The sequence below is a fragment of the Salvia miltiorrhiza genome, chromosome 8 (genome assembly GCF_028751815.1).
Source record: "Salvia miltiorrhiza cultivar Shanhuang (shh) chromosome 8, IMPLAD_Smil_shh, whole genome shotgun sequence".
Lineage (NCBI taxonomy): Eukaryota > Viridiplantae > Streptophyta > Magnoliopsida > Lamiales > Lamiaceae > Salvia > Salvia miltiorrhiza.
The window spans coordinates 9,762,556-9,901,338 of record NC_080394.1 but is presented as its reverse complement, the minus strand read 5'-3'; the positions used below and the strand labels follow the sequence as shown (position 1 = coordinate 9,901,338).

Sequence of the window (138,783 nt, the reverse complement as noted above, 5' to 3'; positions counted from 1 at the left end):
ATTATTATATGATATATTCCGACAATCTGGTAGATTGTTCACTTTATTCCCTCGTTGCTAATTCAGTTTCTATTGTTTGAAGGACTTTTGAACTGCTAGAATTGGTATTATTTGGCTGGCTAGGTTTTGGACAGTGAAAATCATAACTACCAATCCAAACTGCCTTTGTTTATTTTTTTGGTAAAAGTTGCCTTTGTTTATTAATTTTGGGTCTAGTGGCTACATTAATACTGAGTTGTTATTTTGCTAGAAGACTAATTGACAATCCCATAATTTTTTTGCAGTTTATCTCATTCTTCTGGGCTAATACCATGTCATTCCAAGCTAACGTCCGTCACCTGTCGCCTATGGCATTGTCACTCACAGCCCAGATTGGCTATGATTGCGGAGGATAGGCGAATGTGATGCATCAGAGCGCATGCGTTGTGGACTTGGATGATGAGCGGGTATTATTGAGAATGAAGGAAGACCTTTGCAAGGAAACACTGGTTGGGTGATGATGTCGGATTGCAGGACAAAAACTAGTTGTTTCCCCAGAGCCTCGGGATGGAGGCAGATATTGGCGTCCCGTGACAGTGTGGTATCAGAGCAAACAATGCCTTCAACCAAAAACCATTTGTTCATATGCTTAATTTTGGTATGTTGTGTCTTCCTCAACAGCTTGTGTGCCTGCAACTGAGATGCAGGTTTCAGATAAATAGCAGATCGTGTATTGTATTCTTCGCCTCGACGAATTCTAATTTCATCATTTCTTTCCTGATTGGGTAAAATGTAAATTACAGGGAAACTATCATTTTGAATCCCATCGTTTGAGACTTTCTTATAAATAATACACTTGTGTATAATAAAATACTTATACTATCATTTTTTTCAAAATCTATACTACGAACTTCATTGCCGATGACCTCCAAAATATAAATCCAATTTTTGAAAATTGGTGTTCACATTTCGGGTTAGTTGTTGATGCTGTTGTTGGATTTGAGTCGTGGAGGTTGTCGCCATTCATGGTTGTAAGATTTGAAAATATTATGATAGGATAAATACTTTATTTGTTGTATAGATAATTTATTGTAATTATCCATAAGTTAGGTATATATTTATTAAATGATTAAACAATGAGATATTTTCCCATATGTCATACACTCGGCAATTTGCATAAAAGATTTGCACAAGTATCAAGTAGCCTAGAATGCATGTGTTTATTAGAAGAGACATTGTAGTAGATTATCATATATAGTAGCATCTTGTACCAATACTGTTAACATTTGATACATACCTCATGTGTATTGAAAGAAAAAGAACATAAAATTTCGATTCGTATTTATACATACGGTTGCAGATATTATACACCGAAATATGCTTGGTGTAACATCCACATATATAACAATATAAACATATAAATATTTATGATAAGAAATATTCAAATAGGCGAATATATATAAACCTCTGATTGGAAACAGAACAGCTTCGCGATCGGAATAAAAGGCCATCACGTTTCACCCGAATTTCACTGCACCCCACACAATATTTGTGTGTTTCAATCTTCATTTCCACCACTATATAAACCAAGCTGCACAGTAATGATTTTCATCAATAAAGAAAGCGATCTCACACCCACATAGAGCAAGGAAAGAATAAAAAGAAATAAAGAGGCAAAGGAAGCAAGAAGAAGTTGGGAGAGTTAGAGAAATAAAGAGGAAAGAGAACAACACCAGTTGTTGAGGCAGCCACATCGTTCTTGATTGAACGAGTGCGTTGTTTTCTTTCCTCAAATTTCTTGAAACACAAAACTTCCTTAACAAAAATGGCCTTCACTCAGTTCGCTGGTACCACCCAGAAATGCACTGCTTGCCAGAAAACTGTGTATCTGGTTGATCGCCTCGCCGCCGACAACCGCATCTACCACAAGGCCTGCTTCCGCTGCCACCACTGCAAAGGCACCCTCAAGGTACCCTCTCTTCACCACTGCACTGCATCTGCATGCAATCACTCTTAATTCATTTCTTATGATATATATATGTATATTTGCAGCTTGGAAACTACAACTCTTTCGAAGGGGTGCTCTACTGCAGGCCACACTATGATCAGCTCTTCAAGAGGACTGGTAGCCTCGACAAGAGCTTCGAAGGTGCTTTATATTGGAGTACTACTTAATAATATCCACATTTTTCACCACCACATATTAATTCCCTCAATTCTTGCAGGAATTCCAAAGGTCGTTAAGACAGAAAAGATTGTAGAAAACGAGGTAAAACAAATAAATAAAAGAACTAATTCTATTTACAAATGTTTACAACGTGGGTCATTAATTTGAATGTGTTACAACAAACAGAATGCAATCAAGGTGTCAGGCATGTTTGCCGGAACCAGAGAGAAATGCATCGGTTGTGCTAAGACCGTTTACCCCATTGAAAAGGTACATCATCACCAACTAGGTCTCACTTGTTAATTTCTTTTAATAGTATATGTATATTAATTAAAAATAAAAATAAAAATGAAATAGGTTTCGGTGAATGGAGCTGCGTACCACAAGAGCTGCTTCAAGTGCAGCTATGGAGGGTGCACGATTAGCCCATCGAACTACATTGCGCATGAGGGCGTTCTGTTCTGCAAGCACCACCACATGCAGCTCATCAAGGCTAAGGGAAACCTCAGCCAGCTCGAGAGCGAATCCATCAAAGAATCAGCAGCGGTGGCTCCAACTTTCGTTGCTGAAGTGATTGATTTTGAAGTTGAAGCTCAAGTTGAAGCTGAAGCTGAAGCTGAAGCCGAACCCGAACCTTCACCACAATGCTGACAACTTAGTGTCTCTCTCTAGATATCTCTCTGTTTTTTCGTCCCAAAAGTTTTCTAATTTTTTTTCTTAATTTTTTTAGATTTTTTTCTTTTTCGGGTGTGAATTTTGATATGATTGCTAGATGCCGTAAGCAGGTTTTTGATGTGAATTGTATTTTTTGATCAATATAATTGGACATCCCCGGCCTTTAATCACTAATTCTTGTTGAGTATTTTTTTTAAAAAAAAATTCTTGTTGAGTATTAGCTGCTGCTTTCAAGCCATTATACAACATATAACAAAATTACACTATGTCAAATAAATCCTTATATATATACTCCATCCGTCCCTAAAATAAGTTCATCTTTTTTCTTTTTGGGACGTCCCCAAATAAGTTTCTCTTTCTTTCTTTCCATTTTTGGACAACTACCCCACCACTAATAATACTTTATTTATTCTTACTTTTCACTTTTTCACCACTCTCAATACTAATTATAACACTTTTTCATCTTTTCATCACTCCCAATACTAATTATAACATATTTTTCTCCACTATCAATACATTTTACCATTTTTTCTTAAAACCCGTGCCGTCCCCAAAAAGGAACCTATTTTGGGGACGGAGGGAGTATTTCAATATGGAAATAAATCCCATATTAATCAAGCATTTTCGTTAATGTTTATCAATATTGATATCGATATTCCTCTCTAGTCTCGAGACTCTCGACAAACAGCGCGTGATCAAATCCAAAATCCGGAAGCTCTAGATAGAAATGAAGGATTAAAAAAAAACAAAAAAAAAAAACCCTTTAAGAAATGAAATCTCAAATTTATTGTCAATTAGAGATATTACATATTGGTCTTCCATGTTCGCATGACTGATTTTAATATTAATTAATTAAAAGTGTAAAAAACTATAAATCAATGATCAAATATTATAATCGAGACAATTTAAAAATTATTTAGCATTTTGAGAAGCAAACACTACAAGAAAACTGGTCGAACACCGACGGACTATTTTCCGTCGGTGAATACCGACGGATCACCGACGGACTGTCATCCGGCAACATCGCCGGAGCCGGCATCTATTTCCGATGAAAATACCGACGGACTACCGACGGAATCGCTACCGACGGACAATATCCGTCGGTAAATTCGATATTTTCGATTTTAATAATTATTTTTATTTTTTACCGACGGAATACCGACGGAATATCTACCGACGGATTAAACTCCGTCGGAAAATTGGGTAATTTTGAATTTAATAATTATTTTTATATTATTTGCATTTTTTTTATTTTTTTTATTTTTTTATTTTTTTTATTTATTTAAAATTATTTTTAAAATTATTACCGACGGATAAAGTCCGTTGGTAAATTATTTTTTTATTTTTTTATTATTTTTACTTTTTATTTTTATTTTTAATTTTTTTATTTTAAATTATTTTTAATTAATTTTCTATATTATTATTATTTTTAAATTATTGCAAATATTTTAAAATTGATACTAGTTTTTAGCAATAATATTTTCTCCTTTTAATAAACGATAATATTAATTTTTTTTATTATCTTAAATTCGATCATATATTTATCGTTATTCTTTCGCCGGCACCACAAGTCTTAGATATCATCTCGACATATTATGAGGTTATGAATAAATGATATTGTATATTGAAATAGAGTTTAAATGAATTAATAGGTGCTAGTTATATCAATAATACGCGTGTTCTCTACTGGCGACCACTCGAAAGAAACTTGAAGGTTAAGCGTGCTTGACTCAGAGCACTACTAAGATGGGTGACTCACTGGGAAGTTGGCCAAATCATATGCAATTAAATTCAAAATACATTAGAAATACGAAATACTTGTAGAATACGAAGATAGGTTGATAAAAAAAATAATAATAATAATTAAAAATAATAATTAATTTACCGACGGAATTTTCCATCGGTAATCCGTCGGTAAACGCGCCACCTACCACGGCCAACGCCGGCGTCGGAGACTTACCGACGGCTATGTCCGTCGGTACCCACCGACGGACAGAAAAAATCCGTCGGTAAATCATTTACCGACGAGCGTTTCAACGACGGGTGAAATCCGTCGGTAATCCGTCGGTATCTCCATTTACCGACGGAATTTTGATGCTTACCGACGGAATATTCCGTCGGTGTTCGCCCAGATTCTGGTTGTGAAAATCATCAATAATATTTTAAGGAGATCAAGTTATTCCAATATCTCATTGTCAAAGCAAAAAATTGTCAGTCCATTTAACCTCTTGAGATATTTTATCAAATTTTAGTTTTGAATTTTTTTTTCTGCTGAAATAATAAATAATATAGTCAATAATATCCTATATATTGTAGAAACATTAGGAAAAAAATATAAAGTTCCAGATGCAAGGACTTCACCTATCTGATAGTAAACACATTTGTAATATTTATTTTTTAATTTTAGGCCCCTCAAATTTGTTTGCCTTTGACCTTTTGATCCATCCTTTTGCTGGAAGGACCGGCCTGCGTGCAACCTCTTATTTATAAGAACCATTTTATTAGTATAAGTATTAAATTTGAAGATAAAAAATAATATTTTGTTAGTATGAGTATTATATTAGATGTAAAAATGGTTCTCATCTAATATATCCCCATTAAGTCAAAAAAATGTTTCTAAAAATCATAAAGTTAATCGTTACTACAAGGCTACATAAAATTAATGCAGTTTTTTTAGGAATGTATCGATATGATAATAAGACCATAAATTCAGGGATGGAAGGAGTATAATATAATGTATAAATTATAAGAAGCAAAACACATAGTAATACATATTTTTATAATTACAAGGTGAATAAGTTAGTTGGAAGCTATATTTCTTTCAATTACAAGGCGGAAAAATGGTTCTCATCTAATATAGTCCCATTAATTCAAAAAAATATTTCTAAATCATAAAGTTAATCGTTACTATAAGGTTACATAAGATTAATGTGGTTTTTCTTTCTTTTTCTGAAAAATGGAAGTTTATATATACTTGAAAAAAAGAAAGAAAAAAAAAAGATAATTGTCCCCCAAGGGACACCAAGCGGTGCGACCTCCTGTATATGAACAGTGAGGTCCCGGATTAAAACCCCACTGCTCCCCCTCCCCAATTCCCCCAAGTCAAAAAAATAAAAATGAAAAAAGAAGATAATTAGTGAATTAAAAAATATAAAAATACATGTACGAAGTATTCTTTATGAATTGAGGATTGGAGTATTTAAATTCCATACGATTAGGATGCAACTTAATTAATACTAGGAAATAAAATAAAACTATCATAAATATATCGAGCAAATCCCATATTAGTAGTTACGAATCAGTTACATCACTCGACATGAATTACAAAAATTTCTTTATTTAATTAACTTTAAAATTTAAATATTAAAACTAATCATTCAATCTTATCATTTAATCTAATGAAATGAAGGGTCTAGACTCTAGATTGATTCTAAGTTCTCACGATAAAATAGGTTTTTAATTATTTAAACTCCATCTCTATATGTATACTATTTACTACTCTACCTATCCACCAAATTTGTAAATTTTTTTAATACTACTCCTTATATTTTAAACTTCATTCAAATTCATTAATTACAAAAAATTTCATCTATTTGGCATATCAACTTTAACAAGTCTCCTTTTCTACTCAATTTTGATGAATCATTTTCTCTATTTTATACCCTTATGCACAAATTATTGAATAAGCCATCTTCCTATCAAGGTTAAGGAGTCCACTGAGCATCTCAGCGACAGGATTGAATACCCGAATCGAATCAGAGTTCACGCCAACCGCCCTGAACAAATAGGAGAAATGGGCCACACACACTTATCTTATAGCTAAAGGAAAGAGACAGAAAAAACTATGCCGGTAATGACAATTTATCATTTACTCTATGGATGAGTCAGAGGATTTGTTAGAATAATAACTTAAATTGATTTGAAAATTAGGATAAATTTCTTTGGACTTATAAGTTCTAGTTAAATACTAATATGCACTCGTAGGATAATTCTTGGCACATTTTAAGAGTTTCCCACTTACTCAAAATTAAAATAAGCCAAAAATTAAAATTTTAGACTTGTAAAAATAGGACATAATGGGCCAAAATTGGTCTAATAATGTATATTACTTAATTAGTGTCAAGTCCAAAAAGTTCTATCATAAATTTTAAATTAGTTTAAATTACTATCCTTAAAAATCCTCTAACTCCTCTAGCGACACGTAGTTTCAACAATATAATATTCCCTCCGTCCCAATTTTTAATATCCATTTGAGTATGGCACGAATCTTAATGAAGTGGTTGAGTGTGTTGTTTGTGAAATAAGGGTCTCATATTTTATGTGAGTGTTAAAATAATTAAAGTGAAGTAAGGGTTCCACGTACTTTTACTAAAAATATAAATGAATACTAAAATGTGCAACGATCAAAACAAGAAATATGGATACTAAAAAATGGAATGAATGGTGTATTTAAATAGAGATTATATATTACTCGCTCCGTCCTCATAAAAAGTATCCAATTTGTCATTTTCGTCCGTCCACATAAAATGTATCCAATCTATTTTTGGTAAGTTTTTCACTCACAATAAAGTGGGATCCTTACGGTCACTCACAACACATTCACTCACTTTATTAAAATTTGTGACATTTTATAAGGGCGGACGGAGTATTAAATTTTGAAATACCAAAAATGGAACGCCAAATTTGTGAACGATACCATCTGTAAAATCTAAATATGCGACCATGACGGAAGCATCAAAGAAACTATCTCATTTAAAGTGGAAGTGCTTCAAGTTTGGAACAAAACTAAAAACCATCACATATCACCCGAATTTCACTGCACCCCACACAAATTTTTAATTTGATTACCTATATAAACCAAAGTTGGACATGAATATTTTCATCAATAAAGAAAGCGATCTCACACCCACAGAGAGAAGGGAAGAAAAAGAAAAAAAAGAAAAAGACAAAAAGAGAGAAGAAGGAATAAAGAGGTGGGAAGGAAAGAGAACGACAGGAGTTGTTGTTCGGAAAAGCAAGCGTGCGTTGCGTTGCGTTGCGTTGTTGTTCTCTTTCCTCAAAACTACAGTAAGCAAAAATGGCCGCCGCCACAACTAATGCTGGTCCCCAGAAATGCACTGCTTGCGACCAGACTGTGTATCTGGTTGATCGCCTCGCCGCCAACAACCGCGTCTATCACAAGGCCTGCTTCCGCTGCCACCACTGCAATGGCACCCTCAAGGTCTACGACTCTCTCTCTCTCATGCACTTGAGTCTTGATGTTGAATTTCTTAATTAATTGTTGCATGCAGCTGGGAAACTTCAACTCTTTCGAGGGAGTGCTCTACTGCAGGCCACACTTCGATCAGCTCTTCAAGAGAACTGGCAGCCTCGACAAGAGCTTCGAAGGTACACTCCATCGCACCCATGATTAATTCTCATTAATAAATCATATATTCAATTCCCAACTTATTGCATGCAGGAATTCCAAAGATCGCTAGGCCCGAAAAGACTGTTGAAAATGAGGTAAATTATTTTCCATTTTCGACCAAAATAATTAATATATCCGTCTCGTCTGTATATATATCTGATTAGCTAATTAAGTTGGTGTTTAACTAAAACAGAACGCAGCCAAGGTTTCTGGCCTGTTTGTCGGAACCAAAGACAAATGCCGGGGCTGTGAAAAGACAGTTTATCCCATTGAAAAGGTAATATTTAATCCATTAATTTTCCATCTCTATGTATGTATATATATATATAGTGCATGTGGCAATAATGAAGTGGGAATTAAATGAAATAGGTTTCTGTGAATGGAGCTGCGTACCACAAGAGCTGCTTCAAGTGCAGCTATGGCGGGTGCACGATTAGCCCATCGAACTACATTGCGCATGAGGGCGTTCTGTTCTGCAAGCACCACCACATGCAGCTCATCAAGGCTAAGGGAAACCTCAGCCAGCTCGAGAGCGAGGCCGCCGCCGCTACCAAAGAGGCAGCGGCATCTCCATCGTCTGTTGAAGTCGAGGCTCAGTGAATTAATTCAACCCTTTAATTTCCACCTCATCATACTCTCTCTCTAGATCTCTGTCTTCTCCCGTCCAACCTTTTTTTAATCTTTTTTGTTTTTGTTTTGTTGTGTTTTTGTGTTCTCATTGTTTTTTTGGGATTGCTAGATGCCTTAAGCAGGGATTTGTAGATGTTAATTGTTTCTTCATCAATACAATTGTTCCTTCTTCTGGTAATACTGTTTTCGATTTCTATTTCTTTTGCTGCTAGACATTATGCAAGCAAGATACATGTATGTATATATATATACTTTGCTTACCAAATATTAGGACGCTGAAGTAGTTATATAAATTGATAAGCTTCATATATATTTATATTAACATAAAAAGTGTCTTGCGTACAAAATATAAATTGTCTATATTATATTCTTATTACAAATTTTATTTTAAAGATAATTTTGTAAATAATACTCCCTCCGTCCCGTAAGAGTGTATCACATAAGGGGTGGTGCGGGTTTTAAGAAAAATATTGGTAGATAAAGTGTTGAGTGGAAATGAGTGGTTATGATTGAATTGATTGTGAGTTATGTAGAAATGAGTAGTTGTTGTGATACACTCTCACGGGACGAAGGGACTATATATTTATAAGAATATATTCATTCATTAGATATTACACTAAAATTATTTGAAACACACACACACACACACACACACACATATATATAGGTTCAATGAAGAAGGCCTAAATGTAAGAAAGAAGAGAGAAGTAATCTCATCCGTTGATCTTATCTAATCTAACGGACATGATTTGTTCACGCCATGTTCAACGGATTTTTTCGTTGAACATATGGGGGGTCGAAACCCAGAACCCCCAAAAATATTGTATATGTTCACGAATGTTCAACGAAAAAATCCGTTGAACATGGCGTGAACAAATCATGTCCGTTAGATTAGATAAGATTAACGGATGTGATTACTTCTCTCTTCTTTCTTACATTTAGGCCTTTTTCATTGAACCTAACCCTATATATATATATATATATATATATATATATATATATATATATATATATATATATATATTCATTAGATATGCATTAAAAATCTATCTGGTTTAATCTTCTATATTGATATATATTTAAAATAAAGTATTAATTTATAATTTATTTTAAAAAAATTACATGAATATATCAATATATTAGATTTACATAAGTATATGATTTCATCTTCCATCGCTACAAATAAAAAATATATTGAGGCGAAATTTAAAGTGCCCTTTCTCTTATCAATAATTTGAAAAATGCCCTCTCTTACTATACCAAGCACTACATGCCCTAAATAAGTGAAGAACCGAAAATGCCCTTTGAATGTGATGGATGTGCATTGTTTTCCGCAAAAGTTCTTACACATCTATGACAAAAGTTGTTAAAGTGTAAGAAAAACATCAATTCATCAATTTAAACATTGAAATCGGTCAAATATGTGTTGGAACATGTGAAATACTGACAGAGAAGTTAATATTTATTTATTTTTGAATTAAAATCGAAGGTTTTACAAGTAAATCGTAGGCTAATTAATCAATGGAAAATAAATACTAAAAATTAACACAATCGATATTAGCACTCAAAACACACATTGGAAAAAAAAAACAAGCGTCCGACCGGGAAAAACAAGTGTCCGACCGGACACAAGGTTTCAACGGGCGGACACATATATGTTCCGGTCGGATAGATGTTTTTTTGGTTCCTATGTGTGTTTTGAGTGCTAATATGGATTGTGTTAATTTTTTGTATTTATATTCCATCGATTAATTAGCCTTCAATTAAGGGACATAAATTTTTTTTTTTTTTAAATTGATGATAAACGACAAATATGATGTGAAATAGCTTTGTCAGTAAAGTATTCATGTCAAACACTCTAATTTCATTGAAATTCACGTGAAATGAAGGAATCTTTGTTTATATATGAGTGAATTCTCTCATTCTCTCATCCTCTCATCCGAACACTCAAAGTGAAAAAACACTCAAACTCATTAGAAATTCTAATATTTTCCAAGTGGTGAAGCTATTATTTGTGAATTCTCTCATCCGAACGTTTAAAGGTATGTCATTTTACGTTTGAAATGTAATTTAAGTTGGTTATTGTTTATTTTCAATGTTTTGTTTGATCCTATATGCTTATGTGAATTATTAGCATATTATAGCATACTATGATTTAAAGCCACGTTTGAAGGAAATACATGTGAATTAGAGCAAATTCTATCATGTTTTAAAGTATTAATTAGTAATTATTAGTTGCATTTTAGTTCTATACATATATATTGCTACATAACTCATGTTATTATGCTCGAAAATTATGTATCCGCCCGGACAAGTGTCCTTGAAAATGTGTCCGGCCGTGTGTAATTATATATCATGTAATACACGGCCAGACACATTTCCTCGGCTACTTCCCCGGGCGGATAGATGTTTTTCGAGTGTATTAACATGTTATATGTTGTATTTTAACATTGTATTCCATTTACATCATATATTTATTTATTTATTATTTTTTCTGTAGATGAATGAATATGGGAGATACTTTGTGGTTAATTATGGAGGTGCCTTCAATGGTTATGAGTACATCGGCGGCTCTTCTAAGAATTTGCATATTTTCGGAGACACAATGGCCAGTACGGTGTACATGATAAATTACCTGATGATGGAGAATTCATTGAGCACTAATTACAGCTTGTATTATTTGACGAAGAGATTAAATGACAGGGTATACAGTAAAAATATTCTTGCCGATGACAATGATTTGCTTCAGTTGCTGGCGTCGCAGCCACATTTTCCTGAGATTTATGTTGTTGAAGACGATTACAGTGGAGGAGTGTATGTTCCTTCGTTCGATCTCCCTCAATCTTCCGGGTATGGAGGTGAATCCAGTGCAACATTCGAAGGTGGGGACGGATTGGAAGCAATCCAAAGATATGCTTATTTAGACCTATCAGCCGGAGATTCACCGGCGCAACAAAGTGTTGAACCGTCGGTCACTTGGGGTAATGATCAGTCAACGGGTTGGCCTTCATGGGATGAGCCAAATCCGTACCAGTACGATCGCCTAATAACTGATCGTTGTTGGGGTCCAGCTGATGATCAATATACGTACGAGCCTCAGTTCGTGGAGGATGCTGGTAATGTAGATGAAGATTATGTTCCATCGTCTGAAGCCGAGACTGATACAAGCGCCTCTGAAGACTTGTCGGAGACAGAGAACGTGAGAAGGGCGGAGATTGAATATGCAGGTTGGCAGAATTTGCAGATCGACGAGGATGATGACGAACAGGTTCCTGGAGCAGATGAACTAACTAATTGGTTAGTACCGGTTATCCCGTTGGACGCCGCAGCGGCACTTGTGGATATTGAAGATTATCAGCTATTGCCTCGGGAGTTGTCAAAGAATATGTATTTCAATAGCAAAGATGATCTGATCGTTGCAATCGGTCTGTGGAACATGAAGCAGGGCAAGGAATTTTCTGTCAGCAAATCAGACAGCAGACGAGTCTACTTCAAATGCAAGCATTCAGATACGTGCCCCTTCAAGCTCCATGCATCGTCACAAGATGGAGTCATTTGGGGAGTGTATAAGTTCACCAATGAGCACTCATGCGACGGTGAGCTAGGGCGCGTAGCGCGAATAAAGGCCCCCGCAAAAGTCGTCGCAGCATATTTAGCACAGAAGATACACGATGATTGCGAGATCTTGAAGCCGAAGGCCATCCAGCTGGAGCTGCGACGTGAGTTTGGCGTACAGATCAAGTACGATGTTGCATTGCGAGCCCGTAATCGAGCCACTGAGATGGTTTATGGTCGACATGATCAGTCCTTCGAGATGCTGCCCAAGTACTTATACATGTTGAGACAATCCAATCCCGGTTCGAGGGTGGAGTGGGAAGTTGACGATGATGGCCGATTCAAACACTTATTTGTTGCTCTTGCAGCTTCGGCTACCCCTTTCATGTTCAGTTTACGGCCAGTGATTGTCGTCGATGGCACACACTTGAAGGGCAAGAATAGGGGTATTTTGTTTGTTGCAGTGACGAAGGACGGCAACGAGAGTTTGTTCCCACTCGCGTATGGTGTTGGCCTGAAAGAAAACGATGAATCGTGGAGTTATTTCATGTCACGCATTCGACGTGTTTATGGCCAAGCCGATCCACTTTTGATTGTCTCTGATCAGCATATCTCCATTGCCAATGCTATCAGGAATGAGTTACCAAATGCAACCCACGGCCTATGCTACTACCATTTGCAAAATAACCTGAAGCATTACGGTAAGGCAGTGGTCGAGGTGTATCGACAAGCTGCATTTGCGTACGAGAAGTCCGACTTCAATAGGGCTATGAACGCCCTGAAGGTTATGAAGAGAGCTGCGTACGATAAACTAATGGGGATTGGGCCGGAGAAGTGGGCTCGTTCGATGTGTCCTATGCCTGTGCGACGCTACAGTTTTATGACATCAAATGCTGCTGAAGCTTTTAATTCCAGATTGTTGTGGGCAAGAAGACTTCCTATATGCTCGATGTTAGAGGCAATCAGAATTGTTATTGAGAAATGGTTCAGCGAGCGACTAAGGGCTGCACAACAAATCGAGCAAGGCTTGACTGTTGAGGCTGGTAAAAGGGTAGCTATTGAAGTCCAAAAAAGTCGTCGATACACTGCACAAAGGTTGAGTGGCATGAAGTATAAGGTGCAAACTGCTGACAGAAGCTTCAAGGTGGATCTAGAGAAGAAAAAATGCGAATGTCGAGTATTTCAGCTAGACCAACTGCCCTGTTCTCATTCAATCGCTGCAATAAGGTACGATCATGAAATGATTACTGTCGGGTTCATTGAAATGTAAATATGTTCTAATGTTCGTTATATTGATTACTATCGGAGTTTGTTTGTTTTTATAGTGAAGCCGGTGATACGATCGCGGAGTATGTAGACTCGTACTACACGAATGACTTTCTTATCGATACTTACTCTCGCGAAGTTAATAATCTCCCGCCGAGACGCCAGTGGTTGGTTCCCGAGCACATCGCTGAGCAGGTTGTATTACCTCTGATTGTAAAAGGTCAAGCGGGGCGCCCAAAAGAAGGTAGACATCGAGGTGGTGGTGAAGGCACCAGCACACAAGCCGATGAGTCTTCTAGTATCAGGCGTCGTAAACCAAAGAAGTGCAGCATCTGCCATGAAGAAGGACACAGCAAGAGAACGTGCGCTGGCAGGGCGACTGAGCCCAGGGAGTAGTGGGATGTATTTGTGTGCTGTAACAGTTAATGATATTGATTGAATTATCTTATTATTCGATAAGCTGGAATGATTTAGAGGAAATAATGCTCGTTGAATAACCAAATAGAAGCACACATTAATGTAACAATATACAGAACTATGCAAAACCAAGTCTAGAGATACGATGTGTCCTAGTTTCACACAACGAAAATATAGATCTAGCAATCTTGGCCCTGTATGCCGCCACGTTGTGGTTACCCCACTCAATGGATGGAGAGCCAGATATCAGTCGTTCTGCATACATGCAGACGAAAGGCCCGCAGCTGACAGAGTCCTGCTGGTGAAACTGAACCTCCGCTGGAGCAAACACCGCCGTCATAAGTGGGTACTTCTCCTTTGCCACTGTCGAATCAATGGATGTGTCGTCTAGCCACCTCGCCAACTGAAGGACAATTGGCAACAATCTCAGTAAAGGCAGTAGTTCACCAACTCGACCATCCTGCTGTCGAGGTGATAGCTTGTGGAATACTGGGTCATAGACCTCGCAAACCAATTCTCCTAACCGGATCCGACATAGGACAAAATGGTGGCCAATTATGACTGGCATGAGAACCTATGACAAACCACAATGAATTGATAAGAAACAACATATAAAGCACAAATGACTAATGACAAATAATTGTTTAACTGATTACCTGTGTGGCATCCATCCATCCTATATGACCAGGAGGAAGTTCATGGCCCTTAACGGCTTTTCCACGTATTTGGCAGAGCCAGTCTATCCGGGGCTGCCAACCATCAGCTACTGCTCCATGCGTCAATATATGATACTCCTCTGGAGTAAACTCACTTCTTGCCCACTTCTCCAATAGAGCGTCCCACTCGCCCTGGAGGTATATCTACAGATCAATAGAAGTAATTAATAATTTATATTCGCACCAATGAAAACATACAAATAATGAAAGTTTACTTACAAACCAATCCGTGTCTAATATGATTGTGTTATTCATATCTACGTCATCCAGTAAATCTGCTGAAGCTCGAAGTCTATTTCTCAAGCTTAAGAAATACAAGTCAATATCCTGCAACAAAGTTAAAATCAATAAGTTAGTAGAAAGTAATTTAACAATGTTAAAATCAATAGATTATTTACCCCAGTTGTGAATTCCTGGCTGACATTATCCACCCGCGCGAAGTCGTCGTACTCCCGCAAACCACCACTTGCCTTGACATAAATCTCACGACCCCTACCCTCTCGACACCTAGCCATCCACTTCTCATAATGGTCACTGCAGACTTGTGTCACTGGACGTGGCATTTGGCTATTAACCCAAGGCGATCGCTGATAGTTAGACGGACGCCTCACCCTCTGACTGCGACGCGGGGGCTCTGCTGGCGGCTGCTCTGCCGGCGGCTGCTCTGCTGGCTGCTGCTCAGCCGGCGGCTGCTCTAGGTGCTGCAGCAGTAGTACCTGTGGCTGCTCTGTCTGTGGCTCAGGCTCCTCCGTCTGAGCCTGTCCTGCCGAACTGGACTGTCCCCACTCATGTGGTGCAATAGAAGTGAGCGGTTCAGCAAAGAATATCGGGGTCTCTGTTCTATACTGCGGCTTCAGGAATGGGGAAGACCAATGAGGGTAGACCTGGGTCGACCAGTCAAAAGTCTGCTCCGCCGGTGTGTAGTCGCCCTGAACAGACTGATTCATGGCCCGCCACTGCTCGTTGTAATCCTGGGTCTCTGGATGGCGTGGTTCCTCACCGCGGGGGTCGTCGTCGCAGGAACGTGAATGACGAGCCGGCTCTGAAGCGTCGGGCCCTGAAGCACTGGGTGGAGGAGACCGTGGCTGGTAATCATCAGGGGACCGTCGCTGGTCATCATCATCAGGGGAGTCGGGCACTCGGAAATGTTTGCTATTCTTGCACCTATCCTTTTTGCCCTTGCTCTTCAATTTCTCCACGAATTTGCCGAAGGCCTTCTTAATCTCCTGACGGATCGTCTTCTTCACCCACTTACGATCCACCTCACCCTCGCTGGGACTGGATACAGTCCGAGATCCGCTCGACGATGAAGAAGTATGCGGCGCTGGGCGCTTGCCCGGATCTACTGAATGACGAGCCGGCTCGTGAGGTCGAGCATCCCTCACAGGGCGCTTGCCCGGATCTACTGAATGACGAGCCGGCTCGTGCTGTCGAGCATCCCTCACAGGGCCCCGGACGCTGTGACTGCGAGTCGTACAAGGCTGTCTAGGTACATCCTCCTCGTCCCCGCGCTCCTCCACAACACGGGCTCCGGTGCCCTGTGGAAATTGGACACCCCGAGCTAATGGGTTGTCGGGGGGCCTGAAGCTCACCGAGAGTTCGCCCGGTGTCAGCGCTGATATGAAGTAGTGACTCGACAGATCGTCAGCATCGGGGTCCAGGGGCATGACACCACCCTAGAAAGCAACAAAGATAATATATTAGAACATAAGTAAAACCAGTAACGGTGTGGAGGATAATCTTAAATAACTGATTACCTGTCCCTCGAATAGATCGCGCAGACCGTGAAGCTTCGGCTTACCCCTGAAAGTCCATCTCAAACACCGAGGGTGCGCTGTCGGATCACCGCTAGATGCTGCGACCATGTGTCCGAAGCCCGGGACGCGCTCCAATGCCCAGACATATAAAGCCCACGAAGGACCGTAGAAGTGATACTTCTCGCCCTTTCCTGTCTCTCTCGTATAATGGCATAACATCTTATACGAATACGCGCCCCAGGGGAATCTATCAAATGCAGCCAGATCATCCACCAACACCCAAAGCCACGGCTGTACCCGCGCATCCAACCCAAGAACAAGGGTGTGAGCCACACACACGAGGACAGCACGAAGGTACAGGCTCCCATCCTCATCATCCACTCGACTATCCAAATCGCACACGCGTTTGATGAGCGACTGTATGGTCATGCTTCGCGTACCGCAGAATCGTCGGTATGCCTCCACGCGACTGCAGTCGTGCTGTAATGTCGCATCGAACCTCGATCCCCCGAAATTGAGCCCAGTCACTAATGCGTAGTCCGCAGGGGAAAATCTGACTCGTGCTCCGCACAGAAAGAAGCACATCTCATTTTCTTCTGACACAATCTGCCTCGATACAATCTGGTGTAATGCTTTATTGCTCTTCGCGCCGGGCCTCCAATCAGTGAAATGCCCAAAACATGATGCTCTAAATCTTCCCAATAAATCTGAATTGCACTGTTCACCGACCACATTTAAAGTTTCAACCAGCTCCGGAAAATGTGAATCCCTATAGTAGGTGCTGATAGCAACCTCCGTCTGGTCTATAGTGTCGCGACGAAGATATGGGACATTCGCCTATTCATTTACAAAATGAATACCATATTAAATTCAGTAAAAAAATTAAAAAATAATACAAATAGGCATAATTAAATAACTACAATTTAATCAATACCAACCAATTTAATTAAACTGCAATTTAATACTAAATTCAGTAAAATTCAGTAATATTAAACTGCAATTAATACCAAGCAATTTAATTAAATTCAGTAAAATATTAAAAAACTGCAATTTAATATTTTACCAAGCAATAACAGTTTCAATAATTAATAATTAAACAATTAAATATATTTATTTAATAACAGTTTCAATAATTAAACAATAACAGTTTCAGTAAAATAACAGTTTCAATAATTAACGTAAACATACAGATATATTTAGTAACGTATTTTAGGCCTAAAAAAAAACTATCCGGCCGGTGAAGTGTCCGGTAAAATGAATCCGTCCGGGTACATTTCAGATTGAAACTGTTCCGGCCGGACGCATTATTTCGGGCATAGTGCCGGCCGGATAGTTTCTATATAGGCATAAAATACTTTATTTTATTAAATTACACAAAAACCACACAAACAATGCAATGTAATACCCAGCAAAACTCGCAATAATAATTCAATAATGATTACTTAAACAAATATAATTAAATTAAATTCAGTAAATTTCTAATGATTAATATAAACATACAACTAATTAAAATGGAATAATTTATGCTAAAACACGATCGGTCCGGCTGGTGAAGTGGCCGGATAAATCGATCCGGACGTATGTTTCATTTAAATAATGTTCTCGGCCGGATCGATTTATCCGGCCACTTCACCGGCCGGACCGATCGTGTTTTAGCATACATTATTCTATTCAATTTCATGAAAATTAAAAATAAATACCTGTGAAGAAGATGCCATGGATGAGTCCGAGTGTGCTTCAATCTTTTGAACTCTCTGTGCTTCAATCTTTTGAACTCTCTCTCTCGGTGGGTAAAAGTGAAGAAGCCGATAGAGGTGTGTGGTGGAGTAAAAAACCCTAGTATTTTAAAGTAAGTGGGTAAAAGTGAAGAAGCCGATTGTATCGGCTTTATGTCTATCAAAAGGGAATCAAATTTTGAAGAAAGATATTTTTACCTTTATGTATCGGTAACATGCATGATCTCATGATTTTTTTTTGGGTAACAAGCATGCATTTATTTGGGACGGATATTGAGTATATTTTAAATTTAAAGATATCAATTGATTTACACGATATATATAGTGTTATATAGTACTATATATCAACATTCAAGAATAACACAATATATATATATATATATATATATATATATATATATATATATACAAATAATTTCAAAGAATATATGTATTGAAATTAAGATATTAAAGGGAAAAAGAAAAAAAAATTAAGATAGATACGCATGGATATATATTATTAGCGTCTTGATTTTTTTTTTTTATGAAATTGAATAAAATAGAATATTTTATGCCTAAATATCATCGATCCGGCCGGTAATTGTCAAGGAAAAATGTATCCGACCGGGTCATTTGTAAATTGAAATGTACCCGGTCGGATACATTTCTCTGGCCATTTTACCGGCCGGATCGATGATATATCGACATAAAAGTTTGTATTCTATCTATTTGTATCTTTATATTAATTTTTACTATTTTGCTGAATTTAATTTAATATATTGTTTAAGCGTTAATTAGTGTCCGGTCGATATATTTACAATTTAAAGATATGAACACTATATATATATATATACAGTGACTTACAAAATCATTGCATGCACAGATTGAAATCATTTCGGTCATTATTGTAAAGAAATGCATTAAAACTCAAAAATGTGTAAGATTGTGTAAGAGAACCGAAATCATTACATTTGATGTTGACCCACTTAAGGGTTAATTAGTAATTTAGGGCATGGATAGCTTTGCATGATAAGGGTGGGCATTTTTCAAAATATGAATAAGGAATGGGGCACTTTTGCCTATTTACCCAAATATATTTGTGGGTTCACTTCTCTTTTCTACTAAAACTAGATTTGCTCTTTGTGCACTGCACGAAAAATATTTTATATTCTTAGAATTTTAGATTATATATAAAATTATATGGATGGTGATGCATGGTGTAGTCGTGTAAGGAACTTGAAATTGTAATTTTTTGAATTTCGATAGCAATTTTAATTTTAAATCACCTGTTAAATTTGTTAAAAACTTACCCATTTTTTATTTCATTATTTTTGCCTTATTATAATATATTTACATGGAAGTACTTAAATTGAATATTAAAAATTAATGGTAATTAATGAACGATTTTTTTTAGCATAATTAAACATGACAGTGATTTTTTTTTTTTAGAACAACATGACAGTGAATTTTACTAATGTATTAATTTGAGTTTTGCATAAATTATGACTTTAATTTTTTGTATTTTACAAAATTTCCATCAAACTTAATTTGAAATCAATTTCAAATTGAAAGTTGTCTTTTTAATACATTATAAATTATAGATAAGAAGAATTAGATCTCAATAATACTATTTTAATATATTAATTAAATAAATATACATTAAACATTCATATTATTTTATACTAACCATCAAAAGAATAGTTTTTCAAAAAAAATTTATATTAGTTATTCCCTCTGTCCTACCTCACTAGCAATATATTCATTTTTGGGTTGTTCTATCCGACTTGGCCTAATTCATTTTTAGAAAAAAAATAACGGCCACTAATTTACAAATACAAGTGGGCACATAACACTTTATACACAATTAACCTTTGCTCATAAATTATCATGTCGAAAAGAACTAGGTTAAGTGAGTCAAGAGAATACTATATATTGTGAAATTTATTATAAATATCTAATTATAACAATTTATTAATGTGAAGTCCAGAAATTGTATGCAATGTGCACACTCTTTCATAGTAATGTAAAATGTATTATTTGCAATTCTATTACTTCATCCGTCAGTGAAAATTGTATAATTTCTCTTTTAACAAACGTTCAATTAAGGGCATCCATTTTAAGAAAAGAGAAAGTATCAAATTATATAAAAAATCCATGAAGCATCGTGTACTTTTGTTTTTCCATTAATGACCTTTCAAATTTTAGACAAGAATTTAGAAAAAAAAAAACTATCACCAGAAGACTTTTAAAAAGACAAACTGGTAGACGTATAAATTTGTCTTCATATTATTTTCTTCGTTCCATTCGAAACATCTCTCTTTCCAATTTGGATCGTCTTATTTGAAAGATCTCATACCATTTTAAGACACCTAATACATAACCAACACTCTCAACACAACTCATAAATAATTAATCTTCAAATTCTAAATTTTCGCTCGTTACAACATGGGTCCGGGAAGGAGCCAAAAAAATTAAAAAAGAATTCTGATTTTTGCTGAATTTAGACATTCACCGGCTAATTACTCATTAGGAGAAATGGCAATATGCAGGTCAAACGACTTGCAAAATAGGAAAGCAATGTCAAGGTGCCCCTATGGATGAAAAAACAAAATACTCCCATATCATAATCATTTAGAAGAAGGTGCCAAACTTTTATTTTAGAAATGTAGTTTCAGATGTTTTGATCCAAACACCAAAGTACTGAACAACACATGAAGTTTAGTGCTTAGTTTTTATTTGAGAACAAGCCGCACCTTCACTTCTCCAACCTAAACCGGTGATGTACATGCGCTCTTGCTTCAGTCAGACGAGCGCTCTTGCTCCATGCATGCCTTCTTCTGTATATAAATATCAACAATAAATTAATCCAGGAAGAAAATATAAGCAGAAATTGCAATTATCAGTTTCCCGTATGTACAAAACATACTTCATGATGCTGCATCAACCATGAATTGCATACTCTATTTAACACAAGACAACCATTTCCGGAGAAATCTTCTAACACCAGATATGTTTCTAGCATTACATTAGTACTAATCAGTGACTCTGAAGTAGGTGAAAGATGTTATTGGCTTTTGTAAGCATTTTTACATATATTGGGAGAGAGAAATAATCAAATCACTCCACATGTCACTAAACATGTTTAATTTCCCATCTTCATATAACTTACTGCAAAATATCTTACATACATATGTCTGTCATGGAGTTTTAACTTATAGCAAGTGATATAAGTTGATAAGAGTCAAGGCAGAGATTAAGAAACAAACTACGTGACTGCAATACTTCTCCTTACAATGAGGCCTACGGTAAACCGTCCAAAAACAGTATCAAATTCTGAATACGTAAAATAGAACAGATGACTCCTATAAATACTAACCCTAGGCCCATGCCAAGTGGGCTGACCCAACATAATTAAAAAACAAGGATATAACAATAATAACATAACCTAATTAATCATGAAATTAATATTGGGCCATAGCCTTTTTTCCACGAGCATAAACTATCCAAGGCCTCAGGCCGTCTCTATCATTTGCCTCCCCTGCTGAAACAACATTGTCCTCAAGGCTGAAGTATGGAAATTAAACATGAACCGCAAGATCCAACCAAGTAGCTTCATCATCATTCAACACATTCCACATCACCAACACCTGGTCAACTGCCTGATCTTCTCGAACCACCATCCGATGCTGCAACACTCGCTCTGGCTAATAAGGAGGATCAACAGATAACAATTCCTTGGGTAAAGTCGGTTCAGCCTACACCCCGACCAATAGCTTTCTAAAGGAGTGAAATATGAAACACCGGATGAATTCCAGAGAAGTTGGTGGGAGCTTCAAAAGATACGCCACCTCATCCACACGAGCTTCAAATTTAAACGGGCCAAAGAAATGGGGTGCTAACAACTAGAACAAAGTGGACTGGACTGTCGGTACATTCAAAATTTTATATACACCAGATCACCCATTTGTAACTCGATATCTCCACGATGATTGTTTGCTTCCTGAGCCATACGTTGCGTGCTCGCTCTGGGTGGAATCGCAAGTAGCCTAATATATCATCAGGAGCACGCAATGAATCAACCAATGCCTGAACTTCAAACCTCACTGGTCTAAACCCGCAACAGAGTAGGTGGAGGCCGGCCATAAACTACCGAAAACAGCGTGGTTCCTATTGTCGTGTGGAATCCTGTATTGTAACAATATTCGGCTCAAGATAACCATTTTTCTCATTGCTTTGGTCTTTTAGATGAAAAACAACGAAGATATGTTTCAAACAACGATTCAAAGGATAACCATTTTTCCCACTGCTTCAGCCTTTTAGATGAAAAACAATGAAGATATGTTTCCAAACAATGATTCAGCACCTCCGTTTGGCCGTCAGTTTCTGGATGATACGTCGGACTCATCTTCAACCAAACGAAATAGTTCACGCCAAAAGAACTCAAAAGATGTGGTCACGATATGACACAATAGAACTAGGAATGCCATGCAAAAACTTCAAGCACTACTCTAGCTATGAATGGATGGCATAAGGCCATTGATACGGCTAGTTGATATGGGGCGCTGGCTCCCACCCAACTCAAGAAGGCAAAAGAGGAAACTGATAGTTTCATTTTTTGAGGTTGATAGTGTCAAGAAAGCTCCGCTGAAGAGTAAGATGCTTTCTCTAACTCAGTTTTCAATCGACTAAAGAAGTGACCATATTTTGAAAACTGATCCACTACTACCAACACACAATGAACTCCTCAATAACACCGGAAACCTGACACAAAATCAAGACTACTATCTTCCCAAATCACTGAAGAAATAGGCAGCGGAGCCAACAACCCCGCTGGAGACTTTGTTTCAAATTTTCTATGGCACACTTCGCACACAGTAACAAACTGAGTAACTCTTCTTATCATGTTGGCCCAATAACCATTGGAAGCTAAACGTGGATATGTACGGAAAGGGCTTGAATGACCGCTGGTTGGGCTCGAATCAAACCAGGACAACCGCCCTCCATAAAACAAGTTATTGACCAAATTATAATGTTTAGGAATCACCTGATGTGCTTTTAATGCCGAAACAATCCGGGAAAATTGTGAATAAGCCCTAACTTCTCGTTGCAAAGCAGCACAGTCTACCCACTGAGGAACGGAGACTGCAGCTAATTCCCCTTCTTTGTCTCGACGCGAAAAGGCATCTACTGCCTTATTAAACTCACCCGCCTAATACACCACTATAAAATCAAATCCCAACACCATCATAGCCCAATTTTGATCCGACTGAACTATGAACCATTGACCCAACAAATATGGTCTCCAATGTTGCACTCCTAGAACAAGTGTCATCAATTCATTTTCATACACTGACTTTGACAACCAATGAGGAGAAAGGCCGTTGCTACAATACATTATAGGTTGTTGTTGTTCAATAAGCACATCACCTATACCTCTCCCGATGCATCGCATTCAACCACAAAGTCCTTCAAAAAATCCGACATATGTAGAACCAACATCGTGGTCAACGCTTGTTTGAGATTCTAGAAGGCTGACTTAGCGTCAGGCCATGCCTAAGGCGGTGGTGCATCTATTTTTAACAGCACTGTGAGTGGAGCAACAATTTTCCCATAATCACGAACGAAACAATAATAATATCCCTTAAAACCCAAGAAACCCTGCAACCCTCGAGTAGAAGTCGGGGTCGGCCAGTGCAAAATGGTTGATACCTTTGCCGGGTCCATTTGCACTCACTGGCGCGAACAAGGTATCCCAAATATTCCACTTTTTGTCACCCAATCAAACATTTTTATGAATTAACGACCAAGGAATTATTACGGAGAACTTAAAATGTTTGTCGAAGGTGCTCCAGATGGTCTGACCAAGAACATCTATAGACTAAGATGTCAAAAAATATCAATATGAATATGCGCAAAACGGTCGAAAAATGTCATTCATCAAACTCTGGAACATGCTGAAGCATCGGTCAAGCCAAAAGGCACGTGGGCCTTAGCCACTCGAATTTGATGGTAACCAGCTCGAAGATCCAATTCAGTGAACCATGTCTCTCCATGCAAATCGTCTAATAACTCTTGGATCATACTTGTCCGATACCGTAAGCTTATGCAGCTCACAATAGTCAACGCAGAAACGCCATGAACCATCTTTCTTGCGAGCCAAAAGTACAAAGGTGGAATACGGACTACTATTTGGTTGTATAATTCCTGCTCTAATAATCTCAGCCAACAATCTTTTCATCTTGTCCTTCAGTATGTGATTGTATTGATAGGGGCATACAAAAATAGGTCGAGCTCTTGGTTGAAGCTCAATACGATGATCACACTTCCGCACCGGAGGAAAACCCGCTGATGGCGCACTAATTGAAGGAAAAGCTGATATTACAGCCTCTAGTACCTTCTTTGCAGTCGGCAAAAGGATATTAGAACCCCAAATTGCTCCAACATCACGCCCCTGTCCAAGGACGACAATACCCAACAATCATCTCCCCACTTCAGAGAGTGCACCTCGTGAACAGAACAGGCCTTGCATGAGAGCGAGGGATTCCCATGCTAGTGCTCTACACGACTGTTCGTCGAGAATCCCATGGTGATATTACGCAATTCTCTTTCACCTCTCCTAAGGGTAGCTAGGCATGACACACCTAATATCATATCTACATTGCAAATAGGAAAATCATAGCAAGAGATATGATATATTTTTGTATCCAATTGGAGTGGAACATTCTCATAGATTCCCCCGTGCGAATCGGCGACCCATCGCCCAATACTACTAAAAAGGAAGTAGTGGGCTTAATTTGCCACTTTAGCTTTCGGGCCACTGCCTCCGACACAAGACAGTTGTTCGCCCCACTATCAATCATCATCAACAACCTTGTAACTCTCACCCTAACGAACAATTTCATGGTTTGAGGTCCATCAAAATCGAAAGATGTTAGCTCTGACAATTGGAAGTGCTGCAACACGCCCGACTCCTTGGGACTCTTCCACCACATCACCTTGATCATCTTCCTCATCACCAATCAACACCTGCAATCTATTATGAGGACAATGGTGCATCAGTCCTAATTTATCCCTGCAACAAAAATATGTTCCTGCCGCCAAATGTTTCCTATATTCGTCATTGGAGATCTATTGCTAATTCCAAGGATTCTGAGGGGTTGGGGACCCCTAAGAATACGTTGGTAGTGTACTCATTGGAGGTGCGGAAACATGCGACACAGACAGGTTCGAGTTTGGACACGGGATGTAGGACGACCGTGTCAAGTAGGTGGAGCAGGGCTGATCGCATTGGATTCGGCTGCGGGACTAGGGCTGTCACGCGGTCTACCTTTCGCACATGCGATCAAGTCACTAAAAATCATGTTGTCTTGAATTTTGGCGTTCTGATTTTTCTTCATCCCACCCAAGAAAAACCCATATAGTTTGGTGTTGGGAAATATACACAAATAATTCCGCCCATTATCAAATTGAAAGCAATATCAAAGATATAAATTATCTAAGACGGGAAAAATAATGACACCGATATTTAACGTGGTTCGGCCAAACTGCCTACGTCCACGGACCCACCCCAATATATTAGAGAATCTTACAAAATGAGGAGTACAACAATACCACACTGTATTTTGTATCTTGCCTACACAGAGGCTATCTCTCAACTCACTTTTATCACTCGTGTTTAACTTCCACACTGAAGTTTTCTCTCACAACTCTCTAGCACTTCTTTCACAAGACTTCTTTTGTGAATTTTGGGATGCTCTTCAAGTTGCTGCGATGCACATATTTATAGCCTCCATTTGTTGATTCCACCTCACACCCCAACTTTCTCAAAGTTGATTACACCGCACACTCCAAAATGGAGCTGCACTTTTCCCCTTTGGTGGTGGCAAAGTTGTGGTGGTGGCAGACAACTTTCCTCAAAGTTGTGGTGGTGGAGCCTCCATGTTTTTGGCTAACAATCTCCCACTTGAAGACTGATTTTAATCTGTCTTCACACCTTGATCATCGCAGCAGCCTTACTGTCTTCACTGTAGAAGACCAACTGAAGTTGAGCACAACTCCAGTTTCTCTTTGCCAACTGTCTTGGTTAACATATCGGCTGAGTTCTTGCTTCCCTGGATCTTCTCAAGTTGTAAGATCTTCATCTCCAGCAGGTGACGGATGTAGTGATACTTCAACTCAATGTGCTTTGTCCTTGAGTGAAACGCTGGATTCTTAGCCAAGAAAATAGCACTTTGACTGTCACTAAAGAGTGTACTATTCTCATGCTTCTTCCCAAGTTCTCCCAAGAAATTCTGCAACCATACCATCTCCTTGCTAGCTTCCGTCACGGCTACATACTCAGCTTCCGTAGTAGACAACGTGACAATCTTCTGCAACTTAGAAGACCAAGAAATAGCAGTACCACCAAAAGTAAATACATACCCGGTTGTACTCTTCCGACCTTCCAGGTCATTTGATGCCAAATCTGCATCAACATAGCCAACCAATTTTGCACTCTTGCCATCAAAACATAAAGCCTTGTCCGTGGTACCTCTTAAGTAACGAAGAATCCACTTGACTGCTTCCCAATGTTGCTTGCCCGGATCACCCATGAATCGGCTTACTACTCCCACTGCATGCGCAATATCTGGCCTTGTACACACCATGGCATACATAATGCTGCCTATTGCTGATGCATAAGGAACTTTTATCATCTTGGCACGTTCCTCCTTTGTACATGGCGACTCCTTCTTCGACAGCTTGAAGTGACAACCCAACGGGATGTTCACCGGCTTCGAATTCTGCATGTTAAATCTTTCCAATACCTTCTCAATGTAGTTGGCTTGTGAAAGATATAACTTTCCTGCCGCCTTGTCTCTTTTGATCCTCATGCCAAGAATCTGATTGGCCTCTCCAAGATCTTTCATGGAGAATCGTTCAGACAATTGCTTCTTCAACTTATCCATTTCCTTTGCATCAGCTCCTGCGATCAACATATCGTCAACGTATAGCAAAAGGATAAGATAACTTTTGTCGAACCTCTTGTAGTAGCAACAATGATCAGCGTGGCATCTCGCGTAGCCAATCTCCAACATAAAACTGTCAAACTTCTTATACCACTGCTTCGGAGCTTGCTTCAGGCCATACAAGCTCTTTTTCAATTTGCACACAAGATTTTCTTTTCCTTTCACCACGAATCCCTCGGGCTGTGTCATGTACAAGTTTTCCTCCAAATCACCATGAAGGAACGCTGTCTTTACATCCATCTGATGTAACAACAAGTTTTCTGCAACTACCATGCTCAACACTAAACGAATAGTGGTCAGTTTCACAACAGGAGTAAAAATATCGGTATAATCAATACCGTATCGTTGCTGAAACCCTTTGACAACCAGCCTTGCCTTGTAGCGTTTGCTACCATCAGCTTCAATCTTGATTCGATAGATCCACTTGCAATGCAATGCCTTCTTCCCCTTCGGGAGCTCTACAAGTTCCCAAGTGCCGTTTAGGATAAGAGATGCAATCTCATCATCCATAGCACCTCTCCACATCCGCTTATTACTACCAGTATCTGCCTCTGCATAGCATTCGGGCTCACCACCATCAGTAAGTAGTAAATAAAAGTTAGAGGGCGAGTACCTATCAGGTGCACGTCGCTCTCTAACCGGTCTTGGCAGCGGATTGTTTGGTGGTGGGGTTCTTGGCTCCTCATCTGGAACCTCTTCAAAATTCTGGCTTTCCTTGCTCCCACTCGAGTTTGAGATGTCTAATTCGACTACTTGGGAATCAGAATTGCCAGGGCTAGATGCTTTCACTCTTTCCTTGTACAACACCTGTTCATTGAAAACCACATCTCTACTTCGAATAACCTTTCGGTTCTGCTCATCCCAGAGCCTATAACCGAACTCGTCTCCACCATAACCAATGAACGTACACTTAAGAGATTTAGCATCTAACTTGCTTCTATTAACATGATCAATATGAGCATAAGCAACACATCCAAAGATGCGTAGAAAAGATAGGTTTACCTCTTTTCCTGTCCATTCTTCCTCAGGTATCCGAAACTCCAATGGAACTGATGGACCTCTATTGATTAGGTATGCAGCTGTGTTAACTGCATCTGCCCAAAACATCTTAGGCAACCCACTTTTCAGCCTCATGCATCTTGCTCGCTCATTTAGTGTTCTGTTCATCCGTTCTGCTACACCATTCTGCTGGGGAGTTCCTCTCACGGTTTTCTCCATGCGAATCCCATTCTCAGCACAGTAGTCTTTGAACTCCTTAAGTTCATATTCTCCTCCATTGTCGGATCGTAGACACTTTACTTTCAGCCCTGTTTCAGTTTCTACAAGGGCTTTCCACTTCCTGAAAGTATCAAATGCGTCGGATTTATTTTTAAGAAAATAAACTCATACCTTTCGAGTGGAATCATCAATGAAGGTTATGTAGTATTCCGAGCCACCAAAGGATTTTACAGGTGCCGGTCCCCATAGATCACTATGGACCAGCTCCAGCTTCTGTGTCTTCAAGGTTCTGCCGCCTCTCGAGAAGCTTACTCTTTTCTGCTTTCCGAACACGCAATCCTCGCACAGGCCAACTTCAACAGTTTCCAGGCCAGGCAGCCTACCCTTCGAACACATTATCTTCATCCCCTTTTCGCTCATGTGGCCAAGCCGACAATGCCACAAATCTGCATTGTTCACTCCTCCTGCAAGATCAATGCAATCTTTGGAGTTAGTTGTCATATACAACGTGCCATCCTTCTTTCCACGAGCTACAATCATAGCTCCCTTGATTATCTTCCAATTACTGCAGCCAAATGTCACTGTGTAGACCTCTGCATCAAGTTGCCCAATTGAAAGTAAGTTCCTTTTCAGTCCAGGAATATGTCTGACTTGATTCAGCTTCAACTCGGATCCGTTGGATGTCACAACTCGCACGTCTCCCTTTCCCACGATTTTCAGGGGCTCATCATCAGCAAGATACACCTGTCCAAAATCGCCAGAGACATAATTTTCAATTATATCTTCATTACTGCATGAATGGAAAGACGCTCCAGAATCCAGCACCCACGACTCCATCGGACTGGTCACGCTCAGGACCAACGCCTCGCCTACATCTTCTGTTGTGGCTGCGTTCGCTGTCTTTTTGTGATCCTTTTTCTTCGGTGGCGGCTTTACACTAATTCTTAAAGTGCCCGAACTCTTCACAGTTCCAGCACTGGATTGAACCCTTATCCGTCCTGGATTGGCTCTTTCCTCTGGACTTTGACCTTCCCCTGTTCTGTTTTCCTTTCGATCTTCCTCGATATTCCGTGTTCAGTGCAGACCCTGACCCTGAAATAGATGGAGATTCTTTCCTGCGAATCTCCTCGCTGATCATCAGATCTCTTACTTCGTCAAAGCGCAACTTTGCCTTTGCCGATGAAGCGCTAACTGCTGTCACTGTTCCGGCCCAACTTTCTGGCAAAGAAGATAGCATTATTAGGGCACGAACTTCATCATCAAACTCGATCTCCACCGAGCTCAGCTGTGTGGTGATCATGTTGAACTCGTTCAAATGATTCTGCACTGGTGTGCTCTCGGACATTTTTAGATTGAACAATCGTCTCATCAAATGTACTTTGTTTGCAGTTGATGGTTTCTGGTACATCTCCGCCAGAATCGCCAACATCTCCTTTGTTGACTTTGCTCCAGTCGTGTGGTAGGCAACGTTCCTGGACAGCGATAAACGTATTGCACTCATCGCCTTTCTGTCCAGCAGCTCCCACTCGTCCGGATCCATCTTATCTGGTTTTTCTTTGAGGGGCTGATGTAGATCTTTTCCATAAAGGTAATCCTCGATCTGCATCTTCCAGAAACTGAAATCCGTACCATCGAACTTCTCAGTCGTAATCTTTCCGTCGCCCATCGTAACTGCTCCCAATTGATAAACAAGATAATTTTCTCAAAGTAATTCTTTTCTGATGTGGAGGTTCAGTAATTACTGCAACCACAGAGCATACTAAGAATTACAAAAGAACAATCACTGTTCACAACGAAATCACTATTCACGATGAACAGTAACAGCACAAGAAAATTATCAGACCGCCACAAACGTGGCTCTGATACCAGTTGTTGGGAAATATACACAAATAATTCCGCCCATTATCAAATTGAAAGCAATATCAAAGATATAAATTATCTAAGACGGGAAAAATAATGACACCGATATTTAACGTGGTTCGGCCAAACTGCCTACGTCCACGGACCCACCCCAATATATTAGAGAATCTTACAAAATGAGGAGTACAACAATACCACACTGTATTTTGTATCTTGCCTACACAGAGGCTATCTCTCAACTCACTTTTATCACTCGTGTTTAACTTCCACACTGAAGTTTTCTCTCACAACTCTCTAGCACTTCTTTCACAAGACTTCTTTTGTGAATTTTGGGATGCTCTTCAAGTTGCTGCGATGCACATATTTATAGCCTCCATTTGTTGATTCCACCTCACACCCCAACTTTCTCAAAGTTGATTACACCGCACACTCCAAAATGGAGCTGCACTTTTCCCCTTTGGTGGTGGCAAAGTTGTGGTGGTGGCAGACAACTTTCCTCAAAGTTGTGGTGGTGGAGCCTCCATGTTTTTGGCTAACATTTGGGTCCGAAAAATTAGATATTTGTGTGGGTCCGGAAAAAATTAGATATTTGTGAAATCCTATTCTCAAAGACTACAATATAGTCTTCAAGGGAACCCTTGTACTTGACCGCGAGCAAGCCCTCGTGGCAGTAGATGGCAGACTCCTCGCCATATCGATTTAGCAATTCCTTGCGAAAAGCAACCCAATTAGGGTTAGGTATCCTCTTGAGTAACATTGATACCAGGACATCGATGATCTCGACAAGGTTATCACAGCAAAGTCCACCTTCTACGCCGCATGTACATTGTGTAAGCCATGCACGAGCATTAGAGCTGTCAAAATTGGGTAGCTCCATCTTTTGCATCAACGAAGTGGGGGAATTTTCTTCCTCTGACATCGATGAATCAATACTCGAATTTTTTGAATGATCAACATGGCCAAGATAGCACCGAGTTTGCTACCAGATGATGCTTGCCTAGTTGCTGCCTCTGCCTAGGCAGAGCAAAGTTCTTCCACCGCCTTCACTATCTGTTTCATGCTCTAATCTCCTCTAGTCACTATCATCTTCGGATTCGGCAGGTTGGACCAATTGATAGAGTGAAGGCAAAGATTAAGAAACAAAACACGTGACTTATCCTCACCAACGGTAAACCGTCCAGAAATAATATCAAATTCTGAATGCATAAAATAGAACAGAAGACTCCTATAAATACTAACCCTAGGCCCATGCACAGTGGGGTGACCTAACATAATTAAAAGAACAAGGAAATAGGCCTAATAACATAACCTAATTAATTGTGAAATTAATACTGGGCCGCAGCCCTTTTTCCGCGAGCATAAACTATCCATGGGCCTCAGGCCTTGTACTCCTCTGTCATAAGTATTTATATGGCAATAGGTATCTTACCATCTTACGATGTTTTCTTGCTTTCATTTCCTTGCGTACTGCTGCGGCTGCTTGAGCTTCAGCTGCGGCAGCCTCCCACATAGCATCTGCAGCTTCAATCATTGCTACTTCTGCTTCAGCAACTGCTTGAGCTGAAAAAGCAGCAGCCTCTTCTGGAGTCATAGTCCTCATCTTAGCTAACACAAAATCAGTCTCCAAATTGAAGACATCATCACTAGGAGAGTCATAGGCAATTCTTGGAGGAATCTTATTTCTAGCAAAACTCCTCTTTGTAACAGGTATACTAAACCTGCGTTTCATCTGCAGGACACAAATGACATCCAAATATAAATCAAGTAGCTGCCATTCTCAACTAAAGTTTCAAGCAAATAAACTGCCTACTATAAGTTACCTCTCAAACATGATAATATAACATTATTTAAAATCAGACAAGCAAACCCACCTTAATAAGTTCACAATTTGCAGCAAAACGCTTCAATTTCGTAGATGGCAACCTCTTAAAAGTTAATAATGAGCTAATTACTAAGTTAGAAGCATGGAGTTCAATTTGTTCCTCTTTGAAATCTATAATCCAAGGTTTCCAAAGAATGTTTGAACCAAATTAAAGTTCAAATCTTTCTTAAACAACTGGGCAAACACATACCACCGCAAGCAAGAATAGACATTTTATAAAGTAGTGGCATGCATGACAGTGTCCATAAACTTACAAAACGAAATTTTAATAAGGCAATCATCCTGAAAAGGAACTTATTAATGATTCATAGAAATTCCATCTATTATACGCCAGTAATTATTGAATCAAATTTAGCATCCCACATCACATGTATCAGAAAGTGTATGTTCTGCATGTGCAAAAAAGAGTTCCAAGATATAAGTCGCTTAATCCAGAAATGGCGGCTGATGCTAGAATCACATTTGGGAAATCTCAGTAGAATTAACACCGAAGCCATTTCAAGATATCTTAAATCTTGCCCCTTGCATCTTTAAATCAAGCTGTTAAAAGTTCTAAGATTGGGGATCAACGGCGCAAGGTAGATATGATACATAAGTGTTGAAGAAATGGTTATGATTAAGCACTATTAAGTAATAACCAAGGAAGAAGAAGGAAATAAAATTGAAACGACTGCTTAAAAGATACGAAGAACGATTAACTGACCTTGCGACAGCGGCAGACAGTGAGAACTAGAAACAAGGGTTCTGGTTTCATGATTTCCCATTAAGTGATAGGGAAAGGATGCTAATGGGCTTGATTCCCATCAGATTCTGATGGCCCAACTGATTATGACAAGTTTGTTCCTTGGGCTAAATGGGCCAGCTAGATCTTAAAGTTGTCTCAATGTATATTGAAGAATTAATTGAATAATTAAATTATAATTATTTTAGAGATAATAAGGCTCTCAGAAAGATCACATTTTGCTACTCTCAAACTGCTTGTACATCTTTATGATACTCGACCCGATACAACAATATTTTCACAGCATGATCTTTATGGAAATTAAAGTTATCTACGGGAATGGGACATGGAATGAAGATGAAGTAAGATACTCGTTTCCTTAATCTATAGACAGGGAATGTGTGAAGTAAGTTGACAAGTGGGAAACTTGGAGGTTATTAAAAAAATTGTTGGCATGCCAGTTAATGTTCTCAAGCAATGAAGCATCTAAGGAAAAAAAAGGTAAACTTTAGCATATAAATTATAAAATCAACTTGAAGTCAATTAATGAAATATTAAAGGAGGATACCAGTGAAATTGGAAGCCATCACTACAATTAACAGTGAAGATTGTACGAAAAACAATGGCTAGCATCTTAAATACTTCAACTGCCTGATTTCAGGATAATTTAGTAGTAGCCCATTATGTTAACTAAAAATGTCAAGAAACTCATACCCATTTACTTCAAAAAATAAAAGGGAATGTAAGAGGATGCTCACACAATGAGAGACCTCAAGGTCTAACTCAGTTAGCTTGTTTGCCACTGTAACCTTAAGAAACAAAAGTTACCACTATGATTGCTCAGGAAAAGAGGTGTTCAGTAGCAGCTTGCAGAATGAGATAGAACAGTGCCAATGCCATGCCCCCCTCCCCAACTAGAAAAGACAGGCATAATAACGCCTTCAAGAAACTATCACTATAATTGGAAGACGACAAAGTTTCTACTACTTCCTGATTATTTTCTAAAATATGGTCCTCCACTTAAAACAGAAAATATTAATGAGTTCACAAGCCTCCTAAAGTGACATGATACGCAGGATCTGTGTAGTTGTCCATAAGATCATCTCATCTAAGAGCTTAATTTGGTAAAAGGGGAATATCATTTCATACATGATTACTTCAAAACATCCCTCACATGCTGGCAAATCACATCTTAGAGCCTTGAACAAACAAGATTTAATAAATTAACTGCAGTGAGAACACGAGACATCTCATTTAGCACGAGTATCCATGTTAAATGACCAGCTCATCAAAAGCTTCATAGATGGAAGTGTCATCTAATATGCACTAACTTCAACAACGTATTACCAAGTTGGGATTTGGGAATGAAGAGAACTATTTTTCATATGACCAACTAACAACAAGTGCAAGCAATAAGCAACCAATCAAGCAGAACGAATGGTCTCAAGGCATCTTGCTTCAAGTAAACTACAATGTTATGAAACATATACATTAAAGGACAAGCTTTCCGACTAAAAAAACCAAAATAAATAACAAGAAGGAGATGAAACGTAGCTAAAAATTATGTTGAATTCAGAATCTGGATGTATGCAGCTGTGTTGTCTTCCTAGAACTAAATAAGTCTCTCAAGATGTTTCCCAACTGTTAGAACTCAACTTGAAACACTAACTGCATCCTTGTCTAGATGTTAATGATGAAGCAGACACCTAAAGCAACAAAACTCAGATATGTTGGCTGATAGAATCAGGTTGCAACTTTAGCACTCATTAGCATTGCCTACAAATTATGTCAGATACTTTGCAAACCATTTCCTAACAGACGTCAGAGACAAGGGAGGTGTAATTTCATGAGATGACCAGTAACAGAAGTTAAACACGTGTAACATAGCTAATGCTATAACTGAGCTGCTCTATCTTAAATGGAGCTTGTTTCCTCAATAGTTCAATTGACGTTTTAGGATAAACAACATCCAAATATATCATTATTCAAAGCATAAAACATTGTGCACTTCTAAGAAGGGCTCACCTCAAGATAGATATCCTTGGGCCATCACTTGGTGCATCTGACATCGACTATTTCCTCATCCCTCACAGCCCCATCCATTTTTCATGAGACTCACACTCGTGTATTTCCCCTGAACAACAACATACACACGGCCGTTATGAAACAGAGGATTCAAATAGGTAGCAACCACAATTTCGACTGATATGTTATACTACCTTGAGATGAAGCGGAGAGATGAATTGCATAACAAATTTAACGAAGAGAATCGGCAGCTAACCACCAAAACATATAACGACAAGGGAGCATCTGAGCGCCGCCGTCATTCTGTACGCCCTATTTTCCTTATTTACTGCCATATAATTTATGAATAAAGCTTATATTACTCTGCCCACCTAAAATGTTTCCCAAATACCCTCATCACTTCCTTCCCCGCCGCTACCGACCATTTGTAAACCAAATAAATAAACAAACAAGAGAAGAAGGGCGAATACTCAATTACGGAGTTAGCTTCATGAATATGGAGTAACATCCAAACACGATTTGTTTGCCGACTGTGAAGTCAAATATCACACTTGGTTTGACTCACATTGGTGGAGGAAGCATACAATTCGCCCGCAGTGCCCAACCAGGCTTCATATTTGTACATCTTTCCGTAGATTTTTTATGGAATCTAAAAAACTTATTAATGAGTATTATCGAATAGAAATTCGGATATCGTGGATTTTTTGTATACTATTGGTAGGGGGAAGAAAAGATGCAATCATAGAGTTATTTTTTGAGACGCAATACTACATAGGCTTTTCATATCATAAAGTTATTTTTTGTGTATAAAAAGAAAAGATGCAATACGTAGACTTTCTTTTTGTATAATGGCGTCCGCTCCCATAAAAGAAGAGGTTGATAAAGTTAGGGCCGTGTAATATCTTTCTCCGAATGAGGTGGTTAATTTGCTCAATGAGTTTTATTTGATTATATAAGTGAAGGTTAAAACGAGAATCCTTTACATAAAGATCTTTGCATCATCTTCATAGTTTGAAAGCACACATTAACAAAAAATTATATTATTTTTCTTAGTATATTAAATTTAACATTGAATGTATTAATTTTATAAAAAATAGTAGTGTTCTCACATTTTCACAAAAAATATATTTTTTACGATAATCAATCCTTTTTTTGTTCAAATAACAACCATTATACCATTATATTAATTTAGCATCCCACATCACATGTATCAGAAAGTGTGTGTTCTGCATGTGCAAAAAAGAGTTCCAAGATATAAGTCGCTTAATCCAGAAATGGCGGCTGATGCTAGAATCACATTTGGGAAATCTCAGTAGAATTAACACCGAAGCCATTTCAAGATATCTTAAATCTTGCCCCTTGCATCTTTAAATCAAGCTGTTAAAAGTTCTAAGATTGGGGATCAACGGCGCAAGGTAGATATGATACATAAGTGTTGAAGAAATGGTTATGATTAAGCACTATTAAGTAATAACCAAGGAAGAAGAAGGAAATAAAATTGAAACGACTGCTTAAAAGATACGAAGAACGATTAACTGACCTTGCGACAGCGGCAGACAGTGAGAACTAGAAACAAGGGTTCTGGTTTCATGATTTCCCATTAAGTGATAGGGAAAGGATGCTAATGGGCTTGATTCCCATCAGATTCTGATGGCCCAACTGATTATGACAAGTTTGTTCCTTGGGCTAAATGGGCCAGCTAGATCTTAAAGTTGTCTCAATGTATATTGAAGAATTAATTGAATAATTAAATTATAATTATTTTAGAGATAATAAGGCTCTCAGAAAGATCACATTTTGCTACTCTCAAACTGCTTGTACATCTTTATGATACTCGACCCGATACAACAATATTTTCACAGCATGATCTTTATGGAAATTAAAGTTATCTACGGGAATGGGACATGGAATGAAGATGAAGTAAGATACTCGTTTCCTTAATCTATAGACAGGGAATGTGTGAAGTAAGTTGACAAGTGGGAAACTTGGAGGTTATTAAAAAAATTGTTGGCATGCCAGTTAATGTTCTCAAGCAATGAAGCATCTAAGGAAAAAAAAGGTAAACTTTAGCATATAAATTATAAAATCAACTTGAAGTCAATTAATGAAATATTAAAGGAGGATACCAGTGAAATTGGAAGCCATCACTACAATTAACAGTGAAGATTGTACGAAAAACAATGGCTAGCATCTTAAATACTTCAACTGCCTGATTTCAGGATAATTTAGTAGTAGCCCATTATGTTAACTAAAAATGTCAAGAAACTCATACCCATTTACTTCAAAAAATAAAAGGGAATGTAAGAGGATGCTCACACAATGAGAGACCTCAAGGTCTAACTCAGTTAGCTTGTTTGCCACTGTAACCTTAAGAAACAAAAGTTACCACTATGATTGCTCAGGAAAAGAGGTGTTCAGTAGCAGCTTGCAGAATGAGATAGAACAGTGCCAATGCCATGCCCCCCTCCCCAACTAGAAAAGACAGGCATAATAACGCCTTCAAGAAACTATCACTATAATTGGAAGACGACAAAGTTTCTACTACTTCCTGATTATTTTCTAAAATATGGTCCTCCACTTAAAACAGAAAATATTAATGAGTTCACAAGCCTCCTAAAGTGACATGATACGCAGGATCTGTGTAGTTGTCCATAAGATCATCTCATCTAAGAGCTTAATTTGGTAAAAGGGGAATATCATTTCATACATGATTACTTCAAAACATCCCTCACATGCTGGCAAATCACATCTTAGAGCCTTGAACAAACAAGATTTAATAAATTAACTGCAGTGAGAACACGAGACATCTCATTTAGCACGAGTATCCATGTTAAATGACCAGCTCATCAAAAGCTTCATAGATGGAAGTGTCATCTAATATGCACTAACTTCAACAACGTATTACCAAGTTGGGATTTGGGAATGAAGAGAACTATTTTTCATATGACCAACTAACAACAAGTGCAAGCAATAAGCAACCAATCAAGCAGAACGAATGGTCTCAAGGCATCTTGCTTCAAGTAAACTACAATGTTATGAAACATATACATTAAAGGACAAGCTTTCCGACTAAAAAAACCAAAATAAATAACAAGAAGGAGATGAAACGTAGCTAAAAATTATGTTGAATTCAGAATCTGGATGTATGCAGCTGTGTTGTCTTCCTAGAACTAAATAAGTCTCTCAAGATGTTTCCCAACTGTTAGAACTCAACTTGAAACACTAACTGCATCCTTGTCTAGATGTTAATGATGAAGCAGACACCTAAAGCAACAAAACTCAGATATGTTGGCTGATAGAATCAGGTTGCAACTTTAGCACTCATTAGCATTGCCTACAAATTATGTCAGATACTTTGCAAACCATTTCCTAACAGACGTCAGAGACAAGGGAGGTGTAATTTCATGAGATGACCAGTAACAGAAGTTAAACACGTGTAACATAGCTAATGCTATAACTGAGCTGCTCTATCTTAAATGGAGCTTGTTTCCTCAATAGTTCAATTGACGTTTTAGGATAAACAACATCCAAATATATCATTATTCAAAGCATAAAACATTGTGCACTTCTAAGAAGGGCTCACCTCAAGATAGATATCCTTGGGCCATCACTTGGTGCATCTGACATCGACTATTTCCTCATCCCTCACAGCCCCATCCATTTTTCATGAGACTCACACTCGTGTATTTCCCCTGAACAACAACATACACACGGCCGTTATGAAACAGAGGATTCAAATAGGTAGCAACCACAATTTCGACTGATATGTTATACTACCTTGAGATGAAGCGGAGAGATGAATTGCATAACAAATTTAACGAAGAGAATCGGCAGCTAACCACCAAAACATATAACGACAAGGGAGCATCTGAGCGCCGCCGTCATTCTGTACGCCCTATTTTCCTTATTTACTGCCATATAATTTATGAATAAAGCTTATATTACTCTGCCCACCTAAAATGTTTCCCAAATACCCTCATCACTTCCTTCCCCGCCGCTACCGACCATTTGTAAACCAAATAAATAAACAAACAAGAGAAGAAGGGCGAATACTCAATTACGGAGTTAGCTTCATGAATATGGAGTAACATCCAAACACGATTTGTTTGCCGACTGTGAAGTCAAATATCACACTTGGTTTGACTCACATTGGTGGAGGAAGCATACAATTCGCCCGCAGTGCCCAACCAGGCTTCATATTTGTACATCTTTCCGTAGATTTTTTATGGAATCTAAAAAACTTATTAATGAGTATTATCGAATAGAAATTCGGATATCGTGGATTTTTTGTATACTATTGGTAGGGGGAAGAAAAGATGCAATCATAGAGTTATTTTTTGAGACGCAATACTACATAGGCTTTTCATATCATAAAGTTATTTTTTGTGTATAAAAAGAAAAGATGCAATACGTAGACTTTCTTTTTGTATAATGGCGTCCGCTCCCATAAAAGAAGAGGTTGATAAAGTTAGGGCCGTGTAATATCTTTCTCCGAATGAGGTGGTTAATTTGCTCAATGAGTTTTATTTGATTATATAAGTGAAGGTTAAAACGAGAATCCTTTACATAAAGATCTTTGCATCATCTTCATAGTTTGAAAGCACACATTAACAAAAAATTATATTATTTTTCTTAGTATATTAAATTTAACATTGAATGTATTAATTTTATAAAAAATAGTAGTGTTCTCACATTTTCACAAAAAATATATTTTTTACGATAATCAATCCTTTTTTTGTTCAAATAACAACCATTATACCATTATATTAATTTAGCATCCCACATCACATGTATCAGAAAGTGTGTGTTCTGCATGTGCAAAAAAGAGTTCCAAGATATAAGTCGCTTAATCCAGAAATGGCGGCTGATGCTAGAATCACATTTGGGAAATCTCAGTAGAATTAACACCGAAGCCATTTCAAGATATCTTAAATCTTGCCCCTTGCATCTTTAAATCAAGCTGTTAAAAGTTCTAAGATTGGGGATCAACGGCGCAAGGTAGATATGATACATAAGTGTTGAAGAAATGGTTATGATTAAGCACTATTAAGTAATAACCAAGGAAGAAGAAGGAAATAAAATTGAAACGACTGCTTAAAAGATACGAAGAACGATTAACTGACCTTGCGACAGCGGCAGACAGTGAGAACTAGAAACAAGGGTTCTGGTTTCATGATTTCCCATTAAGTGATAGGGAAAGGATGCTAATGGGCTTGATTCCCATCAGATTCTGATGGCCCAACTGATTATGACAAGTTTGTTCCTTGGGCTAAATGGGCCAGCTAGATCTTAAAGTTGTCTCAATGTATATTGAAGAATTAATTGAATAATTAAATTATAATTATTTTAGAGATAATAAGGCTCTCAGAAAGATCACATTTTGCTACTCTCAAACTGCTTGTACATCTTTATGATACTCGACCCGATACAACAATATTTTCACAGCATGATCTTTATGGAAATTAAAGTTATCTACGGGAATGGGACATGGAATGAAGATGAAGTAAGATACTCGTTTCCTTAATCTATAGACAGGGAATGTGTGAAGTAAGTTGACAAGTGGGAAACTTGGAGGTTATTAAAAAAATTGTTGGCATGCCAGTTAATGTTCTCAAGCAATGAAGCATCTAAGGAAAAAAAAGGTAAACTTTAGCATATAAATTATAAAATCAACTTGAAGTCAATTAATGAAATATTAAAGGAGGATACCAGTGAAATTGGAAGCCATCACTACAATTAACAGTGAAGATTGTACGAAAAACAATGGCTAGCATCTTAAATACTTCAACTGCCTGATTTCAGGATAATTTAGTAGTAGCCCATTATGTTAACTAAAAATGTCAAGAAACTCATACCCATTTACTTCAAAAAATAAAAGGGAATGTAAGAGGATGCTCACACAATGAGAGACCTCAAGGTCTAACTCAGTTAGGCTTTTCATATCATAAAGTTATTTTTTGTGTATAAAAAGAAAAGATGCAATACGTAGACTTTCTTTTTGTATAATGGCGTCCGCTCCCATAAAAGAAGAGGTTGATAAAGTTAGGGCTGTGTAATATCTTTCTCCGAATGAGGTGGTTAATTTGCTCAATGAGTTTTATTTGATTATATAAGTGAAGGTTAAAACGAGAATCCTTTACATAAAGATCTTTGCATCATCTTCATAGTTTGAAAGCACACATTAACAAAAAATTATATTATTTTTCTTAGTATATTAAATTTAACATTGAATGTATTAATTTTATAAAAAATAGTAGTGTTCTCACATTTTCACAAAAAATATATTTTTTACGATAATCAATCCTTTTTTTGTTCAAATAACAACCATTATATCATTATATGAAATCGGAACCTAAAATAATTTTCAGTCATACAATCATCCAAATCTACAATGAATACATCATCTTGCTGAATAAATGCATCATCTTGCTTAGGTTTTAGGAATTTTAGTTTTAGATTTAGAATTTAAAAAAAAATAAAAAAATACTAGTAATTAACCAAATTAATTCGGTTGTATAGAGTATACCTGATACCCAATTTTTTCATACCCTAAAACCTGATCCGACCCGAATCTATCAGGAATCGGGTACCCTATACCCGACTAGGTACCAGGTCGGGTATATTCGAAACTCAATACCCTATTTTACACCCCTACCCACGACATAAAAAAACGGGAAAAAAGAAAATTAAAGCAACACAATCGCGCATTTCATTGCTATAAAATGTTACAACTTTTGTTTATAAGGCCACATCCCTACTGTATCAAATTTAAATTAGCTTCAGTATGCACTTTCCATACATATAACCACCACATTACAACATTAACAAAGTAAAATGCATCTATACTGTGTGCAATAGTATCCAAGGCATATACTTTATTAGTAGGGAATATTGCACGAATTGCCTACGCCAATAATTAAAATTTAAAAAATAATAAAATACAAAACAGACGATTCCACATACCATTAATTGCTAGTTTTGCTGCACTTGCGTTGCGCTTGTCTTGTAATTGGCATTGAAAACCAAGCAGCTGTGTGACTATGAATGAGCCAAGTTATTGACGCTTGTGAAAATTCAATCATAACCAAGAGGATGCTTGTTTCTGGCGCCTTCTCATATAATATTCTCCACCAAATTTGACTTTGAAGACAGTTCATGAAGCTGGACCCTCAGTGGAAGTTGCAGAGGGTACCATTCTTGATTGCAACACTACCCTATCAATTGATTGTCCCAGCTGACCTTCCAACATATTTCAGAACCGTGAAATATCTTATAGCTAAGAAACTATGAATAAGGAAATAGCCATATAAGGGAGGATTTTCAGTTTGCAACTAACCAAGACAGATTTATAGACTCGATATTGAACCAGCAGCTTGTTTCTGAGGCCCAACACCATCAACCGGAACTTGATTTACCCAAGATAAGATTAAATGATGAGCAATCGCAAAAGGCCCAGGTATAAACATAGTAGCAAGTTCCCCACTTTCGACGTTGAAATCTGCAGATAAGTTCTGCCCTTTTTCCACCCCTTTGCACATTTGCTCTACTTTAGCTGCTGCTGTCAACTGTGCCTTTTTGTATTCAGCAAAAGTGAGAGCTTTCTTCACATCTTCTCTACTATGCCATTGAGCATCTACACAGTGAAAGCAACATTATTTTATTCAATAAATTATGAGTATATAGCAAGTTGTTAGCAAACTTGACAATGTATTATCAATCATCTCTTTCAATTGCTCAGCCCTTCAAAAATTTTAAACTGATATGAAGTGATGATTGAGACACCAGTGCACTACATTCCCCCCCCCCCCCCTCAATAAACAAAACAGAAATGAAACCAACTGCCAGATGAAGAGCAACTATTTGAGAGTACCTTCTAGCTCTTCCTTATCCACATTGATCTCGAGTGTTCTAGCATACGCAAAGAAACCAACCATTAGTTGGCATGGCATGCTGCCGGCTCCAACTGAGGAAACATGATGCAAGAAATTCTATGTTAGCCAAGGAGTAGATCAATTTGAATATAGCAGACAAGTCCAAAAATATTATCATCATCAGCTGAAGGTCCTTCACCCAAGAGAACAAGATGTCCATCATTAGGTAAAGAAGCAGCTTCATAATGGTTCATACGGAAATATTGTCTGTCAACCACTTATATCATTCCATTCTCTTCTCTTTCTGTAATACAATCTCATTATAGAGACACAAAGAAAATTTCCATATAACTTCTTCCTACACCCTGATGGGGAAGTGCCTAGGTTCTTTTGTCCTCTTATTTGTTTTATATAGATTCTACAATTGATGCATACCTCATGACAGAGTTAATCTCTGCACCTGAGGTTCTAATTTTTGCAACTTTGCTTCATCTCTCAAAAGCCCACCAATTTGTTCTACCTTTCCTTTCTCTCTCAACAGCCCAGACAATACGCCACCCCAGATCACACCGAAGTTTTGTCTTTCCATGTCTCTCAAGTTCATAGATTCCTATACTATATTCAAACTAGAATCACTGTCTTCTCCTGTACTTGGTTAACTTAACCATACAAGTGGGTGGAAGTTCAATAAATGCAAATACCCCAAATGGATGATTAAAATGATCGGCAATATGAGTTCTTGTGTCCAATTCTCAGACAAGCACAACATTTATGCATAGCACAACAGTACAATGGTGGACAGATATTATTATGCCGACTCTAAGCATCCCCAAGCAGGGGACAGTAGCAAGAGCTAAGAGAACCTAGTAATGGTTTACTTTTCACCAAGAAATATACTCTATTTTCAACTTAAATCATCACCAAACATTTTTTTGAGCTTATTGTCTTCACTGTTTCATTCAACTAAAGATGTCAATTTCATTTTTTAGCAGCCACAATAGAGTCAGCTTTTTCCTTTTACCGAAAATAAATGGGCCAGCGTATTGCATTAAGAGACTTTACCAGGCCATGGCTGAGAACTGTGATAGACAACTTCACCAACTTCAATGCCAGTCTCCTCCCATGTTTCTCTCCTTACTGCCTCTTCTAAGCTTTCTCCTGGCTGATTATGAAAAAGTTACTAGGCAAGGAAGAATCAAGATTTTTCAGCAGAGGGGGTAACATGAGGAGAATCTAGGAGAATGGTGCAGGATATTAGAGGACATACCTCTATAAAGCCAGCAAGACAACTCCACATGCGTGGGACAAATCTTGACTGCCTACTTAACAAGACGCAATCATTGTCTTTATCTATCACTAACATTATAACTACCTGTAGGGACAAGATGAGAGGAGATAAAATTATTTGGATCAAAAAGAATGCCAAGTTTCACCTAAGAAACAAATCACATCACATACTGGATCTACACGAGGATAAATCCTCTTTTTGCATAATTCGTTTGAGCACTGTTTCCGTCTCCCAGCCTCCGCAGAAACTGTTCCACATCCACAATATCCACAAAAGCGTGCTGTGTTGTGCCATTCAAGCAAAGCTCGGGCCTGAAGAATAAAAATTAAATCGGAAAATACCATATGTCATTATCGAGTAGATATGCAGCCACTTTCTAATTGGTAACTAAACACCTTCAAGGGAAAAGGCATGCTAAATCAGGTGAGAACACTACTTATACACGGATAAGACGGAAAATAATTAAGGACAAATGTCACCTAAAAGTTTAAGAGAAAATGATACAGTTCAGAAACATCGGTACAGGGCAAAGACCTTGAGGAGAATTGAGATGTGATATTATGATGCAGATGTGTGATTGAATATAGCATAATAAAAAACGATTTGAGAAACTCTTAGTTGGTTAAAGAAAGTATTATTGGGATAGTGTTTAGAGGTTTGGGTTAATCAGTTTTATCTGAACCTGTAATGTCTACCATTGTAAGCAATTGCAGGTAAACCGCTCGTTACATCAGATTCATCCAAACCAAAATTATTAACACTTGTTTCGAATGATCAACGTTGCCTCAACACACAAACACAAAAGACAATAACGCCAATTTCCAAAGAGAACTAATTTTACACATTTAATAACGATTAACGAATTCATCCATCCCAACAAAATAAGCAGATAGCAGAGAGCAAAATCTACAAAGGAAAAAGACCAACTCACATGCCCTGCTATAGCAAGGTAACCCATGGCAGTGGAATCAGCCCAATCAGTGGCGACCATAAGAGTCCTCAACTCCACAAAGCAAAAATGTCTCGCTCCCAGCTCATTAACCAGCTCACTCACCTCCGACACATCCACAGCCCAATACACCACATCATCATCCCCATTCTCATTCCTACACCCCAAGTAGACGAACGCGTCGTCGCCGAGCCGAGCCGCTTCGGAATTCTCCAAGTAGACCTTGCACTCGCCCAGGCTCAGCCACCCGAGATGCCACTTGAGCCCCTCCGTCGTCCACCCGGCCAGCGGCCTGCCCTTCCTGAACGGCAGGATTCTGAAATCGGGCGAGAAGGGGCCGGTTTGACCCGAAATCAGGAGGGTTTTGAGGGTTTGGATCGCGGATTGGGGAGAGACGGGGTCGGTCGGTTTGGGGGTTTTGGTTCGTATGGGGTTACCGGCGAAGGCGTGGGAATTGGAGGCCATTGTGCGGAGGAGGGTGCGGGAATTGGGATTGAGTAGCGTTCTGGAGAAGAAGGTTGTGATTGAGGATGACGGAATTAAGAGCATACTTTTTGTCTTGTTTTTATGTTGCTGTAGTTTATGGAAATCGGAGCTCTTGGTATCAAATGGAAGGCGGCGGACCGGCACGTGCCACACTACCTGTTGCTCTAGGATTAGATTCTCCAACTAACTTCATCAATAATTTTATTTGAGTTATTACCATTAAGTTGATCAAATTTTTTATATGAAATAGGTATAAATAAAAAAAATCTTTGATTTATGTTTAAATCGACTTACAATTTAATCACGTAATTTTATGTGGCAATACATGCTAAGAGCCATTTTCATCACTTGTACGTATAATTTTCTTAGCCACTTCTATAAAAATATGATTTTGGGTAGCCATTATTGTGTAAAAAGACAATTATAATTTTTATGGGTCCCGTTTGAAAAGAAAGAGATAGTTTCTTCTTTAAAAAATTAATAAGTTTTTTTTTCACTTTTAAATTGGTCCCACATTTTTTTGGATCACTTCTTCGTAAGCACGGTTACACGATAAATCTATGCACGGTTGGTGTATGCACGATACGCTATGGTTTATATACGCACGGATGGTATCCACGGTTCGTATACCTTGTATACACGATTCTGTATTTGTTAGTTAATGCACTTAGTTAACTATCTATGTCAATTAATTAACTCTTTTTTGCTAAAAGGGTCATACTTTTGTTGTAGATTGATTAAAATCTGAATTACATTTGTTTCTGCAAACCCTAACTATGTTTTTTATGTCATTTGCTTTGTAGAAAGTCTAAAATGCCCTTAAAAAGTGTTGATGTTGACTTGGATACATATGTAACTCTTTCTCATTTATTTTCTTGTACTTGATGGCTGATTTTTAAATAAATAAAAAAGATAAAACCATTGAAACATAAACTCATTTCGTAGTTGTCAACAAATCCTCTTCATTTATGTGTATTCTTAAATACATGGTTGGCGTACAAGGTGTAAACGAGTGTTCTTACTTAGGACTTATTTGTAGTAGTATAGCCATATTTTATCATGCAAAATTATTGAAAGCATTCGTGCGAAGACGACATCATTAAAAAATATAGTATTTGTCGGAGTCAAGATCACACAAAAAATGCATGTCCAATGCGAGCATGTTACTGTTATTGTTTAGGATTTATGTTGTTGGTTGATGGTCATTGATGGAGTAGATTTGGAATGATTTTGTTATTGTTTGTTGTTTATGATGTTCATTGTTATATTGTTTTTGATGCAAAACAAGTATAAATGGGTCTAAAAATTTATTACAAACTTCTTTTACAATCTTTAGGGAAATCGTGTATTCGAGCGACCGTGACAACAACTCTATCGTGAGAACTATGCTACCGTGAACGCAGATCAATCATGCTATATCGTGGCCATAATCGTGTAACAGTGTGCCCTAAACTGTGGATTGTAGGGGAATAGTAGAAAAAATATAATTTTAAACTGATTATTTATTATTGGTGTATGTTATCACCATATATGATTCTAATATGTTTAAATTAAGATACAATTCATTCAACATGTTCATTTACATGAAAATTGATTGAGATTTCTCAATCTCACATTAGTAAGTTCATTTCATACTATGCTTATTTCATAGTTATACTAAGATGATATTGTAAGTTTGTCATATGTGAATCCATTAGTTAAGAATCTATATAATCTATAAAAAGAGGAGTTTTTCCCTTTTTTTTCTCTCTCTCTTCGTCCACCAATTTTTTTACTAGTTTTTTCTTTTTATTTTTTATTTTTTATTTTTTACTTTTTATTTATTTTCTAAACGTCATCAAATTTGATTCATGAACAAAAATAATCAATATATATCTTAAATTTAATACAGTATAAAAATCATAAAAAATAAATTTAAAATGAATAAGTTATGAAAAATAAAATATTTTATTTTTGTCTCTTTTTTGAAAATTTATAACTTTTTATTTATGTTTATCTATGAAAATATTTATTATGAATCTATGATGAATAATTTATATAATAATATGCATAATGCAAATTTTCATTATTCAATAATTTTTAAATTTATTTAATAACTATAATTATCATTACACTTTGTATAAATTGAAAATTTACATTTTTTAAATTCATGATTTTATTGAATAATTAATGTGTTTATTATATTTTATTTTTAAAACATATGTTGTATTTGTTTATATTATTATTATGTGATTTGTAGTGTAAAAGTGTGTAAATGTATATGAATCCATGTGATTTGCAGTGTAAAAGTATGTGGTCAATGTGATTTGTAGTGTAAAATTATTACAAAAAATAGAAATGAACCATCTAACTTGGGACATCTCAAAATGGAATACGTGCCATTAAATAATGGGATGGAGGGAGTATTATCCTTGGGTGGGGGTATGTAAATATTTTTCAACATTTTCTTATCTTTTCATCTCTAGTAAATATATGATTGAAAAAATGAGAAAAATATACTTCATTCGTCCCTCAAACATTTTCCTGAGTAAGGATGACACGGGTTTTAATAAAAGTTAGTTGTGTATTAGATAGATGACTGGAGAATGAGTCTCACAAAAAGTGAAAATTGTAAGAGTAATAGTGAGTCAAATTATTTCCAAAAGTAGGTTGGGAAAATATTTTGAGGACGAACCAAAATTAAAAGAGAGGAAGATGTTTGTGGAACGGAGAGAGTATTATTTTCTCATTTTTTTCTTATCCACTATTTTATAATGAAAATTTTACAATCATGGTGCGTTTTCTTTGGTTGTAAAATTATCATTGAAAAATAATGGAAATGAAAAGATGAGAAAATTTTATCACACTATGATGATTTCCACTCTTGTTATCTCATGTTTTATTTGATAGAATTTTTTATATCCTATACTTCATTTATCCTATACACATGTTCTCTTTATTGAAAAATGATGAATAAATTATTAAATGACTATATTACCCTTATTATTTACTTAATTATTTTATGCTATGCTTTCAATTTGCTTGTTGTTTATGCTTCTGTTTCACAAATCAACAAGGAAATATAATTTACAAATTCATTTTATTTATTTATTTTCTTTATTATTTTTTGTTTTTACATTCTTATTTAATTATTTTTATGGATATTCAAATGAAATATCCAACAATCACAAAACTACAATAAAATATTTGTAAAATTGCATGAATTAATTCAGAAAGCCCATCTGAATGTATAAATCGGGTGCGGGCTAATCGGGTTGGAAATTTTTTCGGGTTATAAATCTTCAACCCTAACCCTAAACATTTGGGTTTCGGGCTAATTGGCTTAAAGGCGTAAAAATAAAATAATCATTTGTATTTTGTTATTTTTAATGATCAAATGTATAATGTATAAAATATACATAGAAATCAAAGATATAAATTATATAGCAAGCATTAAATCCAAAAATATGAGATATTGTAAAAACATCATGATTACATAACATATAAAATAAGTTGGTAACAATAAAATGTTCAACTTTGTTAAAGAAAAAATAATAAAATATCCGACAATAGTTTGAACTCATAGAACCAAAGCATCTAAAAAATACAGAATAGTGAAATGATGAGACTTTATAATATTTTATCATTTTTTTATTTTTATATCTAAATATTCTATGTATAGTACTCAGGTTTCGGGCTAGCCTATCGGGTTAGTCGGGTCGACCCTATTGAGTGCCGGACTATTCGGTTACAGGCTAATCGGATTATAATTTTTATCGGGTTGAAAATATTCAACTCTAAGCCTCTCGGATGGCGGGTTAATCGAATCAGCCCACGAATTTCGGGCTAGATTGACATCCCAAATTAGATCTTCATATTTAAGCTTCAATATAGTAAGAGATTAGATGATCCTTTATTAGCATGAGCAATTACACATCCAGTGAGTACAAGAACTTTTGTTGAATGGTGGTTAAGGTTAGGGCTGTCAAACCTAATGGGCCGCGCCAGACTAGCCCAACCCAGCGAGCCTAGGTAATTTTTTGGGCTGGGTTGGGCCGGCCCAAAACTTCGGCGGGCCGCGAAAATTGAAGCCCAACTCAGCCCTACACGGGTTGTCGGGCGGGTCGGGCCAAAAATTGAACATATTTATTGTAAATATTCTACATTATTAAACATGCTAATAGCATAATACTACCATATTAATACAACTAAAATAACGAAAATAATAAGAAGTCTCCAAACACTATAAAATATCAAAACTCAAAAGAAATTATCTCAAATCCACAAACATAATTAGGTATATGGGTGGCGGCGGCGACTGGGTCATTGGAATAGGAGGTAGGGTTTTGTTTCTTTTCTTCATTTTTTATGCTTAATTAGGTAGATACTCAAATTAGAAATGAATTTAATATTGATTAGAGAATATATAATTTATTGGGAAATAGTCTATTTTCAGCCTTTATACTAACGAGTCAATTTGGCCCGAAAGCCCGGCGGGCCGAATGGGTCAAGCCAGATAGTCCCGATTTTTTTTCCCTTAGAAATCCTAGCCCAACCCGACCAAAACTACGTGCGGGCCCATCGGGCCGGGCCATTTTGGGCCCATTTTGACAGCTCTAAATTTAAGGTTATCACATAACTCAAAACAAATGCTTATGAGCACCATAACTAATTGACGAATCAGTAACAAAACTACTATTACAAGAAAAACTCAACATCCACGATAAGAAAATATAATGATCAAAACCACCAAATGGAACCAACATTTCCAAGAAAAAAACAGCATAAACATCAAACATATGCCAGCCCATCAAATCTTTTGTGAATTAATCAAATAAATGCGGGAAAAATAAAAATAAAAATAAATAAACAAAAACCAATATTCGGAGAGAAACAACAAAAAATCAAACTAACCTTGTAACCCACAATTAATACTCACAGATCATGCAATGTAAGCAAAGTAGCGCTACCTCTGACTCTGAAGTAACCATACTCGTCAAACTCAACAATCAACAAATAAACACAAATAGAAATCATATACTAAAATGATGATTGGAAAAGCTAGGTATCAGAAATTGTCAGTTGCATCAGTGACAATAATCGGACTTCTTACTATGTACTTACCGGTTTAGTCGATCCAAATCACTGCACCGTCTCAAACCAGAGATCTATCGTTGCAGTACCGAATCGTAAGAGAATACCTCAGAAATGGATGCCTGAAACAATCGGCGATCTCCTATGTTGGTGAGCGAGCTTCCATGATGAGTTGTGAGAATCGCAAATTTGGGGATGAAAAGTGAGAAATCGAGGGGTTTTGTGGTGGGACAAAATTGTCAAATTGCAGATGTGTTGAGGGCAAAATTGAAAGATCAAAAAAATATACATCATGGAAAAATTTTATCACACCTACAACTCATGATAATATTATCATGATTTGTGATGAAAAAGTGGGGAAAAGGGCTACCCGGGAAAATTTTTCCTCCTGCCCGGATAAAATTTGCTAACAAAGAGAACACATGAAAAAGATGAAAAATAAGGTAAATTATTTGTTTTCCACCCTTTTCCCACAAAGCGAACGGAGTCTCAAAGTAAATGCACTCATATAGTATTACTCATTCTGCCCCAATATTGTTGACTTGTAGTCATTTTTGAGTCGTCCATGTAACTTGGCTCGTTTTTTTTAGCTATATAAACTTAAAATCTAACCCTAATTATTCCCCACCCACCCGATGAACTTCCCCACTCTTTGGATCTCTCTATCTCCTGCGCAGTCCTCCTTGATCTGGAAACCCTAAATTCAGCTGCTCTTTTTCTCCCTCCGTCCTATTTCTTCCGCCGCCCTAATTCGTTGTGATGAAACCATCCTTCAGTTGGAAGGAATCCATGAGCGACGAAATAATTCCCGATAGTGAAGTATCATTCACCTTCTTTGATGAATCGCCGCTTGTTTACTTCCCTTTCTTCATGTCGGAGACGATAAAATAATTCCATATTTGAAGTTGTCCTTTTTTTTGCATAGAATCAAAATCAAAAATCACTTCATTATGAAAGGTAATTAAGGAATAAATTGCTTAAATAATACATTAATTATGTGGGACCTTTAAATTTTACATCTATTTAACTCTCTTAAATATTCGTGCTCAACAGTTTTGAGTCAGGAATAATAGGATGGAAGGAGTATATTTTTTTAATGGCAAAATTGTCCTAAAATACACGAAGTCTGGATGAATTCTGATTTTACACATAATCTTTAAAATTTAAAATAAAATATATCAAGTTTTAATTTTCCTTTTATTTTTCCTCAATTTAAAATACCCCTAAATTTAAAACTTTGTAATTCAATATGAAATTAAAGCTTTCTCTCATAATCAAATATTAATCCACGAAAAAATAAAAATAAAATTTTAATTTTATTCATAATCTTTGAAATTTGAAATAAAATACGTTAAATATTAAATGTATTTTTTTTAGAATTAATGTTTGATTGCTAAAGAAAGCTTTATTTTCATATTGAATTGTGAAGTTCATTAAATATATGTACAAGTTATGAGCTTCTTGTATTAGATTGTAGTAATAACTTACTTTAATTTATTTATTTTAAGGGAAATTTTAAATCAGGGGAAAAAAAATAGAAAAACTTAAAACTTGATGTATTTTTAGTTTTTATGACAATTTTCCCTTTTCTAAAATATGCTACTCCCTCCGTCCCAATATTCAAGTCTCCTATTCCTTTTTGGGCCGTCCCAATATTCAAGTCTCCTTTCCTTTTTTGGCATAAATTACAATACAATTAGTTCAATTAATTAGGCATTCTCTCTCTCTTTCTAACTTTAATCTCTCTCTCTCTCACTCTCTTTCTGACACTCTCTCTCTCTCTCTTCGCCACTTCTCTCTCTCGGACGCCTCACCACCGCCGCCTCACCACCGCCGTTCCTCTTCTCTCCCGGTGACCGCAGCGACAAGGCCTCTGCCTCGCCGTCCGTTTTCCGGCGACCAGGGCTCTGCCCTCTCCTGGCGTCGACGAGGCACCGCCGCCTCCTATCTCTCCACCGCCTCAACCGTCTGCATCCACCGCCTCAACCCTCTGATCTCCTCCGCCTCCACCGACTCCCTCTCCCAGACACATCCGCGCAGGCGCAGCCAGCCGCCGCCCATTTTTCAAGCGGCGGCGCCGCCCTCTGCAAAAGGCGACTCTCTGTATGTACTCTGCCTTCCACCGCCTCTCTCTCTCTACTCTCTTCCTCGAAGGCGGTGCGGCGGCACGACGGCCCCTCAGAGGTGGTAGGGTTGCGCGGTGGTGCGGTGGATTTCTGAGCTTGATTTTGCAGATTTGGGGGAAAATGGTGGTGGCTCCGGCGGCGTCTCTGAGATGAGACGAAGGGAGTTTAGGGAAGCTTCTGATGGTGGTGGTGACCGGTGGAATTGGAGGAGGAGCTTCTGATTTCTGGCGGCCGGTGGAATTTGGGGAAGAAGGTGACGGCCGGCTGGTCCACTAAATTTGGGCTCGATTTTGAGAAATTGAGTATGAGGAAGAAGGAATAAGGGCGGCGACTCGGTGGAACTTGAGTGTATGTTTGCGGCCGGTGGAACTTGCATGTTTGCGGCCGGTGGAACTCGGTGGAAGAAGAAATTGAGTGTATGTTTGCGGCCGGTGGAACTTGCATGTTTTGGGGCGGATTCCAGATGGAAGAGGAAGAAGGAATTAGTTGCTTTAATTAAGAAATAAAATAACATTAATTAAAAAACTAATTATGTGGTCCCTACTAATTTAACATCAACTTTACCTCTCCTAAATACCCGTGCCCAAAACAAAGGAGACTTCATTATTGGGACGGAGGGAGTATTACAACACCCATAATTTTTTCCAGCAATATTTGTTTACTGCATAGCTTAAAACGTCGTTGTTTTACCAATCAAACAACGTAATTTTTATTACGAAAATATATGAATGTTGGTGCTACGAAAGCTTAAAATATATTGTTAAAATAAAATTTCCGTGAACAAGTTTAAATAAATGTTGAGTATAAAGTTACAAAAAAAAAAAAGACAGTATATTCCTACAAATTTCTGAGACAAAACACAAACTGCAACAAAGAAATGAGAAGGCAATAAGTGGGAAATGCAAGAAGATGATTAAAACACCACTTAATTACAAACGTATTATATCAGCATCATGAATCCATTGGCACAAAAAATCTCATCATCTTGATTCGAGAACTCTACGAACACCTATCTAAAATTAAGCACACAAATATTATTGAAACACCACATAATTACACACACTCACCATCTGGGCTTTTGCTGGTAGATGTGCTACTACTTGTCTCGAGCAACAATGAGTTCAACGACGTTGTCAGCAGCAGCCGCCGCTGCTGGATCTTGCAGCATCAACAAATCATCATCTGTAGTGAAATCATAGCGCTGCCCAATAGCTCTGAGGAGCTGGTACACCTCAAACATGGTGGGCCGCTCCTTGTGCCCCGGCAGCACACAACTACAAGCAACCTTCAGAAACTGGAACAGCTCGCTGTCGTGGCCTTTCCCGACCAAGGACGTGTCAATTGCATCGTGAAGCTTGGAGGCGTCCGAGAGCTCCGATATCCACTCCACTAGGCTTCCCTTGAAGCTTTCCGGTGCTTTAGCTACATGTGTAGGTCTCTCGCCTGTCACCAGCTCCAGAAGAACGACGCCAAAACTGTAGACATCCCCTTTTGGCGTGGCCACCAGTGTTCGAGCATATTCAGGTGCAACATAACCCAAGTCCCCGAATTCACCATTCACAAAAGTGCTCAAATGAGTATCAACCGGATTCATGAGCCTCGCAAGTCCGAAATCGGATATTTTTGGTTCGTAATCTGCATCCAACAAAATGCATTTCGAACTGATATTTCTATGGATGATACGTGGATTGCAACTGTGGTGAAGCCACGCGAACCCTTTTGCTGCCCTGATCCCAACTTTCAGCCGCAGAGGCCAGTCCATAACTTTACCATCATCGCCCGTGTGTATTTTATCGTGTAGAGCTCCATTAGGCATGTATGTATAAACTAAGAGGCGCTCCTTCTTAGCTACACAAAAACCTAGAAGAGGAACCAAGTTGCGGTGTTTTATATTTCCTAAAGTAGCCATCTCGGACATGAATTCTTTCTCCGAATGTTGAGTGTCCTGCAATCTCTTTACCATAAAAGATGTCCCACCTTCAAGTGTTGCCTTGTACGTTGTCCCAGTTCGCCTCGACCCAATTATATTCTCATTGCTGAAGTTGTTTGTGGCCTTCATAAGATCGCCTAGATTCATTTTTGTAACTGTATTCTCAAACATCGAAAGCTGAAAAGGACAAGACGGACAGGAAAGGAAAACACTGTTACGATCATCCCGTAACGTGATTAAAACATTAAATCAAGAACAATTGCAAAGTAATTTACATAAATTTTTCAAAAGGAAACCTAAGTTTATCTTGCCTTGAAGCGTTTTGCGCCCTTGATACTCCTCGCCCATTTGTTGCCCAGAGGGTCGTCTTCCTTCTTTTTTCTAGAAACTCTGCGCAAAAAGAACATACCAATCACGAAACCCAAAGCTGCAATGGTCAACCCACCAACGGCCGCCGCAATAATGATAGGAGTATGGTTAGCCTTCGACTTGCCACTACAACGAGGCAAAGGACCACCACATAGCCCAGGATTATTTGCGTAGTTTTCTGCTGGGATAGAAGCATTTGCAAATGTGGGAACTTGTCCGCTCAATCGATTATTTGCCACGCTAAATGTCTTGAGCCGGCTGAGTGCACCGAGCTCAAGAGGGATTTGACCAGTCAACTGGTTGCTGTCGAGTCTCAGGATGTTTAGGAACGAGCAATTCCCAAGATTCACAGGAATCTCTCCGGACAACTGGTTTGACGAAAGATCAAGGCTAGTGACAAAACCAATTAGCTTTGAGATATCATTTGGGATGCTTCCTCTGATACTGTTTCTGGAAAGATCTAGGCCCGTCAGGGCCTTGCAACCGGCAATACCTTGAGGAAAATCACCCTTAAGGCCCATGTCTGGCAATCTGATATTCAATATCTTGTTGTCATCCTCGTGCCAGCATTCGATCCCAGTAAACTTACAGATAGATGTTCGACTGTTGTTGCTAAAATCCCATGAGCCTAAGTTGCCCAACGGGTCTTCCAAGGAACTTTTGATTGCTCTGAGGCAGTCAACATCATTTTGAGCAAACAAGCCAAATGATTCAGTTAGGAGCAACCAAACAAAAATTCTGATGAAAGCTGAGGGGGCTCCAGAGCCTAATAAGATTCTCATTGATACAACAGCCATCAGAAACGAGGAACGAGAACATACACCGATTCAAGATTTTTGGGAGACGAACAGCTTCATCATATGATTGGATCTTTTGAAGACAAAAATAAGAACATGATCAGAACCAGAAATCTCCAACAATATAATCACATACAACTCTATACATCAAGGATAAAACTTGAGCAAAGAAAACTTACAAACCACACTTATCGATCAAAGAGAAAACCCAGGTCGAACTAACAAATACTCATTACTTTACATGTATATCAATTTAAGTGCTTATGGCTTGGGAGTTGGGATTATGAATGTAAGCAAAAGCAACCAATTGATAACTGAAAAAGAAAAAAGAGAAAGGGGCAGGAATTCATTAATCAATTATACTTACTCAAACCACCATGCTTCAACAATTAAGAAAACCTTAGGAGAAACAAATTCAACAAGAGCCGAAAATCAAAACATTAAACAGAAAGAAACTTCAATTCTTCAACCGAGCTAGCACAATTCACAATCGCAACCAAAAAACACACAAATTTAACAGGAAATTACCGACCTCGAACACCACAAAAATCATCAAGTAATCAAAACTGCTTCACTAATTAAGAAAACCCAGAATTTCAAACCTAATTCCAGCTTCAAAGAATACGAAAATTCATGTCTTCTAAGGCTGCCGTTTTCCTAAACAGCAATAGACAACTCGAGACGAATTAAATACTCAAACAAAAACTACAGAGAGAAGAGATTGGGTAAAAGAAAAAAATAAAATACCCGAAGTTTAAGGATTGGATCTTCGTTGTTAAATGGAGACGACTGGGATTATGATAGTGTGAAAGTGGAGAGGAAATAAAAAATGGTTGAAATCTATCACTGTTGATTGGCGGGTCAAATACGGTAAGCTGACAATTTTCATCATCAAATTTTGCTTTCCTTGAATTTTCGTCCGGGTTTCCCACTGGGGGAGTTCAAGACAAGAACTAGCAGAAGACTACAATACATGCGACGACCAAAAAGGGCAAGACTTCTGCTTCGCCATTTTCTCTCTCTTCTTTGTGAGGAATTTGATTTCGTTAATTAATTCACCACCATATAATTTAGTTGCTGGAATAAACAATTTCACAATTTAAAGGTTATAAGTCTAAATTTATTCTCTCGTGATAATTACTACACCAATCTGATTACAAATGTCACACTTTTCGTAATGAAATACTAGTATATTTTATTACAAATGTTTCATTCTTTTTTTAATAATATATTCTCTTTCTATATTTAATACTCCCTCCATCCATCAAAAATAGTCCTAAAGGTGAATGATATGAATTTTAATGAAAATAATTATGTATTGTAAATCGAGAAAAATGTCAACTTAAAAAGTACTAGTGCTTAGAGCACTCCCAGCAGAAATCCCAAAATTATGCTCCTATATTTCTCCCTAAAGCTTCCCTATTTAATTTTAGGATCTCGATTTTATAAATACATACACCAGATCTCCTATTTTCTACATAATAAAAATAATAATTATGTGTGAGTCCTACTAATTATAAGCTTAAAATAAATTTAGGTTGGGTGTAAATTTAAGATTGAATTTAGGTAGGTGTAAAAAATTTTATGGACCCCATCCAATTTAGGGGATCTGCTGGATGCATTTTTTTATCTCATTTTCAATTATTTTAGCCTAAATTTAGAGTTAGTGATGCATTTAGGTGATCTGCTGGAAGTGCTCTTATAATAATAATTAATTGTATTGTCAGTGGAGAATATGGTCCACCATGTAATAAATATTTTATAAAAATGAAAGGGGACTATTTTTTAGACGTCCTAAATGACAAAAATTGACTATTTTTGTGAACGGAGGGAGTATTTAAATAATTTTCACCAACTCAATTTCTACACATTTTTTAATTTCTGTGCCCAAAAATAATGAAACATTTATAACATATTTTTTAATTTTTGTGCTAAAAAATAATGAAACATTTATAATGAGACGGAGGGAGTGCTAAATTTACTTTATACTCTCTCTATGCTCACTCTCCTTTTTCGTTCCTCCTACGAAAATACCTATAATCTATTTTTAAATATAATCATACTATTAATTTCTTATTTCTTAACTTTATTCACTTATTTACAACTTTACTAATATGATCCATCATTATTTTTCAATTTCACTCATTAAAAAATTGACTCGTTTCTCTATCCACATTACACTATTTATTAAACCTGAATAAATTAAGAATACTCTTAATGGAGGGAATATCTTTTTATTACTCAAAAAATAGACTATGACCCGCAACGATGAAGGAATAATAAAATATCCTTGAGTCAATTCTCTACAATTATTATATTCTAAAAGAAACGTAATATCAAATTATCAACTCATTATAAATTGTATAAAAAATTTCTTTATCAATATAGATAATCAAACAATTATTCACTCTCTTTTTTGAAAAAAAAAAAAACATCAAATCATGTTTTTCACAATCTCCATGAAAAAGAAAAGAAAAAAGAAGAAGTACTTTCCACGTTTGAATTCGATATATTATATCTCCGTTTCTTCTCTTTTCTACACGTATGGAAAAAACAAAATTAAGAGAAATTGACCTTTCATATTATTTTAAAATGTGTACAAAAGTAAAAAACAATAAGTAAAACCTCACCACTAATCAATTTTGATTTAATGTTAGTTTTGCCCTTATTTTTTAGTGTGACAGAAATTAAATATTTTTATAGTTTTAACACTTAATTAAGGATATCGAGTTAATTAATAATACATGTAGGGTGTGTTTGATATATAAATTGAGATAAAAAGTGATAAATAATACCTAGATAAATAATATCAAGGAGGAGGAGATATTAAATTTCCCAGTGGAACAGTGATATAAGAGCGGGCCTCTCGCTTAATACGGGCCTTCTTGTTAATCAATATTGCTATCAAATGCTTAGATAAAACATGCTTATTTATTTATTTTGCTTTATCTAGGACAATCAAACATGCCCGTAGGAGTGTTTGCATTTGGATTTGGTGCAGTTTAACACAAAAATCATACGATACTCGGTTACTGATTATTTGTTACAATTACATCGTATTAATTGCGATATTTTGTACTAAGAAATTAGTGATCAAAATTAATATTATACAAAGAAAGAAAAAAACACTCGCGCAGTCACGCTTTAATTCTCGATCTAGCTCCAGATGATTTGAACCACCAATCTATTGATGGTAATGTCCTACCACTAAACTGAATTATTTTTAGGGTTGGAATTAAATCTACCCACATTGATAAAACATCTTACAAAACTACCCACCCAATAAGTCAAAGACCGAAAAGTACACTTGATGGTGATGGCTTGTTTGGTTCTTTGTAAAAGTTCTTACACTTTTCTTACACAAGTACAATTGTGTAAGAAAATGTGTAAGATAGGTAGTTAAAAATGCACAAAACTAGATAAATGTGCATTAGTTTCAGCGGTGTTTTATCTCGGCGGCTTTTGTGAGCGGCTATTATTTACTGGCGGGTATTGTATGCATTAGTTTCAGAATTTTTTTTTGTTTCCAAATATATTTAAATTACAATTTTTTACGTCCTCGTATTACTGTTTTATTATACACAAACTTATCCTCATTTTGTATTTCTTTTTTTAAAATATATTTTATGAAATAGAAATACATAATAGGCTTGTATTTTGACAAATTTGGATTATAGTGGGGTAATAAGTCTCGAATTTTTGATTTTATTTTATTTAACATGAATTAATATAGCCTAACACATAAAATAATAGAAAATGTTGGATAAAAAAAATATATAATCATATATTATGAAACAGTAAAATATTAGAGAGCCTACCACATACATACCCGCCAGTAAATCGTATCCGCTAGAAGTAGCCGCGTGAAATAAACCCGGAGCGGCTACTTCTAGCGGATACTTTTTACTGACGGGTATTATTACCATGTCATTTATAACTGGTTTTTATATCACAATATATATAAATTTTATTTATTAGAGTTCATACTAATGGTTGTTGTATTTTTTTCAATTTTGAAGAGCTAAAGCTAATTCAATTGTGATTGGACAATTCAACCGGCAACTCTAGGATGGGAATCTATAGGCTTTGCAGAAAATTGTAATTCACGGGTATTGGAATAGAGCATGCACGGCTTTTGTGGGATTTCTTTGACCACATTGAAGATTTGATATGGTCGAAAAATTGGGTAGAACTCATTAGTGTAATTTTTTATGTTAAATTAGGGTAGAAGGTTGAGAAGCAGCCGCACCATCATTTGTTCAAACGGATACTTCATTTTTTCGTGTGAGAGTGAGAAGCAGCCGCTGTTTCATTTTTTCAAACGATACTTCATTCGGTCTTTCTTCAAATCCATTCACGCCATGGCTTCTTCTTCAAACCAAGTAAGTATACTACATTTTTAAGTATTATTTGGTATATGTTCGGTCAATACATCGTCCAATGTTAGATGAGTTTATTTGTTATTTGTTTTGTATATGTTAGATATATTTATATGTTGGGAATCTATATGTTTTGTATATGTTTCGAATTTTGTATATTTTTAAGTAAGTATATGTTTTGTATGTTTCGAATTTTTATATGTTTTGTATAGTATTGAATTTTTATGTTAGAATTTATATGTTAGAATTTATATGTTTTTATGTTAGAATTTATATGTTTCGAATTTTTATATGTTTTGATTTAGATATAGTATTTGTTAGATTTATTTATATGTTTCGTATATGTTAGATATAGTGTAGTTGAGTGTTGTTACAAGTTTGAGTATAGTTTGAGTGTTGTTAGAATTTTTATTTAGTTGAAGCATATTTAGATATATTTAATCGTGTTTATAGATCATTAGGTTAATTTTACTGTATTACGCATAAAATAATAACGTTTTTTAGGTTCTTCGGCTTCGTCTTCAGGTTGTACGGCTTCATCCGTCCGCACCTGGTTGAATCTCCCGCATATTTCATTCAGATTCCATGCGGATTCGTCCAACGGTTGCCCATCCCATGAAAAGTATTGTGTTGGAGGCGCGCTCTCGCGACCATGATACGACGTCTCATACTGACTAGATTGTGCTTCATCATCTCCGTATGCCGAAGCCTGGGCAAAATCAAAAGTAGGGATGTACGCTTCTTCGGCCGGGTCGTTGTTGTGTTCAACATACACCATGTGATATTCGGCAGTTTTCAACAAGCGTTGCACATCATCGTCGTCAGTCAAGCCACATTTCGTCTCCCTTCCAAATCGATTGGTCGCCAAATAATACAATTGATAGTTCGGGCTCAACGAATGTGTTGTCATTACATTGTTGATGCTGTATATCAGGCTCGCAATTGTTTCATTTAAGAGGGGAAAGACCTCCGTAGCCCCGCCAACATAGTATATACCATCGACGACTCCGTTGTATCTCACATATATGTATCTCACGAATTCCATCTATAAAACCACATAAAATATAGTATTAAAATACGCTTAAAAAGTTCAAAACATCACAATAAGCACGAAAAATGAAGTATCCGCCAGAATATTGTTAGCCGTCACCAGTAGCCGCTGACCTTGTGGGGTCGGCGGCTATTGTCGTCGTCTAATGAAATTCTGGCGGATACTTCATTTTTTTTGTTCAAAACATTCAATTATATTAGAAACAGGTTTAATATTTCCCTAACATTTTTAAATTTCAGATAATAAAGAAATTCATTAAAATAACGTAAAACATGCTCTCAACGTTAAAACCAACATACGATTAAACATGCAAACTATAATTTATACAAACAATACAGGAGAATCACCTTTTCGGGCTGAAATTCAACACAAATTGCCTGCTCTCGCACAAAACCACTCAAATCTTTAGGGTATATATTCTTAAATTTCTTTTCTGAAATTCAGGGTGAGTATTTCAATTTGTGTTTTGGTCATTCACAAATGCAGCCTTATAAGGACTAAACTTGATTCCTTATAAAAAGTTCACGTGAAGTGTAGTGTTCATTCAATACGGCTTCAATCTATTATTGCATGGCATAAATTAGCATTAATGCCCCACTACAACCAAAATTTTTGCAGAGTCACCTTCTCAGTGTGTACTTTTAATTTTTTACTAAAAAATTAACAAAAAAAAAAACAACAAATACAAAAGAGGAATGCGTATGTTATATTGAAACATTCATAACAAGCCGAAAAAAAAAAATTTTTACATATTTTGACACAAAATAATATTTTCTGCCTAACAGACCCAGTACCAGCCAGAAAATCGTACAACGGAGCCAGTAGCCGCCCTATCTTTTTGTTAGCGGCTATTGATAGAGAAAATAATTTTATGGCGGGTACTTTACTTTTTGGCTATAGAATATTATTTCATTTCCGAATATATGAATTTCCAAATAATTGGTATATAATTTCTTATTATTTTATGTGCAATCAAATCATGCATAAAGTGAGTGTTATTACCCCCACTATAATTCAAATTTTGGCAGATTCACTATCTCTCATATTTCCCATCCATGTGTACTTCTTGTACTGTAAATATTTCACTATCTCTCATATTTCCCCTTGTAAAATTAAATAAAAATTTAAAAATAACGGTACATATGTAACAATAAAATTCACGAAGGATAAAAATTCACAATCATGCTAATTATGAACAGGTTTTTTTTTTAAGCAAATAACACAAGTACCCGCCAGTAATTCGTAGCCGCTGAATAATAGCCGCCGGTCACAAAAGTGAGCGGCTACTTCGGCCGGCTACGAATTACTGGCGGGTACATGGTTCATTGGTTTCAAAAAACAATTTTGCTTAAGAATTGACATAATCGTGATTTTTTTGGCCTTCATATTAATGTTTGTAACACACAAACGTCCCCTAATTTATTCAAAATTTTCAAATCTATTTAATCTTATAATGCATGAAAGTGACGTGAGTTTACATTTTCTCACATTTTGTACCAATTTTAACTGTTTTCTTACACAACTCTTACACAATTTCCATCATCATCAACTTTTACACAAAAAACCAAGCAAGTCATCACCATCAAGTACACTTTTCGATCTTTGACTTTCAATGTGGGTAATTTTGTAAGATGTTTTATTAATATGGGTAGATTCCCCTATTAACACTTATTTTTATTTCTATATCATTTTGACATTCAAGTCATGCTTTGAAGATTCATAACCAATTAACTAACGATGAATTTGAATATATTCGCCTTGTATCGAGAAGTTAAACACAATACAATTAATGAGTTAATATTTTTAAACAAAAAATAAATAAGTTGAGTAATATGATAAACGCAATAATTTATGAAAATATATTATGTACTTATTGATTTAACTTTTGAGGAGAGAAGAAACTCAAATTAGGGGTGGAGCAAAATATCGAAAAATTGGTATACCGCACTTACCGTATCGAAAAAATACTGAAAATATCGAAATTTCGGTATACCGAAAATTTCGGTACGGTATTGTACCGTACCGAAAATTTTCGGTATGGCAACTGTATCATTTTTCACATACCGCGGTATACCGATATATACCGATACCGCGGTATATGCCGAAAAAACCGGTATATACCGTTGTTTCGGTATATACCATGCTACGATATATACCGCGGTATCGGTATATACCGAAAAAATCCGTATACCGTCAGAATAAATTATATATATATATATATATATATATATATATATATATATTTAATTAGTGGTAAATTATTAAAAAGTTTTTTTTTTCATAATTACTAAAAAAATTAATGACAACTTATAAAATATATATTTATTAATAATTAAAAACATGTAAATAAATTGAATAAATATAAAATAAATTGCATCTATGTTATTTAATTAATGGACTTTGACAAATATACAATTATATTATATAACTGTACAAGTATGAGCTACATATATATCTATATTTATATGTCTACATACTATAATTCTAATTCTAGAATAACTATATCTCTAGAATAAGTTACATTCATGTTATATATTAAATTAACTAATAGATAATAATAAGTCATAAGTAAATTTTGAAAAGTAAATAAATTGAGTAAATATAAAACTCAAGCAATAATTACAAGATCTACTAGGTTATTGATGAAACTAGGATATCAATATATAGTCAATTATAATATATAACTATATAAGTGTGAGCTATATAGTTATATTATATATGTAGACTATACCTATAATTTTAGAATAAGTTAATTCTACGGATGTAAAGTAAACAAATCGAATTGAAGCGAATATTATTAAATTCGATTCACATTCGTAAAAATAATTTCATATTCCAATGGTTACTCTAATAGCTTTCAAATTTTATTTGCTATTTATATTCTATTCGTACACTGATTCGCGAATATTCGAATCGAATCAAATATCCGTTTCAATTGTTTACAAGTATATTTTAAACAATATAAATCGAAATAGTACTTCCTACTATTTCATTTGACTTCTTACTATTTAATTCAAAATATGAAATACTTTTGAATGAATTGAATTTGAAATCAATGTTTTTAATGCTTTGATTAATATTAATTTTTATTTAAGTAAATATTATTTTTTTCTTTATTTTTCTTTATATCTATTTTATTCTTTAGTTTTAAATACTTAATCGAACATTATGATTTTTGAATCATATTTGATAACTAATCAAATCAAACAAAATATTCATATTTGTATTCGAGTTAATCACAAAATTTCGTATTTGAATATCAAAAATTTGAATTGAATACCAAACTGAACCAAAAATATTTGATTCATTTAATTAAGGGAAAAAAATATAATTATGTCATTTTTCTAATATAAATAAAAGCAATTAATATCAAACAATGAAATACTTACTATATTTTCATTAAATTATTATTCAATACTCATTAAATCCTTGAATATAAATAAAAACAATATAATGCATTATTTAACAATATATCTCAAAAAAGATAAATAATAATATAACTATTTATTAAGTATTAGATACATAATATATATAATTTCATTGTTATCTAAGTTGATAATTTAACTTAATTATAGTGTACTAAAATAATTTTAAAAGTTATAGGGTTACGTATATATTATGTTATATATAATAAAAAACTATATACGTATTATATATGTTACATATATTGATATTAATGCACCAATAATTTCGATATACAGTAAGGTATGGAATACCGACTTTCGGTATGGTATACCGCACCATCGGTACGACAACGGGATGAAAATTCTCATACCGAAATTTTCGTTATACCGATCTTCGGTATACCGAAAAGTACGGTACGACAACGATATGAAAATTCTCATACCGCAGTTTACGATATGGTATACGGTATGACGGAAAATTTTCGGCATACCGTACCGATCCACCCCTAACTCAAATTTATTTATTACTATAATTAATACTCCCTCCGTCCACGAAATGAGTACCCATTTGTGGACGGCACGGGTTTTAAGAAATGTATGGAATGTAGTGTGAATAGTTTAAGGGTCCCACTTTTTGAGTGTATTAATCAAAGAGATGTGTGAGGTACACTTACCAAAAAGGGAAATGGGTACTCATTTCGTGGACGAACGAAAAATGAAATATGGGTACTCATTTCGTGGACGGAGGGAGTATTATACATTCACGTCGTGTTGTGTTTCCATTAAAAAATTATTTTAATGTAAGTAAATGAAATTTAGCTTGTCGTGTTCATATATGACGAAGGAATAATGACTTATGATTAAAAATTGTGAATTTAATTTCCTCCAATTCTCTGTAAATTAAGCTCGATGCACAAGTTCCTTCCTTTCATTTTCGAATATCTTTAAAAGAAAAAAAGAAATCCTAGCATTGCAAAACTCGAAGTAAGAGTGGTGATAGCAATTTGAGTAGTGGCAGAATAAAAAAGGTGAATGTAATAAGGGAGATGCACGTGGTGTCAGCGTGAGAGAGTGCGCGCTTTTTGTGCGTGTAGCTGTCGGAGAGACGTAAATATACTCTTCCACACTTTCCTCTTTCCAAGAACCAACATTCTATTTCTCTCTCTAGGGATTCCCAATCCGCAAACCAAACCCTCGCTCCCTGCCAAAACATGCCCTGAATTTCTAATCTCTCCGCCGCACTCCCATTCTCCGCCGCCGCCGCCGCCGATCGGTGAGTTCACCCGTCTTTTCTTTACTTTTTGCCGCTACTATACCAGATAAGCTGTAGTCTTTTTGTGGTTTTTTAGCTAGTGTTCTGGTTGCCGGTGAATCAATGCCTTGCAGTTTAAAAATTTGAGCTGTGATGCTACTGTTTGCAGCTGCATTTGTCAATTTGACTTGCGGCTGAGTGTTTTATGCTCTTGTGATTGTGGCGAGCTGTTTTGTTTCCTATTTTCTTTAGCATCCTTCAGATTATCTTAATGTCAGTGGCTGAGTGTGACTCGTGCTTCGGGTGATTGTTTGCAGGATAAGTTTCTAGTTTTGGGTTAAGCGTTTGAAATGGCTTGGGTTTATTTGCTTCCGCCTTCTTATTTTACGCGATAGTTTACCTTTAGGTTTCTTTTTGAATTGATACGCACTTTAGTTTTTTGTTAGAAGATCGTCGAAAAATTGGAACGTCATATGATGTCTACATATTGAATTATATCCTGATTTCTGCAGAAACTCTACTTCTTTTCTCTTTGAATATATACACCTATTCATCATTCCCATGTTTTTGTGCTATGCATTTTGGTTTGTTCTCCACTAAGTTTTTTCATGTACTGAATCAGCTCATGCTTTGTTCAGGATTTCTATGTCATGGAAGACAACTTATCCACCGCCACTCTGATTGGCTCTACAGCCTCTAAGATACAACAACTTCAGAAAGCATTTGCAGAACTTGAAAGTCATCGAGCCGTCACTCTCAATGTGAAATGGAAGCAACTAGAAGAGCATTTTCATGGACTTCAGAAGTCTCTGAAGAGGCGTTTCACAGAACTGGAAGAACAAGAAAAAGACTTCGACACTAAAATAGTTGAATCCAAGGAGATGTTGGAGAAGCGTAAAACAGCTGTAATGTCGAAGGAGCAAGCATCACTTCAGAGACTTCAAGAGAAGCGGGATGCTGCTGTCTCAGCTATTTTAACTGCTATGCAAAAGTGTGAGATGCCTCTTTCTGTGGATTCAGGTGTTAGTAATGGCCAAAATCAAATTGAAGCACCTGTTCCGGATGAAAAGATACCTGACGCACTGGTAATTGAGGGTAGCATGGATGTGATGAAAAGGTCTGTTGAAAGCATGAATGTGGAGGTTAAGTCTTACCCAGAGCTAGTAAACTTGTGCCAAGAGATGAATTCAGAAGGCCTACACAAATTTATATCAGACAACCGCAAGAACCTGGCTGCTTTAAGGGAGGAAATTCCAACCGCACTCAAGGCTGCTGCTGACCCTGCCTCTCTGATTCTGGACTCTCTGAAAGGTTTCTATGGCACGGACATGCCAAACATAGATGCTAAAAAAGATTCAAATCTATTGGGCCTTCGCCGCACTTGTATCATGCTGATGGAGTGCCTTTGCAGTTTGTCCATAAATCTGGATGCAAACACCCTCTCTGCTATTATCTCAGAAAATGCTAAAGAAAGAGCAAAATTTATAGCTGAAGATTGGCAACCGAAGTTGGATGATCTCGATGCTGATGCCAGCAATGGAAATTCGTTAGAAGCACATGCATTCCTACAACTTCTTGCTACTTTTGGCATTAATTCACATTTTGATCAGGAGAGCTTGTCCAAGTTAATACCCATGGTTTCTCGCCGTCGTCAGACAGCTGAGTTATGCCGTTTTCTCGGACTGTCAGACAAAATGCCAGGTTGATTTCTCTGACAAGGTCCATTCGCGTTTTAAATGATTCTTCTTCTGTCTACCAAGTGAATGATTGTTCCACATCACCTGAAATTTTGCTAACAAAATCCAGTTATCAAACTATGGATCTTCTTTGTGTTCACATTTTGATTTCTTGGCTTAACAGGTGTGATAGATGTGCTGATAAAGAATGGAAGGCATATTGATGCTGTGAATTTGGCTTTTGCTTTTGAGCTCACTAATCAGTTTCCACCTATTTCACTACTTAAATCGTACTTGTATGAGGCCAGAAAAGCTCCATCAGCTCCCAAATCTGGAAATCTGTCGCCTGCTGCTTCTCGACAGGTCTCTTTCTTACGCCTCTGCTGAGTTGATCTAATTTGCTTTTCTCTGCTTGTCTATCACATTTGCCTAAAACCTCCACATTTGGTGAAATCACAGTTTCTTGGTTTGCTACTTCTAAGTTTCCATATCCTATGTCTGGGTGAAACAATAGTGTATTCCTTTGGTTGCAGGTTGATGTCAAGGAGAAAGAGCTGACTGCACTCAAAGCCGTAATCAAGTGCATTGAAGATCACAAGCTCGAGGAGCGATTCCCCGTGGATCCACTCCAGAAGCAAGTCCTCGAGATTGAGAAAGCTAAGGCGGACAAGAAACGTGCAACGGAAGTCGCCAAACCACAATCCAAAAGACCTCGCGCCAATGGTGTTGGGCATGCACCTCGTGCTTCTGCTAATGACAAGAACTTCCACGGTAGGTATCCGCAATATATCTATGAACGACCTTATGCTTACACCGGACCAACCGAGCACCACGTTCCTTCGTTTCTGAGTGCTCCCACGTATAATGGAAACTTCTTCCCAAACCCCTACCAGTACCAAACTGCATACCTGCACTAATCACTGCTCAGACTCCTCATCATCCCTTAACTACTAGTGTTAACCCGCTCCAATTTCTTGATGTAATGTTCAACCTTTCAGCAACTTAATATTTGGGGAAAAAAAAGAAGGGATTAATTAGCCTTGTTAATTCCTAGTCTGTTGTACAAGCTCTAACTGTTGTATTGTTTCTAATGTTGTATTAATCTTCTTGCGCATTTTTATGCTGTTTGATTAATCCGAGGATGCTAATCCTATGTTTGGGATGTCTAATATTACGCGAGAGAGTATTATTTTTCGAATTGCTCTCTTGAATGGCGTATATCCTCCTACGTCTCACTTAGGTATATGTGCATAATCGTTATCGATTATAAATTAATCTTTCTCGATGTAATATCTACTGGATTGTCCAAAATATGAAAATAAACGTGGAATTAAAATTTGTTAGTAAATATACACTAATTATTCTCATAATGTTGTTTTGTGAAACCATATATTCTTTGAATTCAAACTCAAGCATTTAACTTTAATAGGGGGGAGGAAGATGTTAAATAATCTTGACTTATATAGATGTTTGGTAGCATATATTATCATTTAACAAATCGGTTTGTGATAGTTAAAGGGTCCAATCTTATTTTAATATTCCATCCATCCTCATATTATTTATTTAGGTTAGATATATAATTAATCTCATTTTTTCTTATCCTAGTTTTATTAATTACTACATCATTTCTAAGCACGACTGCCAAACACATTAAATAAATCATATACTACAAAAGTATACCGAGTGTAAAATCTCAATGGTTAATGCTTCAAACCAACATTATAATAGTGTTTCATTATCTAGCCTTACATGACACACTAAAAATATAGTATAGAATTTAAAGATATTGCAAAAATAAAACCAGCATGTACTTTTAACATTGAAAATAGAAAATGTACAAGGTTCAAAAACAAAAAAGATATTCTCTCCATAAAAAAAAAAGAAAAAGAAAAAAGCAGATAGTAATATTCAGATAGCCGTTGATTGTTAAAATCTCTATTCATGTTCTAAAGGCTCACTTTCCCCAATTCTCTCTTATCATTTCCCGCCAATAATTATGAGGATCTCCGAGATCTCCCCCATACAAGATCACCGCCGAGCCTCCGCCACGACCGCCGAAGCCGTCGATACCGACTCCGACCACTCAACCGTGCTCTCGAAGATCGAGTCCACAATCAAATTACTCGAGCGTCACACCCCAGCGCATCCTTTGCCGGATTCATACGCCTCCGAGATCCGACTGCCCGTCGCTCAGCTGAGTCAACTCGCTCCTCTGCCCAATTCCGCCAAGCTTCTCGTTTGGAAACTAAGCTACCGCCTCTGGAACGCGTGCGTCGACCTCTCCAATGCCTCCAGCCGGAAGATCTCCGAGGAGCTTGCCAAGCTCCGGCAAGTCGCGGCTGAGATGCTACTCGTCACCGACGATGTGGCGGGGATTCCTTCTCCGGCGTTCAAAGCGGCGCTGTTCTTCTACAAAACCGGTTTGGTCTGGTATGATCTGAGGAAATTTGATTTAGCTAACACTTGCTTCGAGAAAGCCACCGACCTCGTATCCAATATTGAAATTAACTCAGTTTCCGATGACGACGAGCGGAAATTGCTCTTAGATCTTAACCTTGCCCGATCTCGAGCTTCCTGGGAAGTTTCAGATCGAAATTTGGCTATTGCATTGTTAAACAGGTCCAAAAGTGTCCTGTTTGGAGTTTCGAGGAATTATAACGCCCTAGCTCATCAGTACTTAAGTTTTGGAAAGACTTTGCTATCGACGAGTGAAGTCTCCACTGTAAATGAGGCGTTGAAGTTGATGAATGATGCACTGGAGCTGTGTGAGAAGGGGCTGAGAGTGGTAAAACGGACTGAGGATACGTTGAGTTTGAAGGAGCTGAGGTTGAAGACTTTGCGATTCATCGCCGCCGCTCATCTGCAGAGCGATGAATTCGAGAGTGTCTTGAAATGCGTGAAGGTCTTGAGGGAGGTCGGGAGTGGCGGGGACCACCATCCTAGCTTGAGCGTATTGGCAATGAAGGCGTGGTTAGGGTTGGGGAGGTTTTCGGAGGCGGAGAAGGAGTTGAAAGGCATGGTGCTGAACAAGGGGATACCTGAGTGTGTGTGGGTATCAGCTGTGGAATCGTACTTCCTCGCCGCGGGTGCAGCAGGTGCCGAGACTGTCAAGGCAGTGTTTCTGGGCCTGTTGCAGCGGTGTCATGTTAGTGCCGGTGCAGCTATTAGGGTTATCAATAGGGTGGTTGGGAATGGATTGTGCAAAGGTGAAGGAATGAAGGTGAGAGCCAAAGTTGTGGGTGAGTTGGTTTCAGATGAGAGGATGGTGGCTTTGTTTGACAGAGAAGGTGCTGTTACAGAGAGGACAACCATGCATGCTCTTCTTTGGAACTGGTAAACTTCTGTCAATCCAGAGATAAACTGTTTTCCATCGTTGTTTTTGATAAATGAAAGAACATATCTTAATAAGATTAGGCTTGTTTACCTTGTTTTATGAAAGCAAGCTTACATTGGTTGTTTAGTTCAACGGAAGCAAACTGAGATAGCAAACTCTCATTGGAGCTGAATAGGAAAGTAAACTCACATGGCATGAGAATTAGGCTTTGATCAATAATTGGTTGTGAACTTGTACTTTGATCTTGTTTTTTGCAGTGGCACTGAGCATTTCCGATCAAAAGATTATGTGCTTAGTGCTGAGATGTTCGAGAAATCCATGTTATATGTTCCTCATGGAATAGAGAACAGAAATCTAAGAGCTAAGGGATATCGCGTTCTGTGCCTGTGCCACCTAGGCCTCTTGCAACTGGATAGAGCTGAAGAATATATAGATGAGGCTGAGAAGGTACTCACTCAAATTGTTAAATCAAAGTCACAAACTATTATATTAGCCTTTAAAACGAGGTTGTTTTGTTTATGCAGTTGGAACCAAATATAGCAAGTTCCTTCCTAAAGGTAAGATCATGTTTGTCAAAAAGTTCTCTTCCTTGAGCTTGACAGACAAAGGACTCGCGTAATTATTTGTTAGGCTGACTCGAATGATCTGCAAATTGCAGTTTAAGATTTTCTTGCAAAAGAACGACCACAGCAGCGCCATTGCTCAGATGCAAGCAATGCCTAGCTGCCTTGACTTCACCACTGATTTCATCTCCCTCTCAGCACATGAAGCTCTTGCGTGCCGTTCCCTTCCTGTTGCCGTTGCCTCCCTATCCCAACTCTTGAATTTTTACTACTCAGGAAAAGCAATGCCAATCAATGAGGTTGTAGTATTCCGCACCTTGATCACAATCTTGAGTCAGGAGCCAGCTAATGACACCGACGTCCTCAAACACATGAAACGAGCTCATATCCGGCAATCCGAGGTTGGAGCTGACCTCTTCTTCGGAAAATCTGAGGTTGGAAGACGAGAGAAGAACTGGCTAGCTGCCAATGCTTGGAACCTTGGAGTAAGAACTGGGCAGGAGAAAAACTATGAGCTATCTGCAGAGTTCTTCAAAGTGGCATCAGAATTCTACAAAATTGTAGGTGATGGAGAAACAGAGGGAAACGAGGAGATGGTTTGTAAATCAATAATACTAGCTGTATCTGCCATTATTGCTGATGAAAAGCATCACAAAGGTACATTGCAGGAAAGCGAAATCACACAAGCAATCGAGCTGCTAGGCAGGGCAGGAAAGGTATCTAGAATACTTGCTTTTTTTGTATAATCATGTAACTTTACTTACCTAAGTCCTTCAATGCAGATTCTAACATCAAGCTCGAGCAGCATCAAGAAAAATGACGATCAGATTGCGGCCATCGAGCCTCACTTCTTCTTCGTATACACTTGGAGCGCCTCTGATCTGTACTCGAGGCTAAGCGACACAGGCAGCCAACAGCTACAACTGGTGAAAAACTTCGCCAGCTCCAAATGCTGCAACCCGAAACATCTGGTTCAGATCGGCCTTGAGGCGTCACAAGGGCCACGGTCGAACCCTGAAGTGGCAGTCTTCGCTTTCAAGGCGTCTCTGGCCGCCCTTCTTGCCTCCCCCTCACCGGATTACCAAACTGTTGCTCTGGTCCTCAGAAACCTGATAAGCGTTGGCAGCATCCACAAGGGAGAGCCGGACGACGAGTCCATAATGGAGATGTACAAGCAGGCGTACCGGATCATGGTTGGATTGAAGGAGGGGAAGTATCCGAGTGAAGAAGCGAAATGGCTAGCCATGACGGCGTGGAACCGGGCGGCTCTCCCGGTGAAGCTGGGGCAGGTGGAGACGGCGAAGAAGTGGATGAGTATGGGTTTGGAACTGGCAGCGAAGGTTCCCGGGATGCATATGTATAGATCATGTATGGAGGAGTATTTGGGAGGTTTTGAGAAGAAGCTTAATGGGCAAGACCATGATCAGAGCAGGACTCCAGCGCTATCGTAATGTGATACTCTAATTCTATGGAGAGTAAAATAGATTATGTAGTTTAATGAAGATGTGATGTTTCATACTATATGCATTAGTCTGAATTCACTAGTTCAGTGGTTTGTACATCAATAATTAATCACCATGCTCATCTCTTATCCTCACGTGCGTTGTGTGTAGCAAATTAGATATTTTTAGTACTCCATTTTAACGTCATTTTGATCTCGAATCATATGTTATAAACACACAACTAATTTTCTATGAAAGTGTAATAAAATCTTGTCATTTTCGATTGATAAAAAATTAATCAATTTTCTTTTATTATAAATTAAAAATTACTCCCTCCGTCCCAGCCCAATAGGCTCGCTTTCCTTTTTGGGACGTCCCAGCCCAATAGGCTCAGTCTTAAAATAGAAATAATTAGGGCTCATTTACATTATAATAATAGGGCTAATTAATTAGATGTTTCTCCTAATTATCACTAATTCTATCGGCCCTTTTTCTTCTCATTTTCGATATTCCTCTTCTCTCTCTCAAGAACAGCAAACCCTAAATCCTCTCTTCTCTCTCTAGCGGCGCAAACCCTACCGATTCTTCAACCTCCGCCGCCCACCTTCGCCGATCAACCGCAACCCACCCCACTGTGATGAATACTCACAAATCCACGCTGATTCCTGCGGAGTCCGACCGATCCTTGGTCGATTTCGTCGACCAAGAGTCTCTGAGTGGCGGATACGTCTCTGACTCAATTTTCCGATGGGGCTTGCTCTACTGTAGATCTCAGTCACTACATTCCATGTCTACCTCGGGAGGCTCGACGGAAGGTGGTTAGAGAGGCTCGAAGGAAGGTGGTTCGAAAGGGCACTATGGTTCCTTTTACCGATCTGTCGGAGACCTTTGCCCCGGAGACCGAACCACCGGAGGTGGTGGTGGCTGAAGGAGAGGAAGAAGTGATGCCTGTTGCCCTTCCGATTCCAGAGGAAGAGGCGGCGCCTCCGCCCTTCCGATTCCAGAGGATCGTTGATAGGTTCTACGCCATCTATTTTTCGGACATGATACCGGTGAGAACTTTCTGATTGTGCCTTGGCATCTGTGATGCTTTTTTGTTGGTGATTTTTGGTTGCATCTGTGATGCTCTGTTATTGGTGATTGTTGGCTGCATCTGTGATGCTTTTTGTTGGTGATTTTTGGTTGCATCTGTGATGCTCTGTTATTGGTGATTGTTGGCTGCATCTGTGATGCTTTTTTGTTGGTGATTTTTGGTTGCATCTGTGATGCTCTGTTATTGGTGATTGTTAGCTGCATCTGTGATGCTTTGCTGTTGGTGATTGTTGGCTGCATGTTTAATTGGCAAGAGCATATGTGGCTTTGTGTTTATATGGCTAATATGACGAGTTTTTGTTTTTTGTGTGGAATTAAACCTTAAATGAGTTGCCAATTTGGCCATGAAACACATTGATGAATCTCCTCGATGAGATGTGTTTGCGGCCGCCGATCTGTGTAGCCCCCTAAGTATGTCAGTTGTTATTCTCTGCCTTGTATGCTTGTGTTGGTTGCAATGTTCTGATACTCCTTTTTTACATCTTCAAAAAACTTTACAAAAGGGAGCCACTGAGCTACTTGGCTTTTTTACATCTGTGTTCAATGAACTTTACAAAATGAGCATCTTCCCTTTACAAAAACAAAAAACCCCACTGCTATCTTTACAAAAAGGGGCGTTCTTCCATTTCAATGCTTCAAATTGTTGTGCCTTGAAGCTGATCTTCATATCCAAGTTGTGCCTTTAAGTCTTGCATGGTTGCTTCTTCCCCTGACTGTATCATGTGATTTATACACTCATCAACTAGATTCTTGTCAACTTCCAATGTGATTGGAAGGGCATTCTGTCTAATGAGAGCATCCTTCTTCATATGTGGCAATTTATATGCATTGTGGCCTTTGATTTTCATTGTTTCTATCATACACCCTTGTAGTGATAAGAATACCTTGTTCAAAATACCTATTTTCCCATCAAAAATGATTTATCCTATGTCTCTAGAGTACCTGCTGCTCTGTTCTTACTCATTCTTTTAGCTGGAACAGACTATGTGAATGGGAAAATACCTATTTTCCCATCAAAAATGCAATTACCATCATCATCAAATATAGGCCTGCATACCGCACACATGAACATCACCTTGATGATGTGATTTTTGCTTTTACAGCTCCTGTGTGGTTCAATCTCCTCTTGTGTGAGATAAAAACGATGTGAATCCTTTGTCATGTAGAACCATTTCTCATCTACGTGAACTACGTTATGCATTGTCTTAAATTTCAGTACATTAGCAATCCTATCATACTCAATGGCTTGTAGAGAAAACCTTAACCTGAGCAACTTATTAGGGGCTGTCAGATCAGGCTTTAAGGCACTTGTATGCGCTCTGATTAGCCCTAAATGAACCCATCTGCCCACTATGCTCTTGCTAATTTGTATGCCTCTTGCTAACCTTCGAATTGTGCCTCTTCTACAAAGTTCCAATGCTTGTATTTGTGCTACATCGATCTGGATTCTCTTCGTTATTCGTGGTGTGAATCTTCTCTTTGTGTTTAAGTTGATCACTTGACCTTGTTGCTTTTGTTTTTTGGCTTCAGCCCACAAGCGAGTGACTGTGCGCCGCCCAAGGTTGAATTTGGTGCCGGCTTCCTTCATCTTGCCATATGCCGGTTTGCCATCCTTGGAGTTTTGAAGAAGAAAGTGCACGACAGCCATCTTTTGATCATCTTGAAGATCCTTCAAATGCACCATTTTGTGTAGATATTGTGTTTAGATGTTGTGTGTAGATATGGTTAGGGTCTGCAGCTTTATAGAGGAGTTTACTCCTTTTTTTTTGTATTCTGCCGCCAAACCTTAAATTTGGCTCAAAACATTTCAGTTTGGTGAACATCAAAAATTCTGGCGCCAATACTATTTTTAATTCCAAGGCTGTAGAAACAGCCGCCTTTTCCAATTGTGTTTTTCAGCAGCCTCATTTTTAATTCAGCAGCACAGTGCCTATTTTTAAATTCAGCAGCACAGTAATTATGCCTATTTTTAATTAAGCAGCACATATGGGAAATAATTTTAATATTGAATGTTTAAATGACCAAAGTAATAAAATGGGATTAAGAAAAAATAAGGGAACACTTAATTGCTTAATTTTGGGTGGACCACACCATCTACCTACCAAAAAGTGACTTTCTTAATCTCCGTGCCGAAAAGAACTGGGCATATTGGCCTGGGACGGAGGGAGTATGTTATATAACGTGTCGAAAGTCAAAATTACATCAGAATTGCGTAGAAAATCAAAATTAATATTTCTTCGGTTCCATGAAATTTGAGCAATTTTTTTTGGGCACATATTTTAAGGAATTAATATTTTGTGCGTTAAGTGTAATAAATAAAAAAATAAAAAAGTGAATAAATGTAAAAAAAATTATTATATAAAAGAAATGTTCAATTTTTGCGGAACAATCCAAAAAAGAATACTACTCCTCTTGACGGAAAATATAGCAACTCGTAGCGAGATGGTACCTGGCTGAACAGATAATTACTAGATTGCCCCTCAGTTGGACGATGGAAGTGAAGGCGAAAGTGGTGAAAACTGATAAAGGCCGTTGCATATGGCGCCATCTTATCATATAATTCATCATATCATCGATCCATATGTAGTCCAGCCAATTCTCTCTCTCTCTTCATGGAGTCTCTTTCCAGATGCCTCTCAGCTTTCCCACCATTATTAAACCCTTCTATAAAACCCCGGAAAACAACTCCAAAAACACATCTTTTCCTCCTAAATTGCAATCCCACACTTATCGAAACTCAAATCCCAAATCACCAATCAAGCAACACTTCAACAACCGCCATTTCCCCTCACAATTTGTCCGAAAATCCCAATTCCCACAAACTAGTACTCCTCAAACCCCAATTCTCATTGCCCTTTCTTGGATTCACATTCCCAATTTCTTGCTTCGCCTCTGAAACCACCGCCGCTCTCCCAACTGAAGAAGTTCCCGGCAGAATTAACTTGGAATCCATTTTGGTTTCGATCGACAACTTTTTCAACCGCTACCCTTTTTTTGTTGCCACAGTCGTTTTCATCTGGCTTGTTGCGATCCCTTTAGCTGAGGAGTATTCGCAGAAGTATAAGTTCATTTCCGCCATTAATGCATTCAAGAAGCTGCAGGATGACCCCACTGCCCAGTTGTTGGATATAAGGGACGATAAGAGCATTGCTTCTTTGGGCTCTCCCAATTTGAAAATATTGAGCAAGAATACAGTGCAGGTCAGATTTCGAGAAGGAGATGAAGAAGGTTTTGTGAAGAGGGTTCTCAAGAATTTTGGGGAGCCAGCTAACACCACTCTTTGTATCTTGGACAAGTAAGCTTTTGAAGTTTGTTACTTTCGTTTATTTTGCTGGAAGACTTTGATAAGCAGGCTATCTTTGGACATGAATATCCTAATCAAGAATCTATAGAATTTTTTGAATGGGATTCTAAAACTTGTGTGCATCCACCCTAATTATGGTTCATTGATCACCTAATACAATTTATTAATCACAATTAGGATTTAATTACAACAGATGCACTTAAATGATTGGTTTGTCAAGAATTTAGGACAAACTTCTGTTGTTGGTTTATTAATGTTTCTGTTTTTGCTCTTGACTTAGTTTCCTTGATATAGGGACTTAAACTGACTTTTCTGTGGATAAATTACATGTGTAAGGTAGCTTTGGTGGCAACTCTATGAAAGTGGCTGAGTTATTGGTGAAAAATGGTTTTAAAGAGGCGTATGCTATTCGGGGAGGAACCATGGGCAAGAAAGGATGGCAGGTAGGCTGCTTGTTCTCTTACATTAGTAAGTGAATTGATTTTTTATTTTAGCTCATGCAAAATAAAATGTTTGTATTTCAACGGACTTTGTTAATTTCTGTTGATGCAATGGCTACTTTTTAGTACAATTTATTCTTGTGAAGTCAATGGGAGTATAAATTTCACCACAAAGCTTGAGCTTTTGATGAATCCTGGCCATTTTCAGTTTTATGTGGTTAGGTTTTTGAAACTATTGCATGATAAGCATATCTCAAAATTTATGTATCGGGGTATAGGAACCACATTCATTTTACTAGCCTAGATAGTATGGAATAAAAGATGCTGAGTGGGTTTGAGTGCCATTTATTTCTTTATTCACTTGTTTTCACCATTTTGTCAAGGCATATGATGCCAGTGTTATTAACTGATTTACAATAATGAATTGGGATGGAAAAAACATGAGAATTCAAAGATAGTTTGTGTTGCCTAGAGTTGTCTTTAACAGAATTCCAATTCGTTTCCTGTCTATGAGCTTTAAATTGTGATGTGGGATTCAGTTCCGATCTAATATGATGTTGCTTTACCTAGATTTTGCTACAACTCAGAACTTGTCATTTCCTCTGCTAGATATCCACGTTATACGTATTTTCATATCCTCCTGCATTTAGTTATTTGGTTCTCTCTCGCCTCCTCCTCCTGGTTTTCTACCATAGATGTGGCAACTTTTTCATTGTATATTTCATGGTAACTCTTAAACAATTTGCATCACTGAACTGTATAATCCATATACAAATTATTTGTATGTCTGCAGGAGATACAAGAGACCCTCCTACCTCCTTCAGTACATATTTATCCGAAGAAAAAGAGCAAAGGGCCAAAAAAACTTGATACAAATGGAGGGATAGCACGAGTGGATGAAACTAAAGACTCATTGTTAAATACAGCTTCTCCTGCCAGTGAAGAAATCAAGAATACCGATTTTAGTTCCCTTAGTTCCTCTAACAAATCTGAAGGGGGTCAAAAGCCCCTGTCTCCATACCCAAATGTATGAAGCATACTCTCTCTCTCTCTCTCTCTCACACACACACACACACACACTCTTGGCAGCTACATTCTTAGTATTGCTTGTTGTTTCTGCAGTATCCGGATTTGAAACCTCCGTCTTCCCCAAGTCCAACGAAACCAAAGTGATGCGAGGCTGTGCTGTTGTGAGTTGCTGCTGCGTTTGTGTATGGAGGGAAACTTAAGTTACAACTGTTAGTCCCAAAGTAGAAATGGCTTAGCTGCCTTCCTAACTTGAAACTATTAATGCTCATTTTTCTCCCAAACTACAATTAGATGTAGAGTCTTCCAAACAGTTTTGTATCTACTATTTGTCGTTAGGGGGGATTATACTTTGCCATCCAAATTATGTGGATTTTTGCAATTTACCTTACGAATTTCTTTCTGTAAATTTGAACCGTGTGAAATCTGCATTTGCCACCTGAAATGCATTCATTATTCTATTGAAATTCGATTTTTTGTTTTGCATACCTTAAACATTGTTTTCTACCTACAAATATGAAAGACAAATCTATACTATCCTAAAAGCCAAACATTTCTTTCTAGCTCAAAATATAAATACATTTTATATATCTATTCATCTCTATACATCTCTCCTCTCTCTAAATATCAAACATTTTTTATAATAAATATATACTCTCTCCATCCCACCATCCCACGAATCTTGATGCATATTCATTTTTGGATCGTCCCACGAATCTTGATGCATTTCTAAATATAGTAACAATTAATTGAAAAATAAAGATTCTTAATTATACTTAATTATCACTTTTCTAATTTATTACCTACACACTTAAAACACTAATCTACAACTCCTTAATTCCCGGGCCGAAAACAATTACATCAAAATTCGTGGGACCGAAGGAGTACGTTTTATATATCTATATCTCTCCTCTCTCTCCACTCAACATCTTCTCCCATAAAATCGTTAACCTTAATTCATGATTTTTTTTAAATGGATGTTAAATTAATGATTATAAAAGATCTTTAATTCGATGTTAAAAAATAAATTTGAAACGAATAAGTTATGGTCGATTAAAGTGTCAAAATTAATTTTTGTTATCTCTCATTTATCTTTAATGTTGAACATCATACCTTTTTTTCATTTTGTTTTCTTTTGTTGGTGAAAAAATAAGTAATGCTATTTTTTTCATTTCAAAAAAGTTTACATAATTGTTTAATTATAATTATTTTAATATTAGTAGTTATAGTTTTTAATGCAATTAAGGATAATGAAACTTTGTTAATTTTAATATGAATTTGCAAATGAAAAAATAGTTATATATCTAAAATTACAATTGAAAATTTTATATAAATTTATTTAATTATGTGTACAAATTATTTATTTATTTATATAAACATATTTATTTTTATATTATTATTTTTATATTATTCGTATTTTTCATGATTTTGTAATTAATTTTGAGCTATTTAAATAGTATAAACTTTTAATAATAATATAGTTTGGACTTTTAAGAGCCCAAAACTATTATGTTAAATGATTGCTATTAATTTTTTTAGATTGATGGTTTAGTGTTATTTGCTCAAAATAAGATTGATTTAAATTTTTTGTTTTACAATCTATAAATTTAATAATAATAATAATAATAATAATAATTATTATTATTATTATTATTATTATTATTATTATTATTATTCAATTATTACTTATACAATACTCATTAAATTTATTAAATTGGTAATACTATTATTATACACTATTTTAATTCGAATACTAACATTTAAATCAACATATTTTTTTATTGCCAATTAATCTAATTTATAAATAATGATATTTCAATATTTTCACATAATTTAAAATATTTAAAGATATATTGTAATTCGTCCATCTGAATTTAGAGTTGTTATTATTATTATTATTATTATTCGGCACGAAATCAAAACGACAAATTTTTGTATGCACAACTGCACAAGTATAAATCAACTTATTAGGTGATTCGATTCCGAACGTCGTCTGGGCGGATTGTAGGAAGGGAATCCTGATTTCATTGTACTTGAGAATTTGATGGTGGAATCTTGGGACGGCACCCTTTCTTGCACTGAGTTCTTCGTTGCAGCTTCCACTTTTTCGGAGCAGTGGCGGAAATTCAATTCATCTTTACCTCAATGGACATGGATTCCTTCCCCTAAACGGCCCTGGCTTTCCACTAATGATCAAGTATATTACTCCTTTACATACTGTCAAACTTCCATCATTTGTCAATTTTTTTCATGCTATCTTATTCGAATTTTGATTTGTTTTTGGTCATTTTGAGGTGGGATACTTGTCCCTGGAAAATGTAATTCTTCCCAGGTTATCAGAGGTGGGTTCATTTTTCTTTTGACGAAATGCCAAAATCAAATTCCTTGTTAAGAGTGAACAAGATTTTGTTGATCGCCTGAAAAAAGATTTAAAAAAATTGATATCTAGTAGTATATGGTTTTGTAGGGAGCTGCTCATTACAGCAGCGATGTGGCGGAGAAAGAAGAGTGCTGTAGTGATTGTGAAGATGAGGTCGTTGATACTGCTGTAGTTGTAAGCATTCTCTTTCTCTTGGGATAAATATCATAAGATTCTCCATATATGTTTGATTGAATTGTTTTTGGTACTTCATAAGTTTTTATGTGCATTTACTCGTTGCTCATCTTACTAAGTTGTCAAAAACTTGAAAGGTTTTTGAGATAGGTTCTCATCTCTGCACATTGCCCTTTTCTGCTCTATGGTATATAAACTTTGATGTGTTGATTATGTGAAGCAAGTTTCCCAAGAATACTACTACCTTGAGTTTCGAAAATGTTCAGATCTTGGCACTGCTTGGCAGTCTTGTACAAGAACTGCATGTTATTGATGAGGATTAACTGGGAGTTTAGACTTGCATCAAATGGCATAATTACATTAGTAGTTCTGCCAGGCTGAAACGCTTAGTTTCTAGATTGGGAAAATGTCGTCAGAAGTTACTTATCTGGCCTTGGTTACTTGCACTGACATATATTTTGTTGCACTCTTTTTTTTCCAATTTCTATTTGAAATGAAGAGATTAATGGTTTTGTAGTTAAGTTAATTATGTATCTAATGGCAAGCGAATGTAATTAATCCATTTGCATTGTGGTTCCCTTTTCTTGCTAGGTTCTCAATGATGGCCCTGTAGAACATCGCTACGACCTTCATGCAGTTTATAGTGCTTCCTACAGGGTTCCGGTGCTATATTTTCGTGCTTACCACAGTGGTAAGTTAACTGTTGTGGTCCTTGGATTGCAATAAACAAAATCCACAGATATTGTAAAAGTGTTCAAGCCAATTATGAGTAAAAATAGCCAAGGGGTGCTAACTGTGGCAGAGATAGTTTTACAACGCGATCTCTTTTTGATTTGTTGACAGCTGCAGTTAGTGCTGAGATTTTCTACCTTCTGTAGATTATTCTAGCCAGAATCAATTTTAATTATTCTGTTAGAACTATGAATTGTTTAGTTCTTGTTCTCTGCATATTACTTTAACAATCAGAAACGTGATGACCTAAAGCGCTAACATATATATGGTGGATGGGAGGGAAAACCCATGTCATGCTGTGTGAAACTGTCGAGAATGTCCAGTTCTCTAGAACTTAGACTTCATTTGGGCTAGATTAATCTGAAGAACATGATCTATTAATTTTGTCTCAACCTGCTGTTGCAAGTGAAAGCACGTGCTAGTTCATTTAATATAATACTAACATATATGTACCTGATGAGCTTAGTGAGTACAAATCACCTGCATTTGGGCTATGAGGATTGGTCACTAACAACTCTATGCAAATATTTTGTCATAGCGCGAGATGAATGGCCTATGGCTTGTGCCAATTTATTTACTGCTTTAAAGCTAACATTTTGATGTAGATCTTATCTAACTCTCATAGATTAGTATCAGAACTAGTTTTGAGTTGCAGATGATTGGACTTCTTTGCTGAAAATTGATTCATATATACTATTGACTTACTGAATTTTATTTTCAGATCACCTACTATCCATCACTGTGTTAATGCTCTTCAACTTTGACACTTTACTTGCTGAAAGCCTGAAAGCATTCAAGTTATGAATGTTGATGTTGATATTGAATTTATGCTGAACTAATGACTTAACTACATCTTGCAGATGGGCAGCCTCTGCTGTTAGATGTCATTGAAAAAGATATCCCTATCGACTCAGCTCAACTGCTAGCTAGAGCCAAGTGGACATTCATAACTCAGGAGGTTAATTTCTCTACACGCTCTGTTCATAAATGAATGCTTCTTTAAATGTTTCATTAGCTTTAGGCAATTCTTTGCTGTGTTTGGACTATAGTACAGGCACAAATGCTCGAAATAAGCTTTTGTAAAAGTAACCTGAACTTTTGTCACAGAGAGAAGAAGCCTATTTGCATGTAACATTTTCATGTATGCTATTTCTACACTGTAGGAGCACCCTGAACTGAGGCGACCATGGTATACGTTGCATCCTTGTGGAACCAGTGAATGGATGAAGCTACTCCTAAGCAGCGACATTTCAGCTGCTCAAAACAGGATCCCTCTAGAAAAGTACCTGCTTTCGTGGTTCTCAGTAGTCGGGCAGGTTTTTGGTATTAAGCTTCCTTTTGAGATGTTGAATCTTGTTGCTTCACAGTGATTTATACAGTTATGTGCATCCTTTCAAATATAATGTTGTGTACTTGCAAATTTGGACCTACTTAGTGTATTTAGTATAAAAACAAATTCAATTGTAAATATACATCTTTGAAACGTGAATCGTGTGTAATATAAGTACAAAATTGTATATAAACTTTGTTCTTGAGCTACCATGTAGTCAGAAATAAGTTACATCAAAGCCTAAAAGGATCCCAAGAAAATGAATCCAATTTGTTGCTATCTATCTTGTGCTGCATAAGTCAGCCAGTTTTCTTGAAGCAACAAGCATTCTTTTTTTTTTTTTTTGAGAAGAAGCAACAAGCATTCTGTGTGTGAATTATTCCTCTGGTTGCTGGTTGCTTTCAGTGCACCTGAATAATTGAGCAATATCTGCCTTAACAGGATCTGCATCTTCCACGGCTGCACGGCTGAAGCAAGCCAGAAACTCTTTGTTACCATCGGCCCCCTTCAAGGGAGAATCTATCCAGCCTTGGCATTGAAATCCAAAACCTTGCACACCGTTTATAATCTTCCCAAGAACCTAAAACGTCAAATACATAGTAACAAGATGCGGAGTATTATTTTTTTCTGGATTCTCAAGAAGCAGCACCAGAATTTGAATTAGTTTGGAATTTCATTTGTAATGCACCTTGAAATTGTGATGATCTAAAAATGGAAAATCATAGGCATATAACACACACCACCAAATCTTTGCATGGATTTCAAACACGGAATCATGAAAATTGAGGTAAGTAACAGGTTACCTCCTGATGGACCAATGGATCCCTGACTATTCCTCCACCTCCCACCTGAAAGAAAGCTTACATGAACAACGAGACACTAATGGAAGAAATACTATGCTTAAGCAATAATCTCGTTCCACACGCATTCCATCATTTATTCTCTAAGACAAAAAACATATAATATCCAGGTCACAGAGCACACTTCTTCATAGGCATCCTATACCAAACAAGATACTTTCCCACTCAATAATATCATGCACACATGAGCAAATCTGATTTGATATTTCTTGTTGAATATGAACCATCTAAATTAAGATGTAGGAGTATTTAGAAAGAAGGTCAAATGGTTTGTGATTGAATGACTACTGTTCCCACACTTCTCACACTGCTGAGACTAACTAATCGCAATAAATATAATCAGAAACCATGAACATAGAAATCACAAACATCAGCAGGAAAGAATACTATCACATACTTGGGATCTGTGTGCCTCGAATTGAGGTTTAATTAGAGTAACTAATGTCGCATCATTCTTCATCAGACCAATAACAGCAGGCATGACCTACATAGTATAGGATATCAGCAAGACCGCCACTAGCTTTAGGACTTAAAAGTAAGAAAAGCAGGAAAAAAAAAGTAGTATTTCGTTGGAATTGGGGAAGAGAACGACTGATTGAAAAGACAAGAAAACTATAAGCCACATCCAGTTACTTACAGTTAATATGGAAATAAAAGATAGGTCCAAGGTAACTAGATCAACTTTCTGTGGCAGTTCCGTCAGATATCTTAAGTTTGTCCGTTCAATGACACTTACACATTCATGCCGACGTATTTTGTCAGCTACCTGAATAGCAACAAGAACCCTAAATCTAGTTAGAACAGTATGGCAAGCATCATGCAAGAAACACGAAAATAGAAGTACAATTGTTCGCATTGAAAGATACCATGGAAAGCAGATGTAGGCATACCTGTCCATAACCTACATCAACACCATAGACAAATGAAGCACCGTACTGGAGCAAGCAATCTGTGAATCCACCAGTAGAAAGTCCTGAGTCGAGGGCCACTTTTCCAGTAACATCAATCTCTAATTGTTCTATTGCAGCCTCTAACTTATGACCACCTCTGTAAGTACAGATTTCCAGAAAGCGTTTCAATTCCTTGAAATAAATGTTCCAACAAAAAAGTTATTGAACAGCTGTTTGAAGAGAGTAATCACCTACATACATATTTTGGAACCTCAGCCTGGATATCAACAACAGATTTATCAGAAATTTGTGCTCCACATTTGTTTACCACTTTCCCATCAACAAATACTTTGCCTGAGAAGTAAAATTATGAAAATGCAAGCAGAAGAGGCACAACTCTACAAGAAACACATAAACACTAACAATTTTTATTCATAGAGATTTAGAAGAAATCAGTAAGAACTAAGAACAGCTCAAGCAAGTACTAATGCTGTAGAGAGATAAGTAGCAATATAACAACCTATAATGTGCTTCAAATAAGCAATCGTCAAGACCTGGTATGTTTTTATGTGCTTGTCAACACAACAAAATAAGGACCTTCTAAGCTTCATTTTCAAAATCCAGTTTCTAAAAGGTAAGAGCAAATCTTTGATGATTAATAATGATATACAGAGAAAAACTGAGAGGAAAGTATTGGTAAAAGTAGCATCCAAATAGAACAATGGACTTCATTTGGTGTGTAGAAACTTAAGAGATGATGAGAAAATAATGTTTCAAAAGTGTATTATGCAATAAGTTAGATTTAATTCCTCGCCCTTCCTTGCATAAAAGAGGTATGGATTACAAGGACATAAACTCAAATTTACAGTTTCTGCCTTACCATTTGGTGCAACGTGGTAGTAGATAGATAGATTATCAGTTATGTACTGCTTCTAAATTTGATAGAGACTAGAGATGCTTCATTCAAAAAAAAAATCCAGCAAGACATATTTGTTTATACTAGAAGTGCCCTTTAACAAATTCCGGGTGATATGTAACATATGACAACATGTACCCTGAATAATCCACGACTGTATGAATGTTCGACTATATTGCTGAAATCTTTCGAGGCACGCTTCATCTAGTCTCCTTTTCCTGAAAAGTTGAACATGCGTACAGAATACAATAAGATTATATTGCCAAATATCACAAGAATAGCAAAAAAAAACAGATCGAGAAGCGTTGCAATTACTTTCTCTGCACTTTAATCTTCTCCGAACTGGAAGCAGCAAAGCTCTTGACAAACTTATGCACCGGGGCATCGACCAATCTTACTGATTCAGCAATATCATAACAATCAAATCCATAACCAATAATGAGAAACAAAAGAAATGCCTTTTTCAACAGCAAACATGTGAAAAAGATTAGCACTTGAGCGCACTTGGCTCCCATATCATTTTTCCCCACATGATTATGAAGAATCTACGAAAGAAGTACCTAAGGAAACAGGAGAGTTGGTGAATTTAGAGGAGTAGTTGGTAAAAAAAATCCTGCAACCCGAAACAGATGCGCCGGCTCCGCCGAAGTAGCGCGACGTGGCCACTGCCATTTTTCTCATCTCGACAACTCAAGCACTCATTTTCCTACAGTTACAGTCGAGAGGGAATCGACCAACAGGTATAGGTCTTATTTATTGGGCCGTACTCACAGCCCAAAACTCACGCCTGCTAAGCCCAACTCTGAATCGTAATATAGATAAAAATAGAAAACTATATAAGGATAAATTATCACTTAACCTAGCGTTTGATGAATGTAATAGATAAGATTGATATGAATGGATGAGTAATAATCCACTCAATTTTAAAGTGATAAATAATTATTCAATTAAATAATTAGATGCAGGTCAGATTATCAATTACGAGCTCAATTACCCAAACACTTAATTAAGTTAGATTATTTTATCAATCATGTCTTATCACTCAAGTCAAAACACCTTCTAAGTATATAAATAAATTAAAAGATAATTTTAAAAATATAAATAACCATTAAATTGAAATAATGTATAGTCAATAATATCGACGACAAAAATTATTCCGTCAAAAAAATAACTGAGCCGACAATGAATCTATACATATATAAAAGCTGGTCCGTTGGCTAAAAATTTTTTCCGCCTTTTTTCTCAATATGTATTTTGAAGGTTGATTAATATATGAAGCAGTTACAATTTTCAAAGCGGTTACAGTATATCTAACAAAAGCTACCACCATTAATTATGCATAATAAGCAATACTAAATACTTTATTGTGAATATTAGCATCTCAGATTGTACTAAAATCACTCTAAACAGTTTATTGTGAATATTTCATTAAACAATCCATCTCACTAAGATTGCCCGAGTCTCTTCTTTTATATTTTTATCTGACTTGGCTCTTAGAAAAGTTACCACCATTAATTATGCATAATAATCAATACTAAATAATTTATTGTGGAAATTAACATCTCATTTTGTACTAAAATCACTCTAAATAGTTAATTGTAGATATTTCATTAAACAATCCAACTCACTAAAATTGTTCGAGTCTCTTCTTTTTTATTTTTATCTGACTTGGCTCTAAGAGTTTAAACGATGTCACACCTTTGATTTTTTGATCTATGATTTCTGAAGTTTATATTTCCATCTATAATGTTCCTCAGGTTTTTAATTCTTTTGGATGATTGACTTCAATAGTATTGTAACTCATGCATTTACTATCCAGTGCTTTTTTTCTTCAATTCATAATTGCAATGTATGTGACATTTTAAAGACTTTGTGGTTTTGTGTTTCTATAAACTTCTATAAAAGTATTTTTATGAGATGCTTGTGTAGGATGTAGATAAGTCACTTACTTATGGATGTTCCTTAACCAAATTTTTCTTTTAAAATTTGACTAAATCTGCTTTTTGGTATATTTGTAGTCATACAATTGAATGGGTTTAATAGATTCTAAAACTTGATTAGAACTGACAATGGAATTTGAAGCAGTAGCCAAAAACAACAACTTTATACATTGCACCCAAAACTCGGTATACATGTTTTGGAATGGAAAATTCTCACGGGCCATAATGCAGAACATCAAGTCCTGATACCAAGGATGACACCGGAACCAGCTGATCCAAGACTACCGTTCAAGTTTTAACGGCGATAGTTTGTTATTATAGTTTCTTATGCAATGACTATAGACAAAAGTCAAGGTCAATCACTTTCTCACATGAGTTTATTTTTTAAGAAGCCTATTTTTAGGCATGGTCAATTTTATGTAGCTATTTTTAGAGTTACAAGCTAAAGAGGTCTAAAATCTTGATATGTAATAAAGACAATGTAGGTTATTCGTCTACTACAAATGTTATATACTCCCTCCGTCCACCAAAAAAACTCCCATTTGGGGTTCGGCACGGAGACTAAGAAAGCTGAAAAAGGTGGTGTAAAGGTGGTGTAAAAGACTAAAAGGGTAGTGTTTATGTATTGTGATTACTTTTACTAATCTTTCACTAGCTATTTGATAATAATAATAATAATAATAATAATAATAATAATAATAATAATAATAATAATAATAATAATAACGATAATAATAATAATAACAATAATAATAATAATAATAACGATAATAATAATAACAATAATAATAATGATAATAATAATAATAACAATAACAATAATAAGAATAATAACAATAATAATAACAATAACAATAATAATAATAATAATAATAATAATAATAATAATAATAACAACGATAATAATAACAATAATAATAATAATAATAATAATAATAATAATAATAATAATAATAACAACGATAATAATAACAACGATAATAATAACAACGATAATAATAATAATAATAATAACAATAATAACGATAATAATAATAACGATAATAACGATAATAATAATAATAATAATAATAATAATAATAATAATAATAATAATAATAGCAATAATAATAAAGATAATAATAATAATAATAATAAAATAATAATAATAATAATAACGATGATAATAATAATAATAATCATAATAATAACGATAATAATAATAATAACAACAATAATAAGGATAACAATAACAATAATAATAATAATAATAACAATAATAATAATAATAACGATAATAATAATAATAATAATAATAATAATAATAATAATAATAATAATAATAATAACAACAACAACAACAACAATAATAAGGATAACAATAACAAGGATAACAATAACAATAATAATAATAATAATAATAATAATAATAATAATAATAATAATAACGATAATAATAATAATAATAATAATAATAATAATAATAATAATAATAACAACAATAATAAGGATAACAATAATAATAATAATAATAATAATAATAATAATAATAATAATAATAACAATAATAATAATAATAATAACGATAATAATACTCTCTTCGTCCACTAATAATAATAATAATAATAATAATAATAATAATAATGATAATAATAATGATGATAATAACAATAATAACAATAATAACAATAATAATAATAATAACAATAATAACGATAATAATAACGATAATAATAATAATAATAATAATAATAATAATAATAACAACGATAATGATAATAATAATAATAATAATAACAATAATAATAATAATAATAATAATAATAATAATAACAAGGGTAGCAAATTTAATGGTAAAGGGTAGTAAAACTTAAAAAGAAGGGAGGGTATAAATGTCTAAAAAGCAGAATAGGAGTTTTTTTGGTGGACAGAAATTTAAGGGCAAGTAGGAGTTTTTTTGGTGGACGGAGGGAGTATAAAGAAGTCTTTCAAAATTTATAATAATAAGATGAAAAGTTTGCAGTTGTCTTTTGATATGTTATTCCCTCGTCCACCAAAAGTATGACACTTTTGATTGACACAAAAATTGATGGTGATTTTTATACACTTGAGAAAGGGTCCCACCATTATATGAAATGAGTGGTTGAGATTGAATTAAGGTGATCTTTTTTTGTAAATAAGAGGGGTATTTGTAATGTAAAAGATAAGGAAAATATGTGGAACAATATTCTAAAAAGTAGAGTGTCATACTTTTGGTTGACACAAAAATGATAAAATTGCCATATTTTTTTATGGACGGAGGAAGTATAATTTTTTTTTTGAGAAATTTAAAATGTTAATCTTAAAATATTTTTTTAGTATTAATATAAATTGTATAACAATTTTATAACTTTTATTTGATGTCTTACTCAACTACTTATAACGTACTATGAACTTTTATGTAAATAGATAAATTTTAAAATAAATTAAGATTTTTTTATTATCTTATAACTTGTATTTAATTTTAATAATATTCGTGCATATTTTAAAAAATGAATTAAATATATGAAATTTCAACAAAATACATATCCCGTGCATCGCACGGGTGAAACGCTAGTGTGATACAAAACCACCGTGATTAGCTACATTGCTATTTTTGTGGAATATTATTGAACTTTTTAACTCTTATTTATTTTATATACGAAGCACATTTTCCCAAGTTATATGTAATTTGTTTTTGAATAAAATATCTAGTATACATCTTAAATTAAAGATTATGAAAAGACTTTCAAATTGATATGTGATACATACAAAATTGATTTGAGAGGATTAATCTTAATGAATAAAAATATTAAGGTTAATTCATTGTATACTGGATGGATTGAAATTTTGGGTATCTCAATAATTAATACTTTTTGATTATTTTTATCATTTAAATTAGTTTTACTTTGATTCATATCTCATTAAAAGAGTGAGTTAAGAGAAATCATATTTTGAAGATGAAAAAACTCAATCACGCATCTCATGAATCGTGCAAAGTCACTTTAAAGTTTAGACATATTAAATAATTTATTCTTTTAATTATTGTTTCTTTTACTTGGAGCTAGAAACGTATTTAATATTTTTTTCCCCTTAAACTTAACATTTTGATTTTTTAAAACAAAATACAGAGTTATAATTTTAAGCATGCAATATAGAGATTTGATGATCCATCATAAAACCATACAATAGAGTTAGGTCAAGTGAATGTTCATCCGGAGCTTTGATTTCTTCATTCACAAAATCTTAATATACTCCAAGGGTGTTAATTGTTACCTGTCAAAACGATGGAAATTAGCACCATTCTTGGCTGATCGGAGCTGCCATGGATTGTTGTCAGAATTCTGCATTCAGATTTTAACACCTCGCTTCGGATTTTCGTCGTTGCGTTCGCGCCAAGCCTCCGATAATTCCAACTAGAAATCAATAAGACGCTCTAGATACTTTGAGCAAAACTGAAACTGTTTATAATCGGTTTTTGCAGTAGAATTATCAGTTCATCATTGTGAAAGAAATTGCAGAGAATAGAGCCCACTCCTTCCTTGTTGCAACGGAGTAATTTTTTATATATTAGATTCCGACCAATTACAAGATGACGCGCCATTATTTAATTATATTTATATGAAACAAGAAAAGCGACCTTAAGTTATTGCGCGCGAAACACACGCCGTTTTTTATTTACTGTTTGGATAAATTGGTGAGGATCAAATTGTGGCAAATAAAAATCCCTAACTTACAAGAATTTAAAGGAAAATAGTATGTTTGTAGTAGTGAAGGATAATTTGTAATAAAAATACGAGAAAACTTAGTGCATCTAATGTGACTAATGAGAACCAGAAAAACCCTATCCCCAGTTCCGGTTATAACCTCCAGAGAAAATCATCCAATTTTAATGCCAATTTTCAGAAAGGAAATACAAACCAACGGTCATAACTGTCACACTATTGTTACCAAACAATCTTCCTTCCAATTCAATGGCACTTTCCTTCTTCTCTGCTTCTGCTTCACTTCCATTGCCCAAACATCATCCTCTCATTTCTACTCCCCAAAATCTCCCTAGAAAGAGAAATCGGCGACTCATTTGCCGATCAAGCAGTGATTCCGACGAGGTATGCATATATACGTTTTTGACAAGTTGAGGTGGAGAATTTTGAATTTTCTTTTTTCATATTGGAATTTGTGATGTGTCAGGATTATTTGCTGGATGCTCCAGTTTCGATTGGAGATGGATTTTCCTTTAGTGGGGGTAAGAGTTGGGGAATTACTGTGTTCTCACATAAAATGTTGGATTTTTTTGAAATGTGAGTTTATGGTTTTGAACAGGGAAATATTCAGACGAGCCAAGCCCTGCTGATGAATGGTTCAAGCAAGGAAAGATTGTAAGTTCTTCATCAAATTTTATATTTTAAGCTATAAATTATAAATGTTAAGGTTATGAATTTGTGTATCCTTTCTCCCAAAAAGAGAAAGAAAAATAAAAATGAGGAGTTAGTGATCGGTTGTTTTCCCCAATTTTTACATATACTAAGGTGAAAGCACACCCTGTTGGTGGCACCGGTGAGAAGGCCAAGGATCCAATTTTCGGGCTAGCTATGGCCGGTTCTTCGCAGGCCTCAACCGATCTGTTCAGGTGATCACTTGCGCCTTCATAAGACAGTGATCATATGGTTGTGAGGGATATAATTACATGATTCATTATCATGATGGGATCCCCAACCAATGCTATTATGCAGATATTGAGGATGGAATATTTGCAGGGATTTCCAATTGAAACGTGCTCATTTTGTGCAATAGATGGTTCTGCGTTGAGAGTGGAACTCCTGGTAATCACTCAGTGATTTTAATTCATGGTTTTCCGTCACAGGTAAGTCTTTTAAGGTTTTGGTACTTGTCTAAACTTAAATCAAGTAACATTGATAGATGCTAGCTGTCGAAACTGATCATTTTCAGATATCTTGAAGAAATGCTTTTGTACACTTTTGAATAATATACTTTGTGAAACTAACGAGACTTTGTTGCATTGTGGAAAAATGAACTTCACCTAACTATCGGATTTGGAAAAACTTGAGGAGCTTATAAATCTTTTCAAGACAATGACATTTCTCCTTTCCTTTCTCTAACACCTTAGTTCTTAATTTGCAATAACGCTTGTGAGATTACACCCTGTAATAATACATTTGAGTAAAAAGTAAGCTTATTTTAGCAATGTTTCAGTGAAGCTTCAATGTTATATTCTCTCCTTCCTTTCTACATACAAATAGTTGATGCACATTAGCTTTTAATCCACTGTATTATTCTTATCAAGTGCTATCTCAAGAAAAGATAAGAACAACTGAAAGACTGTAGGTAGATGGTTATCTGGTTTGTTTGTGTGGAGACATTTTACTCGAATCCACACATTGAACCTCTCAGTTTCTCGAAGATATTTGGATATAGCCAATATTTTAGACTACAATTTTAGGCTTTATATTGTTTCACTTGAGCTAATCATAACTATCTGATAGAATTTATCATTTTCTGTCGTAGGCATATTCATATCGCAAGGTTCTACCCATTCTATCTAAGAATAATCATGTAATTGCTTTTGATTGGCTAGGTAAGCCTAATTCTCTACTTTTTTACACGAATTACATATACGGTTACACTAAAAGTGCATTTGTTCTGGCACAAACAAAACCAAGTATTTGCATGGTCTCCTTACTTGTTCTGGCTTGTTTCTGGTTTGGAAGGTTTGTCATTCCTGAGTTACACTGCAATCTGTTTGAATTCGATCTTGTACTCTCAAGTTATTGTTGGCCTTGCAGGATTTGGATTTTCAGATAAACCCCAACCCAGATATGGCTTTGACTACACTTTGAAAGGCACGACCTCCAACATTTAAAAAAAAAAAAAAAAAAGTTCACTGCATTAGCTATAAATGTTACTATGCAATTTCAAATGACGAATTCTGGATTTTCAGAATATGTAGATTCCTTGGAGTCTCTCATCAATGAACTCTCAAAGGATAAGGTTACCCTTGTCGTCCAGGTAAATTTGTAATCTCATATTCGGGTATGTATTTTTCCCTTTAGTCATGTGAATGTGATGAAACCTTATGTCATATTTTGTTTTGGTTAGGGATACTTTTCACCCGTCGTGGTCAAATATGCTAAAGATCACCAGGAAAAGCTTAATAATCTCATCCTACTAAATCCTCCGGTAAGATGTGCTTAGACTCCATCGAAATGCACATACTCTCCTTTTTTCATTCTATTTTCCCTTTCAACACAATACAACTTCTGATTTTTAACTATAAACGGATGCCTTTTCTTTATATTTTGTGTGCTGAAGCTGACAGTGAAACATGCCAACCTGCCATCAACGCTTTCCATATTCAGCAACTTTTTGTTAGGAGAAATATTTTCTCAGGTGGGAAGTTCAAGCAGCGTCTTTTACAATTATATTTTGTTATGGCTCAAAACATATTTTGTTTTTCCTTTCATTTCATGGCACTAACCTTTTTATTTTTTATTAATCATTAAAACCCACTTCCATCAGGATCCTCTACGAGCCAGTGATAAAGCCTTGACAAGCTGCGGTCCTTATCAGATAAAGGAAGAAGTTGCAATGGTCTATAGAAGACCATACCTCACATCAGGTTCTTCTGGATTTGCTCTGAATGCCATTAGCAGGTCCATGAAAAAGGAGCTAAAGGTGCACTTTTCCAGCTATTTCTCGTTTCTTTCAACTTGAGATCTCATGGTTAGGTAGCATTATACTGTTGAGAAGAAATTCCTCTTCGAATGTTACTCCTGTGAATGGCTGAGTTCCTGCGATATGTGAACATGTTTTGTATGTATTTTGTGTATGTATCATATTAGAACCTTTAGGTCCTTGATACATCTCAATACATCTTTATGTAATAATGGATCGAATAAAACTTGAGATTTGATTATTGACATTAAAACTCATAGCTCAGCATCTCTGAGACCAAGATTGGATTGTTTCTCTCTCTCTCTCTCTCTCTCTCTCTCTCTCTCTCTCTCTCACACACACACACACACACACACACAATACATTCTTTTGTTCTGTTTCCATTCACAGTACTCATGGAACACGAAGAGAGGAAAATTTGTTAAATAAAGATGGGATTACCTGCTTGCATGAGAAATTAAGTTGTGATCGCTCTGTAGCCGTTCCATTATTCACAATCATATATAAATATTTGGCGTTAATACTTGAATCACAAGGTTAGTTAATCAGCATTACATATTAACATCATGCATCTTGTTCATTTTGCAGGGATATGTAGAAGATATGAGAGGAATCCTTAGGGATGAGACGTGGAAGGTCCGAACAAGCGTTTGCTGGGGCGAAAGGGATCGCTGGTTAAGTTTCGAAGGCGTGGAAGATTTCTGCAGAGAAGCCAAGCATCAACTCATCAAACTCCCCATGGTAGTACTATACTAATATGCTATTTGATTTCAGCTATAGCAGTTTTTACATAAATACATATTCTCATAATTTACAAATTGAATTGATTTGTGTGTGTCCAGGCAGGGCATCACGTGCAGGAGGATCGCGGCGAGGAAATAGCGAATATCATTGCCGGAATCCTAAGCAAACCAACAACTATATCATATTAGTAAAATTTATCTATCATCAGACTTCATGGTTTTTTTTTTTAATTATTATTATTAGTATCTTGATCAAACTGGTGATAATCGGCATGCAGTCAGAGAAGAACTTTTTTACTTCTCTTTTTTACGATTTTCTGTATGATTCTTCTATTATTGATTGAAATGTTTGGCACAACGTGCTGATTGGTGTACAGTGCATACATGTTTGAGAAGTTCTTCATTTTCAAAATAGTAAGAAATTGTTTGGTAAATAAACTTCCCTACTCCACTGAATTATAAGTAAAAAATTCTTACAATAAATTTTTAATTTCACAAATAGATCAACTCATTCTCAAGTTCTTTTTTTAATTAATTTCTAAATAACAAGTATGTATTTCACAACTGAATAACTTATCACAAGTTTTTGAAATATGGTAATAATATTATTAAACAAATTGATATATTCGCCTATTTGATCAATAAAGAGTCAAAATACTTTACATGTATTGACATCTAGTATCATTCTGATTTCATCTCAGCCCCTGCAACAATATAATCTTGATAGGGCTTAAAACATCTCTGAAATTCTAAGTCTTGTTTCTTCAAAGTTGTAAACATTTCCAATTCCATTGCCCCAAAATCAATGGCGCGATCATCAAAAATGGATTCTATTGGGCAACCCACATCAAATAGGTCTTCCCCTACCATCTCCTCAGTAAGATCACATGCAAGTTCTTGCCTTCTCCTAAACACATGGGTTGAAAATGTGTCAGGTTTCCGAATGCCCATTCCTAATGAACTTTGCAGGAACGCCGATGGATAATGACATGAGAGATTCAATTTCTGGATCCGATAACTCATATCTTCTGTATCATCTGCAAGAGAAACAAAATCATCCTGAGGTCTGACATCAGAACCTGCAATGTGTTCCCGAACGACCTCCACAACCTTATCACATAAAAATTTGAATTGAGAATGAGCTGAAAAAGCTTCTGATTCTTTAAGTTCATCCACGCAAACCTCGTTCAGAGTTTTCAAAAAATGAGTAGGAAGAAGTGGGCCTACAATGGCATCAGATGGCTGGACTTTGGTAGACCATTTATTGCTGCGATATGATGGCTTCCTAAAAGGAAAAGGCGGGGCGTGGAGCTGGTCGGGAATGTCCAGGAACTCTAGAGGCTCGTTGTGCTTCTTATCAAACTCCGAGTAGGTGGAGAAAGCAAATTGCAACAGGGTTGAGGGTAAAGTAGCATATGCACTCTTTAAAGCAATCTCATGTATGCTACTCGGCCATGTGATGTCGTTCAATACAGCAGACGACGTAAAAGAGGACCCCATTGTTGTAAGCCCAAACTCATTCAGCCTTTGACATTTTTCTTGATGGAAATTAAACTTGGAAGCACTCTCTTTTATCTTCTCTCTTCTTTTGAAAATCAATTTTGCTAGCTTATCCTTCAAGTATGCATCAAGAAACTCCAATTTCAGGTGCTCAAATCTCTTTTCTCCATTGTATTCTGAAATGCTCTGATCATATAAATGAGTATCCTCCAACTGAATGCTCTTCCTCTTCCTCTTGTGACCTGCTACCAAAACCTTATCTTCTGCGAGGTAGTTTTGTGCTTCTAGCTTCCCCGATGAGGTTAGCCTGATCAGTGTAAAGCCACCAAAACTGCCAAACGAGGACAACTTTGCAGAAAGGTCTGGTTTGAGAATGCCAAATCCCAAAATAAGCTCTTTTTTATGCCTCCAGTCAGTCCAAACTGGGAGAGAGGACTTCCAGAACTCCTCTCTTACAAGGCAGCTACCACACGTACAATCAGACCCCGACAATGATAGCTCCGAGGGGAATCCCCATGAATAATAGGAGTTGCAGAATTTAGAGATTCCTGATCCATTTCCTTTATCATCAGGACCATAACAAAAAAGACTGAAATTGTTGTCCCAAAACGATCCCAAAATAACACAAAGGCCTGATTCTGAAGCCATCTTGTACTTTGCATCTTCTGCATTTGTTCTCAACTCTGACAATCTAAAGACAGTCATATATTGTGGATTTTTTACAGTATGCGCCCACCTCAAGACCGGTGTCAATGGCTTCCGCACATCACAAAGAAGAAGCAAGGATCTTGTTGCCACACTAAAGTAGAAACCATCAGACCCTGCTCTCGAGAGTGAGAAAAATCCATCATCTTTCCTTGTCGACAACATTTCAAGCTTCAGCAAACAAACGACATGGCATTCGCCAGCAGACCTTAAATCAACCAAGAGTATCCTATTGCAATGACAAACAATGATTATTCTTGGATGCCAACTAAAATCACATCCAACCCACTGCTGACCTTTAGAGCAGCTTTCCTCCTCCAATCCCAACTTATTGCTCAATGGAACTTGTAGCTTTCTACTAATGAAGCTGTTGTGTCTACTAACAGATAACATTGCATTAGCCTTTCTCCCAGAAGATTGATTAACATCAAATAATACTAAATCGCCACCCTCCAACAAAACTAAACACTCTTCGCTAATATGTGGACTCCAACAACCACTTTCCACCGACTTTCCCATTAACATCTTGGCATTGGCAGAACCCAAATAATCTACAGAAACAGAATTCTCATATCTGACCCTATACCAATAAACAGAATACTTGGTACAAACCATTAAAAAATCATCAAATGGGTTCACCAACAAGCATGTGATTCGCTGACAATTCACATTACCTTGTTCCACCACACGGAAGAAATGTTCCCCTAGCGATTGAACCTCCAAAATCCCATTTTTAATGGAAAGCAAAGAAAATCCAACACGATCAGAATTGTCTCCCGCTGGGAAAAACGCAATGACTAGGTTTTTGTGAGGAATCTGAAGCAATTGAAGAGAGTTGAAGGCGTGATAGTCAGAAGAGAAATTGGGAGCGAGAAAAGAGGAAATAGAAGGATGAACAGTGTGTTCTTGGAGGAAGCGGGAAAGTGTGAGCTGGGGATATGGCGGGGGGAGGCATGGTGCGAGGGAGGGAGATTGATGGATAGTGGTGGAGAAGCTGGGGCTCGGGTTGAACGTCAGCGGGCCAAACGCTCCTTTGTTTGGGATGAGCAATGGAGCAGCGAAGGTGGAGCCTATGGGCCAAAGGGATTTCCATTCTCCATCAATCATCGAATGATTCTTTTTTTGTTTTTGTTGTCGATTGCACAACAAGTGAAAGGATGTAATGGAACTCCAGATATTAGAATCAAGAAATTCAATGAAAAGAATACCGGAGAGAGGTAAAGAAGATTTGAATTCGAGCCGGAAACGGGTTCAACTTTGTCGGAGCGCGCAATTCTCTTAAACCCTAACGATGGGCTGAGCCTCAGCCATTAAATTTCACACATTCTTTTCACTTTGGGCCCAGTCTTTAATGTTGTTCCTTATTTTGTATCATTATCAAAATTGTTTGGATTTTTTTATCAAAAAGAAGGAAAAAAATAGTTTGGAATTTTTATTTAAATGAAAAAAAAGAGTAAAAACGCATAAACAAAGTTTTCCTGTTACACATCCAATTACATAATAAAAGAAAATGTAAAATTTTATGTATGACATAATTAATTGTATGACATACAGATTTGAATTTATGAAATAAATTAAATTCGTCGATCAATGAAATATTCATTGCAGACTTAATTATAATACTATATCTTAATCATCCGTATCCGTATCAAATAAGAATTTAATAAATTCTCATAGATTATCATCGACTTATTTACAACATAACACCTAGGACACCAGACTACTCCCTCCGTCCCGCGAGTCTTGACACGTTTAGGTTCGGCACGGGAATTAAGGAGTTGTAAATTAGTGTTTTAAGTGTGTAATTAATAAAGTATAAAATTGATAAAGTATGAGAGAAAATGTAATAAAAGTGATAAAGTAGGAGAGAGAATATAATAAAGGTGATAAAGTAGGAGATAGAAGGTAATAATTATTGCCAAAAAGGAAACGTGTCAAGATTCGTGTGACGACCCAAAAAGGAAAACGTGTCAAGACTCGCGGGACGGAGGGAGTATTTTTGTTTAATCCAAAGTCATCAACTTTCTACATTTGTACAGTCATGTATCCTAAATAAAATGTAGTAGTACATCTTAAATAGACATTTTTTATATTTTTAAAATCTTAAATTTATTTAAAAAATCTCACCACACACAATAATCTCTATTAGATAGACTCGAACCTCCAACCTATTAATTTGAGGGAAAAATATGTTACCAATTGAGTTGCCTTACCTATGGACCATGGTATTGGAAACATCAACATCCCTGTTGCAACAAAGAATTCTCAAAATGTAAAAGCAATTAGCTACCACAACCTTGCAACCTACCTATATACTTGTTTACTTTGCATGATTGAATATTTTTATCCTCAACAATAAGAATTTTCAAATCCCATCATTTCAAACGGATATGAATTAAGCAAAACTAGCTCAAATGATAAAAATAATCAAGGACCTTGAGATATCCCAAAATTTCAATCTATCAAAATAAACAAGAGATTATCATTACTATTTCTATCTATCAAGGCTAATCCTCCAAAGTAAGCCCCCACTTAATATTCAGCACCCTTTGTTCATTAATATAAAGCAAAGTCATGGTCATGATTGAAATCTGTAAAATGACAGAAGATGTGCTTGCAAAGCACTATGGCAGCACTAGACCTTTAATGGTAGAAGATGAGTATATCTCTCACTGTAAAGAAGAAAGAGGAGTAATTTCGGATATGCAAATAACAACCATAGATGATATACATTCTTTTGTTTTCATCCCAAGAGTTATCTGAGCAACAACACGACATCATATACTAGAACCTAACACAAGATATCAGCCATATTAGTACCACTATTATTATCCTACTATGACAATGGTGCAGATGCTAGGGTTTCTCCCAGAAGCTACGTAACGATGTTGGTTAAATGGGATCTTTTGTTCAACTATAATGGTTAGTAACTATCAGAGCCACCGTGAATGTTACGAATTAGACATATAGCATTTTGCAGCAGAGCATCTGTCTCCTCATTTGCAGTGTCAAGTGCGCGAAGTTCCTTGATCTCCTCCTGCCACTTTTCGATCTGTTCTTTGTGTATTCTGTTAACATGTTAACAGTTAAAGTGTGTGGCCAACTAACAATTCCAGTAATTACAGTTCAGAATTACTTTCTATTTACTCACAGAAACATGCGTTCTTCAAATTCATTGCTCAGTTCCTTCAGCATTGACTTCCCTGATTCTAGCAGCTCTGACACCTTCACACAATGATACTAACAAATTATTCCAAGAAATGATGCATCATATGCAAAGAATTAATGTATTCAAATAAGGTATTTGAAAGTCACAAAACTCCCCTTCCATATTTATTACAAATCATTGAGTGCTGAAGTTGTTTACCATCTGAGTGAAGTCATTGATCTTGTCAAGGATGTGAGTGATCTCCATATCCACCTGTTCAGAATTTGAAGTTGCTACATTTTCTTCAGCTGGAACCTCTACAACAGATCCATCTTCCACAGCTGTCTCTTTATCCTCAACCTGTTAATGATCAATGTCTCAGTTATAAGGAAATACTAGTAAACTTCTAATATCTCTTTTTTCCATCTTAATGCTTATGCATAGAAGACAGGTGAAGGCATACAGAAGTCTTCATGCGTTTTGCCATTCCACCAGTGCCTTCTGTTTCCATTCCCCAACGAACTTATAATGCTGCAGAAAATGATAAGTATAACTGGATTTCCTTAAGAAATATCAATACAAAAGGTTAAAGCCTAAACAGGTAATAACAACTTGAGCATCGTTTCACCTTGACCATTTGTGAGTATGTTAGGATTGCATACAAATATTGCACATTTTGACAGGTCAATTCTGAAAGTGGTACAAGTTCCGGTTCAGCTTCTCACCAAGAAATACCTTAAGGAATACTGTTTCTCACGGGTAGGAGAGAAAAATCCTTATACATTTCTCATTCAAAAACAGAAAAGACAGAAGAAACTCACAGAGAAACAAAAGATGATTCATAACTGTCAAAGAACTCCCAAAGTAAAAAATCAAAGGCTGAGGACAAACATAAAACTCGAAAGTTACGAAACAAAAGGTCTAATGTTCCAATACTGGTAGATGAAAATGAGGATAGGTATCACGTGCTCGGATCATTCACATCTAACTTTGTAATCACCTACTATTTAGTCTATTACACAAGTTGAGAAAGAAATATAAAGGAATTACGCAAATTTTGCTTATTCAGCATCGGCATAAATAATAGCTCCAATCCAATAAAAGTTGCAGCAACAAACTCAATTCGTAATTTGCAATTAGACGTGAAAATCACAACATTTATAGGCAATACTCTCAAATTGAGTGCGGTGCGTGTGAGATACTCACACACACACAAGCTTCGAGAACATGTAATCTCCATAGCTTAGATTGGTGCTCAAATCCGGTTAAAGGAGAAACAAAACTCAATACACACTTCAAATAACAGTAGAAATTAAATTACCAGATTAATCAGCAGATTTCCGTAAGCGTAGTTGTCTGTGATTGGAGAGAGAGAGAGAGAGCTCAGAGAAAATGCAATGGCCTCAGCAGAGAGAGAGCAAGCACTCCCGGTAAATGTGACGGTGGGGTATTATCATATTTTATATGCATTTGCGGCAAAAGAAAACTAGTGTTTCCGGTTCGGATGATGAAATTCAATCATTTTGCAGAGAAAACATCCAACAATAGATATTAGCCTCTATAATTTTGCATGTTAGTCCTTCATTTTTTTAATTTTTACTAATACTCTCTCCGTCCCGTATATATAGGCTTATTTTCACTTTTTGAATGTCTCATTTATATAGGTTTATTTGTATAAAAAATATTTCCTCGTCCTCCAAATGAGTATCTATATTTCTTTTTTAATATGTCCATCAAATAAATACTCATTTTGATAAGCATATCCACATAATTCACTGACAATAACTCATAATAAAATGGAGTTGTTTATTCAACTCACACGCACTCAACCAAATTCTTAAAACTCATGATACTCTCAAATCGGTACTCATTTCGTGGATGAAGTCAGTAATATTTTTAATCATTATATTTATATTTAACTTTTTAGTTTACTCTAACTTTATTTTGTCATTAAATAATAAATATAAATATATTAAAAAATTTATTTATATATTTTCATTTTTAATAATTTTTTTAATATTAATATTTTTTTCATTGAATTTTCGTCAGAAATATTTGAATGAGACTGGGCTCCTTAATTAGCTCCGTGGTGTTACTTGTCAGGGGTTTTCTTTTCTGCTTTACCTTTTATAAAAACTTTAATTTCATGAATGATTTTTCTTCATAGTAGTGTAAATTCCAAATAATAATCGATCATCTAGCGTTTGACGCTAGATTGTGGTAGTGCTGCCGTAATAATTTAATTGTATGACAATTGTTTTCCATTTCGAATTGGCGGCAGAGCGGAAGATATAAATCCTCCCTCCTCTCTCTCACGCTGCCCGTCTCTGGTCGCATTACTTGATATTGGAGTTACCAAAATTGAAGTTGCGATAAAGCAGTGATGAAAAGCAGTTCGTGGAAGCAGAAGGAGCTCCTCGTTCTTGTCCCATACGCCGTCGTTTTCTATGCGCTCGTCATTCGTCGGTCTCTTCAGCTCTCCCATGGTAGTACACCTACGCCGCTCGCTCTTCGATTTATTCTTTTTCTTTCCCTTTTGCCGCTGATGTTATACGTTTCTGCCAATTCTAACCTCAGATCACCACGCAAAGCTATATGGTTTGCGCCCTGGTTGGATCTTCGGCCGCCTTATTGTACGTCATCTTTGTTTACGTTTTCATTTCTTCTATGGATGATTCGCGGTTGCTATACAGTTCCCTAATAATATTGCGTTATAGTACTTCGTCTTACTGCAAATGCCGTTTTTGGAGCATAAATTTGTTAAGCTCGTGCTTTTCTAACTGACACAGTAGTAGGCAGTTCCATTTTCTTCTTGTTTGAGTGTTTCTACTTTGATGGCTTAAAAAGAAAAGAACACTGCCTATTGCATAGATTTGATTTCCAATGAAATAATGAAGTTGCTGGCAATCAACCATAGGGACTGAATGTCTGCTGAATTGAAGTTAACTTGAATTTTCTTGATTGATATCTGGATCTATATTTTGACTAATGCATTTATGTGGGCTGAGTTGAAGTTAACTTGTTGTTTCTTGATTGATATCTGGATCTATATTGTGACTAATGCATTTTTTATTTAGTAAAGTTTATATTCATCTGATCAAGCAGGATGCTTCTGACGCACAATGGAGAAATTTCAGGCAGAACTTACCAATTCTCACTGGTGTATTCGGGATCTTCACATTGGTTGCTAATGTCCTCAAAAGATCATTTTCTTTGAGGGCGAAGGGAATGTCTTTCTACTGGATTGTGATTTCTTTTGCATATTTATTTTACCTACACGGAGCCTGGTAATAACTCGATATGTCAGAATGATAGACATGTTTGATGCTTTGAGCTGCTGTAATTGTTCTAGTAACAATTTGCCTTTTCTTTCCTATACAGCATCTTATTTATCTTTGGCATTGCTTCAGCTAACTTTTTCCTTGTAAAGGTTTGTTCCTTCTTCGCTTTAATTGCGGATACATTTTCAACTTTTTACAATCCATCATGCTATCACAGTAAGCATCTAATGCTTTCATGTTCACCAGATATGTGCTTATGCAGATATTTGGAAGGACAAAATACTTCTTATATGGGCTCTGGATCTTTAACCTATCATTTCTTCTATGTAATCGCATTTATGAGGGATATCAGTTCTCTAGTTTTGGGTAAGGTTTCTTTGGCTTAGATGTCTCTGATATTACCAAATCTATTGATTGAATCTCAAGTGCTGGTAGCATATTCATGTTCTGTTTATCTTGGTGTAGAGAGCACTGGGCTTATTTGGATGACTTCCGCGGCACCTTCAGATGGCATATCTGCTTTAATTTTGGTAAACTTGCTCTTGGTATCTATAAGTGGACTATATATCAATATTAAATAAAAATATCCAGTTAGAACAATCTAAACCTTCCCATTATGTATATGACTCAAATGCCCTTTTAGATTTAAGCAGAATCTTCGTGTGAATGTCATTCGTAAACACCTGTTCTTTCCAGTTGTATATTTCTTCTTGGTCCTTAATAAGGATTGATGCCAATTTATAGCTTGATGGCTGACAATGAATTATGCCTTTCCCTATTTTCTTCTGGGAATCTGATGTCGCTCTATGTGTGATGTTTTCTTCAGTTTTGTGGACCACATAACTTCCTCAATATTCAGAAAGAAAGATTAAGTAAACAAGAAAATTGCTATACGCAAGAGAATCAGTGCTTATCAACAATTGCTTTTCCTAAATAAAAGCTATTAAAGCTACATTATTCAGTATGGTGAATTTCTCATGTATTCTTGTATTAAAAAATTATTAGTAATAGGGTAAGGTATATTATATTTATATCTTAAGTTATTCTTTCCATTATTTTCATGTATACTGTAGCAATGAGATTATGACTTTGGCTCCATGATCTATTTGTTGATGATTGAACAAGATGAACCATGCAAACTGCTTAAGTAGTAAAGATATCTTCATTCTCATGTCTCAAGGATATTTGCTTGTTCTATTTTTTCGTTTTTTATTTTTTCATTTTTTTATTTTTAATGGCGGCATGTGGTATATATTTCTTCACTGGTGATACATGATATAAATAAATGAGTGGCATGTACTGTTTTGATTGAATGCTTAAGTCAACTGTACTTGGAATTGTATGCAAAAATGCGGAATATATGGACTGATAAGATAATAAATGAATGTTAAGGACAATAGTCATTAGCCTACATTGAGATGCAAACAGTTCGAACAATGTTGTTGAATGGCATATTTTTGTTTTCATTTTTAAACAATGGATTCCTTTTCAGACTTTGCTCCTCGATGAGAGAGGAAAATAGTTCTGTCTTTATCTCTGGGGAAAGGGATATAGAGTTTAGGGTTGTTATTAGTTCATCATGTGGCCTTATATTGGCCCTTAATTTTGCACTGACAGTCGGACTTAATATGTTTCTTCGTTTTCTTAATATCACTTTTGCAGCTGTTTTGCGTATGATAAGCTTTGGTCATGATTACCATTGGACTGATCAATACAGTGGTTCTGATGACAAGGTGTGGTTTTAGTATTAATTTTCTGGCATTATATGTTTCTGGTTGATTTTCTGCTAAATCCATCTTCTCCTTCTCTTCTGTTTGTGGCTTTGAGATATTTGGCTGAAAAATTCGAATCGTAGCGGTAACCTAAATATCGAATGTGGTAATGTTATATTTGAACAAAAAAATCTCTTTCACTTATATTTGAATGGACTACGTACATCGATACTATTTTTCCACAGTACTTTCAACACTTTTTGTGATTCAAAAGTCCATGAACTGCTGCTGCGAATCATGAAAGCATGTCTGTTAATGTGAAGCCACATGCAGAACTTTTAAATCCTTAGGGTGTGTTCTCTTTGGTTGTAATATGAGGGATAAAAAAAATTCTCCCTTTAAATCCCTCCTTTCTTTTCCCTCATTTTCTACAAAAGAGAATTTCACCCTTTCTCATTCTTCCTTTTCACTCCAAGGAGGGAATTTCTTCTACAAAAGAGAATTTCTTCGCCCTTTTCTTATTTAAGGGGAGATTTTTTTTTATCTTTCATTTTCTCATGATAAATTTACAACCAAAGAGAACACGCCCTTAAGTTATGAACCTATGATATATGCTGTAGATTTGTCCATTTGATGGCTGTCTTCCTATAGTTTGATGGTACTTTCAAGTTTCAACTGTAGCTATTAGGCAATAACTGCAAACACTACTGATATTAGTACTAAAGCGTCATTATTGTTAGTTGAAAATAGCTAGATGATACTTGTAAATGGTAGTTTCTTGCTTGTTTGGTTTCTTATTAAAATAAAATTGGTTGAATATTGCATGATTGTCTTGTTGGGTCCAGCTCTGTTGAAAAAGGTTTAAATTTATTTTTAATATGCTGTTTTGGATCTTTTTGTCCTTTAAGATTTGTTTTTGTTTATTGTAGAAGCATATTCAGCGCTGTGACCTTTGTTCAACTGGCAAGACATGCTACCTAGTGTTACAGGTTAGCCCTTGATCTCAATTCTCAACTACCAAACATTAAAAGTTTTACAATATTAGTTCAACTTAAACTTCCCTTAAAAAAAAAAGTTCAACTTAAACATCTTAACTTTTTTTTTTCTATTCTTTTGTTTTCTTTTTCTAATTGCTGCATTTGTTAATCTTTCTAGGAAACAAGAGTAACAAATGACAAGTTCTCATTTCCCATATACTTGTGCTATATGGTTTATGCTCCTCTTTACATTGCTGGACCAATCATTAGCTTCAATGCATTTGCCTCGCAGGTTTGTTCTGGCATTCACCCTAACTTAATGAGGTTTTAATTTGCTCAGAAATAGCACCAAATCAATCTGTATTTGTATACATTATGTTCCAATTGAATATTTTTACTTGAATATCCATTTTGTTTTTTAAATTGACAGCATTGGGGTCCATGTTACATAGTGATTTGTCATTAAAAGGTTCCTTCATACACTAATCCCCTTTGTTAACCAGAAGAGTAGGACATGGATACTTAAACAAAAGAGTAATGTAGTACAACTGCTCAATGCCAAATTCTCTTCAACACATGGTGAATTTGCCTGTACCATTTTCTTTTGTTCTCTCCTTTATTGCGTATGTTTAATCTTAATATTCCCAAATTAACACATGTTTTTTTGCACAAACCGTATCCTACAATTATGAATGGTTTCTTTAGAAGGTATTTATAAATATATTTTCAAATTTCTGGCAGTTGGATTCTCCCCAGAACATATACTCATCCCGAGATATTGCTTGGTATGGATTCCGATGGGTATTTTGTCTTTCACTAATGGAAGTCATGACACAGTTCTTTTACTATAATGCCTTTGCTATTAGGTAAGCATTTAAATTTATTGCTGTTTATAACAAGGCGGTATTAAACTTTATATATTGAGAAATTGAATTATTGTCTGCAGTGGTTTGTGGAAACAATTGTCTCCAATGGACATCTTTATCATTGGATATGGTGTAAGTTCTGCTCTTAATATGCTTTGGTTCTCCTAAATCTGAAAGCAGTTCTACTGCTGTGAATACCTACTTCTACTGTATTCTAGCTGTTGAAATTAGTCTTTGTAATTGTGAAATGTGGAAAAATCTAATTAACTTATGAAGAGTTCCTAGCTACTTATTACTTAATGTGATTTGAATACGAATTCCATCATGTGTGTGTCTCTTTCTGGAAAGTTGAATAGCATTTGACTTAGAAGTGGGCATTAAGGGATCAAAGAACAATATCAGCAACATATTTTTAACCTTTCTTTAGTACAAATCAAGGTTTTTCTTAGCACATGCATACAAAACTAAATGAATTCCATCATGGAAGGAGTAGTCAGTATTGGTATATAATCTTCAGTTCATGATTGTAGTATGAACAATTATCATCTGATCCCTTTTAAAGAAAACTTAAATATTAGCATTTCCTTGTACATCAGGGCATAATATCACATAAGTACTTTCTTGCATGTCAGAGCATAATGTCGTATCTGCGCGGTTGATGCAAACAGGTCCTGAACTTCATGTGGCTAAAGTTTTTTCTGATCTGGCGCTACTTCCGGTTCTGGTCACTGGTAGGCTTTCTTCAAAAATAAATTCATTTCTTACTAATGCTGATTCCTATGTTTTGACACATTTGGCATTGAGAATGTTAACAACCAATATATTGTAGATTAACGGCATTGTGCCTCCAGAGAATATGCCAAGGTGCATAAACAATTGCCACAATTTGGAAAGTTTTTGGAAAAACTGGCATGCTTCATTCAACAAGTGGCTTGTCAGGTACAATTTTTCTTGACGTCTTGTATCACAGTTACTTTTGCAATTTATTATTGTGAACATGACAATGCATAATGATATTTTAATTAGGTATGTTTATATACCTCTTGGGGGTTCCCAGAAGAAGCTGCTGAATGTTTGGGTTGTCTTTACCTTTGTAGCTGTGTGGCATGATTTAGAGTGGTAAATTAGCCTCTCAAAAGTTTTCAAAAAGCCTAAGATATTGTGCTCCACTGTCACAGCCCAGTTGTTATCACGACTTTTTCCCCTTGATTTCAGGAAGCTTCTTTCTTGGGCGTGGCTGACATGTATATTTTTTATACCAGAAATGCTGATAAAATCAGCAGCTAATGCCTTTCAGGTATCTAATATCTATGTCTTTTCACCTCCTTTTTCTGTTGTCATCCTGATAGAAACAAGCTGAACAAATTGCATGTGTAGAGAAATAAACTGGAATAGCAAGTCACGAGTTCCCAGGAACATTTCTGACTAGCAAATTGTCGAATTATCAGTAATAGTCCCAATATGATGCCCTACTCCTACTGACATGATGAACAAATTAAATACCCTCTCACCTTGTCAGACTAACGGTCCATTATACTAATAATTCACGAGAAGGTAAATTAACCGAAACAACGGAAGTTAAAAATCCAAGGACTCTAATGAAATAGAAAGGTTTCCTCGGAAACAGGCGTCAAGACTCTCCTCTGCTGGCCACCTTCTCTTTCAGCGACGATGATAGACAATAATGCCACTTCAGATCAAACTGAGAGCTATGTTTTGAACTATTGGGTAAATAAAGTTCTTTCACAGGATTACATCATGAAAAGGAGCTCACAGGATGTGAGGATGCGATCCTACATTAGAGTGAAATAACGAAGAAAACAAGTCTTGAATAGAAAGATCCCATGTCCCAACTGTAGCTGAAGCAATTCCATGCGAAAAGAAAAGAAAAGGACTTTGGGACAGGCAAAATGATGTGTCTCTGAATCAGAACAGAGCATGTAGTCAAGTTGCTATTGTATTGAGGAAAAAGAAGAAAATTAACTATGTCAAAATATTATATAGTTAAATTGAAATTCTTACACAGTCTGTTTAGGTAGTTTCTTTACCACTTCCTGTCTTTGTTCTGTAACTGTGTATGAGTAATTTTTACTGTTTCAGAAACCCATGGGAAATTTCCGTCTGCATAAGTGTTAAAGTTAAATGATCAAAATCTTTCAGTACTCGTTATTTCCCTTTGCTAGCCTCTTCGCTAGGAGTCAATTACTCAACATTTGGTGTATGTTGTGTTTAAAGTCAAGACAGTAAAGCATCTTACAATATTAATTTGGATCGACGATTATGCATCAAGTAACTGCAATTGCTACCTAATGCCATTTAGAAACTCATTAAGAAGAGCTCCTTTTATCCTTCAAGAGAAGCAAATAAGGTTTTTATATATTATGAAGGCCTGAAAACTATCATGATATAGTAACCTTCCTATGGCAACTACCACCAAGTTAAATCCTGTAATTTCTGGGTACACTTGTATGTTTCAGAGACATTGTTCTAAAAGATGTTGGCATATTGAACTTCCCCTTCTTCCTTAGGAAAGCTTAAAAGAAGACAACTTGATTTATAAAATAAAGTATCTGTGTACAACCAATACCTCTCATTATTTATTCTTTATTGTATTGATTCCAGGTTGAGGGTGCTTTTTGGGAATTTATTCTTCGTGAACTCAGTGCTGTTGCTGGTGCAGTGACAATTACGTGCCTGATGGTTTGTTTCCTGCTAACTCATTCCAAAAATTATCATGCTAGAACCTTTCTGCTGTAAAATCAAAATGGTGCTAGTATTTCTTATATAGCAGCTGGTTTGACAAAGATTAAAGTTGGGGGCGTCTAGGTGAGAAGTAAAACACATAATCAAATAATTGGTATTTAGATATCATTTCTTTACAAGAGAATTTTCATATGAACATTATTTGTATTTGCACACAACTTGTTTTAGTTGCCAGTTTCTCGACTTAAAGTAGGTAGATATAGAAATATAATTTGAATGAACTACATGCTAGAAGATGGCACTCTTTCTATTCTTGTAACATTACAGTCACTGATTATTATCGTAACATTTTTTATAAAGCATAAACCTGAACACTCTCAACCGCCCAACTAGATTTCACAGATCAATCGAAACTTTTTTTCTAAGTATGAATGATTGTGATGTTACGAATCTGAAGGTGGTAATGTGAAGTTATGCTACTGCAGGTGGCTAATCTTGTCGGGTTTGTGATCGGCCCATCCGGCGTTAATTGGTTGGTTTCTGGGTTCCTTCAGGAAGGAGGTGTGTCTCTTTATTTTCATCTTATGGTTTATATGTTCTGGAGCTTGTTACATTTTATTTGTTTCAGGTCTGCTCACACTCAGTGGCTTGTTAGTTTCATTTTACGTTGGAACTAAGGTATCGATCATTATTATATATTTTTAGGAAGTTTCTAGGTGCAAATTGTTGATTCCAAATCTATAATATGCAGCTCATGTTTCACATCGCTGATGCTAAGCTAAGGAAGGAGAAGACTAGATGATATGAAGATTTGTTCTTGCACCTGTTTCTTGGGCCCAAATTTAGCAAATTGGAACCCTAATATGTCAACAGTAGCATCATTTTCTTGAATCGCTCGTGATTTGGTGCAATTCCTTGATCTAGTAGAAAGTGATTAAAAATTTCTTCTCGAAATGCTCTTTAAAGCTGCAAAACACATTGTATTACTTTTCTTCTTTGAATGATACGTACAGTTTATTTTGGTATGATCTTATGTGAATTGGATATCTCGACTCTTGTGGCTATTTTATACTCTCTGCACCCACAAAACAACTTTTCAATTTTGCATTTTTTTTACTTTCGGGGGAGGGGGAGCGGTGGGGTTTGATCCATGAATCTCACTGTTCGTAGACAGGAGTTCGCACCGCTTGATGTCTCCTTGGAAACCTCAATTTTGCATTTTTGTACGTTCATAAAATATTTTCCTATTTCATTTTGGAAATAATCTCACTATCATCACCCTTCAAATTTACACATATTGTCATTATTGAATTTACATAAATCAATAAACTATCATCATTTTTTCTAATTTGTGGGATATTTTTTTATTTATCAAATATATAATTAATTTTTCTTAAAATTTGTGTCCATTTTATTGAGGAAGATGTTTCGTCAATGAAAAGAGTATTACAAGAATGCATATTTTATTTGGATTTAACATGAGGGGTGCAAATTTCTCTATCAGTAGTGGGTGCGTTGTTTTTTTATGGGAAATGGTGGAAAATAATTGTTTTCTACTCTTTTCCTGGGATTGAGTTTTTCCTTAGGCTAGATTTCTTCCCTCGTTTTCAATTCTATTGTGGAATTTTTGGTGGAGGGTTGGTATGATAACATAACATTAACCTGCGGAAGGATGATGTAATTAACTTTCTTTCCGTCTTGGAGAAACATGGAATGGAATAAAAAACGTAAATACTAGTATTAAAAAGTGAAAAAAAAAAATCCTTATTTCTCATTTTTTTTTTAATGATAATTTTGAGATAAAAGAGAAATTTGATGGTGTAACAAAATTCGATGCATGATTTAACCTGGCCTATTTTCCTTATTTGGACTACTTTTTTTTTTGGTTGTCCCATTTAGTTTGGTGTATTTTTTGAGTAATAAATTTTCATTACAATAATATATGAGCCCACACATTTTTACACTATAATTTTATTCTCCTAAATAACTATGCCTAAGAGAACTAGGCCAAGTGAGGTGGAATGAAGAAAGTATTTGATTTCATCTCGCTACATTAAAAAATATACTTGTTGTTTCGTTTCACTTTTCTATACTAAAAGAAGAAGAATTAGATCCAAACAATATATTAATTCATTAAATATACATTATAAATTTATATGATTTTATCTTTCATCTCTAAATTAATTAAAAATATATCTTTGGTTTTATATTAAGCATGAAAAGAATTTTTTTTTTCAATATTATAATTATTCAACTCTAACAATTTAATGTGAAGTTCATTAATTGTGTGCAATGCACACACTATCTGTTAGAATTATACTATAAAAATATTGGAGCACTAAATAAAATTATTAATTTATTATTTTCTTCTAATTTATATTTACTAAAAAAATATTTATGGTCTGCGAGAATGTGGCCTCATGACTTTGTAAATAAAAACTAGCAATCAATATTTTGCAAGTACTTTTTCAAAGAAGAGTTTATTAGCAATAAATTAGGCCCTTAATTTGATCACTCATTTTAATTGTATTTGACTGTTTTTGGCCCCCTAGTTGTTGGGTATTTTAGATCAAAAAGTTTTCTTCAAACTGACGTCATCTATTCAACTTTTTCAAGTTTTCAAGTAAAACTCCACCGATTCCCTCCGTTGACCCTTCTCTTATTAATTTTCAAACACGCATCTCTCTCATGTATATATCACCTCCCCTCAAATTATACATAAAGATTCATTCTGCTTCTTTTTTTCTTCATCACTGATCACTCATATATTTCTACACACATATGAACAAACACAAAGCGAAGTTGTATCACTTTCTTTCAAATTCTTGAAAAACTCTTGTTTTACGTGGACTAAATTTTCATGCTGTAAATGTAACTATTTGCCAATTTTTGTGAATGTTTTGAGCATTTATATTTCATTTTCGGTCACTAATTTGAAAAAAGAATATACTCCATAATCAAAATTCTCAACCTGTGTCTCTGAAATGAGGTTGAGTGATGTATGTTTTAGATTAACATTTCTCATTTATTGTTACAGATGGTAACTCATAAAACGATTGAACCCAAAAGGAAGAGATCCTTTATATGCAGCTGGTTTCCTGCAGCAATTCTCATTTCAACAATTTTCCTTATAGGGAGTGCTCTGTTAGTCACTGATTATAAAGAGGTAAGATTGATTTCGATTTATTTGTTGATTCAGTTTGCGTTTGTTTAGTCAAATAATCTTATCCTGTTAGCTTGAATTTATTGAAGTATTACTAATAGTGTGGTTTTGGCCCTTTTGGGTGCAGAATTTTTTTGGATGTAATCTGCATCCAGTCGTTGTGGAAAAGTCCAAGATTTGTGAGGTTTGTGGAGAATTTGAGCAATTATATGTGCATAATAGCTGGTTTGTATAAGATGATGGGTGTACTTATTGCTCCAGTTGTGGTACTTTGATCTAGAAAGAGTGCAGGCCTGATGGAACTGAGACTCTACCAAGAGGTATTGTCACAAGAACTACTGATCTGGAGATGAGGCCGCTTTGGGGCCCTCCTAAGAAGAAGGTATCGATGTTTTCATATTACATCTCATATCCCTTCTTCCATGATCAAATCACAGTGTTATGAAAAAATAGAAAATATAAATTTACTTTGTCAGATGATCATACATATAATATACTTTGGGGGAGATGATCATATGCATGTAATCAGTTCATATTTCTGAAGATTTCAGCTTAGCACTGCATTGTTACAAATGTAACAATGGGGTGTGTGTGTGTGTGTGTTTGGCTATGATAAATTGATGATAGGCTAAATGTGCTCAATCTTGCATAATGTGTAAAGTTTCAATAAAATTATGCTTCATTTCATTTATCTGATCAAGGCCTTGTTTCTGCTCCTACTCTCACATTAGAAGTCGAAGTCACCAATGAACTTGTTGGCTATTGCAGTTGGGATAAAGCAAAAGAAAAATGTAAATGAAATTGTTAACAAGGTAATGAAGTTGAAAGCACCCTCGTTTCAGCTGCTTTGAAATATTTCCTCGAGCTTGAATATTTGTTTCGTCTGATTCAGTTCCAGCTCGCTGACTTTGCCATCATGCTTTTTCATTATGATGGCAATGTGGATGGATGGAGAGATTTAGAATGGAGTAACAGTGCTGTACATGTTTCTGCTGTAAACCAAACTAAGTGGTACGAATTGTTCACTACTCAAAGCTCCATTTTGACATGCACATTTGTTAACAAACAAATTGGATCTCATTTGTTCTTCTTTCAATGTCTGTGTTTTCACTTAGGTGGTTTGCCAAGCGATTTTTACATCCTGATATTGTGGCAGCATACGACTACATTTTCCTGTGGGATGAAGATCTTGGTGTCGAACATTTTCATGTTGGAAGGTAAATCCACCTAATATATACGAGTACATGCACATGATTGGCTGTAGTTATGTGATAGACCACATTCATCCATAAGGTTAACAAAGACGAATATGGTTGTTAATAGTTTCCTTTCTGTCTCGTGGTAGATATTTGTCGATTATTAAAAAAGAGGGACTTCAAATATCACAGCCTGCAATCGATGCTGGCATCTCGGAGGTCCATTACACACTTACAGCAAGAGAAATAAATTCTACAGTACACCGGTATCTACTGTTGGACTTGAGCAGCAGAAAATTGATTGCTGCTGTATGATTTTAGTTTTGTATTCTTATTGTGATGTGCTGCTCTGCATTTTTACTCTTGACAGGAAAGCTGTTAATTTACGCGGACCAGGACATAGGTGTTTTGAGAATAGTATGGAGCCTCCATGCACAGGGTAAACTCACTCATCGATCCATATAGAAAAAGGGCAGCCTAAATAGCTGTTTTCATGGATGTGTATGTACGTTAACACAGGTTCGTGGAGATGATGGCTCCTGCGTTCTCAAGAGAATCGTGGCGTTGTGCATGGCACATGATTCAGGTTTGGGATTGGGAATATATATATACTTGTGAATATTCCTTTGTGTTTAGTTCATGATCAAATGGAATGGATTCTTGTCTCTGAACAGAATGACCTTGTTCATGGATGGGGCTTGGATTTTATGCTGGGATACTGTGCACAGGTTTGCAATTTGTTGAAGTTAGTATGCTTGAATTCTGTATGTTTATGATTGATGTTTGTTGCAGGGAAATAGAAGCGAAAATATTGGTGTTGTCGACTCTGAGTATTTAATCCACTTGGGTATTCCTTCCCTTGGTGGTTCAGCTGGTGGTAAGGTGATACATTCTGACCCAATCCAAGAAGCATGCTTTCATTATCTTACTTCACTCTTTAAGTTTTGTTGTTTTCGAATGGTGCAGACGAATGCTGAAATTGATAGGCTGGCTGCCATGAGAGGCACGGTGGATGAATCTGATGGTAGAACTGCTGTAAGTTGTCTTCACTCTTTTCATACATACATAGATTGCTAAGACCAGATTTTGAATCTTGGTGGTGTTTATGTTTTGCAGGTGAGGAGAGCGTCGTTCATGGAGTTAAACAAATTCAAGAATAGGTGGGGGAAAGCTGTCGGAGAAGATGAGTGTTGGGTAGATCCATTCCATCAGCCTCTTCACCCAACTCAAACTTATCATCATTAATAGATATATATAACCACACACCAAAATACATGTACACAATATAATTTCATTCTATAAAATCACATCATTTCTTTTGTGAATGGTTGCTCTGCCTATATGTTGGTTTTGTTTCGCACAAACATACTAATTAGTTTTTCACTACTTAGAAGGCCTTTTTGCCCAAAACATGAAAATTTACTCTGTATGATTAAAAAAAAAAGGACTCACTTCTTAACGGACTTATGGTAAATACTGGAGATATATGTTCTCACTAGTCACATTTGCATAAAAAAGTTATTTTAGAAAAGAAAAACTTCCTATGTCTTTTCTTGGGGAAAATGCTAAAACATGAGAACCTGAGGGCTAAAGTGCAATTTACCTAAAACTGAAAGCTATTGGGCGAAACTGGTAACCCCATCATCTCCCTCCCAACTTCATACACGATAAACATGGCTGCACCTCTTTCTCTCTCCTTGATTTTCAAGCCCAAACCTCTTTATTTGTTGACGGCCCAGAAACCATTATCTCCTCTCCGCCCTTCATCACTTTCACTGCCACACTCACAAGGTTGGTATAATCTCAATCTACCTGATTCATTCACCTCAAAAACAACCAAAAGACGGGAAATCTCTGCCAGCAACTACGATTTCTTGGTTGCAGAAGCAAGCCCAGTTGAGAATTCTCAAGAAATAGTTCCGACTAGCGATGATGGCGTCTCCACTGTCATATCGGCTCTCCTTCTCATCGCTTTTATCGGTTTAACCATTCTCACCGTAGGGGTAATATGCATTTCCGAGCCTTGAATTGCGTGAAAAAGATGTGATTTTGGTAAGTGGGGTGTTTGATTTTTGGACGAATGTTGTGTCAGGTTATCTACATAGCTGTGACGGACTTCTTGCAGAAGAGGGAGAGAGAAAAGTATGAGAAAGAGGAAGCTGAGAAGAAGAAGAAGAAGGGTGGTAAGAAAGGGAAAGTTAGAGCGAGAGCTAGAGCTGGACCTAGAGGTTTTGGACAGAAGGTTCAAGAAGAAGAAGAAGATGAAGATCTGGATTAACCAATTGAATCTATATCATCATTTTTCAGCCTGCTTAATCCTAGTGAAAAGTTGTGCAGTGAGAATTTCAGGACATTTGCAGCCTTATTTGTGGAAGAATATGCTTCAATCTTTATTACTATTATGTGCATGTGTTGACAAATGTTTGCTTAGGTGTGCACTCTGAGAAATTTTTGAGTTGATACATCTCCCCTTCAAAGAAACAAATTTCAGATTTCTAGAGCGTTGATTATATTTATGAGCAAATGCAAAGTCCCAAGCTGCAGTTATCTCTTGAATTAGTATGCTTTTGCCTCAACTAGTTTTTCCTTACTTTTAAGTTGACATCAAATGATAGAAGAAAGAGAGAATTTATCTTGGAGTCTATAAAGATGGGGAATTGGGGATGGGGTGTTAGATTATGAAAATTCACGCATGCTTTGGGGGACAATTACATAGTCTGTGAAAGGTTAGTAAAAGATAAAGGGTTAATTATAGTTTTTATCCCAACTTTCTAGTATACCAGGTCACCAGTTAAACGTTGGAAATTTAATTTAATGAGAGATTTAAAAATATTAGGTATAAAATTGATATTTTCTAAAAATTGAAATAAATTTGAAGAAACTGTTGAATGTAATAATAAAAATTATAATGAACCCTAAAAAAATGAGTACAAACATGGTATCAAGAACACAGCAAGGAACCTCCAGTAGTCCTATTATGTATGTCTCAAAACTTGGACATGTAAGACCTAAATATTCATAATTTTAGTGTTTACATATTTTTATTCGAATTATCCTTTAGATTTGCTCCTGCCTAATCTACATTCTCAGCATACATTGAAAACTCCCTTAAAAAAATGAAATGAAGAAGAGAGAAGAGATGTATTTGGGCAAGTAAGATTTAAAATTGTAAAATTACCATACATAGATCGCTCGCACTCAGCCTTACCCTAAAAGCAATTTCAACTCCGGAAGATGGCATAATTTTGTACAGTCGTAAACTATATTACACCCTCGGCATCCATCCATCCCCATCCGTATCGTCAATTTCGATCTCCTCAGCAGCAGCATTACTAGATCTCTCTCTCTATGTATAAACTTAACACTACACAATGTACAGGTTTTTTAGTACAGGCAACAGCTTTATTTGCAATCAGCTTATAACCTCATCATCAAAGATAACGTGTATGCCCCGCTTAAGAAAGAAAGACGAGAAAGAGAGGTAGCCCAAACTAGCCTCAGTTAGCTGTACAACTTCTTTCTTTCCTACAACACATCTACGCTGGATTTGGGGTCTGAGCAGCAATCCTCCTCTCTGCCACCAAACAATAAAACCAATGCTTAGTTCATGTCCTAAATCACGTCAGGAAATGGGAATCGAGAACTTACCCCCAGCAGCAACAAGTTTCTCCACACGAGCTACTATGTGCTTCCCATATGTGTATTTCTTCAATGCATTCAAGTGAACTTTTATTCTTGACATGATCAGTTCACGCTGCTGATCACTACAAGTTTCTAGAACTTTCTGTACAACATAATTTGCAAATTGGTCTTTCATCATAGCCTGATTGAGGGAAGAGTGAGAAAACACAAGTTTAGGGGAATATTAGTTCATATAGGTTGATCTTCCTGTAAGAAATAGCAAGGCAAGCAACGAGATACAAAATGATCAACTAGACTGGTTGGGAATTGCAGAATCATCAAGATTGTGTATGAAGGATTAATGCTGGAATTTTTTCCAATTCGGAACAACACTATCTAAAATTATGCCAAAAGAAGAAAGTGTGTAACAAACCTGAAGTGGCTCATTCTCATCAGTTGTTCCGAGCATTTCATTCACCAACAATTGGCGTTCACTAGGATCGCTAAATGTTAAGCATTTCTCGACAACATTTGATGCAAACTTCTGCTGGCTCATCTGGACAATCTTCCCAGCTAATTCCTGAATAATGGCTGATCGCTCGTGTGGCTTTCCATGCTCCAGTACATGCTGTAGCAGCAGCATAAAAATCAGTCAGTGAAAAGAAGATAAATTACGATTTTATGCAAGTAAACAAATGAAAATCGTAGGAAATTACAAACCTGAACAACGTAATTCCCATACTGATCTTGTGCCAGCATACTTACAGACCCCAAAATTTCTTCCATAACTTTGCTCTGGGTAGTTTCATCCTTACAGTGCTCTAAAACTCTCTGCATAATATGAAGTATCTTATGTTATGTATAAACTCTTTAAAAGAAATCTCCAGCACAAGTGCGAAGGAAGACATCCAAACAGTTCTCAATAACCTGTATCACGCGACAACCATAAGGATGAGTGGAGAGAGTCACAACTTGATCAAAGAATGTCGAGACAATAAACTGAATGTGCTCCTCGGGGACACACTCGATGCACTTCTGGATAACATGATTCCCGTTCTGATCACGAACACAACGCATGACCTGCCCATCCAGCTCCTCAACCATTTTGATCTTTTGATCCACATCGACAACTTCTATTGCCTACATAATCAGACAAAGATAATCATTGGAAAAATCTTGATTTGGCTGAATGGAAGGAAGATTGAAGTACAGAAATTTATGCACAACTAAGCACCAAAGAACTTATTTCAGACAGGTTTATGGGAAAGACAGCTATTTCATATATGAAGTGTGTAAATCCAAAGCTGGCATTACATTACCTTTTGGATCACTCTACAACCATACATTTGGAGGCTTAAGGTAAGTACATGATCAAAAAGCTTTCCAGCCAGCTCTCTTCTTTGAGACGCCATACCATGTTCGAAAAACTGTGAATGCATAAAAATTCAGTGGATTAACAAAGTCAGGATACAATGAAGTGACACAGAACTACACTTATTAACTACAACTAGTCGCAGAATTCTGTACCTTTTGAATTACATAGTTACCAAACACGTCAGTCATTAATGCAAGAGCTTGTGGAAAAATTTCCTGAAAAACCATGTTCTTCTCTTCTGTTGTTGCAGTTTCAAGCTTTTGTTGAATGAATCGGCTTCCATATTGATCAGCACTGGTAAAAGATGCAGAGACGAAAAGTCAGTAATCAATAGCCTCACAAATGAATAGCAATTTCAATTTCGAAATGCATACCTGAATTCAACAACATGACCAGCAATCTCCGAAAGTTCAAAGCACTTTGCTTTATTGCTCTTAAACTCTTCCAGCAGTGAAGAAGCAAAAGTATTATCCATGTTATCCAAGTGCCAAGGTCCAATTACGCTCCCAGAAACATTTCTCAACCCACCAGGGAATCTCACATTGAAGTCTCCATGCCTCATAGGGCTACCAGGCCCTCCTGAATTCGGAATTACCGGACTAGCCAGGGGACTTCCAGGATATGACAATCCAATACCAAAAGCAGGATTCCCGTAGTAACCATGAGGGCTAGATACACCTGTTTTACCACCCAAGGGAGCACCATATTGAGATTTCTGAGGAGATAACAGATTCCCAAGATAGGCTTTCTGGAGCAGGTCCATGTATGAATTACCCATATAGTTCCGATCAACAGAAGGATCATTAAGAGCAGCTACTTGTGCAGCATATTCAGCGGTTCTCAAATACTGCAGATACAAAGGATCAACAAAAGGTGCCTGCAGTGCGCTACCAGGAACCTGATTTCCTAATCTTCCAAGGCTTTGCTCGGCAGCAGCAGCACCAATATTTGATCCCCCCAACATCCTAGAGTCCATCCCAGGTACAGCCATAGCTGATGCAGCAGCAGCGTTTTCAAACAACGGTGGCAAGTTGGAGCCGCCAAGTTGACCTGATATTGGACTCATAGGGTAACCACTTAATCCATAACTTGAAAATGATGAGTTGGGACTATCCAGATGCTGATACTGAGAAATTCCACCACCCCCACCATTAGCTGCAGCATTAGGAGAAACTTGCAGGTATGAGTTATTAGAAGGAACACCATTTCTGTGCATCTCAGCTTGAAAAGAATGACTACCACTTAGATCCGATCCACCACCATTTCTCATACCAGAATCAGAAGGCATTATTTTACCTGCCTGAGGAACAGAAGACATATTGTATGGACCAGCTTCATGTTTTTTCGTATAAGATTGTTGTTGCCTTGCGTTATTCTGGGCTCCCTGAAGATTAAAAAGATAATTATTGTGGTCATCAGCATCCGACTCAATCCGGGAGGATAAATGATTATCTTCCTCCATGATGCCATTTGAAAGGTTCAAGCCAGATAAAGCAGCCACAAGATCAGAAGGTTCATTAGAATGCGAAGCTCCACCATTGAAAGAGTTGGGACTGTTTATGTTTCTTTTCTCTGAATTTCCTGCCCTGCCTCCTCCAATAGGAGTTGGGCAAGGACTTGGTGCTCTTGCAATGCGTTGAGGATCAGGAGTTGAGCTTCTCGACAAGGATGCACCCAGGACGGCAGCATAAGAATATGATGCAGCTGTGCCTGTGTGCTGAGGAGCAGATGAGGTCTGAATATTTGAGGTAGAGTGTACTAGATCAGATGAAGACAAATCCCGGCGCAGATGAGCCAACTCAGCCTCTGCTGAAGCCATAGAGCTAGAATTCTCATCAAAAGCGTTTCTGCTAGCTGGGCGAGAAGGGTGTCCCGGAACAGGAGTAGCACGGTTCAAGTCATCCTGTACAGATACAAAGAACTTAGACTAGATAAAAAGGGCTGGAAAAGCAGGATTGAAATGCATTCTTAATTTCTGATAGAAGTGGATTCCAAGTACCTGCTGGCCCTCCACTTATCGACAGATACAACACATACATGACTCTAAGGTAAGAAACAATAGAAAATATTTACAACTGAAACTGAGGAGAGGAGCTCAAAATAGAAAATATGAAAGGTTCTTCCTGCCAAATGGATAGCTTTGTAAAGAATCATAATAAAGCAAGAACACGAGCGCGTGATAATGCTGCACATATTCATTCAAGAGAAGATCGGAAATCCAAACATGAACCACAAATACTGAACAAATGATGGATAACCAATCTCATAAGGATTAAAAAGAGAAAGCATGTGGCTATACAAAACCGTCTAGTAATGCAATGGGTTCATGCGCACTCAGACTCAAAAGATGATACATCTATGATTCGAAGTGCAAACACCCTGGGTATCAAATATGAAGTCCCAAGTATCAAATATGATATCCATGAGAAGAAACAGAACTTACAAATAAAGGAACAACAAAAATTTCTAACCTGAAAAATCTCTGCAAGGCTTTTCTGCTTGCTACCTAGTCCTAATCCAGGCAAACCAATAAGTCCATCACCACCCCACTCCACAGAACCCTGCAGCTTGTCCTCATTCTCACTCTCTTGCTTCTTCGGATTGAAACCAGGAGGCATTGAAAACAGGGATCTCCCACCGTTGCCACTGTCACTCCTGTTCACCTTCCTCTTATCACCGATAGCAGAGCTCCCTCCTTGTAGTCTCTGAGCAAACCGCCAATCCTCTCTTGACAACAGAGGAGGAGGCAGCCGCGGGTTCAAATTGACATTCGAGTAATAGTAAGATAAATACGCAGGATCAGACCTAAGCTCCTCCTCGGACATGAACCCATTACCACTCTTATTTCTTGCAAACTCAGCAATTGCTGAACCAACACCAGCTCCACTTATAGAGCCGCCTCCGCTGGCTCCATGGTTGAACAACCCACCAACTGCACTAAGTGAACCCTCCACTGTCGGTGGAGCTGATCCACTTCTATACAAATTAAGCTCCTTTTCAAGATCATCAGCCTCTTGCTTCCTCTGTTCACGGAGCAACAACCCTATTTCCTGCTCAAACTCATCCCCATAGGAATTTTCACTATTTCCAATCATCGGCCTCCTACCCAATTCGGATAACATGTTTATTCACAAATGAACACCCAGAAATTCACTGTTCATTACAAGAAGAAACAAAGCTTAAGTTAATTCAATAGCACAACAACAGATACCAACCCTGGAAACCCTAAAGAGCAGCTACCAAGAACGGAACTTGACTAATCCAAACAAAACCCATATGAGCAAATTGGAAAAAGGCAAAGCTTGGAGCTCATAAAAAACCAACCTTTTGACCATCCAAGTCTCGGGAAAGCTCAGTTCTTGAAGATGAATTGAGTCGTCAGAAAAAACAAACGATCAAATACAAAGGAAAATAAGTCAATAAATTAAGTGTTGGCCCAAGGGGCATGTTCATTCAAATTAATTTGAAGAAATTAGCAATTTAGTTCCTGGCAAAACAAGGAGGAGAATCAGGCGCAGCTAAGAAAGTGAGCATTTGTGTGAGAGGAAGAAGAGGAGTGGGAGAGGAAGAAGGTCATAAGAGAAAGGATCAATCTGGCGGCGAATCGTTCTAGCAAGAACCCCTTTTAGGGTTTTGTTATGCAACTACTACTGTGTAAAGAGAGAGAGAAAGAGAAAGGGGGGTGGGCGTGGTGATTAAATACAGAGTGACCATATTTATCTAAGCTGCTATAGAATTTATATTTTGTTTCAAAAAGTACTTGGCGATATTATTCACTAGGGCTTTACTTAAATTTGTCAATAAACAAATTCCCCTTAATACTAGGTGACCCGGTCATGGATAACCGACTGCTGCTGCTTAATGATTTACATCAACAAAAAGAAAAACAAACTTGTGAGTAGCGAGAGAATTTAGAGCGGGCGAGAGAGAAGAAGGAATTTGCTCATCTTCCAAAGCAAGAATCTGCGGGTGACACGTTCGCTCTTTGCATTCGAAGTGCGAACTACAAACTGCCGCTTGTGGTTAATGCACTACCTAAAAGGCTAAAACCAAGCTCTCTCTCTGCTGGCTCACTCTTTACTGTTGTAACTTTCTTTTTATCCTTACCTAAAAAAAAGACTTTCTTTTGAGCGATTTAGGTTTTCTTCACCATTTAAAATCACGAATTTGCCCCCTTGCACATGATAGTATTATCCTTCTTGCTCTCAGGGGAAATATCTAGTGTGGTTTTTCTTTTCTCTTTTTTCTTTTCTTTTGGAGAGAATCTAGATTTTTCTAGTAGGTCTATATTTTTATTTATTATTTATGTATAGATATGTATGTTCCCCAACTCAATTATATAGTATGCTGTTCATTTTCTGAATGTTTGTTGTATTTGGTTATATATCTTTTAGATTCATTTACTAATAAACATAAATGTATCCCTTATACCAAATAAATAAAGATATTCTAGGGAGTGTAGTCGCATTTTGGAATTATTGTTCTGAATATTGTGAAATTATATATAATCGAAACAGTTTTTGTATCATGCACGTATTTATTTGCGTTAAAAGAGCGGCTGTTTTTATTTTTAACTTATTGTTGATCACTTATTCTCATTACTTAGCATATCTTACTTGGACTCTGTTTCATTTCATTTTCTATTCTATTTTTTATTTGTTGTACTATTTGAGGTTTTCATTATTTTATTTTTCATTCAGGAAAAAGAAATGCCCAACCGAAAAGGAGGCCGGAGCCTAAATGTAAAATTACAAGGCCAATAATAATAGAGGAGGTTATCTTCAAAAAAAAAAGAAAATAATAACCTTATGCTCTTTCACTACGTCTAAAATATAGTAACACTTTTATTAGTTTTTACATTCACTAAAATTCTGTTTATGATAAAACTTCATTTTTTTTAAGAATATCCATAAAAATTTTACTATATTTTATTTTTGAATTGTACCCAACCACTTATAATACCTCATTTATCCTTAGTTTCCACATTTTCACCACTCTCAATACTAATTACAGTATGTTTTCATCACTCTCAATACATTCAACAACCTCGTCTTAAAACTCGTGTCACTGCTTCCTATGAAATTTTATCATTGTTCGACAATAATTATTTTATAGTATCGTTTTTCAATTCATTTTCACTATTAAAATCGAGATCGAGTCATGTGTACGTATATAAATTATAAATTTCGTAGATTGTATAACTTATTTTTTTTATCAGAAAACAGATAAAATATAAAAAAAAAACGGTACCAGTGGTACCGAGGCAAAGTCTTAGAACATTTTACAAATCATGTCGTTGGAGCACCAAGAATCTAGATCTATCTCATCCTCAACAATCTTAAAGATCCTATTCCAACACCACGGTTTAATCTTAATCTCCAGAACAAGATTTTTGCACTCCCAATCTTTGCCTTCAAAATATTTCTCATTTCTCTTCTTCCACCTCATCCAAATCGTTCCCACCCAAATTGCTAATAGGCGAGTTCTAATCTTCTTTTCGTTCCCCAGGTTAATGAACATACCATAGTGCCTCTCGATACGATTCGGTCGTGCCAATGGTATGCCCAACCACCTCTGTATAACTTAATTTTATACTTACAGTTTAATTTATATCTTTGTTATTATAAAATGTATTGGTCATGTTTACTTTGTATATAACATTTTATATTTATTTATTACATATTCTATACATTTAGACGGGTTGGGACAAGCTTATATGAGTTCAAATATTAATCGAGTTTTGTAGAAAAATATATTTACAAAATTAAATGTGTTTAGATAATTCTCGGGTATTCTTATACGAGATGCAAATTCTCAAATATTCTTATACGAAACGAAAATTTTCGAGTATTTTTATATGAGACTAGAATGAGTAGTAAAATTATTTGCGTAGAAAGTGGGATCGGATTGTGAGATTGAGAGCGGGGAACTGTTCTTTTCCAAAATCTTGTATTATACTTCTTCGGTCTCACTATAAGTGGCTCAAAACTTTTCAACATGGGAATTAAGGAAAATGTGTAAATTGGTTAAAAGTGGTAGGGTTTACAATTTTTCAATGGTTAAATTTTTTCATTTATGGTACAGAGGTAGTAATATTTTCTTGTTCATAGTGAATTTCGGTTAACCTCCCATAGGCGTAGATTCTTTAAAATCGAATCACGTAATTTTGGGTTTCGTTATTTCTACATTTTATGTTTCTGATTAGTTGATTGAGTTCGTCACACAATCACTGTTTGTAAGCATTGTTCGTAAATTTATCATGAGAAAATGAAGGATAAAAATAATTTCACACCCTTTAAATTTCTCCTTTGTTTTCCCTCATTTCCTACAAAATAGAATTTGACCATTATTCATTTCTCATTTTCACTCCAAAAAATGAGGAATTTAAATGGTTAAAAAAATATATCCTTTATTTTCTCATGATAAATTTACAATCAAAGAGAACACACTGTAAGAGTATTAATTAGAGGAGAGTGATGCTATTTGGCCACAATATGGGTGGCCATAATAGCTTTGAACTCAATGTATTTAAATATTTTGTTCAAAATAAAAATAGAATATTGCTAATTTTATTAAGTATAGATTCTAATTTTATTTTATTTTTTTTGCAATTTTTTTTTAATATTTTTTAAAAATAAAAAATAAAAAAAATAGCTACAATGTGTAAAAAAATAAAAGTAACTAAATCTTATTTTTATTTTAAATATAAAAATTAAATACATTAACATTATATTATAGTTGGCATGGCCAAATAGCTTTAGCGATTAGAGGAGGTGAAACGTAACCACCTAATCTGAATTCCACAAAATCACTTAATTATGTCATAATATATACGTCATTTCATTTCGTCTCAAGTGAAGAGTTTACTCACTTTGTGATTTGACAACTTGTCAATTTATTACTACTCTAATATTAATTGAAGTAATGAATCTTAAAAGTAGTTATAACTTTTAAGATTAATCGAACTACGTACACCCACGCACATTATTACGCCATTTTCTTCTCTCAATCGAAGGAGTCGCAGTCCGTGTCTCCTATTGTGTTTCGAATATTTGAATTACGAATACACATTCTCATTTCACATTAATATAAATCGTTTATATAGCTTAAACTTAAAGTGTTAAATACTTCATTCCAAAAAAAAAAAACAATTTGGCTTACAAATTAAACACCCTGTGAATCACCTCTTTGCACCATTTATGACTTATTAAACCAATTCATTAGTATTATGTTTGGAGGTGAGGTTAATAGCGACTAACATGATGATTAATCTTGCATTTATTTTTATTGTTTGACAAAAGTAACTTTCATTAATTAATTCAAATAAAACTCATGCAACAAGCGATCGTCACATTCCATATCATTTTATTTTGCAAATTCTTATAGTTTGAGCAGATTGCCTATCTCAAATTCTTGTTGGGCAAGAGTAGGTTCATGATCATGAACTATATCAATCAAACACCTCGATGAGATCTCATTTGACATCAAATTAAATTAGCCTCGCATTTAAGTTTATAATACTCGCGTATAGTGAGAAAAGAATAAGTAAATATCTTCATGCTTATAATTATGCCATTTAGGACTGCAATTATTTTTTTTCTTTGAAACTAACTCTGAACTCAAGGTCAAGGGGGTTTGGCCATCGCAAAGTTGATAAATACAGCGTCAACATCTACACAAAAAGTATCAAATTTAAATTATTACGTACATGAATTATGAATACATGAATAGTTATGTTTATGCTAATACACCTCATATGCATCAATTAATGCAATAATATTTTGTTCTTGTATTCGTGCATCCATATATTTGTCTTAGGTGTGGTGCGTTTACTTTGATGAAAAATGAGAGAATATATCCATTTTCACCATTTTTTCATTTTTTTTACATGTTCATTATGATAGAAGTTTTTTTTTTAGCATGCTGGAATATTTTTTGGAGCAGCTACTTTTCATTTATTTTCTCTTTAATATTGAATAATATTATCTTTACGTAGTGATGTGAAAATATTTTTCAGCATTTTAATTTCTCATTTTTTCATCTCTAGTAAACATATAATAAAAAATGAAGAAAGATAATATATTTTCTCACATTTTCTTATTCATCATTTCTCAATAAAAATTTTTACAATCAAAATAAATGAGCCTTATAATGCAAAATATATTAATACATGAATGCACGAACAAATCTGTTCGCATATTCGAGCAATATTCACTCAACCAAATTGCACATATCACACGAGGAAAAAGAGAAGAGCCATATAATTTTTCATTAATTACGGACAAATTTCATACATTCACAAAAAAAAAGACTACCAATTATATATTTTTATACTTTAATTTATATTTTCTCTTTACTGACTCATTTTTTCTGTTAACTATATCTTTAAATTGTTTATAAATTATTCTTTAAAATATTAGGGTAAGGGTACCCAAATAACGAAAATGGTGACCGTATCTTATGTGCTAAAGTTAAACATCAAACTTTTGTACATGTAAGAATTTGCACTGAGTAAATCGTTCATCACGATAAGAGCTAAGAAAATCCACATCTGTTGATTAAGTAGCTTACTCAACAAAGTATGGTGGTCTGCATTGAGGAGACTCATTCACTTACTCATATTCATTAGTTTTGATTTTTATATTTTTCATTTAATTTAAATTGCACCAACTTAAATAACACAATTACTTAAAAGGAAAATTGCATTAATTTAAATTACATGAAATTGAAATTACATAAAATAAAAAATAAAATAAAATAGCTTAAATAACTATTTCAGCCCTAGAGGTCCGAAATGTGCTCAAATGTGATCGAACAAATCATGTTGGAGCTTGGCATGCATCTGCCTATCTCGCGGAATTGCATCTCTTTGCATGTATTCCTCGAAGCTAGGCAGGGTTGATCGAATACTCTCCGACGAGTCACTACTAGACGCCCCGTGTCCCGAGTCGTCATCTCTCCAGTGGATAGCTCATTCACCTTCGTTCTCCACAATTATGTTGTGGAGAATAATACAAGCAAACATGAGGTCTTTGAGATGATCAATGTACCAATTTCGGGTCGGACTTCGAATGATTCCCCAACGGTGGGCTCTTGACGAATGTTGGCCACTCAGGATAGATGTCATCACACAAGTAGTAGCCCATCTGATAGTAGTGCTGGTTGACCTCAAAGATCACTGGCGATGACGTTCTTCCCAAGACGTCGGTGAATAAAGGCGACTGGTTCAGAACGATGATGTCGTTGTTCGAGCCGGCGACAGCGAAGAAGGCATGCCAAATCCACAAACGTACGTGGGATGCAACAGACTCTGGGATCAAGGTGAGCTTTCCTTGATTACAGCGTGTAAATGCGTCATGCCACGTCTTTGGGAAATTCTTCCATGATTTCTTGCGTCTCCCCCTCGGACGAAGACGATGAATCATCGAACCACGAATCTATTTTTTGGTAGAGATGAAAGAAATGAAGAAGAAGTTAGAGAGAAAGAGTGAAAGGGATGAATAAAATTGTGGAGAAATAGAGGATTTATATAGGAGGAAAAGGAAATAAAAAAAATTACAAAAAAGCCGTTGATGACCATTGAAAAAGAAAAAAAAATCGGCTGAAATAGCCATTGAAAACAAATAAATTCAATTTTTTTTAATAGAAGCACGCGCCTGAATTAAAGACGGATGAGCCTTACTCATTCGGATGAGTAAGGCTCAAGTAAACTATCACCCACATCGACATTTATCGATCAGTTTATTCGAATAAGGCCTTTTAAATAAGTCGATATGAGTATTCTAATACATCTATAGAAAATCGTTACACTAATAAACAGGGCTAATAAACTAGAAAAATAGTAAGCAATTGATAATTATCGAGACTATAAGAGTGCCTTATTTTTCAGAGGAAAAAAAAAAACTCTTATAGTCCCGATAATTATCAATAAGAGTGCCTTTAGTGGTATGTATAAAAGTTGGAATTCAACTTTTACGCCTTCAATGATAAAATGAAAAAGCTAGAAATTGGAACCGAGTGCCTTTATTCATGCATCTACAGTCTCAACTTTCATATGAATCGCAGAGTGCTATAAGTCTATAACAACCTTTTAAAATTCATTAATTTTTATTTTACTTTTATCCTCAACAATAAATCTACAAACTCAAATTTTATATGGGTACCACTATTACACAATCTATATATATATATCTATATATGTGCTTAACTATTATTTTTGTACTACATAATTAATATTTTTATTTTTTATTATATATAATTCTAAATTTTAAATATAAAAAATTGATGAAATGAAATTAATTCTTCATAATTCAATTTAAACTTTAAATTTTGTAACTGAAATTGAAATTAAATGGAGAGAAAAAAATGAAAGAGAGAAGAAATGAAGAACAAAGTGGTTATAAAAAAATTTGATCATTTTTTTGTCAGAAAAATACATGAATTTGAAAATGTTTATGAATCATCTTACGGAGGGCAATTTCGCCCAAATCCAATTTAATATCGCAGTGAGAAAAATAGCAAATCGTGGGACTATTCAGATTGGATTTGGGTAAAATTGCTTTATTCCATCCTATTGCTTTGCTTAAACTCCCTAATCAGTAGATTGTTCCGATTAAATTTGGGCGACATTGCCCGTCGTGAGACGATTCAAAATCATTCTTAAATTCATATATTTTCTATTAAAAAATCTCATGATATAAATCAGAAAATTGACATACTTTGTTATATTCAATATATTGATGACAATTAATGTATCTTCAAGGGATCGCATAGTTCATAAACGCCAACAAAGTAAGCATATTGAATATAGCACCTATATGCTAAACAAACAAATATAGAAATTATAATGTATCCATGAATTGGTTGATACTGAACAAGAAGTCATTATAGCTTCTGATCTAAGGGCTGAAAAGTAATTTTCAAAGTAATTCACTGACGGTGAGGAATAACAATTTGGTTCGTTGATGTCGATTTTCTCTCCGATTGCTTCCACCAATTTCGCCAGACACGGCCAAGGCATTGGCCGCTGCGGCGATGAAGGACGTCGTCAGAGAGGATCTGACCTTGTTTGTTGGCAATGGAACGCCATCAACGGATTGATAGAGATCTGTTTCATCGTGTGTCTCTCTCTTTTTTCTCTCGATTCTCCAGTGCAGCTGCCACTTCCTCTGCTGCTGCCTCATGCCTTCTATCTGATGAAAATTGTGACTATTACACAAATTTTGTAAAAACAGTGTGTAACAATATAAAATACACTATTAAACTATTTTCACAAAAATGTGCAACATTGTAAAAAGTGTGTTATTGCAAAAAGATGTGCAATATTGATATATACGTACATTGTTATATACTTTTCGCAATTATTACACGATTTTACAAAATTGTGTAAATCGAAAAAAAATGTGTAACAATATATTTTGGTAACAAAGAATACTTTTCCATAATTTTATCTATATAAATAAAACTTTCTTTTAATAAATAATTTTGGCTAAAATAGGGTGTTGCTCTAACCTCTTAACACTCTACCTAGTTCTCTTCCCCTCTTCTACCCAATTGATGAAAACAATATACAAATACACACACACACACACACACACACACACACACATATATATGGGAGGGCTACGGTATTAACATTTCTTAACATATAAAATACGACTACCTAAAATGTATGAATTATGTGTAGAATACGTACGAATTCACTATATAAATGTAACGAAAAATAAATTTTTTGCTACCTATGAGATTCGAACTCGGGACCATGAATTAATCCAACAAGGCGATGAATCAACCATAGATCTTGATGATCTAATGGCTGAAAATAGGTGCTTTCATAGACGGGCACTCTTTTTCCTCTCCTCGTTTTTTCCCTCGCGAGTTTTGCTTGAAGAGGTTTTAACGAGACTCGGCCCTTAGTTTGCTCTTTTGTGCTTCCATGGGTTTAGATTTTTCTTTTTTCTTTTAATATAAGCTCTCTCTCTCTCTCTCTCTCTCTCTCTATATATATATATATATATATATATATAGGGAATGGGTAAAATATAAACACTTCTTCATATAAAATACGAACTACCTAAAATGTATGAATTCTGTGTAGAACACGTATGAATTCGCTGTGTAACTGTATGAATTGCAAAAAATAATTTTTTTATTACTTACGGGATTCGAACTTGGGACCATGAATTCATCCAACAAGGTGATGAATCAACTGTAGATCTTGATGATTTAAGGACTGAAATTTATTCCTATTTTATATTCCAAGAGATATTTTTATTTTAGCTCACCCCTATATTGTGGATTAATGAACAAATTATAATTTAAAATGGGAACCAAGACCACTGCACCGACGTGCAAAGTTACTGTTAGAGTATTTTCATACTCTATTTAATTGTCATTGAGTAGACAATAAGTGTATAAAGATTTCATGATCTGGATTGAACTGTTTCTTTGAGAGTTGCTTCAAGAGTTCTACAGTCTGTTCCTTGTTGGGTTGCTTCTTCGGTCTCATGTTTCTGGCAGCCTCTTTCCCTGTGGGATTTTGAAGGAGTTTCTCTTGGATCTATTTATGGATATATATATCTACTAGATCTTTTGTTGGCTTGGGAGTCCTCATTCATTGGGTTTCATTGAACCCTAATTTGTGTCGTTGCAACTGGATCGCTTTATGGGCCGTCGCCTGGAGCCCAACAAGAGCCCAAACTTCTTCTAGGGTTTGGCTATATATACTTGATAAAGGGAATTCGTTTTTGCTGGGGATTTTTGTTCAGATCAGTTCTCACGATGTAGAGATGAATTATTATTCCTGCTAGGTGTCCCCCCGGACTTGGTACCATCCGTAGTATTTTTCTTGATATTGTACTTTTCTTTTCTCCTAGCAGAAGAGTGTTTGTGAGTTATACACTTGAGCGTACATTGTATAAGAGTTATTTACTCTTCTTTATTGTTGGTTCTTGTTTCTCGAGGGATTAGGTGCACCTAGAAAGTTAGTCGTTGTCTAGCTTTCAGTTATTCACCGTTGATGAGGTTTTGGGAAGATGTAGAGGCTAAGTAAGAGGGTGTCTTATTGTGTAAGTCCTTTGTACATCTTAACTTCATATAGTGGATGATTTTCCCTGGGCGAGGCCCCCCAGACGTAGGTTGTTTAACCAAACTGGGTTATCATTCGTTGTGTTCTATCTTTCGTACTCACACTCATTGTTACAACACATCTCACCACATATTTTATGGATTAGTTATTTTTTCAGTTACTATATTCGAAAAAAAAAAAAGATAAAAAATAATTATTTTCTCTCCTTCCAGAATTTGAATATAGGTGTTGCAATTATCTATCAGGATAATGTATTTATCGTAAAATTTCATGATCAAATAATTGAAAATGGATGATTTTTCATTTCAATCTCTTTATTTATATATATAGAGTGTGTGTGTGTGTTTCATCATTGTTTCATGAAAAAAATATCCATAAAAATCCATTTTTAGCATGTACTGCAGAAAACAGAAATGCCACGTAAAGCTCTATCCACATTGTAATAGAAAATTGTTTTTCAAGCAAAAGAAATTATTGGCTGTGATACATTTCATATACAGCTGGCCCACCCAATAGAAAATGAGGAAAAGGAGAAAATAGTAAGAAATCATCTTCGATTTTAATAATTATTTTCTTAGTACGACTGTTTGTTTCATTTTTTTTTTTTTTGTGTGTGGCTGTATAGTATGGAACAATGGTCTGGTCGAGCATATATGAACTGCTTATAATCAAATAAACTATATTCATTCATGGGCAGTGGTTTAGAAACATAATAAAGAAGTCCGACTATATATTTAGTAGTAAAATACAAGTAAAAACAAGCATACCACCTTCTTCATTAAATAAAACGTATAATTATTTAATTAAATCGTTATTGCTTGGGTTCGTTTGATAGATGCATGTGATGTGGTATGTGACGCTACTCAGATAAATAAACACATTAAAAAAATATCAAAAGATTAAAATGAAGAGTAGTATCTAGTATGACATAATTTATTCTTAATTCCTTTTTGAGCAGAGACATAATTTATTCTTTAACAAAAAAGAAAATATGTCTGGTGTCTCTACAATTAAATCTTGCAACTCTATCTGCAGCCTCATCTCCTCGACGCCGAATAATATAATTAATCAACTTTTTAATGCCATAAATCCTTCATAAAGAGATGGCCTACAAATTTTTGACTACTTACCTCAATTATTCTTTCATCCGCGTAGATTGTAGGGATGCCCAATAGCAATAGGCAGTGGCTAATTAAAAATTTAATAAATGGAATGCGTGTATTCAGAATCCAACTATTGTAAAAGAAGAAATGCACACACTTTTATTTATACACAAATAAATTGTGGAATGTGCTGTCGCGCCTATCATTATAGATACGATGAATCAAAATATGGGGGACAAGTCATCATCGGCCTCTAAACATTACTATAACACAACCAAATTTACAATATGTCAAGAGGTATATATATAGCCTTTTGATTTATTTAACTATTTTATTAGTTTTGATTTTAATTAATAAATTTTATTAATTGAAGACTAATTAACTCTTATTATATATTAATAAATTGTAATTCGAATTAACAAATGCTAATTATGGATCAATCTATTATATAATAGGATTAAGCCTTAACCTATGTGGCATATCTAAAAGTTCACCATTTCAAAATTTACCATATATAATCTTCATCATTTATTAATTAATTAACTATTACATTCCATATAAAGATTCATTAATCATAATAAATATAATTAATAATAAATGTATATATATAATAATATTAACATTACATATAATATAAATTAATAAATTTTATTATTTATTTTTTCTAGATAAAAATTAGATTTACATGTCTGATAAGAAAAAAAATTATAATCTATATACGATAAATTATTTTAATTGAATGTTAGTGATTAGATGTATATTTGTTATATATTTCTCAATATCGTACATATTATATGTATATGTTGCAATATATTATATTGTATGAATATATATATATATATATATATATATATATATAATATTTATATTCTTAATTTTCAATAAAATTAATTTTAAATTAAGTTTGAATTGAGACATGCACGTATATGTAAATTATAAACGGGTCTGCTCATTGATTTACATGTTTGCATAATAAGGCACAAATTCTATAAACTGATTACTTTAAAACAAAATCTTATTTTATGTCTATCAAAATAATTAAAATTTTATTTTTATTTTTTATAAAATAAATCCATACATTTTATTTATATAGGGAAGAAAAATATATTTTTCATTTCTGCAAACTTTATTTGTTTCTGTTCGTCTAATAATAATAATAATAATAATAATAATAATAATAATAATAATATATATTCTATAATACGTTTAGGTCTTAGCTTATGTGGCAGACCTCAAATTCTTTCTTTTCAATCTCAATCTCCAACGTGGCATTTGAGAATCCAATCTATATATTCTCATTCTCACTTTTAAAACAAAAGTCACGCCTCCCTCTTCCTCACCCCATCGCCGCCGTCCCTGAATCCGGTCGGCGTCGTCTCCCCCTTCACTGTCTCTCTCTTCTCTCAATCCTTTTCTCTCTCTAAAGTCGATTGCACACTCAAATCGAGCCCTAATTCCCCCCTTAAACTGCCCGCCTCTCTCTCCTTCTAAATTCAAGCGTCGCCGCCGTCCTAAGGGCGACGTTGTTCCGCCTCATCTCTAACTCCCTTTTCCATTCCTTAATTAGTTCGATTCTGTTTCCACTTCTTAAACCCATGAGAATTCTCCATTCAAAGCAATTAATACAAGAGCCCTAAGATTTATTTTTCCTATAACCTGTTGCCGTTCCTTCTTCTAGACTCCGACGAAATAGTTGCCTCTGAGCTTGCGGTTCATCCGCCGCCGAGTCACCGCTGAGCCCTGGAGTTCGTCTACTGTGTCGTCGACCCCCACCCCACCGAAAACTTCTCTGTTTTGATACCTCCATTTCCCGATCTGCCGTGATTCTTCCTACACACCTATGGTAAGTATTAAATTAGTTTCCTAATTTAATAACGGGTTTCACTATTTTAAATATAGAATGATTATTATTTTAGAAAGAACAAATTTTGGAAATAATTTTGGCATCTTCCATCAAGCGTGTTGTGATTGTTGCATGGAAGCAATATGATTTATCAACTCTGATGAGGGGTGAAATATGCAAGGTCCTAAGATCAGGACACGTGGCTTTGCTTGGAATACCAAAGTGGAATACCAAAGATGAGCAGCAGGGAGCAAAGAAGCTGTGAGAAATAGGCAGAGGGAAAAGTCCAGAGCAGAGCTAACCAGAGCAGAGTTGACAGAGCAAAGCTTCCAGAGCAGAGCTTCCAGAGCCAGAGCTAACCAGAGCAGAGCTTCCAGAGCAGAGGGCCAGAGCTAAGTTGCCAGAGCAGAGATGCCAGAGCAGAGCTGCCAGAGCCAGAGCTAGCCAGAGCAGAGATGCTAAAGCCAGAGCTAACCAGAGCAGAGATGCCAGAGCAAAGCTGCGAGAGCAGAGTTGCCAAAGTAGAGCTGCCAGAGCCAGAGCTAACCAGAGCAGAGGGCCAGAGCCAAGTTGCCAGAGCAGAGATGCCATAACAGAGCTGCCAGAGCAGAGATGCCAGAACTAAGTCATTAAAGTCAGAGCCAGAGCCAAGTCGCCAGATCCAGAGTCAGAGCTAAGTCGTTAGAGTCAAAGCCAGAGCCAAATCGCCAGATCCAGAGTCAGAGCTAAGCTATTGGAGCCAGAGCGCGGAGCCACATGCCAGAGACAATTCGCCAGAAGGCGGAGCTACTTAGCAGAGCGGAGCCAAAGAGTAGAAGTCTGCCCCAAGGAAGGAAATCCAGAGCTACTAGACAGAGCGGGATGATGAGGACAGAATCCAGCTCTGTAATTAGGGGACAACAACCTAACAAGTTACTCCCTCAGTCCCATTATTTCCGACCACATTCTTTTCGGCACGGAGATTAAGAAATGTGTAGTTAGTGTTTAAGTTAGTGGGGTCCCTTTCCATTTGACTTTTCCATGATACTTAATTGAAATCTGGTAAGCTTTTTCTTCATCGGAGGCTGGTCCTCCGTTTCCGGGACGGGCGTCCACCCGCCGGAGTCCGCATCGTCGAGTACATCTGCGCCGTACACTCCAAGGGACCACGGCGACAGTGTGTCGGCCGCAATAAGGCCGGAGAGATGCCCATCGCTCTCCGTCGAGTCCGGTGGAGATTCTGGAGAGGCCGAGGGGTCCTTGGAGGTTGCGACAGGTTCAAATCCGCCCGGGGAGCTTTGGATCTGAGAGCTTTTCTCAACAAATGGCGGATTGAAAAGCAATCTCCACCGAATCGGCGGAGATTCGGTGTAGACGGCGGGATGAAAGGGGGAGCCCTCGCCGTCAGTTTCTTCATCACAATATGGCCAATCGCTGCCAAAGCCGTGCTGAATCGACGGCGAATCAACGGCGGACGGTGGCTGTGGGAGGACGCTGCTCAGAGACGGCAGATCTTCCTCAAAGGACCCGTTTTTCTTCATCGCGGCGGACCACCGTGCTGGAACAGAGGGGTCGGCGGGGTGAGCGAGAGAGAGAGACGATTGGAGAGAGAGATACGATCGGAACAGAGGCCGATTGACGGTGATTCACCGGTGATTCAACGTTGAAAACCCTAGAGGAACCGAGGGGACGGCGGGGTGAGAGAGAGAGAGACGATACAATTGCGGGTAGGGTTAGAGTGAGTGGTAAAAAGTGTAGGTTATAGGTTATAGTTAAGAGTTAATTAGTGAGTTAATTAGGGAGTTAATAAAGGGCATTTTTTACTTATTTTAGAAAGTAGACAGAAATAGTGGGACAGACTAAAAAGGAAAGGTGACCAGTTTTAATGGGACGGAGGGAGTATAATCTAATAATAGCCTTAATTAGTTTAATGGCGAGCATGCAGAATAGATGACGAAACGAATTTACTACTTTACCCTGACTGTAATGCCTATAAATACCTACGATGATGAAATAAAGCACACGCTCTCTCTTTTAGTACTGTTTTAAGAACTCTTCTCTTTCCTTTATCTCTAGAGTTTGAACTAATAAAATTACATATATAAATAAAATATCTAAATTATTAGAGTTATGTTTGTTAGATAGTTGACAATTGGAGTCATGGTTGAATATAATTTCATATTTGATGATGCTCTCTCAAACTCTAGATGAGATGATGCTCAAAACTCCAGACGAGATGATGCTCTTTCCAGTTTTAGACGAGATAATTCTCTTTCAAGTTTTAGACAAGATGATGCTCACAAGTTAGAGATCTGATCTGTCAAGTTTGCGACGAGATGATGCCCACAACTTGGTTGGTCTTAAAACTCCAAATGATACGATGTTCGATAAATCAGTTATGGTCTTTTAAATATCAGGCGATATTATTTTCATAATTAGTTATGCTTTTAGAAGTTCAGAATTATATGATACTCACAATTCAATTATGATTTCCAAACTCCATATAAAATTATGGTCAAATAGCAAAATAAAAAAAATTAAACAAAATTAATAAATCTTGTAATAACAAATGCAACAAATCAATCCTCCATCACACCAATGTCAAATTTATATGTATTTCTACTCTTTTTTTTTTTCTTACGCGTCAACTTTTTATAAAATTTCATATGAAAACTAATGGGTATTTTTATGATCTCAACAAAATTAATAATTTAATTGCTAAAAGTTGTCGAGATTAATATAATTTAAAATGTATTACTAATTTAATTTAATTTAATTAATTATATAAATAATTAACATAAAAATTATTTTATATAATTATCATAAGAATAACATAAAATATATAAATTACAAGAAAATATGTACCCGTCGAATTTCGACGGGTAATACACTAGTTAAATTTAATTGGGGTAATGCACAGTACATTTGAATGTACATAACTTTTTGCCATATGTCAATTTGTCGTTAAATAAGACTTGAATTAAGATAATTGACTCATCTGATAGACTTCGACCCTTCA

The 138,783-nt window shown here is 36.1% G+C and overlaps 18 protein-coding genes and 1 long non-coding RNA gene across 34 annotated transcripts in view; 11 read left to right on the top strand and 8 right to left on the bottom strand.

The window, feature by feature from the left end:
- LOC131000814 (uncharacterized) overlaps positions 1-876 on the top strand; it is a 6,861-nt gene extending 5,985 nt beyond the window's left edge. The window contains exon 2 of the long non-coding RNA XR_009093796.1: positions 285-876. This is a non-coding gene — a long non-coding RNA (uncharacterized LOC131000814). The remainder of the gene's footprint in view (positions 1-284) is intronic.
- Positions 877-1,514: 638 nt separating this feature from the next.
- LOC131000813 (LIM domain-containing protein WLIM1-like) lies at positions 1,515-2,995 on the top strand. Its single transcript, XM_057926906.1, has 5 exons — positions 1,515-1,948; positions 2,032-2,128; positions 2,205-2,248; positions 2,333-2,416; positions 2,504-2,995. Exons 1-5 carry the CDS (start codon positions 1,805-1,807, stop codon positions 2,795-2,797), a joined length of 663 nt encoding a protein of 220 aa, XP_057782889.1. The 5' UTR covers positions 1,515-1,804; the 3' UTR covers positions 2,798-2,995.
- A 4,698-nt stretch (positions 2,996-7,693) lies between these two features.
- On the top strand, positions 7,694-9,039 carry LOC131000812 (LIM domain-containing protein WLIM1-like). Its single transcript, XM_057926905.1, has 5 exons — positions 7,694-8,042; positions 8,113-8,209; positions 8,283-8,326; positions 8,425-8,508; positions 8,601-9,039. Exons 1-5 carry the CDS (start codon positions 7,899-7,901, stop codon positions 8,829-8,831), a joined length of 600 nt encoding a protein of 199 aa, XP_057782888.1. The 5' UTR covers positions 7,694-7,898; the 3' UTR covers positions 8,832-9,039.
- A 2,605-nt stretch (positions 9,040-11,644) lies between these two features.
- Positions 11,645-14,141, top strand: LOC130998044 (uncharacterized). The gene is made up of 3 exons (XM_057923480.1): positions 11,645-11,711; positions 11,795-13,643; positions 13,742-14,141. The coding sequence occupies exons 1-3, from the start codon at positions 11,645-11,647 to the stop codon at positions 14,076-14,078; spliced, it is 2,253 nt and encodes a 750-aa protein (XP_057779463.1). The 3' UTR covers positions 14,079-14,141.
- Positions 14,142-14,217: 76 nt separating this feature from the next.
- LOC130998043 (uncharacterized) lies at positions 14,218-18,577 on the bottom strand. Its single transcript, XM_057923478.1, has 7 exons — positions 18,273-18,577; positions 16,573-17,409; positions 16,261-16,491; positions 15,214-16,176; positions 15,035-15,142; positions 14,756-14,959; positions 14,218-14,673 (listed from the first exon to the last, which is right to left on the bottom strand). Exons 1-7 carry the CDS (start codon positions 18,288-18,290, stop codon positions 14,218-14,220), a joined length of 2,817 nt encoding a protein of 938 aa, XP_057779461.1. The 5' UTR covers positions 18,291-18,577.
- A 23,107-nt stretch (positions 18,578-41,684) lies between these two features.
- LOC131000811 (nudix hydrolase 19, chloroplastic) lies at positions 41,685-45,777 on the bottom strand. 2 transcript variants are annotated; one of them, XM_057926903.1, is made up of 7 exons: positions 45,089-45,777; positions 44,328-44,468; positions 44,137-44,241; positions 43,932-44,031; positions 42,869-42,961; positions 42,335-42,631; positions 41,685-42,237 (listed from the first exon to the last, which is right to left on the bottom strand). In XM_057926903.1, the coding sequence occupies exons 1-6, from the start codon at positions 45,653-45,655 to the stop codon at positions 42,345-42,347; spliced, it is 1,293 nt and encodes a 430-aa protein (XP_057782886.1). In that variant the 5' UTR covers positions 45,656-45,777; the 3' UTR covers positions 41,685-42,237; positions 42,335-42,344. The 2 variants fall into 2 exon arrangements, with proteins under 2 accessions (XP_057782886.1, XP_057782885.1); XM_057926902.1 differs by having other exon boundaries at positions 41,685-42,232.
- A 7,924-nt stretch (positions 45,778-53,701) lies between these two features.
- Positions 53,702-56,966, bottom strand: LOC131000809 (probably inactive leucine-rich repeat receptor-like protein kinase At5g48380). Of its 7 annotated transcripts, none has more exons than XM_057926897.1 (4): positions 56,635-56,921; positions 56,490-56,544; positions 55,033-55,960; positions 53,702-54,898 (listed from the first exon to the last, which is right to left on the bottom strand). In XM_057926897.1, exons 3-4 carry the CDS (start codon positions 55,885-55,887, stop codon positions 53,888-53,890), a joined length of 1,866 nt encoding a protein of 621 aa, XP_057782880.1. In that variant the 5' UTR covers positions 55,888-55,960; positions 56,490-56,544; positions 56,635-56,921; the 3' UTR covers positions 53,702-53,887. The 7 variants fall into 7 exon arrangements, with proteins under 7 accessions (XP_057782880.1, XP_057782882.1, XP_057782881.1 ...); XM_057926899.1 differs by having other exon boundaries at positions 56,067-56,544; positions 56,635-56,919; XM_057926898.1 differs by lacking the exon at positions 56,490-56,544 and having other exon boundaries at positions 56,635-56,966.
- An 8,753-nt stretch (positions 56,967-65,719) lies between these two features.
- On the top strand, positions 65,720-68,763 carry LOC131000808 (FRIGIDA-like protein 3). Of its 2 annotated transcripts, none has more exons than XM_057926894.1 (4): positions 65,720-65,994; positions 66,612-67,674; positions 67,834-68,012; positions 68,183-68,763. In XM_057926894.1, exons 2-4 carry the CDS (start codon positions 66,624-66,626, stop codon positions 68,564-68,566), a joined length of 1,614 nt encoding a protein of 537 aa, XP_057782877.1. In that variant the 5' UTR covers positions 65,720-65,994; positions 66,612-66,623; the 3' UTR covers positions 68,567-68,763. The 2 variants fall into 2 exon arrangements, with proteins under 2 accessions (XP_057782877.1, XP_057782876.1); XM_057926893.1 differs by having other exon boundaries at positions 65,792-65,994; positions 66,596-67,674.
- A 385-nt stretch (positions 68,764-69,148) lies between these two features.
- Positions 69,149-73,195, top strand: LOC131000807 (TPR repeat-containing protein ZIP4). The gene is made up of 5 exons (XM_057926892.1): positions 69,149-70,982; positions 71,241-71,430; positions 71,508-71,540; positions 71,642-72,262; positions 72,329-73,195. The coding sequence occupies exons 1-5, from the start codon at positions 69,646-69,648 to the stop codon at positions 72,995-72,997; spliced, it is 2,850 nt and encodes a 949-aa protein (XP_057782875.1). The 5' UTR covers positions 69,149-69,645; the 3' UTR covers positions 72,998-73,195.
- Positions 73,196-74,715: 1,520 nt separating this feature from the next.
- On the bottom strand, positions 74,716-75,764 carry LOC130998042 (uncharacterized). Its single transcript, XM_057923477.1, has 2 exons — positions 75,083-75,764; positions 74,716-74,978 (listed from the first exon to the last, which is right to left on the bottom strand). The coding sequence occupies exons 1-2, from the start codon at positions 75,762-75,764 to the stop codon at positions 74,716-74,718; spliced, it is 945 nt and encodes a 314-aa protein (XP_057779460.1).
- Positions 75,765-76,578: 814 nt separating this feature from the next.
- On the top strand, positions 76,579-79,317 carry LOC131000806 (rhodanese-like domain-containing protein 4A, chloroplastic). The gene is made up of 4 exons (XM_057926891.1): positions 76,579-77,375; positions 77,725-77,827; positions 78,618-78,851; positions 78,947-79,317. The coding sequence occupies exons 1-4, from the start codon at positions 76,693-76,695 to the stop codon at positions 78,995-78,997; spliced, it is 1,071 nt and encodes a 356-aa protein (XP_057782874.1). The 5' UTR covers positions 76,579-76,692; the 3' UTR covers positions 78,998-79,317.
- Positions 79,318-80,767: 1,450 nt separating this feature from the next.
- Positions 80,768-83,659, top strand: LOC131000805 (ubiquitin-like-conjugating enzyme ATG10). The gene is made up of 6 exons (XM_057926890.1): positions 80,768-81,047; positions 81,145-81,192; positions 81,318-81,404; positions 81,996-82,095; positions 82,997-83,094; positions 83,300-83,659. Exons 1-6 carry the CDS (start codon positions 80,895-80,897, stop codon positions 83,504-83,506), a joined length of 693 nt encoding a protein of 230 aa, XP_057782873.1. The 5' UTR covers positions 80,768-80,894; the 3' UTR covers positions 83,507-83,659.
- On the bottom strand, positions 83,576-91,655 carry LOC131000803 (uncharacterized). Of its 3 annotated transcripts, none has more exons than XM_057926888.1 (10): positions 91,346-91,598; positions 86,693-86,934; positions 86,448-86,529; positions 86,271-86,350; positions 85,468-85,570; positions 85,217-85,373; positions 84,964-85,092; positions 84,724-84,810; positions 84,270-84,314; positions 83,576-84,046 (listed from the first exon to the last, which is right to left on the bottom strand). In XM_057926888.1, the coding sequence occupies exons 2-10, from the start codon at positions 86,811-86,813 to the stop codon at positions 83,843-83,845; spliced, it is 1,008 nt and encodes a 335-aa protein (XP_057782871.1). In that variant the 5' UTR covers positions 86,814-86,934; positions 91,346-91,598; the 3' UTR covers positions 83,576-83,842. The 3 variants fall into 3 exon arrangements, with proteins under 3 accessions (XP_057782871.1, XP_057782869.1, XP_057782872.1); XM_057926886.1 differs by having other exon boundaries at positions 86,693-86,838; positions 91,346-91,596; XM_057926889.1 differs by lacking the exon at positions 86,693-86,934 and having other exon boundaries at positions 91,346-91,655.
- Positions 91,656-91,881: 226 nt separating this feature from the next.
- Positions 91,882-95,881, top strand: LOC131000802 (uncharacterized). Its single transcript, XM_057926885.1, has 13 exons — positions 91,882-92,178; positions 92,261-92,315; positions 92,393-92,448; positions 92,599-92,699; positions 92,864-92,933; positions 93,596-93,665; positions 93,874-93,930; positions 94,029-94,096; positions 94,187-94,267; positions 94,400-94,477; positions 94,607-94,762; positions 95,351-95,503; positions 95,605-95,881. The coding sequence occupies exons 1-13, from the start codon at positions 92,044-92,046 to the stop codon at positions 95,692-95,694; spliced, it is 1,170 nt and encodes a 389-aa protein (XP_057782868.1). The 5' UTR covers positions 91,882-92,043; the 3' UTR covers positions 95,695-95,881.
- A 207-nt stretch (positions 95,882-96,088) lies between these two features.
- Positions 96,089-99,052, bottom strand: LOC131000801 (uncharacterized). The gene has a single exon (XM_057926884.1). It carries the CDS (start codon positions 98,815-98,817, stop codon positions 96,187-96,189), a length of 2,631 nt encoding a protein of 876 aa, XP_057782867.1. The 5' UTR covers positions 98,818-99,052; the 3' UTR covers positions 96,089-96,186.
- Positions 99,053-100,357: 1,305 nt separating this feature from the next.
- On the bottom strand, positions 100,358-102,496 carry LOC131000800 (uncharacterized). Of its 2 annotated transcripts, none has more exons than XM_057926882.1 (5): positions 102,180-102,496; positions 101,322-101,389; positions 101,078-101,218; positions 100,862-100,935; positions 100,358-100,778 (listed from the first exon to the last, which is right to left on the bottom strand). In XM_057926882.1, exons 2-5 carry the CDS (start codon positions 101,367-101,369, stop codon positions 100,634-100,636), a joined length of 408 nt encoding a protein of 135 aa, XP_057782865.1. In that variant the 5' UTR covers positions 101,370-101,389; positions 102,180-102,496; the 3' UTR covers positions 100,358-100,633. The 2 variants fall into 2 exon arrangements, with proteins under 2 accessions (XP_057782865.1, XP_057782866.1); XM_057926883.1 differs by lacking the exon at positions 102,180-102,496 and adding an exon at positions 101,487-102,149.
- A 471-nt stretch (positions 102,497-102,967) lies between these two features.
- On the top strand, positions 102,968-111,443 carry LOC131000799 (membrane-bound O-acyltransferase gup1-like). 2 transcript variants are annotated; one of them, XM_057926880.1, is made up of 19 exons: positions 102,968-103,344; positions 103,436-103,491; positions 103,964-104,145; positions 104,240-104,288; positions 104,402-104,505; positions 104,605-104,669; positions 105,802-105,872; positions 106,781-106,840; positions 107,007-107,120; positions 107,570-107,694; positions 107,775-107,826; positions 108,363-108,425; positions 108,524-108,633; positions 108,721-108,813; positions 108,910-108,991; positions 110,317-110,394; positions 110,883-110,958; positions 111,026-111,075; positions 111,149-111,443. In XM_057926880.1, the coding sequence occupies exons 1-19, from the start codon at positions 103,242-103,244 to the stop codon at positions 111,197-111,199; spliced, it is 1,584 nt and encodes a 527-aa protein (XP_057782863.1). In that variant the 5' UTR covers positions 102,968-103,241; the 3' UTR covers positions 111,200-111,443. The 2 variants fall into 2 exon arrangements, with proteins under 2 accessions (XP_057782863.1, XP_057782864.1); XM_057926881.1 differs by lacking the exons at positions 102,968-103,344; positions 103,436-103,491 and having other exon boundaries at positions 104,054-104,145; positions 104,386-104,505.
- Positions 111,444-113,051: 1,608 nt separating this feature from the next.
- Positions 113,052-117,248, top strand: LOC131000798 (uncharacterized). 3 transcript variants are annotated; one of them, XM_057926876.1, is made up of 15 exons: positions 113,052-113,087; positions 113,435-113,563; positions 113,688-113,744; positions 113,841-113,942; positions 114,292-114,372; positions 114,453-114,571; positions 114,676-114,777; positions 114,906-115,022; positions 115,127-115,195; positions 115,276-115,342; positions 115,431-115,484; positions 115,549-115,638; positions 115,723-115,791; positions 115,873-116,759; positions 116,849-117,248. In XM_057926876.1, the coding sequence occupies exons 2-14, from the start codon at positions 113,435-113,437 to the stop codon at positions 115,999-116,001; spliced, it is 1,185 nt and encodes a 394-aa protein (XP_057782859.1). In that variant the 5' UTR covers positions 113,052-113,087; the 3' UTR covers positions 116,002-116,759; positions 116,849-117,248. The 3 variants fall into 3 exon arrangements, with proteins under 3 accessions (XP_057782859.1, XP_057782860.1, XP_057782861.1); XM_057926877.1 differs by having other exon boundaries at positions 113,064-113,268; XM_057926878.1 differs by lacking the exon at positions 113,052-113,087 and having other exon boundaries at positions 113,485-113,563; positions 113,845-113,942.
- Positions 117,249-117,878: 630 nt separating this feature from the next.
- Positions 117,879-123,845, bottom strand: LOC131000796 (pumilio homolog 2-like). 2 transcript variants are annotated; one of them, XM_057926875.1, is made up of 11 exons: positions 123,077-123,826; positions 122,224-122,905; positions 121,049-121,655; positions 120,127-120,907; positions 119,905-120,046; positions 119,697-119,804; positions 119,305-119,517; positions 119,098-119,208; positions 118,811-119,005; positions 118,405-118,579; positions 117,879-118,330 (listed from the first exon to the last, which is right to left on the bottom strand). In XM_057926875.1, the coding sequence occupies exons 2-11, from the start codon at positions 122,872-122,874 to the stop codon at positions 118,293-118,295; spliced, it is 3,021 nt and encodes a 1,006-aa protein (XP_057782858.1). In that variant the 5' UTR covers positions 122,875-122,905; positions 123,077-123,826; the 3' UTR covers positions 117,879-118,292. The 2 variants fall into 2 exon arrangements, with proteins under 2 accessions (XP_057782858.1, XP_057782857.1); XM_057926874.1 differs by having other exon boundaries at positions 120,127-121,655; positions 123,077-123,845.
- Between the last annotated feature and the right edge of the window lie 14,938 nt (positions 123,846-138,783).

What these genes read in the sequence shown, in the direction of transcription:
- LOC131000813 (XM_057926906.1), top strand. Translation starts at nt 1,805, where the DNA reads ATGGCCTTCACTCAGTTCGCTGGTACCACCCAGAAATGCACTGCTTGC. An exon ending in ACTGCAAAGGCACCCTCAAG is followed by an intron (nt 1,949 to 2,031) that starts GTACCCTCTCTT and finishes GTATATTTGCAG; the next exon opens with CTTGGAAACTACAACTCTTT. An exon ending in AAAAGATTGTAGAAAACGAG is followed by an intron (nt 2,249 to 2,332) that starts GTAAAACAAATA and finishes TACAACAAACAG; the next exon opens with AATGCAATCAAGGTGTCAGG.
- LOC131000812 (XM_057926905.1), top strand. Translation starts at nt 7,899, where the DNA reads ATGGCCGCCGCCACAACTAATGCTGGTCCCCAGAAATGCACTGCTTGC. An exon ending in CCTCGACAAGAGCTTCGAAG is followed by an intron (nt 8,210 to 8,282) that starts GTACACTCCATC and finishes TATTGCATGCAG; the next exon opens with GAATTCCAAAGATCGCTAGG. An exon ending in CAGTTTATCCCATTGAAAAG is followed by an intron (nt 8,509 to 8,600) that starts GTAATATTTAAT and finishes TAAATGAAATAG; the next exon opens with GTTTCTGTGAATGGAGCTGC.
- LOC130998044 (XM_057923480.1), top strand. Translation starts at nt 11,645, where the DNA reads ATGTTGTTGAAGACGATTACAGTGGAGGAGTGTATGTTCCTTCGTTCG. An exon ending in GATCTCCCTCAATCTTCCGG is followed by an intron (nt 11,712 to 11,794) that starts GTATGGAGGTGA and finishes TAGACCTATCAG; the next exon opens with CCGGAGATTCACCGGCGCAA. An exon ending in CATTCAATCGCTGCAATAAG is followed by an intron (nt 13,644 to 13,741) that starts GTACGATCATGA and finishes TTGTTTTTATAG; the next exon opens with TGAAGCCGGTGATACGATCG.
- LOC130998043 (XM_057923478.1), bottom strand. An exon ending in GCCAGGAATTCACAACTGGG is followed by an intron (nt 15,143 to 15,213) that starts GTAAATAATCTA and finishes ACTTTGTTGCAG; the next exon opens with GATATTGACTTGTATTTCTT. An exon ending in TATTAGACACGGATTGGTTT is followed by an intron (nt 14,960 to 15,034) that starts GTAAGTAAACTT and finishes ATTGATCTGTAG; the next exon opens with ATATACCTCCAGGGCGAGTG.
- LOC131000811 (XM_057926903.1), bottom strand. Translation starts at nt 45,655, where the DNA reads ATGCTCTTAATTCCGTCATCCTCAATCACAACCTTCTTCTCCAGAACG. An exon ending in CAGTTCTCAGCCATGGCCTG is followed by an intron (nt 42,962 to 43,931) that starts GTAAAGTCTCTT and finishes ATGTTTCCTCAG; the next exon opens with TTGGAGCCGGCAGCATGCCA. An exon ending in GGATAAGGAAGAGCTAGAAG is followed by an intron (nt 42,632 to 42,868) that starts GTACTCTCAAAT and finishes TTCACTGTGTAG; the next exon opens with ATGCTCAATGGCATAGTAGA.
- LOC131000809 (XM_057926898.1), bottom strand. Translation starts at nt 55,887, where the DNA reads ATGGCTGTTGTATCAATGAGAATCTTATTAGGCTCTGGAGCCCCCTCA. An exon ending in AGGGCGCAAAACGCTTCAAG is followed by an intron (nt 54,899 to 55,032) that starts GCAAGATAAACT and finishes TGTCCTTTTCAG; the next exon opens with CTTTCGATGTTTGAGAATAC.
- LOC131000808 (XM_057926894.1), top strand. Translation starts at nt 66,624, where the DNA reads ATGGAAGACAACTTATCCACCGCCACTCTGATTGGCTCTACAGCCTCT. An exon ending in ACTGTCAGACAAAATGCCAG is followed by an intron (nt 67,675 to 67,833) that starts GTTGATTTCTCT and finishes TTGGCTTAACAG; the next exon opens with GTGTGATAGATGTGCTGATA. An exon ending in CGCCTGCTGCTTCTCGACAG is followed by an intron (nt 68,013 to 68,182) that starts GTCTCTTTCTTA and finishes CTTTGGTTGCAG; the next exon opens with GTTGATGTCAAGGAGAAAGA.
- LOC131000807 (XM_057926892.1), top strand. Translation starts at nt 69,646, where the DNA reads ATGAGGATCTCCGAGATCTCCCCCATACAAGATCACCGCCGAGCCTCC. An exon ending in TAGCAAGTTCCTTCCTAAAG is followed by an intron (nt 71,541 to 71,641) that starts GTAAGATCATGT and finishes TGCAAATTGCAG; the next exon opens with TTTAAGATTTTCTTGCAAAA. An exon ending in TGCTAGGCAGGGCAGGAAAG is followed by an intron (nt 72,263 to 72,328) that starts GTATCTAGAATA and finishes CCTTCAATGCAG; the next exon opens with ATTCTAACATCAAGCTCGAG.
- LOC130998042 (XM_057923477.1), bottom strand. Translation starts at nt 75,764, where the DNA reads ATGGTGCATTTGAAGGATCTTCAAGATGATCAAAAGATGGCTGTCGTG. An exon ending in CATTTTTGATGGGAAAATAG is followed by an intron (nt 74,979 to 75,082) that starts GTATTTTCCCAT and finishes ATGGGAAAATAG; the next exon opens with GTATTTTGAACAAGGTATTC.
- LOC131000806 (XM_057926891.1), top strand. Translation starts at nt 76,693, where the DNA reads ATGGAGTCTCTTTCCAGATGCCTCTCAGCTTTCCCACCATTATTAAAC. An exon ending in ACTCTTTGTATCTTGGACAA is followed by an intron (nt 77,376 to 77,724) that starts GTAAGCTTTTGA and finishes TGTGTAAGGTAG; the next exon opens with CTTTGGTGGCAACTCTATGA. An exon ending in TGGGCAAGAAAGGATGGCAG is followed by an intron (nt 77,828 to 78,617) that starts GTAGGCTGCTTG and finishes GTATGTCTGCAG; the next exon opens with GAGATACAAGAGACCCTCCT.
- LOC131000805 (XM_057926890.1), top strand. Translation starts at nt 80,895, where the DNA reads ATGGTGGAATCTTGGGACGGCACCCTTTCTTGCACTGAGTTCTTCGTT. An exon ending in TCGTTGATACTGCTGTAGTT is followed by an intron (nt 81,405 to 81,995) that starts GTAAGCATTCTC and finishes TTTTCTTGCTAG; the next exon opens with GTTCTCAATGATGGCCCTGT. An exon ending in TTTTCGTGCTTACCACAGTG is followed by an intron (nt 82,096 to 82,996) that starts GTAAGTTAACTG and finishes TACATCTTGCAG; the next exon opens with ATGGGCAGCCTCTGCTGTTA.
- LOC131000803 (XM_057926888.1), bottom strand. Translation starts at nt 86,813, where the DNA reads ATGAGAAAAATGGCAGTGGCCACGTCGCGCTACTTCGGCGGAGCCGGC. An exon ending in AAGATTAAAGTGCAGAGAAA is followed by an intron (nt 86,351 to 86,447) that starts GTAATTGCAACG and finishes TCAACTTTTCAG; the next exon opens with GAAAAGGAGACTAGATGAAG. An exon ending in ATCCATTGGTCCATCAGGAG is followed by an intron (nt 84,047 to 84,269) that starts GTAACCTGTTAC and finishes TTGACGTTTTAG; the next exon opens with GTTCTTGGGAAGATTATAAA.
- LOC131000802 (XM_057926885.1), top strand. Translation starts at nt 92,044, where the DNA reads ATGGCACTTTCCTTCTTCTCTGCTTCTGCTTCACTTCCATTGCCCAAA. An exon ending in TTCATGGTTTTCCGTCACAG is followed by an intron (nt 92,934 to 93,595) that starts GTAAGTCTTTTA and finishes TTTCTGTCGTAG; the next exon opens with GCATATTCATATCGCAAGGT. An exon ending in TAGGAGAAATATTTTCTCAG is followed by an intron (nt 94,478 to 94,606) that starts GTGGGAAGTTCA and finishes CACTTCCATCAG; the next exon opens with GATCCTCTACGAGCCAGTGA.
- LOC131000801 (XM_057926884.1), bottom strand. Translation starts at nt 98,817, where the DNA reads ATGATTGATGGAGAATGGAAATCCCTTTGGCCCATAGGCTCCACCTTC.
- LOC131000800 (XM_057926882.1), bottom strand. Translation starts at nt 101,369, where the DNA reads ATGGAAACAGAAGGCACTGGTGGAATGGCAAAACGCATGAAGACTTCT. An exon ending in CAAAACGCATGAAGACTTCT is followed by an intron (nt 101,219 to 101,321) that starts GTATGCCTTCAC and finishes GATCATTAACAG; the next exon opens with GTTGAGGATAAAGAGACAGC. An exon ending in TCAATGACTTCACTCAGATG is followed by an intron (nt 100,936 to 101,077) that starts GTAAACAACTTC and finishes CATTGTGTGAAG; the next exon opens with GTGTCAGAGCTGCTAGAATC.
- LOC131000799 (XM_057926880.1), top strand. Translation starts at nt 103,242, where the DNA reads ATGAAAAGCAGTTCGTGGAAGCAGAAGGAGCTCCTCGTTCTTGTCCCA. An exon ending in TCAATGCATTTGCCTCGCAG is followed by an intron (nt 107,121 to 107,569) that starts GTTTGTTCTGGC and finishes AATTTCTGGCAG; the next exon opens with TTGGATTCTCCCCAGAACAT. An exon ending in TGACAATTACGTGCCTGATG is followed by an intron (nt 110,395 to 110,882) that starts GTTTGTTTCCTG and finishes ATGCTACTGCAG; the next exon opens with GTGGCTAATCTTGTCGGGTT.
- LOC131000798 (XM_057926876.1), top strand. Translation starts at nt 113,435, where the DNA reads ATGGTAACTCATAAAACGATTGAACCCAAAAGGAAGAGATCCTTTATA. An exon ending in GCTGTAAACCAAACTAAGTG is followed by an intron (nt 114,572 to 114,675) that starts GTACGAATTGTT and finishes GTTTTCACTTAG; the next exon opens with GTGGTTTGCCAAGCGATTTT. An exon ending in GTGGTTCAGCTGGTGGTAAG is followed by an intron (nt 115,639 to 115,722) that starts GTGATACATTCT and finishes CGAATGGTGCAG; the next exon opens with ACGAATGCTGAAATTGATAG.
- LOC131000796 (XM_057926874.1), bottom strand. Translation starts at nt 122,874, where the DNA reads ATGTTATCCGAATTGGGTAGGAGGCCGATGATTGGAAATAGTGAAAAT. An exon ending in ATGAGAATGAGCCACTTCAG is followed by an intron (nt 118,580 to 118,810) that starts GTTTGTTACACA and finishes TCCCTCAATCAG; the next exon opens with GCTATGATGAAAGACCAATT. An exon ending in GAAACTTGTTGCTGCTGGGG is followed by an intron (nt 118,331 to 118,404) that starts GTAAGTTCTCGA and finishes GTTTGGTGGCAG; the next exon opens with AGAGGAGGATTGCTGCTCAG.